At 35.1% G+C, this 121,896-nt stretch overlaps 10 protein-coding genes, 1 non-coding gene and 2 pseudogenes across 11 annotated transcripts; 3 read left to right on the top strand and 10 right to left on the bottom strand.

Moving 5' to 3' along the window:
• Nucleotides 1-3,130: 3,130 nt before the first annotated feature.
• LOC116135051 (probable aspartic proteinase GIP2) lies at nt 3,131-3,913 on the bottom strand. Its single transcript, XM_031420756.1, has 2 exons — nt 3,587-3,913; nt 3,131-3,433 (listed from the first exon to the last, which is right to left on the bottom strand). Exons 1-2 carry the CDS (start codon nt 3,911-3,913, stop codon nt 3,131-3,133), a joined length of 630 nt encoding a protein of 209 aa, XP_031276616.1.
• Nucleotides 3,914-13,235: 9,322 nt separating this feature from the next.
• Nucleotides 13,236-14,183, bottom strand: LOC116135050 (protein FAR-RED IMPAIRED RESPONSE 1-like). The gene has a single exon (XM_031420755.1). The coding sequence runs from the start codon at nt 14,181-14,183 to the stop codon at nt 13,236-13,238; it is 948 nt and encodes a 315-aa protein (XP_031276615.1).
• A 1,197-nt stretch (nt 14,184-15,380) lies between these two features.
• LOC116135049 lies at nt 15,381-18,006 on the top strand (annotated as a pseudogene).
• Nucleotides 17,486-21,527, top strand: LOC116135034 (dual specificity protein phosphatase 1B). Its single transcript, XM_031420739.1, has 5 exons — nt 17,486-18,551; nt 18,838-19,001; nt 19,125-19,260; nt 19,546-19,666; nt 21,190-21,527. Exons 2-5 carry the CDS (start codon nt 18,984-18,986, stop codon nt 21,347-21,349), a joined length of 435 nt encoding a protein of 144 aa, XP_031276599.1. The 5' UTR covers nt 17,486-18,551; nt 18,838-18,983; the 3' UTR covers nt 21,350-21,527.
• A 2,168-nt stretch (nt 21,528-23,695) lies between these two features.
• LOC116135008 (transcription factor MUTE) lies at nt 23,696-25,377 on the top strand. Its single transcript, XM_031420701.1, has 3 exons — nt 23,696-23,836; nt 23,911-24,306; nt 25,247-25,377. Exons 1-3 carry the CDS (start codon nt 23,741-23,743, stop codon nt 25,337-25,339), a joined length of 585 nt encoding a protein of 194 aa, XP_031276561.1. The 5' UTR covers nt 23,696-23,740; the 3' UTR covers nt 25,340-25,377.
• Nucleotides 25,378-38,767: 13,390 nt separating this feature from the next.
• LOC116135080 (heavy metal-associated isoprenylated plant protein 32) lies at nt 38,768-41,115 on the bottom strand. The gene is made up of 3 exons (XM_031420778.1): nt 40,663-41,115; nt 40,402-40,477; nt 38,768-40,248 (listed from the first exon to the last, which is right to left on the bottom strand). The coding sequence occupies exons 1-3, from the start codon at nt 40,690-40,692 to the stop codon at nt 38,807-38,809; spliced, it is 1,548 nt and encodes a 515-aa protein (XP_031276638.1). The 5' UTR covers nt 40,693-41,115; the 3' UTR covers nt 38,768-38,806.
• Nucleotides 41,116-44,756: 3,641 nt separating this feature from the next.
• LOC116135041 (probable E3 ubiquitin-protein ligase LUL4) lies at nt 44,757-49,862 on the bottom strand. The gene is made up of 3 exons (XM_031420748.1): nt 49,264-49,862; nt 45,688-46,198; nt 44,757-45,141 (listed from the first exon to the last, which is right to left on the bottom strand). The coding sequence occupies exons 1-3, from the start codon at nt 49,776-49,778 to the stop codon at nt 45,025-45,027; spliced, it is 1,143 nt and encodes a 380-aa protein (XP_031276608.1). The 5' UTR covers nt 49,779-49,862; the 3' UTR covers nt 44,757-45,024.
• A 2,060-nt stretch (nt 49,863-51,922) lies between these two features.
• LOC116135042 lies at nt 51,923-53,212 on the bottom strand. Its single transcript, XM_031420749.1, has one exon. The coding sequence runs from the start codon at nt 52,735-52,737 to the stop codon at nt 52,210-52,212; it is 528 nt and encodes a 175-aa protein (XP_031276609.1). The 5' UTR covers nt 52,738-53,212; the 3' UTR covers nt 51,923-52,209.
• Nucleotides 53,213-54,093: 881 nt separating this feature from the next.
• LOC116135048 (TVP38/TMEM64 family membrane protein slr0305-like) lies at nt 54,094-59,970 on the bottom strand. Its single transcript, XM_031420754.1, has 10 exons — nt 59,941-59,970; nt 59,485-59,706; nt 59,364-59,368; nt 57,787-57,841; nt 57,565-57,663; nt 57,167-57,253; nt 56,249-56,365; nt 55,131-55,223; nt 54,812-54,842; nt 54,094-54,278 (listed from the first exon to the last, which is right to left on the bottom strand). Exons 1-10 carry the CDS (start codon nt 59,968-59,970, stop codon nt 54,094-54,096), a joined length of 924 nt encoding a protein of 307 aa, XP_031276614.1.
• A 2,437-nt stretch (nt 59,971-62,407) lies between these two features.
• Nucleotides 62,408-64,229, bottom strand: LOC116135047 (annotated as a pseudogene).
• A 3,553-nt stretch (nt 64,230-67,782) lies between these two features.
• Nucleotides 67,783-73,232, bottom strand: LOC116135036 (UPF0613 protein PB24D3.06c). Its single transcript, XM_031420742.1, has 9 exons — nt 72,868-73,232; nt 71,557-71,633; nt 71,040-71,145; nt 70,593-70,685; nt 70,411-70,476; nt 69,374-69,519; nt 68,661-68,769; nt 68,466-68,530; nt 67,783-68,115 (listed from the first exon to the last, which is right to left on the bottom strand). Exons 1-9 carry the CDS (start codon nt 73,120-73,122, stop codon nt 67,968-67,970), a joined length of 1,065 nt encoding a protein of 354 aa, XP_031276602.1. The 5' UTR covers nt 73,123-73,232; the 3' UTR covers nt 67,783-67,967.
• Nucleotides 73,233-89,413: 16,181 nt separating this feature from the next.
• On the bottom strand, nt 89,414-90,046 carry LOC116135046. The gene has a single exon (XM_031420752.1). The coding sequence runs from the start codon at nt 90,044-90,046 to the stop codon at nt 89,414-89,416; it is 633 nt and encodes a 210-aa protein (XP_031276612.1).
• A 7,974-nt stretch (nt 90,047-98,020) lies between these two features.
• Nucleotides 98,021-98,127, bottom strand: LOC116135082. Its single transcript, XR_004128835.1, has one exon. It is a non-coding gene; the product is annotated as a small nucleolar RNA R71 (small nucleolar RNA).
• Between the last annotated feature and the right edge of the window lie 23,769 nt (nt 98,128-121,896).

Here is a 121,896-nt window from a genome sequence, read left to right as displayed (position 1 = left end):
ACACATTTTTCTTCACTTTCACCATTGAATTGGCACCATAAATCCTCCAAGATGTGTTCTTTCCTTTCAGCATCAGATCGATAGTCGACACAGCTAGTCCTGTCTTAGTAGTAGCAACGTTCTTGAAGCTAAAGCATACAGCAAATGGAGCTACTACCTTCACCCTCTTCATTTTCTTGGCTTCGGCCTTCTCTGGATGAAATCTTTGACCAAAGCCTGTAACACCCCACTTGAAATACGTAACCATTGTTTACGGTATGGCCTAAAGGGTTATCGAATTGCCCCTAAATGAGTTTGTATATTGTTCATGTTGTTTGTTGGCCTTTGGTTGAGTTTATGTTTTGGGTTTGGTTGAGTGTTTATCATGGAATTGTTCAAGACTTAGCAGATTTTGGAGTTGCAGTCTTCGCCGGGGCGAGGGAGAAGCTTCGCCGCGGCGACGTTGGTTCTGTGTTGGCGGTGTCGGTTCTAGACTGTTTCGTCGGGGCGAAAGAAAGTTCTTCGCCGCGGCGACGGGACGGCAGAAAAGTTCCTTGAGGTTTCTAGAGAATTCTCCATAGGGGTAAAATGACCTTTCTACCCCTAATTAGCAGGAAAAGTAAGGAGTAAAATGCAAGAAAATTTCATGGAGAATAGTGTAAAATGTGGGTGAGTTTGTAAAGAATTAAAGGATAAAGGTGAAAATTTCAAGAAAGAGTAAAGGCAAAATGGGAAAGAGTGTATATTATATGAGCTAATAAGAGTTTAGTTCTCTAAACCCCTTCATTTCACCCATTTCCACCGCCTCTTCATCTCCCATTTTCTCTCAATTCCTCACTCAATCTTCCAAGGGATTGTTGAGAGTTTTGAGTTGGAATTTGACAAAGAAGTGATCCTAAGCAAAAAGAGGTAAGAATCCCTACTCTAGAGATGAGTTTTATTTATGTAAGGGTTAAGTTCTTACTAAGTTTATGCTTAGGAAATAAGGGAAAGCTATGGTCCAACAAGAGTAGAGAGCTTTAGTGGAGACTACTCAAGTATGAGGTAAGTAAATCCCAACCCAAGTTGAGATTTGAGAATTCTTTTGAGTAGAGATTTAGTAGAAATGATGTATGCATGTTATATGTATGTTATTGAGAAATTGTGTAGAGATATATGCCTACTTGTTGAGGAATTAAATTGAGATGAGTATTCATGTTGAGTTGTTGGATACTTCTCCTTTATAAGGAGTGTAGATTTGTGATGATTTGAGATGAAGTTAGATGAAATTGAGTATGTATTTTGGGATTGTTCTTCTATGGTAGGGATTATGCCCATGGAAGGGAATTTACTTCCAATTTTGGATGGTTAAAGAGAGAAATAGAGTTGTAGTTAGAGAAGAGTTTTTATATGCACATAAGTTGTTTGATGAAATGCCTAAGAAAAGCATGAGAATGAATTATGACCCTTAATTATTGCAACATTGCATATTGGCATTTCCTAAGTGCATTAATGAGCATGAACCATCCATATGCATTAAGTGTGCATTGAGAAGAACTTGAGAAAAAGTTGAGAGAGTAGTAGAGAATTACTCTAAGAGTTAAGCTACATTATGATGAATAGCTAGAGAAAGAGTAGAGATCTTGTGCACAAGAGTTAAAGAAGATAATAGAGTAAGTTGTGCGATGGGGAACCTGTGAGTGATGAGTAAAGTCACGAGAGTGGGTGCTTTGTGATCCCCAGCCGTGCCTCCGGTCAGATGAGGTCATGACCGTCACGTAGAGTGGAACATGAGGTTCCAGCCGTGCCTCCGGTAAGAAGGGGTCATGACATTTGAGAGAGATAGAGAGAAAGCATGTACACTCACATGGCCAAAGGTTTCGAATCCATGCATGACCAAATCCGATCGGTAGAGAAATAAGCGGAAGTCACGTAGAGTGGTAGCGCCGAGCCGTGCCTCCGGTCAGATGAGGTCATGACATTCCAATGAGTAAGAATGAGAAAGAAAAGAAATAGAAAGAACAGAGATGAGAAAAGCTAAGAGTTAAGTTGTATTATGAGTACACTAGCTTGAGTATGAGTACTAGCTTGAGAAAGAGATGAGCAAACATGAGAAGAATAAGAGAGAGATAAGAGCATAGAGTAGGTTATGCGATGGGAAACCCTTGAGTAATGGATAGAGTATTCCCGCATGTACGCCGCATTGAGAGAGCGGCATGAGTATGAGAAAGAGAAGTGATGTAGCCCGTGAGAGTGCATGCGGATGAGGGCTATACCTGAGTACCCGAGATAGAGACTGTACACTCACATGGCCAAAGGTTCCGAATCCATGCATAACCAAGTCCGATCCGCTAGAATGAGGAAAAGTCACGTAGAGCGGGAGCGAGTCCCGGCCGTGCCTCCGGTAAGATGAGGCCATGACTACTAAAGAGAGTTAACAGAAAAGAGTTATGAGAAAGAGAGACAGAAATGAGAATGGGATAATAGAAAGAATTAAAGAATGAGAAAGCTTGAGAAGGAATGAGATAGAAAGAGAGAGAGAGTATGAGAAAGAATGCGAAAGTTTGAGTTAGTAAGAATAAAGAGTAGAAGAAAGAAACATGTAGTTCTTTTGCATTAATGACATGTACATCTCATATATGCATGCACCATGAGTTCTTCCATGGTTAGTGAGAGTATAACGAGAATAAGAGAGAGAACCATGATTTTCCTTCATGGTGAGTAGGATGAGACTAAGAGAGAACCATGATTTTCTTTCATGGTGAGTAAGAATAAGAGAAGAAGAAAAGAGAATAAGAACAGAGAGAAAAACAGTGAGAATTAGAAATAGAAGAACGTTAGAGTAAGGAAGAACCAAAGAGTGAGTTGCGGGAACAGGTAGTAGAGGATTTACTTACTAAGCATTGTTGTGCTCACCCCGTTGTTCTTCTCTGTTTTGCAAGAAATAGGAGCTGCAGTCGGATGGATGTCGAGGAGCGGAGAGTATTGGCACCACTGTCCACCAACTATGATATTTTGTATTAAGTAGAAAGTTTTTAATACCTTTCTTTTGTATTTGTAAAGAATTATATTTTATGAGTAAAGAAAATTTTGAGCCCACTATCTTTCATACGCTATGTATATCTATAATTTATATAGTATGTATTATAAGAATAGTAGTAGAGAGCAGGTGTTACAAAGCCTTATAAATAGCAGCATGTAATATTGTGTATGGAGTAACTGTACTAAGTTTTGTCCCTCCCATTCCTTCTTTGTCAATGGAGAGCAAAGAAGTGTTGAAGGAAACAAATTTTCCATCTATTTTGATGGACTTGACATCAATGAAATATTCAACAGAAGGAAGATCTGAAATAAGTGGAAGGGCGGTTACAGGGTTAATGAGAAGTTTGGTTTTGATAAGACCCTTTGACAGATCTTTGGTATAAGGAGGCATATAGTAAGGACCACCACCAATGAAAATGTCCCCATACCCGTCCTCATTTCAAGAGGGTATACAAAGAGCAACCTTACGAGATTTGTTGAATGCCAAAGAGAGTTGTGTTGGCAAAGCAGCTTAAGATCTTGAAAGGCCTAAAACTCCTCGGGTACCATTACCAAGGCCAAATAAGTGGTTTTTATTTGCACAAACGAAAAGAAGGCGGCGCATAAGTACATCATTCAAGTACCTTAAACCATCGATTAAAGATAGTGATGTGGTATCTTCGCTTAGAATTCCACCCGCCAAAATGTTTTGATCAAATGGATTTGAAAGATAAGGACCACAAGTGCTGTTGATACATCCAAATCTATCACCACCACAAATATTACAACCAAAAGCATTCGCAACATCGCATGTAGAAGAGCCACAGTATATAGGGTGATAAGTAGAGGAGTTGTAACCACTAAAACAGTCGAACCATTGTAACGGACCTCCAAGATCAACCACCACTTCAATATACTCAAGAGGTGTTCCCATGGCAATTGTGGTGTACTACTGGAGAGTAGCATTATCTTTTTTGATATGAAAATTGAAGCCGCTGGGGGTACCCTTTACTGATGCATTAATGGAGGACAAATTAATGAAGACAAAGGCAATAGAGAAGAGGAAGATCAGATTGAGGGAAGAAGCCATGTTTTTAAGGTGGAGACATGCAGTTGGAATAGAACATTTCCTTTTTTTATAACCAGTGAGGATAGGTTTGAGTCTCAAGTCTCAACAAATTGAGGGACGTTTGTATTTTTTTTATTGTATCTCTCCAATGAATGCAGTCGATGTTGCATTATTACAAACTTTGATTAATTTATTGATTCTGAGCATACATTAATTGATGTATGCAAGCTATGAAGATTATTCATTTAAGGTTTAAACTACATCCGGGATGCGATGATTCTTCGAAAAAGCACACGATGTAATTGTTCCATATTTATATTATGAAAATCATGTGTACAAACACAGAGGGTGATTATCATGGGCAGACCAGATGAGTTGGGTTTGAAAGGTCAAACTTTTGAACCTTATCAATCTATTGTAGTCGGTGTTACATGTGCAACAATTTTATGTTTTATTATTCATTCTGGTAATTATATAATGCAATTAGAGATGCTTTACATTGATTAAGTAGTTTAAACTATTCCCTGGAATCTAGGAATAAAGCTAGTTGTTAACTGTAATACTGGAAGAAGCATGGCTTTCAAATCTACCCTTCACACACGAGCTGTTACAATAGTTATTGTGACTAATTTTTTAATTACATTGAGGTGATTGAGTTTTCATTCTAATGGTAGCCACAAAGGCAATCCAATATCACATCTGATTAACTAAACGTATTACAAAACAGATGAGTTAGATTAGGTCAAAGGTCAAACTTTTGAACCTAATCAAGAAGTCTACTCTTTGCCTTGAGGCATATAAATACTTTAAAAAATATTTTTATTTCTCTTCCAGATATCACATGAGCATTTACATATAAAATAAGAGGCGAGCAATGCTATCTGCACCATGGTTGCCAAATCGCATATCATATCGTGTATCGAAAACCTAATTTTTCGAATCGTGTATTGCAAATCATATCGTATTATAGGATACACATTTTTTTTTTAAATAATAATTTTTTTCTAAAAATTAATATAATCCCCAAGATTAATTAAAAAAATTGTGATACTATTGGCTTTAAATTATGGTATTACATAATCAAAATTAATCACAAACTTAAGAATTTATATCATTTCCTCTCAACCATTTATATCATTTCCAAGATCAATGTCAATATATATATCTCCACTAGTGTTATTATTATCATGCAAAATAGGCAACATATCTTCCTCTTCACTTTCTCCGTCTTCATCACGCAAAATGGGCAATACATCTTCCTCTTCAATAACTTTTTCTTTGATTTTTTGTAGCTAGTATTCAAGTTCCTTGGTCCTATAAAGAAATCATCAAACCGTCAATATATATAGTACATTCAATTTTTTATTAAAAGAATTGCTAGATTAATATCAAAGTAAGATATACCTTTGGCTCTTTTATTGCTAGGAGCACTTCATCTATGTTAAAGCATTCTTGAGCATCCATCCATGAATTATCATTCGGCAAGCAAGGATCTTCTTTTTCCATAATGCACTCATCATCGGATTCTATGTCCAATAAACATATTGGATCACATGCCTCTCCTTTCTCCTCCCTAAGCTTTTGCCTCATTTCTAATTGAAGGTTATATTTAACAAAGACAAGAGCATTCAATCTTTGTTGCTCCAAATGATTCCTTCTTTTAGAATGCACATGTTCAAAGGTGCTCCAATTTCTTTCACAACCCGTGGCACTACATGTAAGGCTTAAGACTTTTATGGCAAGTGTTTGCAACTCTTTGCACTCTTCTCCATAGCTGTCCCACCATAAAGTTATTTTAAAAAATAATAATAATAATAATAAACACATTAGTAAGTTATAACCAAAATAAATAAATAAATAAATAACAAACATATAAGCAAACATACCCGGTTGTTTTTTGTCTCTTGTTATTATGGCCATATCCATTCCAAATAATCCTACTCCTCTTTTAAACTTGTCAAGTTGAGCATCAAGTTCAACTCTTGTTTCCACATCCGGATACATCTTCTCAATTACCTTGTACAATCCAATTTTAACTTCTTTGTCCGGATTGAAGTTTGGATCATAATGATACCTAATATATAAAATCAACATAAATTAGATTTCTAAATTCAAATTTGCAAGCAATTTTTATATGGATTAAAAAAAATGATCAACATTTACTTAGGATTAAGGTAGTATGCCGCTGCATGAAGTGGCCTATGAAGTTGAAAATCCCAACGAGTGTCAATTATCTTCGATATTTCTCTATATCGATGCTCCACATTGTTGAAATTCTTTGCAATTTGATTCTTTGCTCTTCTCATGGCTTCATAGATGTATCATATTGCTGGTTTCACATCACCATTTACAAGCCTCAAAACCTCCACTAGGGGATCCACATATTTCAAGGCAATTGGATGGATTTCCAAAATTTGTATCACTCAAGATAATATCCACCACTTTTTTCCTCTTAACTGTAGTAGCATGTGTACTATTTGCCCATTCTTCTAATGCAAACATGAACCTAAGAACTAGTTTACTATCCATAATGCAACTCAATGTTAGAAAAGACGTTGCAAATCTTGTTACTGCCGGTCTTGCTAGCTCTTTATCCTTTGAAAATTTTCTATATAAATTAAGCACCCATGTATGCCTATAAATGAAACTTGTGACTTGCTTGGCTTTGGCAATGGTGTCATAGAATACCGTAATCTTTCCAATATCCTCAAGAATCAAGTCAAGACAATGAGCTGCACAAGAAGACCAAAATAGCTTTCTCCTTTTCCCTTCTAACATTCTATCGGCAGCTACATAATCGGATGCTCCATCAGTTACCACTTGTGCAACATGCTCTTCTCATATCTCCTCCACAACACTATCAAGTAACTCAAATATTTTTTGAGCATTTTTTATAAATTCAGAGGTATCAATAGATTTCAAAAAAACTGTCCCACTTGGACTATTGACAAGAAAGTTAGTCAGTGATCTACCATTTCCATCCGTCCACCCATCTGACATTAATGTGCAACCATTCTTTTTCCACTCATTTTTATACTTTCCAAGTTTTTCTCCCACAAGATCAACCTCTCTCTTCAAATAAGAAACTCTTACTTCATGAAAAGTAGGAGGTTTCAATCCCCTTCCATAATCTCCCACTAACTTTAACATGTCAACAAAAAGAGGACTTTTAACTAAATTAAATGGTAATGCATTGCCATAAAGACATCTACATATACCTTGAATTACCTTTTCCCTATCCTTCACAACTTCATTTAAAGTTCTTTGCTTAGAGTTAGAACCACTTCCTTTTTTTCCCTTACTAAGAAAACTATCAATTTTACCTGTATTTGGATTAACATCTTGCTGTTTAAAAATGTCAACCATATCATCATCATCATCCTTATTAACTTTCTTTGCTACCAACAACTCTTGAAATTTCATCTTAACATCTTCGGGAACTTGACTACATGACTTAACTTGGATATGGGTTCCAGCAAGATGATTTTTCATTCATATTACACCACCCCAATATGGTATACCACAATAGTTACATGCAAGATGCAATCTATTTTCCTCATTCAATTTTTTATAATGCTCCCATGTAATATCATCTAATTTTCCCTTCTTATTTCTCATGATTCAAATCTCAGTCTAATCTAATAGACAAAAAGAGGCAGCAAAAAACCAAATGAAGAAGCATAACGTAAGGAAAACAAATCAAAATTCACATACAATTACAAATCAAATATGTAATGAAAAGGGAAAAAGAGTAGTTTACCTAAATTCCATAATTAGTTATTACTAAATTAAATATGGAATAAAACAAACACTGTGAATGTTTGAATATGGAATAGATTATTACTAAATTAAAAAGAGTAGCTTACCTGAATCAATTCGTGTAGAACTTCGGTGACTTTTAGCTTAATTGGTTTAATTGCTGACTGTTGAGGAGGGGGATTGAGAGGCTGAGGTGCGTGTATCAATTTGTATCGATATTTTTAAAGATACAAACTGATACGTATCGTGTCGTAGGATACATATCAATGTATCGAAACCCTCTGATACGTATCGTTGGCGATCCGTATCAATTCGTATCGTATGATTCGTATCGCGTATCGTAGGATACTAACAACAATGATCTGCACTAATGAGATTGTACAACTCTAAGTATTAACTTATGTGGCAAATGACACCTCATCTGCCACATCACTTAATTGCCACATCAGTTTTCTTAAAAATTATATATTTGTTTTTTTTTTCAAATTTCACTTCCTAAATCAGACTCCCTAAATCAAATTCATTCACTGCAATGTAAATCCCCTCATTCTCTACCTCTCATCTCACAGTTAATGTCTCAAAATTTCCCAATAATTTCTCAGATCCCATCCCAAATTCATTACACGCTGTGACGCCGACAAACCAAACCCGAATCTTCTTTTCCATATCTCGCCAAACACTGTCGCGCCACGTCTCGCCAGATACTGGGACGCCTCACCAGATGCCAACAAACCAGAGACTTCCCGTCATTTCCATGCCTCACCGGAAGCCTTCGCGTCTCGCCAAACCAACTGCAATGGTTGTTTCCACGCCTCGCTAGATGTCACCACGCCATGTCTCGCCTCACCTCGCCTCGCCTCGCCAATTGCCGCCACGCCATGCCTCACCTCAGTCAGATTTGATGTACTCGTAGTAATTGAAGCACCACCTCAATCAGATTTGATGGTGGAGCTTCTAAAGAAGCTGAAGCCTCAGGTGGTAGTTTCTGGAATTGCTAATTTTGAGGCTGTTACTAGTTCAGCTTTTGTGCACCTCTTGGATGTCACAAGAGAAACTGGATCTCATCTTTTCTTGGACATCTCTGATCACTTTGAATTGTCCAGCCTCCCAAGTTCCATTGGGGTCCTAAAATATCTTTCAGGAAATTCTCTGGCTTCCCATGCTATAACTGTATGCGGTTTTCTGAAAAATCAGGTATTTAATTGTCTTCATTTTAAGAGGAAGATTCATATTTGTCTGATCCAGCTGTGTAGCCGTAAGATGAATTTCAAGATTCATTCTTATAATTTGTCTTTCAGCTTTTTAGTTCTGAGAAGTCATTTTTAATGGTATCCTGACATTTGTTTCCAGGTTTATTCAGATTTAGAAGTAGCTTTTGTCATTTTAGAAGAAGAGGCTGTCTGTAAGGCCTTGTCTAAGACACTGGAAGTTCTAGAAGGGAATACTACACTGATAAGTCAATACTATTACGGTTGTATTTTCCATGAGCTTCTGGCTTTTCAACTTACTGATCGACATCCACGTGCAGAGATTGTTATCTCCCTCTCTCTCTTTTCTGTTAAAGAAACATATTCTTATGATGTGTATAAATAATATCTGAGTATTTAAATAATATCTACTTTTGTAGCTAACTCTTCCATGATAAGGATGATTATTTTTATTTGTTGATTCTGTTATTACATGTTATGATTAAGCATTTATTTGATATACTCCACAGATCATGAAGTAAGCTCATAAATTTTATTTTCGCTAAATACTTTCATAGGGAGTGTGAAAAGGTCAAATCAATGGAGATGATTAAAGTTTCTAGTTTAGCCATCTCAGTGCCTAACAGTGCTGAATTATCAATCAATGAGACACCAAAGTGTTCTCTGATTCACATGGATGTAGACCAAAGCTTCTTGCCCATACCATCCCCAGTCAAAGCTGCTATCTTTGAAAGTTTTTCAAGACAAAACATGTATGAGTTGGAACTTGATGTCACTCCCAGCATCAAACAATTTATCAAGAGCAATTATGGCTTCCCAACCGATAGCTATTCAGAATTTATATATGCAGACTGCTCTCAAGCTCTGTTTAATAAGCTGGTCTTATGCTACATTCTAGAAGGTGGAACGTTGTGCTTCCCCACTGGGTCTAACGGGAACTATGTTTGTACAGCCAAATTTTTGAAATGTTAAGCACTTTTAAGAATTATAATCATTAAATAAATTTAATTCAAAACAGAATTATTCATTTTACCACCAGCCCCAAATCCTTTTAGTGTCTCAGAACAGAGGGAAAAAAAATAGGAATTCTGCGGAGCTTTTTTGCTTTTAGCTTTTACAAGCAAATATTAATATATGGCTTGCTTGTTTGATTGGTTGGTGTCTAAACTCCAGCTCTAGCTAAACTACATTTTTGCATTTTTGCATGTTCCAAGAGATTGCTGCATTTCGGGTAGTTTGTCCAGGTTTAAAAGATGTCACTTTTTATAGTGTGTGCAATTTCTAGAAGGTTGTTGTAGTTTGTATAGGCTGTCCAGTGTGTGTTTGCTGATGGGAGTTTTCTGCAGTTTGTGGGGCTTTTGGTTGTTGGTTACAAGATTTGTGGTGGGTAATGCAATGTGTGCAATTTCTAGAAGGTTGTTGCAGTTTGTATAGGCTGTCCAGTGTGTGTTTGCTGTTGGGAGTTTTTTGCAGTTTGTGCAGCTTTTGGTTGTTGGTTACAGGATTTGTGGTGGGTAACGTAGTATTTTGGAGGATTATGCTCCAATGGTGTTGTTGCCGAGGAAGTGCTATAGCTTGGTCGAAGATGCAGCAGTTTTTACAGTTTCTGTTTGCTCTTTCCGGTAGATTTTGCAACTGGTGTAGCTTATGCGTGTGTGTAGTTTTTGAAGCTGCTGCAATTGTTCTCTGCCTTTGGTGCTGTGTACAGTCTTTGGGTGTCTATTACAGCTTGTGTGGTCCATGTTGTTTGTGCGTTTTTTGCTTTTGAGATTTCCTTCCAACTTGTACAGCTTTTGTAGTTTTGCCCCTTGGGAATGCCCAAGGATCTTGGTTTTAAAGGAGAGTCCCCTTTCCCAGGTTGTAATTCTTTTATTCTTGTATAAAATTATTGAGTTTACCCAAAAAAAAAAAAAAAAGTAACTTATTATGAATATAATTATGTGTATATACATATATTGAATTTTTTGTTGCTTCTCAAATATGGATTAGTATTTACATATCACAAAAAGATTGCAAGATCATCTATACAAAGAGTATGCCCCAAAAACACTACACTAATAGCCAGGAAAATGCAGCATTGAAGTTGCAACTCTAGAACACACTGCACAAACAACCAATCTTCTTAACTAAACACTGCACTGTACAACTCCAAACTTACTTCTGGGAACTGCAAAAATGCAGTTTTCTGCTACTGCATCTCCAAACAAAACTCTCCATAATCCTTTGTTTGGCCATGCACCAACGCCACCCATCACACAACAACAACAAACATACCCAAATACTACAAAGAACAAAAACAAAGTTGTAGCACTAGAACACCTCAAGAGCAGATCCAAAAGCAAATCCAAGTTGCAGATCCAACACACAAAAAACTACACTGACTGCAAAAATGTTTTAGAGACTAGAAGAAGCTAAAACTCCAAAAATCTATAAATTTCCAATACTGCAAAGAACAAAAACGAAGCTGTAGCACCAGACAATCCTGCACCAACCCAATAGTCTCCCCTAAAATTATTGTTGAATGTTGGAGACCCGCCATAAAAAAAAAAAAAAAAATACAGCTAATAAACATCTTAATACAATATTAGAAAGTTAATTCTAGTGCTCCCGAACGAAGACATGCATCATTTATCAATGCACCATCCATGAGCAACTCATTCACATCACTAGCATATGCAGGCACCAATCTTAACCTATCACATTAAGGGAGCAAAAATATGGCAAGCAACAATGAAACCACACACAAGCAGTTAAATACATACACAATCATTTTGATACATGATTTTTATAAGAAACTAAAGAATCATAAGCACCTGGAGCTGCTGCCCTTCAGCTGATGAATATGAGCATCCAACTTCCTAAAACTCCAGTTCTTTTGATCCCTGTGGAACATACAACAAGAACTCAACCACATGTTATTCTAAAATAACAATCTTGGGCTGCATACATTTCTACAATTCACATGTAAACATCAACTTAGACAAAGAAACATAAATGAATTACATACCTGAGTTGCTTGATTAAATCCAAGTGTGAGACCAAGACTCGAACTCATAGCAACTTCTTGTTGTCGCAATTTCTTCCCTTTTACTTTACGAACAATTTTTTCAACCTTCGATTGTTTTCTTTTGAATGGGGGATGACCTTTGCTGCGAACAGCTCGTAGAGTAAGAATATTACTACTCCCTTTTTTCAAAGTATCATCACCGCCTTCACAAATCATTCTACTATTACCTGACATGTTTGGTCTTTTATCAATCCCGAAACTTTTATTTGACATCAATTTATTCTTCATATCATTGATCATTTCTTTCACCATATTACAATCATCCTCATTGCTTGATGCCAAATCTGCTACAGCGCTGAATAAACTAGACAACTCATCAAATCGTTGTCCGTCAAGATTGGTGCTCCAACTATTATAACTTATCTTAACCTTGGTATGGTGTCTGTTTATATTTTTCCTCCATCGTCTTAAAACGTACTTTTCTGGTACATGAGAAATTTGCTTACGAATCAATACCACAATTGCATGTCGACATAAAATTCCTCTAAACTCAAACAATCAACAATTGCAACGAACATCACAAGTTGCTTCATCAAAGCAAACCACAAAAGGAACACGACGGTGAGTCTCTCCAACCAAAACATCTTCTTCTATTATAGATTCCATATAGGAACCAATCTCTTTGAAAGAAGATAAATCACAATAGACCTTGGCAGCTAGCTCTTATTGAAACTCTTTGAATTTTGCAATGGTATATGCATCTTGGAATTGTTTCTCCATAGCATGTGGTTATGCAAGGGATCCATGATTTGAAAGATTTAAAATCAGACTCCCTTTCTTTTTCCACTTTGTCACACAATGCATTCTCATATTGTTCAACAAACTGTTTTAAAGTGGTTTTTGAATTAACATATCCATCAAAGAATGCATGCATACTTTCACTGCGTTGAGTAGTAGACATACCTGCCCAAAAAGTATCTTTTACAAAAGCTGGCACCCAACGTCATCTTTCATTGTACAATCCAAGCAACCAATCATTGTCATGAAGGTTGTATCTATCAATGAACCTATTCCAACATTCTTCAAACTCCTCACATGTCAATGAATCATACATGGCATTTTGCGAAAAAAAAAACTTAATCTGTTCATATTAACTATAACCTCTAAGTTTTTCCGGCAATTTCTTCATTATATACCACAAACACCATCTATATCATGTACCAGGGAACACAATCTCGATTGCATTTTGCATTAACTTATCTTGATCAGTGATTATTGCTTTAGAAGCACAATTCAACATACATGCAAGCCAAGATTGAAAAAGCCATACAAATGTCTTTGTTTCCTCGTTGGAGATTAACCCATAACCTAACAGTATTGAATGACCATAATGATCAATACCAACAAAAGCACCAAACGGCATATCATACTGTTGGTCATATGTAGTGTCAAATGTCACAACATTATCGAACTCTTTAAATGCAGCCGTACTTCTTGCATCCACCCATAAAACATTCTTTAATCGACCTTCTTCATCTAAATCCATTATGTAGAAGAAATTAGAATTCTCATTTTGCATTTTCAAAAAATCTTTTTGGATTGCGAAAGCATCTCCAACACCAAGTCGTAACCTCCTAACTTTTTCAATATAGTTCCTACAATCTTTCTGTAGAAAAGGAAAATTCTCAGCATCGCCTGCTTCCACTAACATGGAATTGAAATTTTTATTTGGCCTAATGCCAGCCCTATCATTCACTTCAAGCTTTCTTTTTACATATGGTTGTATAATTCGATTGCTTTTGAAATATCTACTTTTGGTAGGACTATTGAGTTCATGGTTATGATCAAACACAACTGAACATATTTTCCATTTGCCGTCAGAACATACAGTTGCACCAATTTGAGCCTTACAATCGGTTTTTGTCACTAGATGCATTTTAAAAGCATTTACGGGGTTACTGCACGACTTCCCAATACAAGAACATGCTAGTGTCGCATTTGTCACCTCTCCATCATATCCTTTCTTTGAAGATCGTATAATAACTTCGAAACCCATTTTATTCCCAAAGCTTTTGTAGTGTTGGACAAGATTATCAAGCAAATCAAAAATCATTCCAGGCTTAGGCTCCCATTCCTCCTTTGCATTTCTTGTATCTTCCATTTCTTCAAAATGATTATCTTAATTTATTGATATTATAATAGCCATAATTAAAATATAATAATACAACAAAAAGGATAGGAACAATACCATAAAAAATTTAAAATCATATTAATGAATAAAAAGAGATTACCAACAAAATATTACCTCCACAACATTGAAATGAGAAGAAGAGTTGTCTGGATTTTTTTCACTACACTCTTCCATCTTTGGAACTTTGATACAACACCAAGACCAAGTTCAAAAAAGCACAACCTGCAATAAAAAGAAACAAATTGACAAATAAACTATTTTGCAATGAAATAGTCTAGCAATTGTCAAACCACAACATAAGCAACGGATGTTAACAAGTTAGCTTTTATTTATAGCATTTTATCATGACTCTCAAGCTCCTATATTGTTCTTAGATGATGTTTTAAAGCTACAGAAATAATACCATGAAGCAAAAGATGGTTCAATCTTATGGGTTTCTATTTTGAGAGCAATTTTTTTATAAGTTCAGCAGATGAAAATGACGATGCTGGCGGAAGATATGGTCGGCGCTAGTGTGTACGACAGCGACTGATGCTAGTGGTGGAAGATGGCAGCCCCACGGTGTTGGTGGTAGAAGATACACGGCTGGTGAGTGGCGGGTTTATGTTTTTAGTTTCAAAGAGTTTTTATTCATTTTGAAAATTTTTTTTTTTTTTTTTTTTTAGGGTCTTTGGAGGGAACTTACTGAATTTGTATACCTTGGGTAGTGCCGGTTGCTTTATGAATAAGAGCTGGCTGACTGGGCTGGGGAGTCTTATCCTTTTGAATTTTAAATTACAAATATTATCAAAATTATATAGAAATTTAATTGGACTATTGGAGTTCAAACAACAGCACCCTAAAGCCCAGTATTGTTCCTATTATAAAACATGGGCTGAAAATTGGGCCCAAATGTTGAACACATTCGCCGGGTGTTAAGGCCTGACTTTTAGACCGCTAAATATGATTCCCGGAAAGGACCAACGCCAATTCACGCAAACACACTTTCGGCGCATAACTGTTTAACAACAACTTTATCGTTAAATCAAAATTTTTCCACTCATTCTCGAATTCAGACTTCCTGGTTAGTCTACATTATATTCTATTTTATTTATTTTTATAATTATCATCTCATCGTTGTGAAAACATATATTAATGTTTAATCTCTTTTTTCCTTTTTCTGGAATTCTTTGAAATCCAACTCGCTGGTTTGTATTGCAAATTTGATCAGGTTATGGTCTGTTAATGCTGCTATTGTTAGGTTGCATTCGACAATTTTGCTTTATTGAAATAGCCCTGTTTGATTATTGTTTTCGTAAACTTTTGTTGATCCGCTTCTAAAGTTTTCACCGATTGCTCAAGTTTCTGAATTCGGTGGTCCGTGCCTGGGCTCTGATACCACTTGTTACAGACGTGCTTGAAGAAGTTTTCTTCCCTCGATCTATTTATATATTAAATAAAGAAGAAAGCAATTCTTGCTCAATTGAGGGAGCTAGAACCTCCAGATTCAAATAGAACCTTTTATTGAAATAGCCCATGTTAGGTCTGTTAATGCTGATATTGTTAGATTGCTTCGACAATTTTGCTTATTGAATAGCCCGTTTGATTATTGTTTTAATGGTGAAAAGTTCTTAAAGTTATCTTTTATTTTTTAACTGAAAGTCGAGTGGGGTTATTGAGCATTGCAGAAGAATCGGACCCCTTTTCTATGGATTTATGTACAAATGCTGGTTAAGGTAGAGGATATAGTTTGATTTTCTTTGTTTGTTTGTTTACCAATGTGCCAAGACTTTAATGTAGGTTAGCCTGAGTTATTTATTTTTATATGGCTAAATCTTGGATTCTTTAAAATTATTTTAGTTGGAAATGGTAGTTTTGTTTATAATTTGATCAAACTATGAATGTATTTAGAATAATTCATTTTCGTGTTGATGAAAATTTTCAGCTGTATAACTTTACCAATTTATGAGAATACATTTGCTTTTTTAGGATGTTCACCCTCCGTGTTCAATCTCATGCATTATTCTTGAAATCTAAATCTAAATCTAAATCTAAATTCCTGTGCTATCTGGTGTTCCTCGTGTTTTGAGCTTGTTATAATGTAGATAAACTCAATTTATTGCAGGTTCTACCCATCTTAACAGTTAAAGGAAATAGGAGTTGAAGAGTTTTTTTTAACGGTGATGGATCAGATTGATGATCCCTTTCGTAATCAAATAGCAAAACTTTTGAGAGTTTTGAATTTAAACACATGCTTGAGAGAAGACAATTCCTTGTGAAATTGAACCGGTAATTAACTGATATTATCTTTCAACCTTGTATGTTTGTTGTTTCTATAAGATTAACAACTTGCTGGAATTTGTTTCAATTGAGCCAAAAAATATTAACTGAGTTTGGTTAGATATGATTCTTTTTAACTCCATAGGGTCTCTTCTTGGGTTTGTGAGCAGCTAGTAACAAAGATGCACTGAAAAGCAGGAATATCACACACATCTTACTGTGGCTAATTCGTTGTCTCCTGCACATCCACGTGATTTTGCGTATAAAGTTGTTGGAGGTATGGTATTTTTTTTTTTTTAAATCTGGTGTAAAACTTTATTTCCCTTCTGAATGAACATTTCCTTGAAGTTCTAGAATTCTCGTCATTTAACCATGAACAACTGTTCATTGCAGTTCTTGAGGGAAAAAAAAAAAAAAAAAAGATATTGCTTTTATGCTCCATAGTTTGTTCCTTGCATTGCTGTATTATGATTGCCTCCTATCCATTTTGTAAATGTTGCTATGTCTTGAAATATTATAATATATGTTTATTGATGCTTAACATGTTTTGGGCCAAATTATTTATGCTTATCTTTATCTTCAGCTATATTTGGCTTCAATCTCTAGGATCCATTATAATTTTGCGTGTTCTTTGTGAATAGTTAGTGACAAAGAAGATACAAATTTATCCCAATACTTTGATGAGTGTATCGATTTTATTGACGAAGCTAAAAGAAAGGGTGTGTGTGTTTGTTCATTGCTTGTGGGAAGATCCAGAAGGTGATATTCCTTTCCTTGTAGATCCATGAACTGGAATGTGGACAATTTTATTCTGAACTGGGTTGAAGTCAACTAATTGATTTGTTTTGTATTGCAGTGTAACTATAGTTTAGCTTCTCATGAAAAAGCATGGCATGAGTCTATCCCAAGCTCTGGAACATGTTAAAAGCAGACGGCCTCGGGCTGCACCAAATGCTGGTTTTATTTACAGCTGCAGGAGTTTGAGAAATGTCTTCAAGGTAACATCACTTGAACTAATACTACATGAAGCATCAGAGAGGCATTATCAATGTTTTATGGTCCTGAAATCTCCAACTCCGAAAAAGAAAGTACTTGGTACAAATAGAATAGAATAGAAAACTTCCATTATAAAACTTAAGCAATCATTGTAAATTATACTTATTTGATTGCATATGACTTGGGATTGTCAAATGATGCTACTATTATTCGCCAAAATTTATTTTTGTGAACTATTTCTACTTTCAAAGAAAATTTATCATTTGTAACAATTTGTTTTACAAATATGTTTTTACATGATACGATTTGTTGCACAGCCAATGAATATGATAAGAAGATCTTGGTCACTTGGTGGCCAACATTCAATAGATGACACTGCAATTTGTTCATAAGCATGTTGGAATGTGGACTATTCTCATATTATAACTGGTTTAAAATATGATAAGTGAAGGATAGACCTGATTATTCTTGTTATTGTCTGTGATTTCCAGTGTCGAACTCGTCAAAGCTTAGCAAAGACACATTTTTGAGACGTTAACGAGTGTTGATGGATAACGAGACTGAATGTATTTATTGAGCGTTTTCACAACTACGCACGATTTAAAAAATAATAATGTAAGAGCAACATAGGTCTCTCCCAAAATTTTCATTAATTTTCTTTCATAAATATGCGTGTTAATTCGAAATTGATCGACTCGTTATGGGTTTCACTATTCTTTGCGAGATGTCATATCTTAATCATTACAGGCTACCATGTGGTTTGTGAGAAAAATTAGTGAAGAAGTGTTTGTTGCCTATATTTACTCATACAAAAATGTTACTTACACATCTTCATCTACTTTCTCTCACAATCTGTCGTGTCAATTTACTATTTATCAACTGCAATTTTGTAAAGTAAATTATTGTATTGACAAATAGAAAAGTGTGAGAGAAAATTGTGAAACGTGTTGTTGGTACAAGATTGCCCTTACTCGTAACTTAAGAACAAAAGAATTGTAGCCCAAATTTAAAGCCGTTAAGATCTGCATAATAATTGATTCCATTCAGCTCATACTAGAACTGATCAACTTTACTGGATTCCTGGTGATTTTTTCTTTTTTCTTTTTTTTTTTCCGTTTTTTTCCTGTCCTACTTCGTTTTGAAGATTTTTTTTTTTTACAATTAATTATCCAAATATCGGAAAGCAATCCAAGAAACAACGTTGAATAGTGTTAAACAGAGTAATCTGATTTACCCAGACGTTGGGTAACTGATATAGTTTTGATCTTCTTAGGACTGTTAATGTTGTTTCTGTTAGATTTCTGTCGAGAATCTTCTTGGTTTTGATTAAACCCATGTTAAACCTCATATATTAGTCTTTGTTATTTAGGATTATATTTCTGAGTTTCTGATTTCAATCAAAAGAAGAGAACCAGATGACTTTTCTTATTGGCTATGGATTAACTTGGATTAGGATCTGATAGCAGTAAAGCGGCAAGTAAAAATGCACCAAGATACCTTGAAGAAAAGAATGTTATGTGCCAAATTGAGGAGGTAATATAATTATGATTTTGCTTATTTATTGGCGCTTAAATTTATTTTTCTGTTCAGTATTCTGTTTCTTTGCCGGGTTTCTGTATCTGAGGCTATTTGTTATGATTCCCTTCAATATGTCAGGTTCTGTTCTTGGGTTCTTTTCTAGATGCAAATAACAAGGATGCACTGAAAAGCTCTAATGTTACACACATATTAACTGTGGCTGATTTAGGGGAACCACCATTTCCAGATGAGTTTGTATATAAAACTATAGAAGGTATGGCAGTTTCTCTGTCACGGGTGTGAAAATTTCAATTTCATCATATCTTTATGATTGAATCCACGCAGCATATAGCGACCTTGTGGGAATTTCAAGTGTTCTCTTATATTTTCAGATATAAAACGTCCTTCACTTTTGGTTTTACCTAGAAGTAATTTTGTTTTTCCCATCTTATGAGATGTCTAATGTCTTGAACCTGTGAATTTTGATGTAGATCTTACTAACACTGGTTAGTATTGGAATTTATCTTAATTGAATGGTCTTTGTTGTTAATTGAGGCAGTGATGGACCGAGACGACACAAACTTGATGCTGTACTTTGATGAGTGTTTCAATTTTATTGATGAAGCAAAAAGACTGGGTGGTGGTGTGCTGGTTCATTGCCTTATGGGAATATCCAGAAGGTAATATTTCTTTCGCTATCTATGTTACTGTCTAACTAGGGATCATCTGCTATTGAAAAATTTTCATTGAAATATTCACTGTCTAGTGTTGATGACTCATTTCTCCTCTAAAAATTAAAAGCAAAAAAGCATATTATGTAAACATTCTGTGAATTGTCTGTATTGAGGGTTTGAAATTGTGCCCACTGATTTCGATAAGTTCTATATCAGGATTATCATAGAAAATGTAGTAAAGAGGTGTGGAAATCTAACTTCTGAAGTCATTATAATCAATAGGATTCAGGTGTGCTTCAAAGATATGTTGCCCAAACAGTTGTGTACAAAAAGTTCAATACCAGTGGTGGTCTTATTGGACCAAGATCTTAGGAGGCATCTTAATATAGTCCTTCCTGCTTTTTTGCACAACATGATCACTTTCAGGACCTAATCCCTAGGAAGGTGCTGTTTTATGATTACAATTGATTTGTTTCTTTTCTATCAATATCGTAGCTTACTAAGACTTTGCATTTGTGCTAAGAGGAATGAGTTTTATAACTACCCAAAAGAAGAAAAATTAGAAATCATGTTTGTTACATTATTCTGGATCATTATTCTATTATCATATTTAGATTAAAAAATAAGATATGTGTTTGTTTACTTATTGGGCCAATCCAATCTGAAAATAAGATATTTTTTGTCTAAAACTGAAAAGAGGGCGGGATTTGTTTTTAGATTATCCAAATTTATTCAACTAAAAACATTTTTCTTTCTCTCTTTCTCATTTTTCTCTCTTTCCAATCTAAAAATTAATCCACCCAAGACCACCATCGTCGATCGATATGACCGTTTTCAACTAAATCCATGGTGGATCTGGCCATTAACGATGGTCATAGATCTGACCGAAAATGGCCATATCGACGCACAACCAGTGAGGTCCAACCAGTCGTGCGCTTCTCTAACAACTGTCGGCTGCTGTCCAACAGTGGTGGCCGACGGCCGACTGTCCTCTTGGGCGACTGGGGTGCTTTAGTTAATTTTTAAAGTTTTATTGTGGCGATGTTTAGCTAAATTAACAAATATAGGAGGTTAAAAAAATAATCTAAAATATTTTTCAGAAAATGTACCAAACAACTATTCTGACTTAAAATCCTTTTTCAAAAAAATGTATCAAACAACTATTCAACATTTTATCTAACTGTAATATAATTTTCAGATACTTTATCAAACACATTTTCAGATATTTTACCAAATACATTTTCAGATTCAAATCCAATTTGAATTGATTCAACTCAACTCAACTTAAAACATTTTTTTGTAATAACATTTTTCAAAAAGTGTGACAAACAGCCAGAGATTTCGGGGGATCACTTTTGTACAGGGGTTAAATTCTAACTGATTCTTTAAAAAAAATGGTAATCTTTATATAAATTTTCAGTATACTGAAACTTCCAGAGCATGTTTAAAAGAAATCATATCTCGCTGTTAACATCATTGAAATTTCGAAGATTATGCTAGATTTTTATATTCTCTTCTCTTTGTTGCAGTGTGACTATTGTGGTTGCTTATCTGATGAAAAAGCATGGTATGAGGCTATCTCAAGCTCTAGAACATGTGAAGAGCAAACGACAACAGGCAGATCCAAATTATGGTTTTATGTCACAACTGCAGCAGTTTGAACAAAACCTTCAAGGTGCATCAAATTGATTGTTACAAGTTAATATTTACTCAAGTTTTTGCTTCTCAGCTGCAATATTATCCGCATATTGAGTTGAAGAGGCCAAATTCTTACGTTTAAATGTAGAGTTAAATATTGTTCTGCTTGATGAAAATGTCGATAACTTGCTGCAGTAATAGTAGTTCCAGCACAATGTCTCTTATTTTATACAACTGTGGCTATTACTTCTTCAAGCCAGCCTCCTTTCTGGAGAGGGAGAGAGGGCAGAGCGGCATAACTTTTAACTCACAGATAGGCTTTAAAAGAGGGAATCAATTACATAGTGTTTACTGTTTATTACAACAATGAACGAGCAGTATTGAGTAATGTTACACATATAATATCTTCTTACAAACTTTCTCTCATAATCCTAACATAGCAGTTTGCAATTGATTAGTTGTAATTTATCAGATGGAACTCATCACAAAACTAACCAATTGCACGTCGGGATTGGAAGAGAAAGTTTATGAAAAAATATTGTAAAAGTAACATTTTCCTTACTTATTTACACGGTTAATTGATCTTTAATTAAACTCCGTCTTGACAACTTTGAATAGGGAGGGTCATGCCAATCTACAGGGCGATAATAGAAACCAATTAACCAGCAAAATAACATAACGTAATATGACTTAAATTATAATAGCATAATGTAACATTAAGAAGCACACATGTTCATAATGCCATGTCTAATGTGTACCAATATGACAAAACTCATCGCCTTGGGAACTACTAAATCACACAGAAGTTGCTGGAGAATACTGGTTGTCTACAGTTTTATTGAATGTTTTTAGGAAAACTGATTAATTTTCAAATTATGAGTAGCTTTATCAGCTAAATGCATACTCCAATATGCTCCTTAATTACCCATGGTTGGACTTTGCTTTACAGGCAATACAATGGTCATATATATATGGGCATAACATTTACATACTATCCCTATATTACCATGGCAATATTGCTACGTTCACTCTGAATTAACTCTATATATATATATATATATATATATATATAGAGAGAGAGAGAGAGAGAGAGAGAGAGAGAGAGAGAGAGAGAGGACGACATGTTATATAAATGTATGTTATAAATGAGACTTGTCGTCTGCATGTGTTTAATTTAAGATGGAAAACTTGTCATCTATATATTGTCGCATATATATATATATAAGCCTGTGATTTATGAGCCTTCATATCTTGTACATGTGTAGCAATGAAATGAGTAGTGTGTTATTTTTAATTCCGAAGGCTAGCTTTCGAAGCTGTTTTCTTCAAATATATATTGCGATCGATGGGGTTATATGTTATTTGCAAAACTTTGGGTATGCCTTGACTTGTCCACTACAGCTAGCTGTGCAAATCGTCATCTTCATAATGGATAGGTTAGCTTATGTACTAAAACCCTTACAAGAAGTATTGAATTGACGGCTCTGATCATCAGTATAACCATAATTCTGTCTTCATCAATCGGCCAATTGAAAGTTAGCTTATGCCAACAGTCCAAGATCCATGCTTGACAAAAATTGAATGAGATTATGCAGCCTCCCGCTACCCCAAACATGGTGGACAATCTCTCAAATTTCTATATCGCTTAAAAGGCAATAAACTTATCTATGCATCACAATTACACACCACAGACACAGGCCAGCCATGTCAGTAACTGAACTTCTCAAAAACCCACGTAAATTATGTGTATCTTATACACGCACTTCCTTTTTATGACTACTAATAAATCTTACACACAGAATACATTAACTTGTTTTTGTCTTCACATTATTAGACAATAAACAAATTAAACAAAGTGATACTGAAAACATAAATAAATACTCCAGGTGAGTCGTATTGTTAAATCACTGAGACACTTGAATATACTGCAAAAAAAGTATTCAAGGAATTCATTTCCAAAGGCAATCTAAACACATTGGAATTAAGAAGACAATATACGTTATAAATATTTTTTACAGTACGGATACCATATAATAACGTGGAATCCGCCCACTGAAATTAAACTTTCTGATGAAACTGATGAAGGAGTGGATTATATATGCCTACATAGGAAAGATAAAAGTTGAAGAGAGGAAACTTGTTGCTATTTTTAACTCACGCGGGTATGTAATTGACCCAAGATAATAAACGTGAGACGTAATATCTACAAGAGAGAGAGAGTGGAAGAGAGTAACGAATACCTCACGGGACTACAACATAAAGCATTTAATATCAATCAAGAAAGTAGCTACCTTGGGCTTATCTCTCTTTACATCGTCGCCTATAAATACACAACACTTGATAAGTTTGTGTAAGAGATCGAAGACAGGCTGAGACACGTAAGAGAATAAAAGAAAACAAATTAGAATTAGGGTTTATTGCTTCTTTTTGTCAAACCAAAACATGTCTCACATCGCTGTGGAGAGAAACAGAAGAAGACAGATGAATGACCACCTCAAGGTTTTGCGTTCTTTAACCCCGTGTTTCTACATCAAAAGGGTAAATTAAAAATCCTTCTCTCTCTTTCTTTCTGATCTCTGGCGTTAGTTTTGATTAAATCTTTCGTTGTTTAGGGGGACCAAGCATCGATAATAGGTGGTGTGATAGAATTTATCAAGGAGCTGCATCAAGTTCTGCAAGCTTTGGAGTCGAAGAAACAAAGGAAGAGTTTAAGCCCTAGCCCTGGTCCTAGTCCAAGACCACTAGTGCAAACTCCTCAATCGGGTGATCATGTTCATACCCCTTTTGGAATTGAGAATTTTAAGGAACTAGGAGCATGCTGCAACTCTTCTGTTGCAGATGTGGAAGCAAAGATCTCAGGATCCAACGTCATGCTCAAAGTAATAGCGAGGAGAATACCGGGTCAAATTGTGAAGATAGTCAGTGTATTGGAGAAACTTTCATTTGAGGTTCTTCATCTCAACATCAGTAGCATGGAGGACACTGTTCTATACTCCTTTGTCATCAAGGTATATATCATTAAACCATTTATTCAAGATGAAAGAAAAAGGTATATCGATATTTCATGGTTCTTATTTTATGAGCTAAAAGATCGATTATTTATTAGACAGTCAATCACCATTTTTACTAATTGAAAACAGTCATCCTCATTTAAGAAACTAGTGCAAACTTGGAACCATGCCTTTCAAATTCTAATAAGCAAATATGTATCAATTCTATAGATTGTACCTTTAAATGATAAAGCAATTGCACCAAAGTAAACTATCCATTTTTTACCGAAGGACAGAGGCAAGGGGAACAAGATGCAACTGTGTGATCACAGTTTTAATCGATCCCCACATTAGAATAATACATGACTAAATATATGGCATCATCTGGGAGATAATGGTACTTAACATTCCCGTTAACATTGCTAGCACAATTTAAGAAATGGTTATGACTTATGACAGTTCGAGATTACTTTATGTAAAGTTAAGTGACTGAGAATGCATTTAAATACATTTAAGTAGCTAACAGGATCAAATTCATAAACTACTAGACTCGTCAAAATTTAGGTTATCACATACAACTTCTTTTCTTTTATCATTTTTCTATTCTTGAGTTAACTTATCATTAGTAGGTAGCATACTTGAGATTGTATTTAGTTTTTTTTTATCCTAAAACAGTTAACGATATACTGTCATTTGATTTCACGTTTATGAAGAGAAGGATTTATTTGATATGAGAATTTTTCCTGTTAGATTAAACTGAATTATGGGATATTTTTAAAAGCATGCTCTTTTTTCTTTTGCCATATATATATTGCATGATTTTAATGGTTATTATGTACTGATCTTATAATTGCAATACATTTCTTGATGATCATGAATTTGTAAACATATGTATGTGTACATGTAAAAATTCTCTTGTTTAATGATTCTGTTATTAATTAATCAATTGTTGTTACAGATAGGGTTGGAATGTCAGCTGAGCTTGGAGGAACTGGCACTTGAAGTTCAACAAAGCTTCTTTCCCAATGTTGTTTACACCCACGAGATATAATAGTTTGCTTTTTATGCATGCCTGCTAATATATAAATATGGGACATGAAATATAATAATGTCTTGGCATAAAAAATAATATGGTTTTATATAATACCATATTATGAATCAATGGAATATATATAGTTCACTACACTACATATCCTCACTGCATGTTATAACAGTATTACTGTATGATTATCATCTGTATACGCTCTTCAGTAAATCAGTGAATGTCATTTTACTATCTAGTATTCAAAACTATAATTAAGTAACAATATTTAGTAAAATATCAAATGAATCCTATATGCATTTGTAAGATGAAGTTGAGGTTAATTCAGGGTAGTCACCCTTTCTTCCATATTATACAAATAGCTAGGTTTCTAACTCACAAAATAAAGTTAACAATGCAACATATATAAAAGCAAAAAGAAAATTTATCGATCTCCTTTTGTTGTCGGATGGCAAACCCTATTACTATTAGGGTTAGTTAAACCTAAGGAGTCTTATCTTCGGTTCGCAGGAAAGGTAATTACCAGGTTTACTCAAAAAAAAAAAAAAAAAATTGTTATGCTACCTGAGGTCCTGAGCTCATGCATGGTCATGAAGTCAACTAATTTTTAGTTTGAAAGATATTCATATTTCATACCTTCTTTCATTGACATGACTGTTACTAAAATTGAGGGCCCAAATAAAAGCCCTTTCCAACTTCGAGTTTACAAGAAATCTCAGCCCAAATATTTTAGTGAGACGTGTCACCAATTAGAATCCACCTAATTAATTTGTCAGTCCAACCCACTAAATAATTAAGTAATTCTTATACTCGTAATATTTTTTATTTATAATTTCATAAAGAATTAAATTACTTAATTATATCTATATACAATATTTTTACAAATTTTTTCTACACTAAAAACCCTCATAATATTGATTAATTCCTTCATATACTCTAAAATGACAGAAGAGAGAACCTATAAGAGCCAATAAAAATACGAGTTTAGACATATATAACCAACTCAATAATCATAATTTCTCAAAATATGCGGGCTTTATTTAAAGTACAAATTGAACCATAAAATCTAATGACTTACCAATTATACGATTAATGAAACAACAAATGGTATATATGTAACTAATATGTAACACTAGAGTATAGACTTAATAGTCTAGCTCGAATTTAACATTTAATAGTATAGTTTGACAACCTAATTTATTTAATAATATAGTTTGATAATCTAATTAAAGCATACTGGACTATACCAAACCATGCTACACTTGATAGTCTAGCATATTCTGGTTATTTTTGTTATAGATATATTTCATTAAGGAAAATTAGGTTAAGTCACCTGATTTTATAACTAATTCTGCCCTTTATCTAGGCCTTGACATTTTGAAAATTAAAATAGTAAAAGCATTTATAATGGGAATATCACCAAGCATTTTGTCCGTATATATAAAAGGATTAGTTTGTTTAGCGGGTGTTGAATTATTTAACCACCAAATATTTGTTTGAACTTTCTTGTTTTCTCCTCTCTCTAAACTAACCTTGCTTGGTTGTCATGACTAAAGGTGAGAATTCCTGATAATTCTATTAGCAATGTCAAAACCCTGGTCACCCTATGTTAGGATTACGTTTCATTTTTAAATATTCGAGCCAACCCATTCGGGTTTTACACTTTTACTATTAATTAATTTGTGTTAAACATTTTCGATATATATATATATATAAGTAATGTTACAGACACTGAGAATGGTACACTGAATTTATGCACTAAATGACGTGGCTCAATTCTAACCGTCGATTAATTATAACTTAATATTAATCGATGATCAAGATTTCGCTACATCATTCGGTGCACTACTCTCGGTGTCTCTATTACTTTTCATATATATATGTTGTGCATGAAATCTGGAGAAAATAATTCCTCATTAAGAGATAAAATATTTAGATTGGCTCAATTTAGAATAATGAAATTCAGATTGACTTAGATTTCAACTAAGGTAGTCAAAGATTATGCAACTTCTTAATCTTACATTTTGAATCTTATCTCAACTCTATCATATAAATGGATGCTGCATAAACCCATCATAACTTATTTTCAGGGGGGCTGGGGAATTGTTCTAAGTAAATTTTCCTAGGAATCTCATATAAGTATTGCATTGTAAACTCTCACAGCAAATACAAAAACACAGTGGACGTAGGCTGTTAACCTGGCCGAACCACTTTAAAAATCTCTTTGTTTTTAGTCAATTTCATTCATATTTGTCGCTGATTATCAGTTTATCACTAATCACGCACACATCAATTCTGATATTGGCAAGGTCGATTGAATCTCGTTGCTTGGTAATTAATTTTGTACCAACAATATATATATAATTTTAAAGTACTAAATAATACTTATTAATATGTATAAAATAAGTATATTTTATTTTTATAACGTATAGTATGAGTTGATTAATACATTCAAGTCTGGCCGGGGCCTTTTGTATGTTTTCCAACGTTTGGGCCGAACTATGGTTACTCGAGCCTAAAAATCGGGCTTTAGACCATCCTTATGTCATAGCCTGTGCCTCTTTTTTGTGGCTTTATAAATTAATTTACTGTGTTTATAAAGTTTAAGATTAAAAATAACATTAGGTCTTTGATCTTATTTTACTAATATTTTAAAAAGTAAATTTCGATTGATAATAAATTTATAACTAAAATCATTAACAAATATGAGACTTACTTAACGAATGAATGGGCCTCAAATCAACACTAAAACTTAATTTAAGCCTAATCGCCTATATAATTGGGCGAAGGGACATACATGTACCAACCAAAGTTTCAACCATTGAGAAATAATTTTTGGTTTTCCTCTTTTAATGTAAGAATAAATAACTCCAATGACCATTCCCAACAATTAATGGCGCAATTAAGTCAATTTGCTGTAACAAATTTTAGGCCCATTGAAAGGAATGTTACACTAAATAAATAAAAACATTCAGAAACAGGACACTTTCATTTGTTCAAGTTTCCTTGACTGTATTAAAATTAAATCTGGGGCCCATAGTTGCTACTTGATGGATCCTCCTTTCATAATTATTAAATTTAAAGTGTATGTGCCCCCACACGGTTAGATGATCTTTGACATGATTAAAATTTGATTAAGATGAATGTGGCGAGGTGAGGGTGAGCCCACTTCCAAATTCTAGTTCATATTTCATAATCAATTCCAATTTTGAGAAACAAATACAACGTTTTTTCTGAAACGGAATCTTGAGATTAAACTTAATAATTGAATTGAAAATGAGTTTGATTCAAATTAAAGCAATAGCGATTTGCTTCTGTTTTCCAAAGCCAACGCAGCAATATTTGACAATGTTAATGCACCGCCGTTTAACACATCAATTTGACCCCCAAATCAATCATTGCTTTAAAATTGTCTTTTGACATTCATTTCATTTGAAAAATTTGCACCCATATGTTTGACAGCTCCAAAAGCATTAGTGGGTGCTTGTAACTATTTCCCTAATATTAAGGGAAAGGGAATATTCGTAAGATTTGAAATCAATTACCTTGTCTTTTCATATTTTAGGGATTGTCTTTTGGGCCTCATTCGTTTAATGCCCTCATTATCTTACTGGGCGGAAAAGAACTCTTAAGTCTTACCAAGAGCAACATTAAAAGCAGAGTTAGATACATTAACTCCCCTGAGGTTTTGTGTAATAACATTTTACTCCCGTAAGTTTTAAAAATAACCAAGACTCAACCCTTTTTTTTTTTTTTTTTTTTTTAATGACTGAGGGTGTTCAGACCAGCTTATATGCATCTGAATTAATCTTAAAACCCTAGAACTATCGGATGGATATAAGCTATAATATCACCCCCAAAGATTCACATGTTGTTACAGACTATTATTACCCTTTAGGATTTACATTATTACAGTTTATATATATTTACCCAATTATCTTTTTATACGTTTATTTCAATACATAGATATTTTTTGTGTATTTTAAAAATATTTAAAATAAAAGGTTAAATTAGAATTAAAAAAGGAAAAAAGAAAAGAATAAAAGATAGGTAGAATACATATTCATTCATGTTCATGGCACACCTCTCAAGTAACATTACAACCACTCAAACTCCAGTAACAGCGACAAATATAAACAGCACGAATTTTGTGCCCCATTAATTAATTAATTAAATTATTATTATAATCAAAAGCAATATGCCAAAAAGGTTTGACCAAACTCACACTATTTCTATTCTGACCTCACTCTCACCCATGCAATCCAAATGAACGCCGCTCCTCCCAAACCCAGACCCATCACCCACACCCACACCCAAACCCAGACACTGCCATTATGAGGCGTGATGCCTCCTGCGGGCCCCTCTCTATCTTAATCTTCACCCTACAAGATTCCCCCTTTTTTTTTAACCTTTTACTTTTCTTTTTTGTTTTTTAAACTTTTTTCACTGTTTTACTGGCACTGCCGTTTTTCTTCTTCGCCTCCCACATTCTCTATTCTTTTTTTGTTTACTTTCACCCTTCCATTTTTTGAAATTGAGCAAACTCCAGATCTTCTTCTTCATCTATCGCTTTACACTTTTCTTTTTGACTTTGGATTTGTTCATGAATTTCAGACAAACCATGGTGCCCGATTTGAGATTAAGGAGAAAAAAAGGGGTAAAAGAGAGAAATATCGAATTCCGTGAGGGAGAGCTATAGCCTATAACATGTTGAGAAGGTGGGGTGTACTGTTCTTGCCTGTTGGGTAGAATATCTTTCACAAGATTTGTCTATTTAGGGTGTGAAATCTCTGTCACGAATTGTAATCAGCCAAAAGAAAAACCTGCAAAGTAAGAATATATTAAAAACTCAGACTCAGGGCTTTGTAATTGGTGGGTATTTTAATAGAATGGTTGAAAAGTAACTGCATGTATTGATATTGTCTGTCTGTATGAACAGTAAATATTGAGGATTGTGCTTAGTGAAATGCAGGCACTGTTTTTAGAGCAATAGCTGTCCCTGTAAGTATGGCTTTGAAATGAAGCTGTTTTCACAAGCAGTAGACTTAAACCTATATCTACAAACAAGACGCTAATCTCGATTTCATTTCTATATTCTATTAAATTAAACAATCTGTAAACCTAAATTAAAAGGAGAATAATAATAATAATAATAATGTTACTGTAAGTCAATATGCGTTCCACTTAGTATTCAGTGAGAAAGTATATAAGTGTGTTATGCATATGCTACAAAATTGGAGCCATGGTTCAAATTTAGAATTCTGTAATGAACTAATTGTCTAATATGCGTATAAGACTGAATTCAGGGAATATGTCGGTCCTCGTCTAAAACTTTATTTAATAATTTAATTATAGTGACCATTGCTATCAAAGTATATAAATTAATGAGTAATGGATCAAATCCAGGGGCATTGTTTGATGGTCAGCATACAACAAAACCAATAACATAGTTAGTTGTATATATATTGAATTTAGTTGGGACGAAGAAATGAAGATGGCAACGAAATTAACGAGGATTTTTTATGAAATGGGATAAGTTAGGTAGAAGGGCATTAATTAAATAAAAGCGAGTGTCAGAGTTAAGTGGGTAATCCTAATTCTGGGTAGAGCGTATTATTTGAAAGAACGAATGAATGAATGAATTATGATGGATGATAAAAATGAAAGCGAGTGACACTGTGACAGTAACATACACAGAATCCTTGGGAATCGATTTAGGATCAAAGAGGCCTATCCTATATTTTTTCAGTTTTTAGAATCCAACCTTTTAAGTCATTTATTACAGTTCCTATCCAAATGCAGATTTATTTCGGTTTTCAAAGTTCCTTTCAAAATATAATATTATTTAATTCAATTTAAAATATTTAAATTATTTTTAACCTCTTAAATTATTAATTTAATTAAGAATAATACTACGTTTATAAAAAAAATTTACAAAGATCTTCGTATAAAGTGATATAAAGTGATATGATAAAAAACGAATGGAAGAGTGAATTTAATGAATTTAACTTTTTATTTCATTCTTCTATTCATTTTTTTGTTATCTCACTTTGTATAAAAATCTTTGTAAGATTTTTTGGTAAGTATAGTATTATTGTTTAATTAAACACTCCCAATATTAAAGGTTTATAAATTGACAAAAATATCCATATTTGTCAGATTCTGACCACCACCATCGAAAGGTAGTCAGAATTTGTTATAATGGTGTACTATCGACTGGATATGATCAATAGTGCGTTGACCGTAGATCTGGTTGAAAAAAGTCAAATCTATTGCCACTAGATCTGGCCAGATCTTTTGGTTGTTTACGACGGTCAAGATTTGACCGTCGTTTGGTCGTTGTTGGATATGGCCAATAATGTGTCATTACGACAGATTCTGACCACCTTCCGACGGTGGTGGTCAGAATCTAGTAAATGTGGATAGATGATGGTATTTTTATTAATTTATAAATTTTTATTGGTAGGAGTGTTTAATTAAATTAACAAACTTAAGAAGTTAAAAATAATTTAAATATATTAAGAAAATACTATTAAAAAAAAACTGATTAGAATACTACTCATTTCAATTTTTCCAAAAAAAAAAAAACTATTCTAAAAGCTATCCCAATAGTGAACCAAACAGACCAAAAATTAGTTGAAAACCCAAAAAAAACATACACAGTCACAGCCTACTCTCCTTGGAAAAATGTCCTATTTATATAAATAAAAACACATAGGAATTGGAGTTGAAAATGAAAACATTATAATAATAATAATATAAATAGGCCATTGCCAACCGGCGATCGAACCCCAAGGCTAGCTAAAAACTGCTAAACCTCTATGTCCCCTCTCCCATGTGATTTACTGCTAAAACTCTCTTGATTCTTGTGCTCTTTGAATGTAGAATTCTTAATTTTGACTTTTATGTTAATTCCATTTCTTTATTAAATTTGTGTAAGTGCTACTATTTGTTATTGTTTATGTTTATGTTTATGTTTATGCTGCTCTGCTCTGCAATCAAACTTGCTTAAATATGATATGAGGTTTGTATAAGTCAGTGTTTGAGGCTGCAGCTTGCACAAACTCCAACACCCTATTGGAATTTGTAATAGTATCTTCATAAGATATTCTGTAAATTACCAATTTTTTTTTTCCTTCGTAAGATAAATTTGGGGTATGAGGTAATTAATTTTAACAAAGGTCCCTATTCTTACTCAAAAACATTCCTAGGGTTTCATGATCCCCAACATCAGGGATAATTAATTAATATCTGACATAAACTTTCTTTCGCTAAAACATCACCTTCCCTTACTTACAATTTTTTGTTTTTAATCGAGGTGTTCGAACTAGTCACAAATACTATAGATGACCCCAAAATGATTCGCATTAGGAGTGCAAACGAGCTTGGCAAGCTTGGGAATTCGAATCTAGAAGGTCAACGAAAAGAACAAACATTCTTGAGTACCAAACCAAACAAATCTCTTGGTGTTTCTATTCTTTCACTGAGTTGATTAATTAGATAATATGGGCAGAATAGGAAACTAATTTTCTGCATGCATGCAATTGATAGCAACCTGATTTCTTTCCATTAATTGAAATTATTAAAGATATATATGTAGTAGGTTGATGTTTACCAAAAAAAGCGTGAAACATATCATAATCTCTCTTTTTCATTTTAACTTATTAGGAATTTAATTAACTTGTTCAAATCGCTCTCTACCAAATTAAAACTGAGAGCACTACTTTACTAAAACAATTAAAGACACTTGAATGATTGTCATAAACTTTGTTTTCTGCGAAGTGGACATATCACTATTTATTGGTCATTCAAATTTCAACCCTGATTTAAAAGTCTTATCCATTCTTTATAACTCTTGATGTTGATCAACATCAAGCTAAACTTTACACCTAAATACTTCCACACAGTTATCATAATTCTATCTTAATCAAATTTAAGCTATTAGAAAAAGGTTTATTTTGTATATCCATACCAGATTCTTTAATATATAAATCATACTTTAAATATTAAATAATTCTTGAAATTAATCTTAAATAATATTACAAATAAAAAATCTTTCTAAAGTTAAGCTGAAGCTTTCTTAAGATTTGGCTCAAGTAAAGAAAGATGTGTAATATCTGGTTTAAATGGTCCAAGACATTTCAATACAGAAAAAGAAAACCAAGTGTAATAAAGGCAGACAAGTGAAGTGAATATATAAATATATCATCAAATTTATTAATGTTATCAACTGAGAAGTGTTTATAATATAAGATAGATATAAAAAAAAAAAATGAAAGTAGGTTTTGGACATTAATAATAAAGTGCATAAGCAACAATAATAAGTGGTTTATACTAGATTTAATCATATAATATAAAGTAGTAGCAATAGAGTAGACTGTACTTAATTAATTAATTTGCAGTATTATTATTAATATTATACATATAACTCTGCAGCTTGCATTCCACTATGTGCCATGGTATGTCCACCCCCGCATTATTACACACACTTCTCACTCTTCCACTATCTTGGCCCCCTACCTACCCGACCTAACATAATTCCTCTTCTTTCTCAATACTATCCCACTCCCACCTACTCTTAATTCTTCTATTAACATCCTTTCATAAATAAATATTGTACATTCACTTATATTATATAATACACAATGAATAATTATATTATAATATGAATTTTACAAAGACCTTGAAGATCCATAATACATTTTAACATCTAATTGTTTTAATTTAGGAAGAGTTTGAGTTGAAAAAAAAAAAAAACTAAAAGCAGAAAAATGCGAAATTAAAACAAAAGTATGTATAATAATGATTATTTATTTAGCATTAATACTATCTCGAAAATCAAAGTCACGTGATGAAATGATTTTTTATTTAATTTAGATACCTTAATCATCTTTAACCCAACTCTAACCCATCATTCTCTCCCACATTTCCCCATCTCTACTCATCATGACCTACACTAACACTATTTATATAATTAATCATAATTAGTCACATGGAAATCTTCTGCAAATACAAATAGAAACAGAAGGTGCAGTAAATGTCAAGTCTATAGAAAAATCAAATCATGCACAAGAGTCAAAATGTAGATATGCATGTAATTTTAACTATAATATAAGAAAGAAATTAAGTGGGTCTTACGCTTCTCTTATACTCCACTTTGGATTTATATCAATTATATGGACCCTACTTATTGCTAATAAAACCAATCCCTTCGATTGTGACTTAACGCTTCCATTTCCAATCTAATTCAATTATTCGTCTCTAAAAAACAACACCCTTTTCATTTGTTGCGTTAAATAAAAAAAATATCTTTTCCATCCCTTCAATTATTTAGAAAAAGTTACTATTAACTCGTGACATGGGCTTAAAAGTACGATGAATTATAGAGATTCATTTTAACTAATATTAAGATTTCCACTCTCTCTAAACCTATAGATAGATGAGTATTTTTCAAAGTGATGTAACATTACTACCACAAGAAAATTGAACAAATGTGTTCCGTGATATAAGGCATTACATAATTTGTTGGTTTGGAAAATATCAAATCATACTTTATGCAAAAATATATTACCTAGATGTGATGGCACATGCATTTCATTAAATAATTGTGCATTTCATTATACTATTGTTATCAAAAGGTGAAGAATTCAACACCTTAGTACTCAAGAGTCAAGTCTCACTCCATCCAACACATTCCCATATTTATTTTTTGATTAATTTATATATAAATAGTGGTTTCATTTCAAATGTGTTCATGGTCAACTTGTATGTGGATTGGTTCATGAAATTGAAAAAAATAAAACCTAACCCCCATCATGGTAGGCCCCGGCGCTTCCCTTTTTCAAATTATTCACTTTATTTCATGTAAATTGCAAAAATTTAATGTTCGTATTATTTGTATGTCTTTAAAGATAAGCATTATTCATATTTAATGTATTTATTGTTTTATACAATTCACCAAAACAAGCCTCAATCTGTCAATCACAATGCAAGTATGCAACTACAGGTTTAGGTCCCATTTTTTGATTTCAGGACCAACAAAAGAAATATTATTATGTCTTCCATTTAATTAACTTTCTTTCTGATATTAAGGGCCCAATTAAAGTTAAACTTCTGTTAGATTATCATTAGATTTTTATTCTAAAGTTAATCTTTTCTGTTAAATAACTCTTTCCTTCCCAGTGACCTATTTATTTTCTATAAAAAAAAAAAAAAATTACGTAAATGAAGTTTTTTAATACCATTCATTCCAATTCTTNCATTTTTTGATTTCAGGACCAACAAAAGAAATATTATTATGTCTTCCATTTAATTAACTTTCTTTCTGATATTAAGGGCCCAATTAAAGTTAAACTTCTGTTAGATTATTATTAGATTTTTATTCTAAAGTTAATCTTTTCTGTTAAATAACTCTTTCCTTCCCAGTGACCTATTTATTTTCTATAAAAAAAAAAAAAAATTACGTAAATGAAGTTTTTTAATACCATTCATTCCAATTCTTAGGTCGTAACTTGTGTATTATTTTAGAAAACTATATTATATACGGCATTTATATTAAGGTGTAAGTATATACTAAAGTTTAGGAGAGTGTACTGGCGATCTAGGTTTCTATATATCAAACCGTGACATGAAACAGAAATGAGAATTTAATGTATTTCACGGGTAATGTTCCAGAATTTAATATGTCAAACCGTACGCTATCATATTCATTAAACTCTGGATGATGATGATGATGATAATTTGAGTGCTCCAAAATGAAAAAAAATTCAATTGATTTTGGCCTTTCAAAGTGGTGGTGGGGGGACAGTGGACTTACCATCACCATTCACCTTCTAGGCTTCTACATTCTCACTTAATACTAGAATTCTTGTACGCAGATCAAAACCAAGTACTGTTTGGAGCGTGAGAAAGTGATTTAAAACGAAGATAGAGAGAAAATATGGAGGGAAAAGTGTTAGGCAAAGGCGAGGAGAATGTGGTAATTTTGAAAAGAGTCTATGATGGCGTACGGTAATGTAGGGTGTGCGTGTGAACAGAGGAGAATCAAGTAGGAAGTCCTTTCCGCCGTTCGATGTGGAGATATTTGGATTTGTTTAAAGGTTCGATGGTACGAACTTGCAACTATTGCTTTACTTTTTTTTAACTTAGTAATTATCGTAATAATACACTTAACGGAGTTTGTTGTTCCGTTAGCGGTGTTTTCGTACTTTTCATAAAATTGAGATTGTTCTTTTTTCGTGAAACTGGGCGGGCCCCAGCTGAATGGATTGTTCTGCTCAGCAAACCCAACAAGGGATACAGGTGGACCCTACAAGTCATCTCGGCCATTGAAAATTATTTGGATCTATTATCTATCCCCATTACCAATTTACTAAATAACCTCTATTAATTTTTATATTTACATCAAATTCCCCAGATATTTAGTTGAAGAGATGGTGTAAGATTGAAGACTGTTTTTCAGAAAACTGAAAGAAGGATTTTAATGAATGGATGGAAGGGGAAGCGAGGGTCCACGTGAAAGTATTAAAATTTTGATTCCTTTATAGTCAAAAATAAGGGCCCAAAAAAGAAATAAAGTGAAAAAAAAAAAAAAATCAAATAAAGTGTGCTTCATCATCATTGGTAAAACTCTCCTAAATTAATGTCTGAAACTCCCTGGTTTTTCTCCCCAAAATATGCTTAAAGCTTACTGCATTATCATTCACAAATTACATGCATTGCATGACTTAACCTTCAGTTACCCATTTTCTCAACTACTGAGCATGATTAAAATTGAGTGTAAAAATAAATTAAANATTCCTTTATAGTCAAAAATAAGGGCCCAAAAAAGAAATAAAGTGAAAAAAAAAAAAAAAATCAAATAAAGTGTGCTTCATCATCATTGGTAAAACTCTCCTAAATTAATGTCTGAAACTCCCTGGTTTTTCTCCCCAAAATATGCTTAAAGCTTACTGCATTATCATTCACAAATTACATGCATTGCATGACTTAACCTTCAGTTACCCATTTTCTCAACTACTGAGCATGATTAAAATTGAGTGTAAAAACAAATTAAATAAATAAAAAGAAAATGAGAAAAACGAGGATGTTAGTTTTGTTAAACCACAACACATGGTACAGTGTGAATGACAGAGCACACCCATGTAAATCCCAAACAAACCCCACAGACACCCATCTCCCATGTGATTCCTCACCTCCTTCCACGTGTCCTCTTCTTCCTTGGTAACATTGGATTAGCTTAAAAGAGTAATGGAGAGTAGGAATAGTGTTAAATTCGTGACCAAACAGCGTAAGTAAATTTTGGATCTCGAGCTACTAACATTAAATGTTGTCTCAGGGCTACAGCACCCGTGCAAGGAAGCCTGAATTGCATACAACAACTTGGCGTAAGCAAATACATAACATGGGTCCACTAAATCTTATGAGTCGAAAACATATCCACAACTTATAATCATACAACCTAATTTCATCTAATCAAATCCCATCACAATGTCTACTGCTCTGTAAAGCAAAAATGTTACTGTAGAGAATCGTATATGTAAAATAAAATGTCTATGAAAACAGAGAAGTACTTTTGAGAAAAGTACTGCTATGGACCCCATATCTTATCAAATGTTTTGATTAGACAAGATGCATGATGAGCTTTCTGGGGCCATCACCATCGTTGATCGTCACGTGCCCAATCAAACACCATGGTAAAATACCTGTGATTTGAAGATGTTGGTCTTTAGTTTGATTAGACTAGACCGACGATTTACCAGAATATATGTCAAAGGTGTCAACGCCGTTAGATTTTCCAAGCGAAAAGTTGTTAGGTTGTCTTTGTCAACATGTTCTACGGTTACTGATGCAGAGGGAGAGTGAGTTATTAGATGAAATAATACGCTCTTGAATTAATATTTTTATTTATTTTTAAAAATGGTGGGACCATAGTCAAAATACCAAACGCACTCGCACAGGAAAAGCGGGGTCCAACTAATAATATAGGGCCCACAGTTCACAAGTCTCCATGATTATCACAACACAACACAAAACAAGCAGTAGAATGGAAATGGATTGTAACAAGAAAGAAGTAGTTTCTAAAATAGGATAAAATTTTGGGAGAGAAATGGGCAGAGAGAAGGGTTCTGTTTTTACCCCATTCTCTATATGTTATATCTTATTTTCTTGTTTTGCAACATTATATAAACACATATAAACATTGTCATTAAAAGAGCCTACACTCCCTCCCCTCTCCTAGCCAGACTTTTAATATAATTATCTATATATAATAAATACTCCCCTATCATAATTTAAAACCCCTAATTCAACTTAGGATTAAAAGAAAAAAAATTAAAACAAAAAAGAAAGAAAATTATAACTAAAATGAAAACCCATTTCCATGTATAATATGGCATGACCAAACTTCTAATCCTTCAACTATAATTGAACCAGAACCACCACAAACTTATAGAGAAAACTTGACCAATAATTTCTTCACATAACATTGCAACTTGAGGTGTTTTCATCACTGAAAAAGTGAGTATAAGATGGATCATGAGGTTGGTATGGATGCGGGGCGGGATACGGGTATGGAGCGTAAGGCTGTTGGGGCACGTAATTCACTGCAGGCGGTGGTCTTGCATACATCATGGGCTGGAACCTTTCATTACCCATTGCACGTTGTTGATTCATTACAGCAGCCATGTACTGTTGTTGTTGTTGCTGCTGGTGATATGGGTTACCCGGCATGAGATCCGGCCCGGCTCCTTGAAAGTACCCACCACCTCCTCCTGCACCGGCACCACCAGCCATGGCAGCAGCCGGAAGGCCTTGAACAGCTGGGATGTTGCCCATTTGACCCATTGGCATACTACCCATTTGTTGGCCCATTGGCATGCTACCCATTTGACCCATCTTAGCGTTGGGCATCATACCTTGAGGTACAGCCCCACCCATGTTATGGAACCCATCATTCATACCACCTATTCCGCCACCGCTATTTCCCTTTTTGCCCCCATTACCAATCATGTTGTTACCGTTACCACCACCACCCCCATTATTACCATTCTTATTGTTGGCTCCGCCACCACCGCCACCATTATTACCATTTTGAGGGAAACCACCACCGTTTTTACCATTCTTGGCACCTTGGTTTTGATTGTTCCCACCGCCGCCGCCGCCGCCAGCACCACCTTTCTTACCTCCATTTCCATTTTTACCCTCACTGTTACCCATATTTACCTGCACAGGAAGAGCTCCCCCACCGCCAGGGCCTCCTTTTTTACCATTTTGTGCACCACCATTTTGAGGAGGCTTTTGAGCATTCATGAGCTGGGGATTATTCCCATTCATCATCATCATGATGTTATTAGGTATACCCTGCTGACCATTACCCATAATAGGTTTCTTCATTGGAGGAAGGGGTTCATCAAATTCATCATCGAACTCATCATCAAATTCGTCATCATCAAACTCATCATCATCATCATAATCACTCAAATCTTCGTCCTCAGGAAGATTGAACTTGACACCCTTCGGGTTCTGGTCCTTCATAGGCATCTGCATCTTCATGTCCTTAAAAGGAGGGAGCTTCAGATCTTGAAAGCCTTTCATTTGCTGGAGTTGCTGCAGTTGTTGCTGAAGTTGTTGCTGGTTCGGTTGGCCGCCTCCACCTCCACCACCACCACCACCACCACCACCTTTGGGCGGGTTATTATTACCACCCTTTTGGCCTTTGTTGTTGTTACCACCTTTGCCATTGTCAAGTTGCATGTTTTTGAACTGGTTCGCTAGTTGGTTGTTGTTTGGCTTTTGTGCACCCCATAGCTCAGCATGTTTACCTGCTTTCTGAAGCTTCTTAATCAGAACATTATGGTCTACGTTTCCTGAAACTGTCACCTTTCCTTGCTCTGCATCAATGGTGGTTTTGAACACCCCTGAAAGAAATCAAACAAACCCAAATTTAACATACGACTAAAGCTTTACAAAACCATTACGAATTCAAGACATGCAAATCCGTAAACTATCCTTAAAAAAAAAAAAAATATATATATATATATATATTTCTTTTGGAAGATTAGAAGCGGTACCATCAATTTTCTGCAAGATTTTCTTCACTTTGTTCTTACATCCATCGCAGTGTATGTTCACTTTCAGGACACAAGTCTGCATGCACAAGCAACCCAAAGAACAAACCCAGTGTCAAGAAAAGTATCATTGAAATAGAAAAACAAAAACAAAAAACTTTAAAGAGAAGAGCAATGGGAGATTAGAAAGCTTTGAGAAAAGAAACAAGTGTAAACTGTTGAGTTGATAGATGGCAAAGAAAGTGAAGAGAGAAAACAAATTACCTGAATCTTCATAAACTCTTCTTTACTCATTTTTTCTTTCTTTCTAGATACTCAAATAAAACCAACAGATAGGTATAATAACCGAAAAGAAAACAATAGTTGATAATGCTAGTAGATCTGAGAAACAGGAGCCACTAAACCACAGAAGATGAATTTACAATGTAACTTTGACAATGGTTTGTGTATTCCAAGCTTAATTAGCTCACTGAAAAACAGAAGATCAACTGGGTATAGAGAAAAAAATAAGAAACAAAGTTGAAAACTTGGAGGAAGAGAGAGAGAAAAGAGAAGGTTTTTAGAAGAAGGGGGTGGACATTGAAACTTCTCTGGTGATTCTGCTTTCCTTATTTCAGGGTGAGGGAGAAAGAGAAAGAGAGTGAGAAGAGAGAAGGTAAAAAGAGATGGCAGGGATAGGGTGTTTGCAAACAAAGCTTCTTCAACGTTTCTTTAAGGGGGTTTATTTATTAGTATTTTTGAAGCCCATTTTAGATATTATACAAGCTACTCAATATATGTTCATGTAATTTAATTAAAAATTATAATTAATGTCAAAACTAAACTAAATTAAATTAAATTAAAAATTAATTAGGGTGAAGTAGAAGATAAAAGTTATTGAGTGTGGATAGGTACTGGGTAAAGGGTGAGTTTAATTTACATCTTCACCATGGAAAGTGAGTAATGGGGGATAATAAATAATGATGAGCTGCTCAGATTTCATAATTATTATCAGCAGATGTGAATGACTCGTGTCAGATTTTCTCTCCAATATTTAATAATGTCATTTAATGGGGTCTTTCTATTTTAGCTTTTGCCCTGTAAATTATTAATTTCCACTGTTTCCCTACATTACCTCATTTTGCCTTAACTCAACTCAACCCAACTCAACGTTTTTTTGTTTTAATCCGAGTTAGTTTTAGTTTATACTACCCCAATTAATTCTCTTTGGAGCTCCAAAATTACTGAACAATTAAAAAACCCACTTAAAGGGACTTAAACTTAGAAACTCGTACCCAACTTTCCTCTTGGCTCTACATTTGGGTTTTCTCAAAGAAATATGATTGAATATTTGCTTTTCTTCAAAGTAAATTTGGTTGTAATCTTTACAATTTAATCATGTATAATGTCTATTTGATTTGATGATTACTATTTAGTATGAAATTTGTCAATGAAGTTTAGTATCCATTACAAGTTTAAACACTTGTTAATTGAGGATTAATCAAATACATCTCCTTTTCTATATCTTTTGTTTGGGCAAATAAATGCTTAATTAATTCAGCTAAATTATTTTTTCTAGCTTTATAATTAATAATTTAGAATATTCGACTGAATGTATAATAAACCTATTCAATAATGAGCTTCCGAGATTCCCGTACAATGTCTTCAAATGAAAGTAAAAAATAATTTATATACTATTGTGAAATAGTAAAAGGTTGAAAGAAGTGGCATCAATTTTATTTTGTAGAATAGAATAGAAGTATGCAATAATGGAACAAAATAAGAAGTATAATGTGACAATGTCCCCTTTTAAAGGTCCCATCCTTGTGAAATTACCCTTAATTGCATATCTTGGTCACATGTTAAATTGACAAATGTACAAATGGGTACTTCACATCCTTTACCATTATCGGTATCATCTTTTGTATGCAAAAATATAACATCAATCTATTTCATTATGCATTCCATATTGCTACAACTTTGATGTACAAGGAAGGACTATTGAAAGAATGGCATTGGCATGTGAATAGTTGTTTTAATGCAACTTTACAAAAAGAAAGTGGACAACAGTGAATGTTCTGCAATCATATGATTTACTTTTAAGCAAGAATTAGGCATGAAAGCTACCATAAAACTCTAGCTAATTCACGTTTATACGACTATTCTTCTTCTTCTTCTTCTTAAAAGCCTAACCCCCTCATCAAAACTTCTGCCTTTGTTTCTGTCTCTATTTTTCTTTTTTCCCCTTTGGACATCTCACTTTGCTTTTAAAACAATAAAGCCATTTCAATTGCGAAAAAGGAACTAAACAAAACGCCTTTCCTTCTCTACTTAAAATAACCCATCTAATATTCTTCCTTCCCACCACTATGTTTTATTTCAGAACAAAAATTTTGATCAAACTTTATGAATATGTCACGATTTCCAGTCGTATAATGATTAGAAATAGATACATATAGAACATCACTAATCATGTTTTTGTTACTTCATTTATAAGGTGTGACTTTTTTTGCTCAAACCCACTTTTAAATTTAAAGTGAATACGTTGGGAATGGGTTATGTTATGTCTAAGCTTTAAGATGAACTGAGTAGGTTGGTTTGTGTCAATGGTGGCGAAATTGACGAGGGATAACTAGTTTTGATTTTGAGGTGACATCCTTTTTTGTCTGTATAGTTGTTTAAGAGAATAGGAATAGGCATTGCCATTTATGATGATGGCATCACAATCACATGAATACCACATGGTCCCTGGATAGTGATCGATGAGCCAAGAAAATACAGCTTGAGGGGACATGGCCTTCTATTATGAACTGCCTCATCTCATCTTCACATGCCCTTTACTGGTTATAGCTCGAGTTTTAACGTGAATTGGGAAATAATAATGCAGCTATAGATCCTCGTAAGTTTTTGACTTCAAGGGAAAAAAAACTCTTATTTTACTCTCTCCACTAAAAATAAGTACTAAAAGATGACAAAAAAAAGAACTTGGTGCAGGAATGGCTTTTCTGGATTATCCCTCAATAAACCTATCTCATAAAATCTCAGATCATCGTCCACAGCCTCATATTCATAACCAGAGGCAGAGATACATAGATGCCAGCTAGAGACACAGCCCAAGTAGGGCACCATGTTTCACATGATGTCAAATTTTAAGAAGAGGTGTTGATTCATTGTTACTTGTGAGTATACAGAGCACAAAATTAACTTTTCATCTTCTTAAAATTGGTTTGCAATCTTATGTTTTTACTTTGTAACTGCAAGAATTTTAGCAGAAGAAAGTCACGACATAATCAAAAAATAAATGTGGGTGTTTACACTGAATGTGCATTGCCAAACTCTTAATGACAGAGGGAATGGTTCATCACATGGCCACAATTACTCGAATTTCAGAAAACTACCCAAACAATCCTTGTGGATTTCACTATCAATCTAACACTGCTGTATACATGTCTAAAAGAAGTCAGCAAGCATGTGGGTTATGACAGCTTTCGCTACTTCATGTTAAATTTTTTGCAAGTTCTATGAAATTGGACTATGCTCAAGTAATGGGGTAAGGTGATGTAATGCTAATGAAATGAAATGAAACATCTCTCAAGTGACTGTAATAAAGGTACATGAATCATTTGGTATCCTGAAACTTCATATTTAACAAGCTGAACTAGACATGAATTCAAACCAGAGTTTGGTACAAATTAACCAGAAGCAATTTGAGAGAAACCACTTCTACGATTCTTCTGGTAAAGCAATAAAAGAGTATCCATATATGGAAAAGATATTCAGTAAGATCCAAAATATGATTAGTCTCATTGCATCCTCATCTATTCAAAGGTAACATCTTCTCAAAGGCACATCCAAGCTTTGAAGATTCTTAGATTGTCCCCCTACTCCTATTGTTAACTTCAATGGCAAATATTCCCTCTAAAACTCTCTTTTTGGGCGTTAGCCCAAGGGGAAAAAGTACTTCAGACCTAGAATGTTCATCCTATCTAAGTAGCCTTACAAGCTACAACCTCTCTCATTTTGTTTTTCAACAACTAATCACATGTATTTGTAATACATAATTTGAAAATTCAACCAAGGAAAGTCAGGTTTACCCACTTATCAAAAAGGAACAGGTCAGGAGTATAAAGAAAAAGCAAAGATATCAAAATAATTTGCATTGACAATTTAACTTAAGTTTTTCTTTGAAAACTTCAAAAATTCGGTGAAAGCAGGGAAAAGATTATTCCTCCACCTCACTGGTATTTATTTATTTATTTTTTACAAAAAGAGGGTTGCCCCAACTGATGCAAACTTTTATTTAGTTATTAACTCTGTGGCTCAAAACCTTACTTTCTTCAAAAGAAATGAATAAATGCATACACCCAAGATACTGAAGATGGTTAAAGATTCACACTGATTGAGTGAATATTGAAGATTTGAAAGCTATAGTTTCAGTCATAGATTCTCATGCACAAACACACTAACTGTTACATTTCATCCTTGCAAGATTAGATTTCACATGGATGTCACATAGAAGTTAAAAAACTGTTATATATGATTGAAATATACAAAAAAATTATATGCATAAAGAGCTGGGAAAGACACATTACAAACATAAAGAATTAAATACTCATACCATACAATCAAACTTGATATAAAAATCTGTCATTGATCACCACCACTATTTATCTTGATCTCTATAAGTTCCTGAATGGGATGACGGCATATGGGGCACTTATTTGACTGCAGCCGCAATGCCTTTGCACACTCGCTGCACATACACTGGAAGATACGATATAAACAATTTGAGTTAAATACTTGGTTTAAAGAACTACATACAAGTTGAGGATAGGAGAACACCTTATTTAGCTTGAAATTGTTATATGCTGAGGTATGTATTTCCACAGGGACTCAGTTAGTGAGCAAGAGGTGAAATTTTTGAAAACTTTTAATGCTAAAATAGCAACTAATCGCTATGCTTAATAGCTCCTCATTATTGAAATAGACATCTAACTCTCTGCCGAAGACTTAGTACATAGTCACCACATGTGCATGCATATATACACACAATTTTCTGTCCTTGTATTTTAAAAACTAGATCTGCAGCTACTTTGTGATTAAAAAAGACCAGAAAAACAATAACCCAGCTCAGAACTAATTCCAGGGCACACTTAAATAAATCAATATTCCAATCCTCATATTAGTTCTCACATCTAGAATAATCTGTTGACTAACTACGCTGGCTTAATCTCCCTAATTAATATTGTTTGTGCAAAAGCATTAGCATGAAATGATACTCAGTACAGAGTAGTTAAGGTGGACTCTCACCATGTGTCTGCAAGGTAGCACAGCAGTATCCTTAGGTTCAGTCATGCAAATCACACATTCCTTCCCTGGGTCACTGTCATCAAAACCCTCGGCTGCTGAGCTTCCTATTCCATATATCTCACGTAACTCATAGCGAACCCCATCAACCCACAATATCTGCTTTATTACTTTTGCTTGGAATGAAGCATCATTATTCTTTTCTAGAACAACTTGAGTGACCTGCGTATGAGGAGCTGTATTTGGCTCGGGATCACTGAAATGTTCATCGGTGGACGTTGATGGCGTATTTGTTTCAGCAGATATTACAAGAGGAAATACATCTTCTCCTGGTGATGGTTTAGAGAGATCATCCAATTCAAAGAAGCCTAAGTCAATGCCTGTCCCTGAAGGCTGAAGAAATTTCTGGCCCGGTCCTTTCTTAAAGGGAACTCTCACTGGCACATAGGCTTCGGGAAACAGCGGAACAAACCGACAATTTGCCTCTTCCTTAGCAAAGTACAAAATAGTGATGCTGTCAATAGGAAAGAAAACAAGAGAAAAGACATTATATAAAAAAATCCATTATGTAAGTAATGTTTTAAAAATAAAAAAGCTTTTTTTCTCTTAAACTACAATAACAGTAATTCAAACATATAGATTATTGATCAAATCAACATGCAGCTTTTCATCTGAAACTTGTTTCCATTATGTACCCAATGGGATCATATAATTTTTGCTTTTAAGTTCCAGAAGGTTCCATAGATTGTACGTATATATATAGTATTAAACTTCTAAAGATAAGCCAAGTCCCTGTGACCAACTACAAGCCTCCTGTACAATCATTCTCCACATTTGGATCATATGTGGTCTTTCATTTAGAGTGTTGAAGACCTTGACTATCTGATCATTTGGAGAGGTGGTGATAACGCTCGTCAAACTATAAGTAACCAACATCTCACGATTTTAAGGGAATCACATGGAAAGACATGCATAATCGTAGACAAATTTGAGAAAAACTAATGCAAATAATCATAACCACAGAGATAGTCCAGAGAGAGAACAAACATAATTAGTTTATGCAACACAACGCCAACAATATCCCTTCAATCACCTGAGAAGAAAAAAGCAAACACATTCACACAACCATGTATGTAGCTCTCTATAAAGGTAGATGGACAATTTGGATATAGATCACCATGAAATCACCTTCTAAAATTGAATCCCACCAACAATATCCCTTCAATCAGCCAGGGAGAAAAAAAATGAATTCACCTTCATGTTTACAGGTATAGACCTTATGTGGTAGAAAACACTCCAACAATGTGGAGCACCATGTGACGTAAGGGAATATGCAACAGACAGTAGAAATGACAGAAATGATAAGCTAGGCAATAGTTATAAAGATATAAATTGGTATCTAATAAAGTCTTAGAGCACAAATTTCACCCTTTTTCTGTTTGAGGAGGTGATGAAGCAGAACGATTTTCTTACTTTCTTAGAAAGATTCATGAATCTGCCAGAGATGAAAGATATAGTTCCTTTTAGGAGAAAAAAGCCACTTGGAAAGACTGCAGAAAAATAAAGGATAATGGAGTTCTGTGTCTAGTACACTCATCTATACTTCCAAATAAGGAAAACAGGCCATTTTTCTCAACATTTTATAAAATGCATTCACAATCACAATGGTCCATATGTGACAGGTTTGATTGAGACCACTGGATTTCTTATCAATGAAAAAGCTTTACAATGGTGTCAAAAGCTCATTTCAATCACTTTGTAAGCATTAGCAGATAGTAAAGGAAATAACTACGATGAAACTGCTAGTACCATGAGCTATCTGATTTTCACCTTGATGTTTTGCACATTTCGTGCAGCATCACAGCATAGCATAGACAATCTTATCAGGATCCAAGAATTTTGCCACAAAACATTGTTTTGAAAACAGTTTGAACTAGATTTCTGCCATGTATGAACAGAAAATATGAACTCAACTAAAGGTAATTTTCTAAACTTTTATCAGTTTGACCAGAAAGCTAATATTGACATAAACAAATAAATACTACAGAAATTGCATATTCTGACATGGCAAGGATAGGGTAATAATAAAGTGAGCTAATGGAAAGATCCATTAAGTTTCTTTATGCAACAATGACACAAACCAGCATGTTGGAATGTGAAGTCACCATTTTTCCAAGCAAGAACATCCAGGAGATCAAATACACTGTCCAAAAATTAATTTAAGCAGGCAATACATTCCTAGAAACTGAAACTCTCAGAGAGACTACCATATTTAAGAGTTAACCTGATATATAACTTAAGCATTGCCCTAAATTCCTGGTGAGGTATATAACATCGAAAAGTGATAAAAAGGGTTAGGCATCAGTTAAGCTTTGATTCCAATGTTTTTAGGCTTAACTATACAGGAATAGATAATCATGTAGCAGTAATTGTCCCCTGCCCTAAGCCACACAGACTGGCCAAATAAAGTGGGTTTGCTTGTAATCACTCAAGATGGAAAAGAGCATCCCATAATTTGAAGCCCTTTCTTAAGCCAGGCTTATCCTAGTTATGTTTCAAACTTCCCCTTCTTAAATTGAATTGCCATGCCAAGTGCTAAAAGTAGACAATAAAATTAATCATACCCGTGCACATCGCTTTATAGGTGAAATATTGCTGCAAGAAAGCCCTCTTCAACTCGAATCCTAATTTATATTTCTTTACATCCTCCCTAAGAGTTTCAATTAGTTAACTTGTATGTAAATATGTATAATGCAACTAGTTCAAACCATACACATGATATGGCATGAAGATTTGAGCTGGCCAGCGTTATGGTGCAGGTGCTACTCATATGCCACAGCACCTCAATTATGCCTTCCCAAGTGCTTGGATACGATCTTCATACATTACTTAGGAGAAGTCAAATCACTAACTATTGCTCAACTAATTTGGAGAAAGAAAATAATTTTCTGACACTGATTAAATCGTGTCTCACTTCCAATCTTCTCTGTTCGGCACAGCTATCATCACTCTTACTTACACCAAATTCAACATGAGAGAAACTACAACATAAGGTGACAGGACTCATTTGTTCTGTAGTTCCCTATTAATACATACATCATCTGAGAGACTAAAGTGTCACTCGTACTCCCAAAATAATTATCAGAAAAACAAATACTATAAATGCTACACTTGCGGCATAGTGCATAAAGCAATTTCCATTGATGAGAATAATGCAAATAATTATCTGATAATTTCTTAGTTACTATAACTTGCCATAGCTCCTGCTATCCAGTTATATGTCATTACTGGATTACTCCTTCATTGGTGCTCTCTCTTTTTATAGTTTACATATCCTAGAAATCAAGAGACCCCAATTCAATAATCCACAGGCAGTTCTATCAATGTACACAAATTAGTATAATCAAGTCCAAACAGTAACTTTTTAAGATTAAAGATCACAGCTTCACAACTCATAAACAATCCAATACATTCAATAATTCAACATACCCACTAAACCAAGGTCACCAAAAAAAAAAAAAAAAGTGAAAAAAGCAAATTTTAAAAAGAATCAGATTAATCTATAAAGAAATCACTAACCTCCCATCAAACATGGCATCAAATACAAATGAAACTAAGACATGATCCGGGTTCTGCTCATCCACTTCAATCTTCAACGTATCCTTATGAACATTCACATCATTCCTCACCTTCTTTGCACTCTGATGATCAACATAAGGCGGTGGTGGGCCCACTTGAGGCCTGTTAGTGGGCCATCCATGGGCCTGGTTCGCGTAATAAGGAGGCTGGTAATGAAACTGGTAGTTGAACCTGCCCATCACGGGATTTGCATAATTACAAGAATTGTAGCCACCGTGAGAATTGTAATAATAAGAATTAACCGGTGGCGGAGGTGGTGGGGGTGGGGGAGCAGGATAAGGATTGTGGGGTGGAGCATAAGGCGGTGGGGGTGGAGGTGGGTTTGGGGTGGAATACAAAGAGGGTTCGTGGTAAGGTGGTAGTGGCGGCGGAAGCGGTGGAGGCGGTGGTGCTAAATAATGACCATGGTGGTGATGATGGTTGTTTCTTCTTCTGCTACTCCACGAAATTCCCATAATTTGTTTGGTTGATTTACAGAGAGGTTTGGTTTGTTTGGTTTGCTGGTAGAGAAGAGAAAGGTGAAGACTTTAGTAAAAATAAAAAATTGTGTTGTTGAAGAAAGACTATTGAAGACTGTTCGACATATCAGAAACACACGCTATGACTTTTCCTTTTTCTTCTCTTGCCATTGACATTTTTCTTTATATAACTGAGCTGTTTTAATGGCTTAAGAAAATTAAGAAATCTCCATCCAAATCGTGAGTTGTTTCTTGAACAGGCTCATTTTTCTTTGGTTATTATCACAACCTTCCCTTATTTTACATTCTTTTCACCTAAATCCATATGAATATTGTAAATACTAACTCACCTCCCTTGAGTTCTTATGAATTATGCATTCATGATTCACCTTCTTAGAGCTTAGTTAACTAAAGATAGAGGTAAACTAAGCAGGTGATAGGAAGGCAATTTGCAAGGCTTAAATTAATTAAAAAACAAAAAAAAACAAAAAAAAAAAGAAGGAAAGAAAATAAATAGATTAGAAACATGCACCTCTCTATGCTTTACGATTCGAGAAGTGTTAGTCAATATTCTAAAATAATTGTTGACTGAAAGAATGTCAAAAAAATCTAGACGTATTTGCTTATAAGCTAAATTGACATTATACTTCTCCGTTGAACGACAAGTGATCGTCCACCTCTTATTACATTAGTTGTTTTTTGATCTACTTCTTTATGTAGTTTTCAACGTTAAATGAAGTATTTAATTGTGTCAATAAGTGATCACGATGGTCTGTCATTGTTTAATATTTTAAAGGGTGTTATATTTGTTGTTTTATACCGTGTCTATTCTAAACATACATCGTAACAAAAGTTTGTTATAAAGATAATTCACTTATACATTAAAAACAATTGTGTAATAAATGAGTTATATTTCAAAGATAATTGTGAAACACATGATTTTATGTTGAATATTCCATGCTTTCAGTTAACCTTTTCATTATCTGTTAACTGAGCTAAGAGATGTGGGTACAGACTTCACAAACTCTTAAGCAGGTAAACGAGTTTTCCACTACTTATAAGGGTCTTAGTGATATTAATGTAAACGTGAGGGGGGGTGGGTGCGGGCGGGGGGTTGATATTTAGCTTTTTTTCCTATTTAGTAATCGATCAAATCCATTGGATCGTGATCAAATGAATTTAATAAATTTATAGGCTTTTTTGGTTGATATATTCAATTTTGTTTAATATTAAAATAAAAAATTGGAATCTGCCCATGTTTATTAACATAAGAAAAATTTGTTTTTATTGGAAACAAAATCTCATTTGATTTAGTTTGTATAACATTAAAGAAGAAGAAGAATGCCTTAAATTATAGGTAACATTAGCTTAGCTTATAATATTTTATAAATTTAACATCTTAATATCATTATATCAGTGACCCAGTTCATTTTAATTTATTCAATTTAATTCAATAAAAATCCCATCTATTTTGATAGGTTTTAGTATTTTTGAATATATTTGTAGTTGTATGAAATGGGATTAATGTATTTAATTTCCAATATGACAACAAGATTTTGATAATTTTGAAGAGGAAAAAGAAAATACTTAGTTATAAAAACACCTTTGTAACCACATAAGTGTGGCCAAACGGCAAGACTTTGAGTTATTCGGAAGTTTTGTGTTCGAGTCCTACAAAAGTAATGAGTTTGTAAAAAGATTAGTTGAAGTGTACATAAACTACTCCGAACATTCCAATTATCAAGAAAAACACACCTACACACACAAAAAAAAAAAAAAAAATAATAATAATAATTAAAAAAAAAGCTCCATTATCACCCGAACTTGCTATTAACCCTTTGTTAGGAATCATTTTAATGGTCATAATTTGTCATCTTTTCTTCCCATACAAGCAACATGCTTCATTATTTGTACTTTTTATCAGATGGATTAAATGAGCCGAATTTATAGATGCTAAAATATCTTAGTCTAACCTCTAATTTATGTAAAATTAACTCTTAATGGTCAACCAATTTTTGAATCATAATTAAGGGAAATTTTCTTAATCACCAAAGCATTACCAGGGATCCATGGCACAATTAGCTTCAGAATCTAAATAAAAACAATAGCTCAACTGAAGACAAGCTGAAGAAAGAGTAGAACAAAAATGTAACTTAATCACTTCCATTTTCAACAGTCAAAACTCTGTCAAAAATGGTTACAAACACAATATGATAGTCCAATTCCAATATATAGCATATAAAGTGTTTCCAGATAATTGGACTAAACTGTGAAAAACAGATCCAAAAGCTAATACTAGCTACAATACTGCATAATGGCAAAGGCAAACCAAATTAAGATCAAAGGTTGAAGAAGTTAAAAAGGGAAGAAAAAAAAAAAAACAACCCATCAATTCCTTTACCAAAATAAATAAATAACAAACAAGAGTTCAGCAAAAATCCGGCCTTGGTTTTTTGCGAACTGATACACAGCCTCTTTGATGATCCCTGAAAATTCTGATCTCAGAATAATCCCTCAGGTCCTCCAGACTGATATACTGTTGCTTTACCATCCTTAATGAATCACAACCAGTGTCATTTATCCAAATATAAGGGTGACAAGTCTCATCATAGTAATATAAAAAGCTCTTCGTACCGCTGTGAGCACTCGAGCTCCCACTCTTACCCGGCATATGAGCCTTGTATATGCTCTTGCATTTCAGCCTTTTTGAAGAACCAGGCTTCAGTGTATGAACCTTTTTGAGTATTGATCCCACCCTTATTTGCAATTCCACAGGCCTGTCACTCAGGTTCCAGATTCTTGTGCCAAATCCTGAAGCCTGAGTGTGATCACGACACCCATCAAAGCACCCACCGAAAGGAAAAATACCAAATCCTGGAATTTTCCCTGTATAAGACTCAATGTTTTTGGTCACCTTCAGCTTTCCAAGCAGATGCATTCTGTAATTAGAGATCATTTCACTACTATTTCTAGTCCATTTATAGACTCACGGCATCAATAGTGTCAAAGGGTGTCATCATCAGGTTTGGTCCACTCAATAGGAAGATCAGATGGTATATAAAATCCTGATGTATTGGAATCCATGAAACGTATATGAAGGGTTGAGCCATATGAGATATACCTTGCCTAAGGATTTCACTAAAGAAATTGGTAGGTCCCTAACAACCCTCCCAAATTTCAACATTTAGCAGACAGTGATAAAGAAGTGATGGTAACAGAAATAAATAAAATGCTACCAATTGACTTTACCCTCGTTTGTTTGGGAAGGAAAAAAAAGATACCAATAGCACTCCGAAATCCATTCAAAGATTCATGATGATTATGACATTATATTGCTTCCCCTTTTATCATTAAAATTACTTTTGATTTACTCCTACCTAAGTTTTGAATCAAAATCTTTTTCTTTTTTTCTCCCCTGAAAATTAGCTCCAACTTTACTATATTTAAGTGCACTTTCTCTGTATCGCACCATCTGATTGGTGGAATATGAAAGCATTTTATTTTGTTCAATATAGTGTCAATTAGTATAATCCAGCTCATTTGTGTATATATATATATAATACCTACCTTAGTATAATCCTTCCCAGTTCCCACCATGAAATTTAAGTTACTGTTCATGTTGCTTGAAGCCTCTAAGCAGTGAAACCTACCATTCACTAACTCAACCACCACCCAATTACCGGAGGGCCCAGGACCCACATTATCAGCTAATTCCTAACAACTGCACATTTTCTGCAGCAAGATAATTCTATCCTCTTCTTGGAGGCCACAGTTTGGTCAGAAAGGTAAATGAAAATCAATTTATATGACCCTCAGCAAAAGTTATGATGAGACAGCACATGTCAGGATTATCAAAAGGCACCTTGTTTACATCTCAATTCATGAGGATAATTTAAATTTCTTCTTTCATGAAACAAAGCTGCAGTTACCAAATGAGAATTAACATTCCCAATGAGCACAATCTAATAGCAAAACAGAGCGGTTCCTCCAAACAGAAGCCAGAGCCATATTCTTCTGAAGAAAGTGCAGGACACGAAGGTAATTAAAGTTAAGTTCTCAATAGCAAATTATAAAATCTAAAGCATGATGCACTTGAAAACAATTAATAAATTAATTTTATTATTCACTGGTTTTAAATTGCAGATATAAGCTACTCTTAAATGATACATAACTGTGTAGTCAGCTAATTCTTTCAAAACTACTACATTCGTGAACAAAGCAACTGTACAGACCATAAATGGCAATCACCATATGCTTAGCATATAACTTTCAAAAGGAGAACGGTAGAATTTACACATAAATTTGAGATTTTTCATTTTTCATGATTGTCGTCGACATGGTCTATCTTGATTATGAGAGGTTGATTGAGATCCACGGGTGTTTCACCCACAATTGGCAACTGCGGTGAGCCAAATACACCATCTATATCCTCATTTTCGGCCAAAGCTTTCTCCAAAGCAGACTTAGCAACTTTGGTAACACAAACCATTAAAATTACTGCAAACAAGCCCAAAAAGGAAAACTCAGATTATCTCACACTCAAATGTACCCAATATTAAAATTTTGTTATTCTGTATTTCTCCGATGTACTGTGCCAAATATATGAAGCTCACAACAGAAAAATTGGGTTATTTACATTTATCTTCTTCTTTTTTAATTCCAGACATACTAACATACAATGGCATGAGTATTATAAGGCAATTCAGATGGGTAAAACTGGCTACTATTTATCTCCCATATGGAAAAGAAAATCAGTAAGAGCAAGATTTGTACTCTTTCTACTTTGTCCACAAGTCACTTGAGCTCACTTCAACTTGGGAAAGAAAATTACTATTTCATACACAATTTCCTTCCGTTTCTATAATCATCTTCTCCGCTTTGTTTCTAGTTTTATATTTACTTTATCAATCAGAATTCCAATTGAATTTATTGAAAGCTCAAAATTAGAGAATAGATTCAGTTTATCGGATATATGGCAAGTGGAAGCGTAACAAGCCCAATAAGTATGTGTGCAATATATTACAACATACCAGATACCAGAAGACCTGAAACGAGAAATGCCTGCATCCAAAACAAAGGTGCAAACATATATGAGAATACAGTATAAAGAGAAAGTACCACATCCACTTAGACTGACTCATGAAATATAAAATGTACCCTTCAAGAACCTTCTGACTGAAAAACATAAAAGTACATATGTTAATTACAGCTTTTGAACAGAAGCATAAATAGGTCAGTCTACAACTCGGTTTTAGTTTTGGAAAACCATAAGTAGAACCAAATCCATTTAAAAAAAAAAAAAAAAAAATTGCAAGCCTGCCCCAAAAGATAAGAGTACACAGTTCTTACCCAACGAGTTTTAGAGAACTCGCTCCATCCATGTGTCACATCAGACAGATCCTTGAGAGTTGTTCCAACATATACTAATGCAAGAGTTATCGGCTGCAAAGGAAACCATATTAGAAATGTTTCCAAACCACCAAAATTGGATCATATACATCATTACTCGGGACGACAAGAACTCCAACAAACAGACACATACATCCATGTAGACAGATCTGGAGGGTCATTCTAGACAAGCACTCCATTCGAATAGTAAGTGCCCTTTTATTTTTTAACCCTTATGACCCCATCCCAAATCCAAACAAATCCTACCAACCCTGGTGTGGGAAGAATGAGATCCCAACATCTACTTTACAAGAGGTCTTACCAATTAAACTAGTTAGTATCCACGACGACCTAATTTGTACAAATTACCACAAAAAGAAATAAATAAATATAATTAAAAATTGCTCAATTGACTATCATGGCAAATTGATAAGAACAAATTCTTAACTCTCCATCGCTCAAACCATATTAAGACAGAAACAAACGGGTGATGACTTATTCCTTCCAAAAAGCCTTTGACATTACTGCTAAGACTACAAGGCACAGAAAAAGTTACAGGACTGAACCAATATATCTACCCCAATAAAATATAAATTTGAACCCCTAAGCTAACATTATATACGCACAAAATTCCCAACATAACATATCCATGCACGCTACTGTGAGAATATTGTCAGTATTAAATGGATAAATGACATGTGGTATGCTCGTGTAGCATATGGAACAAGGAAACCCTACCTTCCCTTTATCTGCCCTAAGACAAACAATTTCACCATGCACCACATGCCCTAATCTCAGCTAGTAGTCAAGGCTTGCTATAGTTCTACAACAAAATATTGTGCACCTAAAGCATGCCCACAACAATCACACTTAGGCTGAATAATGCATAAAGAACAACCCAAAAAGTAAAGCAACATTGTTTCAAAATGGATAAATGTTTTGCACACTGCATCTTATGAAGAGATGACAAGCAATTAACAGCCTAATTAAGGCAAACCAAAATGGTGTGACATATCAAAATTATCGGATATAATCATTAAATAAATATAGGAGGAGAAAGAAGAAGAAGAAGAAGATACCATCATTCCTAGCCAGGAAGCTAGCATGTATTCTCCTACTGGAACAGGAGTCACAGATAGGAGGTAATTCAACATATTAAATGGGAGCAAAGGAACAAGCCGAAGCAGCAAAACAATCTGTTGAACAAGATCAAGATGTTTAGAGATCTCACATAGGCAATTCAAAGCAAAGTATCATGCAAAGGACAGAGAACCTAAAAGCAAGCAATTACATGCCACATTTTCTCACAACAATAATAATCCTTTAGATAAGTAATAAATACAATGTTAATCGTCAAGCATGTGCAAAAATGAATTCCAACAGAAATGTCTTATAAAGATCCTTCCAAGAAAAAAGTATAATGCATACAGGCAATTGAAAACCCACTCTCACAGAATTTATTTTTCCTTGAGGAAGGTTTCAAGTCCAGGAAAAGAGAGCTCATAGTCAATATGCTATAATATAAAAGAGAGATTATTCAACTACAATTGGATGAAAATGGAGAAATTCAAACATCTGGACTTTCTGACTTTAGAAGCTTGAGACCTGAAAAATTCAATTCTGAAATGAACTTTCGGTGTAGTATTAATAATTACAAGAGAGAGAGAGAGAGAGAGAGAGAGAGAAGAGAAATTCCAAATTTAATTATAAATATAATTATTGGTCTAGTAACTAAAAGTTTTCATCGCACTCACTATTCAACTCTTACCTCTAAGATGTAGCAGTATCAAAATTCATTATAAGGCTAGATTAATAACTACAATTATAGCCCACTTACAAAATATAGTTATGCTGCCTACTTGCATCAGTGTGAGCATCAAAATGAAATATTTGTGAAAAAATAACTGAAATAATATTTAAGATACAGAACACACAGGAACAAGCTAGAGAAAGAGCACCAACTCAGTTCTCGAAGATCCAATATGAAGCACATCTACCTTAAAACCAGATCTCTGAATGGCGATGGCAACTGACCGAAATTGTGGATAATCTTTCAACTTAGAAACAACAAATGATTTTCCTATCTGTGAAAGAATACCCGAATAAAATAAATTAAATGAAAATTATAATAATACCAAACATGTAACTCAAATTGACTTGAAAAGGAAGAAAATAATATGCCAAAATATGAACACCAGGTAAACGAAATGTGGTATATAGCAATTAGGACTACTCTAATGGCATCAATGAATGATAAGTGGAGAAAAGAAGTGATATTAACAGTTGCTTAATATTTATAATATTAACAAACACTCTATCCTAGCATGCACCTTGCCTATCAATCGAAGAGTGGAACGTCGAGATGCATATACATCATCAAAGTTCATAAACTTACAGTTCGGCCAAGAAGAAATGCAGCCCCAGCACCAGCAGCTGCACCAACAGAATCAGCAACAAAGCCCACTGGCAGGCCAAAAAGATAACCACCACCAAGCTGAAAGAAGACCAAAATTCAAAAACTATCCCAATTTCCAGGGACTAATATTCAAATCTACATAAGTTAAGTTAGAATAGGTGCAAGGCTAGCTAAAGCATCAGATTAGAGTTCAATACTTACAGTAAGCACGGATGCTGGAACCGCCAAAACTGTCAGAGGAATATATGCAACAGCCCTACATATCAACCACTGAAAATCAGTTTACAGTTTAAAAAATAAATAAATAAATAAAGTAAGACTTCCAGCATTGTCGTTTGCAGTTCACAAATCCAGAACCTATACGACCTCTTGAGATGCCAAAATGCGCACTTATCTAAGGGGCCAAGAACCAAAGAAGCTTTCTAGACATGGAAGTTCCCCACCATTTGAGGGTGGGAGACTAGTTAGGTGGGACTTATGAGCTTGTAAGCCACATGCTGATGGGACAAAGCAAATGAAATTGTTTTCATGGTTCTCTCCAAACAAGGTTATGTATGGTTCTCTCCAAACAAGGTTATGTCCCTAATCATACATGAAATATGGTTATGCAAGACTATTTACACATACACAATATGGCACAGACTGTTAGTAACCATGCATAAGAACAGGGTTTAATTGAACGAAGGTGATGAACCAAAAGTTCTGAAAATTCAAATGTGGATCTTGTTCTCCAAATCTTAGGACACAGAACACCTCTTCAATTCAAGGTGTCTGATTTTTCCTTTTAAGCCCAAGTAATAAAACATATCCATGAAGTGTGGCATCTAACACCATCGCTAAGCTTCATAATATCCTAACCATGGAGAACAAAGCTCGNGTAAACGACTTTTTACCACCCAAATAATTGCTTAATGAAAATTTCCCACTATCAGACTTTTAAAATACAATTTTATTACCCAAATTTATATTTCATTTCTGATTCCGACATCGTTGCAATCTCATATCATCACCATTCTCTTCTCCGATCATCGCTCACCAAAACCCCTCAAACCCTACTGCCGTCGACCTTGTCAATCTCTGACAATCGAGTGATTAGGGTTTGCGTAGCCACCCCTCCCAAGTCAAATTCCGATTAATCCTAACCAGTAAAATCCAACCTTCCACCACCAAAAGACTCATCGGCTCCACTCTTCAAAAGCTCTAATAGCCTGAACTAAATTTGTTGTCTGTTCGCCACCGAAATATAAATTTGGATAGTAAAATGATATTTTAAAAATCTGTGAGTAAGAAAGTATCATTAAGTCATTATTTGGATGGGGACTAACTAAAATGTATACATATATGTCAACTCTAGTTTTTTTTTTTTTTTTTTGGGTAAGGAACAAATAAACTTATACAAGTAGCATAATAAACTAAGATAAATCAGTGAAACGGCAAGACACTAATGGTAAGGGAGATTCAATAGCAGTATAAGTATGCAATATCCAATTGAGTTAACAAAGACGTAAGGAAATACAACTAATTTGCAGCAATAGAATCTGACTATGGCTTAATTAGAGCAACTATTCCTTTTCTTACTAATCTAATTTCTAAAATCTTAATCATAAGAATAATATAGTTCTGCTGCATAAACAAATTCGTGACAAAAAGCAAAAACTTGGATTGCAAATCAAGCCCAAAAAACTAGAAGCAAAATCCTTATTTCCCAGCATTGATCTCTGACTCGCGCTCAAAAAATAACAACCCATCAATCAAATACAAACAAGAACCAAACAAACCAGCCCTAAAATTACAAAAACCAAAAACCCAGAAAGGAAATCCTAAAAATTAAATAGAAAGACAAAAACCCCATCTCAGAAAAACAAACAAAATGACGAAAAAGACGGAAGAAAAAGAAACCTTTTCAACAGGGAGAGTAAAAAAAGCGAAAACAACAGCGGCAACAAGAAGAATCAAAAGAGTGATCCGAAGAGCAGAACCCCAGGTGAAAGCCATAAACAATCTACGACGCCAAGGCCTGCAGTCTTCGTCTTCGTTACAAAGGTCGGATGTTGCTTGCTTCAAGGACAAGCGAGCTCTCAATCCTCCTAAATTTGCCAGATTTTGAAAGCTCTTTAAACACTGAAATACATATGGTCACCAACACGCAACACCACAAAGAACCAAAACAAAAATGTGTAGTGTTATAATGTTTTGTTGTTTTGAAACAGTGTGTTTTTGCTTCAAGGGAGGTTAGTTACAGGCTTTGTCAGATCGTAGACTTGTTGCGTGTTAAATCGCTCATTATTTTGCTTTATTACTAAATTTATTTTCCTATTTTTTAGGGACTTCTTGCCTTCTTTTAGTTCAATTTACGTTTGCCTCCTCCTCCTCCTTTGTTGTCATTATTTCATTTTTAACTCATTGGAAACCTGATTTTTTTATTTTTTTATGTTCTTACCAAACATTCTACACGACTTAAAGCTTATCCTACTAATTTTTTTAGTTGTGGCCCTTGTGGGTTTATTTAATTATATTTATCTAATAATTGAAACAATTATTGCCTGTTTTTAACGCATCGAAATGTCTCTTTTTTTTTTTTTTTTTTTGGGTAATTGAGTTTTATCTAATTTCCATTAACAAAATAAAAATTATCATACATATTGCGAAACTAAACTAAACAGAAATTGAGGAATGATATGATAAAACCTAATTGTATATTAGCAATCAATGGGTGATATTTATGTGTAATATTGTTAGTTATTCTTAAATACACACATTAAAAATTTGACCTAATTTTGAGTATACTAAGAACCATCATTTCAAAAGGTAGGACAAATTCCCCGGAGTTTGACAAAATTTCAAGTTCATACCCTGATTATTTTATATAGATTTTCATCCTTAAATTATACTGTTAGTGACTATTAGAGGTGATCGAAAACGGTGAGTGAGGTCGGCAAATAAGATATGGATTTTGTAGAAGAGGTTGTGGGGAATTCAACAATGGTTTCGAAGTGATTTTGGACTTCAGAATCAAACAAAAAAGCTAAAAATCATTGGCTTGGATGCTACTAACAGAGCTGCCTTTTGTTAACATGAGTCTATATTCTACCAAAGAAAACACCAATGTATTTTAGTGTGTTAATGTGCATCGTGCTACAGTAGAATATTGAAAATTTGTTAAAATAAAAAAAATAACATTACTTTAAGGATGAAAATATGGAATAATACAACCATGGAATCAATTTGGAATTTTGCTAAACTTCTGTGGAAGTTGGGGTTTTCATACAATAATAGATTATATAGCTTAGGGGAAACGATAAAGTGTAAGATACTGATGATAATGACATTGACAGCTTAATTTGGGTGCATAGAGATGAACGGTGTGTATTTAAAAATATTGTAATTGGGATTTGCGCATACTAAACCCAATAAGGTTTTATGGGCTCTCTCCAGGACCACAACTCTTATTGGCAGCCGTCTTTTCTGGACTCATTTAGTGTGATGTTTGTTTAGCCACTGGACCATAGGGTACACATTTAATCCGGCCTTATTGAGTTTTCATAACTACAGAGAATACCAAATTACCAATACAAGCGGTAAGGATTGATGTCCATAGATAACATGCCCTACCATCTATCCATTTCATATTTGATCCCAATTCCCATTTCCCAGCAGCGAATCTGCATAAACAGGTCTATGTACTATACCCATTTTACAACATACTGAGTTGGCTTTTTGGGCCTAGAACAGAGCAGGGCAAAAACAATGCATAGACTTGAAGGCTCTTCTGAAGTCCAGAATCCTATTGTATGTATTGAAGTGAGTTCTATTAGATCCAAGTGTTTTGGTTAAGGGAACTGTAGTTGGGATTGAGAGCTGGGAGACATGCAGATGCGCTTTTGCGGAGATTTATGAGATTTACAGTATAGCAGATCTGTCAAACACATTGACATCAATATTGGCCAATTACTACTAATCCCTCCCGTCATTATAGGCTTGCTCCAAAGTATGCTTTCATTTCTACTGAAAAGGAAAGATAATGACATAAATAACTTTTTTAAAAGAGCATCAAAAGCTCAACTCCACAAAATTTTTTGTATCTTTTTGACAATCTGTTGCTTACCATCCTTACCTTTTTTCAACCAAAAATAAAAAAATGTGAAAAGATAAATGTAATCAATACACCATCTAGTTAAGGTATAGACCAAAGTTCAACAGTTTTATAATCTGAAACCAAAAGGGAGCCCTCAGTAAGAAGGATTGTAATAGACAAACTAGTATTTCATCAAGAAGTGTAATGATTTTTTCCAAGTATCCAAAAGTTTAGAAGCCATAAATCAATTGCCAAAAGTGACTCCTGCATCAAATGCCAAATTATGCTCCAATGGAATCACATTGTACATGAAATATTGAAGATTCTGAGAACAAACAACAAGTGGAGGTATGCAATAGATACTAAAAACTTATGTACAAACATTATATTGACAAAACATCAATATATGCACTGGTACATAGTTATTAATGACCATATTCACTAATACATTCCGTGGAACTCTCATAATCTACATGCCTGAGGCTGGATCTATCTAGACTGTAAGTGGTAATAAATTTATAAACAAATAAAGAATGCCAATCAATCTATTAATGAATATCATCCATTACGTAAAAGTCTTGAAAATTTGATTCCATGCACCATCTAAGCTGTCTCTCCATGTGCTCCAACAATGCCTGCAATGGCAGTAGCAATATCCAGCAACTCAATAGCTTCACAAATGCTACTTTCCAGAGCTACTAACAGAAAACCTTCCAAAAATTGCCAATTACCTACAATTTACTTCAACTATTGCGCACATAGAGCATTAAGTAGCACATGGGCTAACATGAGGTCGACAAATATTGGTGTCCAATTTCACCATCCCTCCACTTCATCTTCAATGGAGCTCTTCCATAATGTACACATCATTACAACGGTTATCAAAAGCCATGGAAAAGTCATATCGAAGTTATCGATCACACCAGAAACCAGCCCAGCTTGCTTCAACTTGTCTAAGAATACCCCATTAAATGCCTCCATTTTATTAGGATTAAATGCCAGCGACCGTGCATATCCACCAGTCGCCACTGTGCTACGATAGAAAATTTGTGGCACCCTCAATCCCCTGTGTTTTATGGACTCCATAACTTCTTCCCAAAATGAGCAGCATACTCTGCTGCCCTAGAGAATGCTCTTATGCTATGAAAGTGAACACCATCGTGAAGCCTGAGTTCACAATTATCGAGTCCGGAACGGTGTCCTCAGAGAAGTAATTTTTCAGCAAATTCCTAAATCCTTCATCTGTCAAAGAATCCAACCCTTGGTAATTTGTGTTCATTCCAGTGACCATGAAAATGCTTGTAATTCGTACCGACTGAGAAGGGTCCTTGGGGTTTGAAAAATTCATATAAATCTCAGGAACTGAATGTATCAGGCAAATTTAAGACAAATTCAGCATGTTTCTTATTGTATCAACATGATTGGAATCGCCCCAGAAGAAAATCCACCTATTTTTCAAACATTTCCAAGCAGAATTAGTGAAAAAATCCTAAAAGAACAATGACTTGAGTATACCCAACCATTACTCTCAATCGACCCAATGAACCACTACACCATGGCCTTTGACAGGGAAAATCTGGCGCTAGACACCTATACCTACCATCCTGGCTAATTCGACAATCATCGTTTTTCCATGTCTTGTCACCTCCAGACCAAATATATCTAGTAAAATCAGATTTTCGACAAATTTGTAACCCTGGCAGTTTAGCTTTACTTCTAAAGAACCTAATGGGAATATGACGCAACTCTCTATCAAAACAAACCTTGGAGGGAAAACTTAAGACCTCAAAATGTCAAAGAGCAAAAGACGGTCAAATTATATCACCGGAAAAATCAGGATGAACCTGAAGCGAAATCAAGTAAGTACCATTACCAAAATCTTTGACCACAGGCCTAGATTTCCATGACCCTCCTGAAAGATCAGTCTCGAAGTAATCCCCACCAAGACAACGAGGCTTCCCGGACTCATCCAATGCTTGGAAGTAAAATTCATGGATTTCACCAGCTGATACTCCACCATTTCCCTCCATCTAGGTCACGAATTGCAATCTCCACAGTACGGGAATCTTTACACGGCTCTCCTCCTGGAGTAACAACGAGCCAGAAGATTACTAGTCAAGTTGGGCTCCAGTTCAACTGAAACCCACCTCGAATTTTCCGAAATTTGATTCCCACTTTGACGCTTCTGGAGTTGAGACAAATTGGCAGAACTGTTGGAAGAAAAATTAGTCGTACCGGTTGGTAGTTTTGGGTCTGAGACAAACTGGGTAAAGGACTAAAACTGTTGGTGTCGTTTTGGTTAGTTTTTGGGTGGCGGAAACATGAACATTGGGGGTGTTTAGAGTGAGATTTTGATTTATTGTGATTAGATCGACAGTGGATTGAGTTTGAAGGAAATATAATCTTCCCTAAGCCTCCAAGCTTGAATGAAGTTCTTTATAGTACAGCCATCGACGCTCCACACCACCACCATCCCAACAAATACAGAGCTGTTAGCACACAATCTCCATTGATGCATTGGCCCTGCACAACAGCCACTGTTTTGGTGATACCGCCACTTTCTCGGCATCTGTAAGACAAACGAAAACAACAACCCCAGCAACAAGAAGATAAATAACAGACAAGAAGATAAATAAATCTTTAAGTTATTTTAACGAGAAATAGAAAAAACTTTGACGACAAAACCAAGTTCCCAAACTGGGAGTTTCATTAAAGCCACAGTATTCTTTTTCTCGAGAAAACATATAATAATGAAGAAGGAATTGTAGTGTGTATGTGTAACTTACTGGAATATGTAGTATTACAACTCAATCTGAGCTGCAGGTGTTGTTGAATCTTGCCCTTTTAGAGGCTTGAGGAAAAACAAGATAGAAATCAATGTAATTATCAGCAAGTATTGTTTCTTTTTCTTTTGTTTTTTATGGGTATGATTTGAGCTTTCGGACGAAGAGGACACAGTTTGTTTATATGTCCAAAGCAGACGAGGGGTAGGTTAGATTCCATTTGAGAATGTCTAAACGATTTTAACTCTCGTTTAAGGATTAAAAGGGGCTAGTGTGTTAAATTATTAATTAATCTTATTAATATTTTTATAAAATATTTTTGCTAATCCAAAGTTTTGTTTTTAAACTATATTTCATCAAAATAAAATCTTTATATGACCTCTCATATAGGAAAATAATCTCTTAAGACCTTAGAACTATCGTTTAAGTAAAAATTCTAGTAACTATCATTAAACAATCAAGTAGAGATTCGATTCAAAATCTTTAATAATACACTCAAAAATTTCAATTGAATTATTCGATCACACGGGATTGGGTATTACTCCTCATATTTTCTCTCTCCAAATTTGCCCTTAAACTCTCAATTCTTTCACTTGACAAATATATAGAATTTATGTTGAAATAGATAAATCACTTGAGATTTTTTCTTTTTATCTAAAAACTCTTAACAATGATGGTATTACTCAAATTATAAGATATTTACTTTAATTTATAAATAATAACTCAATTTAAAAAATAATTCCTTTTCTATAATTTAAAATTATTATATTTAGACCATTCTTCGTAGTCTCCTGGCGGGTTTATTAATAAGTAAGTTAACTACCTTTAATTCTCAATTAATTTACAAAAACTTTCCTTTTAAGTAAAAGCTTTTATAAATCTTCTGTTAAATATTTTATCCGCTATACCGATTATTAATGTGACAAAAAACCCTTTGTTGATATTGAAATGACAATCTACTAAAAAGCAACGCGGCACGCAGTTAGTTACAGATGAATTGATTGATGCAGATAGAGAGAGCGTCGGTGAGCGAGGCAGGGGCATTAATGTCTTTTGAGGTTGTATTAAATGGTTTTGTTGGGTGTCATGTGACATGTTGGTGAAGGCAGTCAAGGCCAACGCCCTCCTAATTTTGATCACTCTAATTAAAGCCTAATTAATGGATGGTTTTGGTGTTTAGTTGTATTTTAAAAATGACATCAAATCTAGTTTACGTAAGTGGGTTAACCCGGTTCTCTATCATGTAATCAATTACTTTGTTTCGTCGTATATTAACATTGTGCTGTCTTTCAAATTTGTCCTCCAATTATTTAAATCATTAGGGTATAGATATATATTTTTTTTTATCACTGATGTGTTTGGGTCATTTTACGTACACTTAACTATATTAGAACTTAAAATTATCGGTCTGATAAAAGTTTCAATGACCATCCATATAGTATTTAGGGATTAAACTCAAGAGTTTATAAAACTTTTTTTACTATTTTACCCTCATAAACCTCTTGGTTATCTGGTATCAATATTATAATATTATAGAATTGACAAGTAATTGCTTAAGGGGGTAAAGTTGATTAGAGTCTTTTGGTTAGACTTATTTATCGGTGAAAAGAGTTAATAGAAAGTCATAAGCATTTTCGAAATTTGTTTACGTTGATATTGCAAAAGGCTTATTTAACTTAAAATAAGTTATTTTATAGCTATGGATTGAGCATTTCCCATAAGCTTTTTTAAAGTTTATTTAGAGTGTTGAAATTTCAAAAATATCTTTATTATGTTTTATAAATTTGACTTGAGTACTTGTATAATTAAAGCCTTATTTAGTAAATTAATAATAAAAGACTTTTTAACATTTTAATGAAAAAACTAACAACTTTTTATATAAAGCTATAATTTCATAAGCTCAACTGCAATAAATTCTTCTTCAATCAGCTCCATTTGAATAGGCAATAGTATAAACGGAACATAATCATTAGCAGTAGTGTTTTTTTTTTTCAATTCCAACATAGATTGCTTTTTTTTTTTCTAATAATTAAATTATTTTAGAATACAAATTATTACGAAATGACATATTAGAAAATCTTGTTAGCTAAGTTAGAAAGATTGTTAACCACTTTTAGATAGTCGGGTCAGACGATAAAAACTTTTGGATGTATTTACTCAAGAGCTTTAAGATTCATTCACTTACTCTTAACAACAACCGTAGTGTTTGTCATTAATACACTTATGACCAGATTATGATGAAGACGAACCCACAAAATTAAATGTATTATGTTAAAAATTTGAATTAATCAAAGGTAACATACAATTCAATTATGAGTTTAATATTATTAATTACATGGAAGAGATAATTCTGTTTATGAATCTTGGATTAACATCATATTTGAATTATTTGTCAAACTTATACTCTAAAACTAAAAGTCAAATGTTGATCGATGATGAGATGAATAAATGGGTTCACAATATAGAGCCAAACGAAGCATAATGACACATTCTAGACCTAGTACATCTGAGCGTGGCTTGTGGTTGTGGACATACTAAACACAAAAAGCCAGACTGGCCCTTTGATCTTGAAACCACATGTTAAGAATGGAAGATGAGTTGCTTACAGTGACTCACAATTTAGTGAAAATGGTGGACCTTACTTTTTTTATTTTTTATTTTAAAAGAGAAAGTGGCAGAAAAAATGGGTGAAAGCCAGCCACAGCCACTGTCACTGCTCCACTCATACTTCGTGATAAAACCAAAAGTTGAAATATGTGAAGCTCCAGTAGGGTTTGAAATGGTAAATGCTAAAGATGATGTGACGCAAAAGGCAAGTTAAAGAAGAAGAAAAACAGGATTTTGGTTAGTCATGAAGGCATTATCGGAAAGTACACCAACCAATTAAATACCACATTTGTCCTTCTTTGAAAAAATTCTATTAATAAAAAAATTTCATGTACTCATTCTTGAATACCTACTATGGTAGAATATTCACGTAGAATTTTCTCAAATTTATTACATATTTGTGAAAACGTCTATTGTGTCAGCTTGACCTTTCATAAGCTCGTAATTCAACACACGTCCGTTGTAGTGTTGAGATGGATACTTTTACTTTCTTTCCAGCCATAGTAATATTATATTATTATTTGATCAGATGTTTGAGTCATTTATTTTTCTTCAAATCACTACAATGTTTATTAATGTAAACATTTTTTTGCAATTATTTAAATTATGTTATGTCTACATATTCTATTGCTGTTTGCCTGCTTCATGAATATTTGATATATTTTAACTGGGTTTTTTCATTTTTATTTTTTTAATACAATAAAATATTGGGAAATAAATGAAATTTGATGATTATAATAATTAGAATAGCGAATTTAGCATAATAAAAAAGGTAGCTATAATTTCAAAGATGAATTTCAATAAAAATACTACAAACCCAACGCCAACCTACACACTCTATATTGGACCAGCAGACTGGAATAACCAAAAAGAATAGAAGAATTAGAAGAGCATAAAGATGAGAAGAAGGGGCAGCATTAGCTCCATGGATCATCCCAGCCTTTAGGTCCTTCTCTTCCCACAAAGGTAATTATAGCCTGAACAGCTTCACGGGCTCTGTTTGAAAGCGAGTGATTCCCATGTTCAATCTCAACTTTCTCTGCTCCACCCAAAGCTTTGCACAATCTGCATCATTTTAATATTAACATGTCATTACTCGTTAGCCCCATCATCTAATACAACAACCAATTCCACCAAGCCAATCATCTATGTCGTCCACTACCAATTTACATGATTTGTAAACTCAGAAAAAAGTTTTCTTTATTATCATGTTTTCATACAAGCACCATACCCACCGTTTCCAATGAAAAACTCAAATTAAACTGATCCACTTCAAAGTTGGTACAAGGAGAATTTGATCCCCCGGTTCTCTTGTTTTGTAAGCAAGAGAGCCTACCAACCACGCTATTTCCTTGAGGATATAAACCAAGAGAAGCAAAATAATATTTATACATTTTATATATAAACATTCTCACCTTTCAACCAATGCTTTTTTATCAACATACTCTGGTATATATTCATCAGCCATGGAATATATAACCTGTGCAGAAAAAAAGTATGAAGTAACCAAGTTGTAGGCAATTATCAAGCATTAAATCAGCAGGACAGAAATAACACTTAGTTGCAAAGGGGGATGGACTGGCAAGTATAAAGTTGCAGAAAATGCACACCTGGCAGGGTATATTAGCCATATGACCAAGTCTCTGTCTCAGCTGATCATCATTAAGATCGGAACTGAACATGTCATCATCCCCCATGTAGGCACAAAGAGAGTGATACCTGCATAATACTTAGGCTTTTAGCAATAAAGCAACAGTATAAAAAATGACAATCTTATTTGCAGTACCCATCTGTTCTTCCAATAGTTTAGTGAAAGGCAAATTTTTGATACAACAGAATGCCGCACTAATTCAAGTTCCAGTTTTTTAATTTTAAAAAAGAAGAAATTAGAACTGACAGAATATATCTTAAACCTGACTTGTTTCTCTACATAACCAAAATGGGGGAGAAGACAGAGAAATAATGTAGGCTGTAAATTTGAAACCTGGAGGAAAATAAATCACAAACAGGTACTAAAAAGACAAATATCCCTTGTAAAGATATTAAACATTTGTAAAATCCTTGCATTAAAAAGCATGAAGACGTTTCTGTCAACTCGAATTTTAGTTACTACGACTCAAATATCGGATAATATTTAAATATCCTAGGTAGATTATTAGTAAAGAATTGAGAAGTATGAAATGATAGAGAGATGACCAAAGTTCAGAAGTTCCTAACTACCGGGAAAAAAAAAAAAGAAAATGGAAAATCAATGATAATGAGAAAAGAAATTAAGCATATCCCACAATTCAAGGATGACAAGAATAAGGCAATATACACCCACCTATAAGCGGTAATAGGAGCAGATGGTTCTGCTTCCCTAGGCATTAATTCCGACTCTCGGCCTTCTTTTATCATGCTTGAAGCCAAGTCAATCATAGCGGCCGTTTCAGGAAGAGTTGCTTTATATTCCCGATCACTGACTGGAGCCTGAAAGTTTCAATTGACAGTGTGACCAAGCGTAGAAAATGGCAGTACATGAAACATCACATTATGCAAGAAGAAACTTGACAAGGTTATCATTTGATATCAAAATCGAAAAGACTGTACAAGGCTTGTGGTATAAGACTGTAATGCAATTCAAAATCACATCATTTGACAGCAGACCGTACTGAAGTTGATATAATAAGTGGTCACTGTGTAGGCCAAAGTGTCTTTAGGCATAATCATGTATGACACAAAAGCATAATGAAATTTCTTCAGCAGGGAAATTAAAAAAAGGAATTAGTTAAAGATTTCCAAATGAACTTCAAATTTTGATTGTATTTTAAAGAGAAAATTAATAGCCATCAAAAGAAGTATCATAGATTTTACATTTGATCTATAAATTATGTAGTCTGTTGTTGTAACAAGAGACACCATTGGACAATAACAACCGAGATTTGACTATTTAAGAGCTTGGCCCTCATTTATCTCTCTTCCTTGGCCCCAATATAAGGGATGGTAATGGTCTTTTCCTCAATATAATGTAGTTCCTCCATATGAAGTCTCCATGGGTGAAAAATGGGACTTGGACCAAAACTATAAAAAGAATTACATTAACACTAGCAAATATTATGCTTTTATTCGCAAATATTGGTTGCTCAACCTACAACTAAGATACCATACTGCAGCAGTACCACTATTAATGAGTAGTTTAGTTATGGCTAATGATGTGATCTGAACCAGAATTTGAATTTGAAAATCAAACAGATTGCAAGATGTATCAGTTATAACAAAAATTCTTATTCACTGCAGAAAAACTTACAAGTAGAAAGAGCAACAACTTATGACTTACATTCAGTAATGCAAATAAGTAACTAAAAAATGGATGGTTGGTACCTGCAAAATTGCAGCACGCACTGCTCTCGAGCATGCCGCATTTGTACGCATATAATGCACAATATCCTGGAATCATATGCAAACACAAGAGCAGATGATTTTATTTCCTCAGAAAAATGACATGGATGAGTACTCAAAGAGCTTCAAATTCAACAAAAGTTTATAATACAATAAGCAATCACCTGACAACCTGTACTATGACCAAGTAGTACCACACCCTCAGAGTCTTCTTTGTTAATCAGATAACTAATAAGCTGATCAAGTTCCATGGCATCCTTCAAGACATGTGATGCAAAAATATCTTAAATCCAGGCAGTAAAATATCATATCATAACAACAGCAGGAAAACATGGCATGTTACATATACTACTTTCCAACTTAACCCAAAAATAACACTGAATGGTAAAGATATGAAAAGTTTAAACTGCCACAGCTTGCACTTAAGTTCTAAATAAGCCCATCAATGAACTATAAAGCACATATTGAACAGTTAAATTGTATACATTCATTTAACAAACAGGATAAATAATGTATATCATAACCAATGAAACATCTTCAAACAACAACCTAACGATAAAAATTTTTGGTCAGCAGGCCAGATAGCAATTTATAGGAAGGCATATGATTACTTGTTTCAAACTGGAGATGCCATATCCACTATATGAAGATGACATAAGTAGCTGCACAAGTGACCATCTCTCTTTGTCCAAAGCAATTGCAAGAGGTTCCAAGTATCTGAAAATCAGGAAAGAAAAACTATGTCAGGAATTAATAAAGAAAAAGACTACAAATATGACTTCAGCATTCAGCCAGGTATTAGAAGAAAATGAATCCTATTAATTTACTCAACCATCAAACATAGATTGTCTTCCTTTGTTACAGATAAAGGCAAAATGCTTGACAATTTGAAATCAAAAGGACAAATATAGATAAAAATATATCAAAGTAGCAATTTTGAAGCATGATTCACCATCTCTTTCAAATGTTAAATTACTGTCACTTTGAAATGTCAGATTAAATTATGTTAAAGGATCAAACCTATATTTACATGTCATTTATGTTGAAAAGAAACAACAAAGGCAATGACGCAACGTATTGCTCAGAGATATTAATTCAGTGGATCAAAGTAAATGATACGAAACATACTCAGTTGCAATAAAACCATCAGTCAATCCACCAATAAAAATAACCTGTTGTTTATAGTCACCAGTTTTAAAGGCAACCTGCAAGGTAAAGAAAACAGAGAGAGATGTCAAAAAAAAAAAAAAAAAAAAAAAAAAAAAAAAATGCAAAGTCAATATGTTAAAAAGTACATGACAGCATGGTCATGAAAGCTGAGATAAATACAAAAATCAACAACAAATATTAGACAGCCCATGAGAGCAAAGTAACTAAAATCAGATTAAAATATAGGATACCAAAGAAGCCCCAAGTTGTTGTCCCAACACCTACCATAAATGGAACCCATTTCTCAGTAATGACCAAGTTTTCTCATGTGAACATGTTACTACTACTCCAGACAAGTTTTATATGGTCCAACAACTACTAGGAGATGCTTCGCAACACTATGGTCTCTGAATGGACAATTTTTGTTGACAAAAATATCATTTCTTCACATATTTCAAGATCCAACTCACAGGTCCAATTTACGTGGTTCTCAGATATGAATAGCTTAGAAATTCAATTTCTTAACCTTCATTCTGATTGGATCATTTAATGATGCTCATGTTTAACTATATAATTGGTGTTCTAAAGCACCACGACTTTTAAATGTTCCCAAGGATACAGATGAATAAGTTTTTTAACTCACAAAACCTTTTGCAGACATGACCAATATTTCCCTCCTCAGACCAGTAAACCAGCATCAGCAAACACATGCTGCGATTGAATTCTTACCTATGTGTATATGTTTTTCAGCATATTGTCATCAATTAGATTTCCATAAAAATGCCATAATGTAGCCTGTATCATGTTGTCCTCTACAATAGATGTCTACAAAGAGATATCACCAATCAGTAGCACTCCTAAAGTTGCACTACACCAATGAAAATTCATCAATTACTTTGCCGCACGAAAAAACATTAAAATTTTCCAAAGCTCTCAATCCTGATGCTCCCTATACTTGAATTAGCTAAAATTGAACTATTTTCAAGATTTCCAAATATCCCAAAAACAAATCTTGACAAATATTCATGAAACAGATTCAGCATATGCGCAAACATCAACTTCAAATCACAAGTTTCACAATCTAAAAAACATAAAGAAATTATCTTTAAAACCCAATAAACCACTAGAAATGAATCAAATGAAGGAATTTCCATACCAAACTTTCCACTCCAGATTTCAGTATTCATATAAAAACTAAATTACAATTTGAACCCAAATGATGAAAATTCCTAAAATTTACATTCCACTCATAAACTTCAATCAACAATAAAAAGATTTAAAATGACAGACCTGAGTAGGCTTGGGACCGTACTTAAAGAGCACACCACGAAACTGGTTCTTGCCCTTAACCGGACCTAAGAAATCCCCGCCGGAGGGCAAGGCATTATTAGAAACTTTGAGACTTGAAGACCTAACAGAGCGGCCTCGGACAATGCCCGAGAACCATGAAGTCGATGCAGTTGTTGTTGATGAAGAAGAAGAAGAAGAAGAAGAAGAAGAAGATGTTGGGGACAGAGAGGAAGAAGAAGAAAGTGAAGGATTCATGTTAATTTCTCTGAACTGATACCATTTTGCTATAAAAAAGTTGTAATTGTTCTGAAAAATTTAGGATGAGCAAGAAAGAAGATCTTTGATGGGTACTTCAAAACTTGATTTGTCTGTGCAAGTGCAACAGTGTCATTCGTTTATTGTTGTTTAAGCGAAAGTGAAGGTGATGCTTTTCCACGCTCTGCTGAGAGCGCGTTGTAGTATATTTTCTAAATTTTAAGAATTTGTAATATTTTCTGGGTTATTACTAATTTTTACCTCTGATTTTCCGTAATTAAAAATGCATCTTAAAGTTTGAGAATTATCATTCACCTCCCCACCAGAGTCACCAGAATCACTAAAATCAAGTTTTAGAGAAGATTAAGCAAAATCTTAAAGGAGATGATTGTCCTATAGGGAAATTTAAACTATAAGGAATAGTTTAAAAGTATACTAAATTTTATGAGGTGTTAACTATGATTTTATTTGTATGATTATTAATGCGTGGGAAAATCTAATACTAATAATAATATTACAAAGTTATCTGCAGCTTGATAAATTTAGAAACTCTTAGAAATAAGAATGATATTTCTTATTTTCAATTTGACAACATGGATGAAATCGATACAAATGAAACGGTGTAATGAAAAATATAAAAATATGATTTTAATTTTCATATTCTAGGCTGACAAAATTCTTCCTAAATCGAATATTGAAAGGTAATATCATTTAATTTAAGATAATGCACAAGAGATATAGATTTTGATTTAATTATGTTTCTATTTAAATTACACCAAGATATGTTTTATTTTTGTCTAAATATGTATCTTTTAATTATTAAAATAGGATTTGGTAATTATTTTTGTTAAATTCATGAAAACTAAATGCATAGTTTAATATTATTTTACATTGATATATTTAATCTCACAACATGACCTAATAACTAATAAGTAATCTAATATTTGGTATATGGACCCTCAAAGAGATAATAATAAAATTAATCGCATGTTAATAGCAAAATTTTCTTATAGAGATATTTAAAATGAAAGGATTTTCACCATTCGCTCCATGGAGCGCGTGCGTTTCCATCTGGAACATATATGCTAGATTCTTCAGCCCATTGGAAATGGAGTGGGTGAACTGCCTCCATTTGGGCTTTAAATGGACCGTACAGCTGTCAATCTAATCATTGAAGCCCAGTAACCACCAGGCCTTCATTTTCTGCTCAATCAACTTGGAATCCAACGACAAACTGTTTCTCCCAATATGCAAATTCTATAATTACCCTTTATTCAGTTTTTACTTTGAAATAATATAACCATAGTAGAATCCTCAACTATCATTGTTACTTCCAAAACACAACTTAGATATTCAAATGGAGCCCATCTATCATTTTTCTCTTAAAACATAATTTAAATTGAGATTTCAAAGAAATTTTAAGTAATAGAACCAATATATATATATATATAAATGATTTCGCAAAATATATAAATAAAGTCTTCTAGCATTAGAAGGAGTCATTGTAGGCCATGGAAAAGTCTTTCAGAGATGTAAGCTAAAAAATATTGAAATATTTTACAAAATCGATTAAGGAAAATTAAATGTAAGATTTGATTTAAAAAGAAATTAAGAAATAATTACAAATTTACAATTTTACATTGTTTCCTAGCGTGATCTTTTTTGCAAAATAATTGTCTCTACGTAGAAAAATTAGAGAAAATCACTTTGCCCCCTATAGTTTTGGTAAATCTTTTCTAAAAAAGAAAAAAGAAAAAAAAAAAAAAGAAACCCCACCACCACATACAATAACACAATATTTGTATCAATTAATAGTAAATCAAATTAACAACATAAATGAAAGTGACAGTGTTATGAGACTCACAAAAAATAATAGAGAAGAAGACATATTTAGAAGAGAATGAACTATATATATTCAAGAATAGTAGAACTCCTTGCAGAATATAGCTGAAAATGTTACACTTTTTGCCTGCCTTTTATATCTCTTCTCCTACTATTTAAATAAGTCTGGACTAACTCGTATATTCCCAGAATTGACAAAAAGAAAATTAGACAAAAAGAAAATTAGACAAAAATACAAAAAACATAATTGAATGCCAAAAGCAATAACACGTACGTACACCTCTACCTTGCTCTGTCCTTGTACCATTATCACACCTGGCACCATTTTGTTGTAGCGGTTTATTAATTCGGTCCTAATAATTCCTTCCCCCTTTAAAACACATTGCCCAAAAGGTGAGGAAATTGCTTAAAAAGCTGTTTATACGGAACCCAAGTGGCATTCTCGGCAGCTAAGCCCGTCCACTAGACTAACACATAAGTTTTAGCCTTGTTATTGATGTTCCTCATAGTCTGTCTAAGATCGCTTCTGGTTCCAATAACAACTCACCTTCTACATCAGTGGGTGGCAAATTAGGAAGTGACATGACGTCTTAATTTCTTTTTCAGGCAAGAGATATGGAATATTGAATGGAGCCTTGATGTAGATGGGAGGTCCAATTTGTAGGCCACCGACCCAATTCTTGAACCACTCCAAAGGGCCCATAAATTTATGAGCTAATTTGAGATTAGATCTCCAAGCAACACTATGATGCCTGTAAGGCTGTAATACTCAAACAAACCCAATCATCAATTTTGAATGTCCTTTTAGTGTGGTGTTTTTCATATTGAGCCTTCATAATCTCTTGTGCCACAGTGAGGTTGTTTCTAATTTTTGTCAAAAGTTGAGAGCAAGAATGTAAAATGTGCTTTACTTATGAATTTTCAACAATCATGGGAATGTAATCCACTAGTCTTGGAGGAGGCATTCCATATAAGGCTTCAAATGGAGGGACTTGAGTTGAAAAATGGAAACTAGTATTGTACCACTACTCCACTAGATGAAGTCAGTCAGCCCAAGTTTTGGGTTTGTCCCCTAAAAGTGTTCCAAACACTTGTTTACAACTTCTGTTTGTCTTTTGATTGGGGATGGTAGGCTGTAGACGTAAAAATCTGCCTGTACGGAAAGAGAGGGTCTGATCCCGCGAGATTGAGGCCACTAGCGATCTGCTGTACCTGCACATGTAGGAAACACACGCGTGAAGCGAACGGGAAACACCAGTGTGGTGTTTGTCGTAGGCACTCCGACGCTCAAGTTAGCAAGGCTGAAAGGCTAATATAGTGAGGGCTAGGGAATAAAAGTTTATCGGAAGTCTAGTCGGGGACTGTGACTACGGCGGTGATGTGAAGTTCTCAAGTCAGAGCTTTTGGTGTGAAGGTTGAATGTCCCTTGTGAGAGGGCTTGCCTCTGCTTATATAGTGACTGTCTGGTCTCCCAATCCTGGTAGAAGTAGGAGTCCTAGTATGACTCTAATGCAAACCCTAGAAGAATTAGGGCCGTGGTGAGTTGTCTTACCAGTGTCCGAATAGGAAGGTGATTCTGATTAGGAGAGTAACTCTGAGTAGGAAAGTGATCAGGAATAGGAAGGCGACCTTGAATAAGAGGTTGATTAGGAGTAGGAAAGTACTCTGAGGGGGCTGTGGGCTCTGGATTCGCCCATGGACCTAGGAAATGGACTGGGATTAAGAGGCTCGCGCCCACGTGGTTTGGGCCGGCTATACCTCGTGTCAAATAGGACTAATCTGGCTTGGGCCTCTGTAGGACTGGGCCTGGTCTTTCTTCACTAGTGGTCCTATTTCCTTATTTGGGCCAAGGACAATTTTTGGCCCTAACAGTTTGTCCCCCACTCTCTGAGTTGAGAGTATCTTAAGTCAGAGAGTAGGTTGTGCTCAAAGCGAGCTCGGTCTTCCCTCATGGACGAACGATCATTGGAGTGAATGATCTGACCGTCGCACGTGATCCTTGATTGGACGTCGTTCGGTATCCATTCCTGACCCAGAGTATGCCATCATTGCGATGTGCCTGATTGGTTCGACGAGCTGAAGAGCAGAGAACTAGATGTGGTCGTTCGGTACATCCGCGTGACTAGCAAGGAGACCGTTAGAGGCATTCATTCGTCATGCCGGATCGGACAGGTTCAGGAAGTTTACTAAAAAGCTTCACTCGCTCGGGATGTTGGGACGACCAAGTGGGTGAGGCATCTCAGCTACACGTTGTCTACTCGTTCTCCACGGACGGATGAATGGGCGAGGTTTCCAATTTTGTTCTGAAGATGGCTCGACCCGGGCTATTCCAAACTCATGCATCGGTCGACCAGGCCTTCCGGGCCGGCTAAGCATGGGATGTTTGGGAGGGCTCTTGAGCTGAAAAGCTGAGTCGGTCGGGTGGATCGAGTGGCCAAGTGGATTTGTTGGCGTGTGAAGATTGGATGCGCGTCGGACTCATTTCGGGAGGTACAAACTGAGTCGGTCAGAAGAGCCGGGCGATCGAGACGCAGCTTTCGTACGGGGCCACGGTTTCCCAGGTGGTTCGGATCACTACCACGTGTATGGTGGCGATCGATCCGTCGTTTCGAGAGAGGGAAAACGAAGAGAACCCTTGACAACTGACCAATCACAAGCTGCCGCGTGTTTGCATTTTCTTTACAAAATTGAGGAACAGACTGTTCATCTTCCATTTGCGTTTGTTTTGTGTTTTCATCCAAAAAATTTCTCTCCCCTTTTTCTTCTTTTTTGTCCCAGTTTCTTGAGCGACGGTGGTCTTTTTTGCAATCATCCAAGGTAACCATTTTTTCTCTTTAGGCCGATTTGCTGTTCTGTTTTTGGTTTCTTTTTTGTTGAAACTTTGGGAGGTAGGATGAAGGTTTTTTGAACTTTTGAGTGGGTTTAAACTGGGTTTCCAAGTGTTTTGGTGTTAGGATTTGGAGAATAGGCATAGATTTGAATTTTCCGGTGGATATCCAGGAAGAATCCGGCAATTTCGAGTATTTTCTGGGTTTTTTGGTCGAGATCAGGAAGATGAAATCGTGTTTAGTATTGGTTCGGTCGGTCTGTCTTACTGAGTGGTGAGAGGGCGTGTGGCGTGGACTGAATAGGCGATCGGTCATCCAGGGTGAGTGAGAGTTTTTAGGTTGGTGGGTTGGTGAGCAGGGCGAGTAGGTAATTTGGTTTGAGCTTGGAGGCGGGTCGGTCGCCTGGGGCGAGCGAATTAGTGCTCTGCTGAACCTGGTACCAGGGTCGATCGGTTGGAGGGGTCGATCAAGGGTAGGGTGCGATCTGGTTATCGGGCAGGTCGACTGGTAGTGAGCCTCTTCCTTCGATCGGTCAGTTAGGTGGGGCGACTGACTGTCTAAGGTTCCATATCTCTTGATAGGACGGGCGACTGAGATTGAAGAGGCTAACTTTCGGCGGTGTCGGACGGTGTTGAAGGGCGACCGATAGCTGGGTTGATACTTGAGTGGTTCTTTCAGTTAAGTTTCCATAATAAGGAACGAGTCGGTCGGTTGGGACGAGCGAGCGATCCGATATGTCAGACGATACATCAGCAGCTTCGAGTCAAGATGTGGTGGATGTTGGGGATGAGTATGAGCGTGCCTCAACTATTGTGATGATGCCTGAAGGGAGCGTCCCGGTGGGCGTACCGACTGGAGTTAGTGTAGTCGCTCCCGAGGCGAGTCAGGCTAGCCCGAGGCGAGTGCAGGCATGGGCGGAGTGGGAAAGACTCCGGAGGGGCCGACAATCCATCCTCGTCTAGCAGTAGCTCCAAGGAAGAGCCAAGCCAGCAGGGTCGTGGGATTCTGACCAGTGATTATCCGCCCGTGCTTAAAGATGGTGACGCGTGGCGCATCCGTACATTGTATCATATCCCTATTTCGGTCGACATCCGGACCCCGCGGTCGTATGAGCGGGTTGATTGGGAAGCTGCGGGCTGGGTCTGTGTTTATGAGAAGTGGTTTCATGACGGGTTGAGGTTGCCTGTGCCTCGCCTCGTCTGGGAGGTGCTAAACCACTTCATGATTGCCCCTTCCCAGTTTATGCCGAATGCTTGGAGATTGCTGATGGCCCTGGAGGATCTGTGTGTTCGGCACCAAGTTATGTTCGGGTTGCACGAGCTGTTGTACTCGTACTTCCTGAAGGAGAATGATAAGGAGAAGGGCCGATATTTGCTGAACTTGAGGCACGACTGGTCTCACCTGGTGACCGACCTGCGGTCCAGTGATAAGAACTGGAAAGACCGCTACTTCTTCTTGAGGGGTCAGGCCGTTTATGGAGAGAGGGGCCCGGGCGAGATCCCGATCGGCTGGCGAGCTACTGGTGAGAACTTGTTTCTTTCGTTTTTTTGATTACTAAATCTTGATTGTATTTTTTGTTTGCAGAGCTTGAGTTCAATCGGGCCAGGCAGAGCGAAGATGGCTTGGACGTATCGACTCAGAGGGTGTTAGCTATCACATTGGAGCAGAGGGATTGACAGGTAGTGCTAGCCGAGTCCAACTTGAGGACCAGCATTCTTTGGGCTGGAGTAGAGGCGATACAGAGAGGTATTCCCTTCCCCTTGCTGAAGTAGACTTAGGATATTCTCCTAAGTCGATACTGTAATCAGCTGATTTTTGGTGAGTCCGGGCTGAACCCACTAACCGTTGGAGAGTTTGCACTTACAGAGTCACTTATGAAGAAGTTGAGCGTCCCAAGTGCGAGCGAGTCCATCGCCAGGCGTCGAGAGAAGAGGAGGAGGGAGTCGGTGGCCAAGGCGGACGTGAGGGTTGAGGACGTATTGGCGACGCCGCCCAGTCAGCAGCCCTCAGCAGGAGCCGGGTCATCCCAGGCCGCCGTTGTGGATAAGGAGGTCGGGACTATTACTATCATGATTTCGGCTACTGCGTCGACTTATTCCGACGCGACCTCTATGAGTAAGCTGGTCGACTCTTTCTTGTTCCCGGCGGACGAGGTGCGCCTGAACCAGATGGGTGTAGTTGCTGCGACCGATTGGGGCGTATCCCGTGCCATTCAGGTATGGCAGTACTTGTCCATTTTCCCTGTTGTTGACTTTGTTCTCATTGCTGAGTTTTGTTGTGCAGGCACTCACTAGCAGTCTTCATCTGAGGAAGTCTGTCGTGGCATAGGAGAAGCGGATACAGGATGTATCCAAGGCCAACATTGGTTTACGTCAGAGGGAGGCAACGTCCCGAAAGGCTGAGCAGGAGAGTTAGCAGCGCCTCAGGGATAGTGAGGCCGAGGTCAAGAGGTTACGGCGCGAGTTGGCCGAGAAGACCGCAGAAGTCGAGTCCCTTAGGGAGCAGTGCATCTCCATTGTTGATGACGCCATCATTAAGGCCCGAGGCTAGCTGATGCTGGAGTTCAAGGAAGGGCGGACCTCTCATTGGGATCCGGATGAAGACATTCTGCTCATGCAAGAAACTAGTCATCCGGCGGGGCAGGACGAGGGGCAGGCGCCTGACTTCAGTTAGCCAGGGCAATTGGGTGTTGGGGACGTGAGTGACCAGGCTGTGGGGCCGAGCACTAGCAGTGCGGACATGGTGACTGATTTGGTGATGGAGGATGAGGCTCATGCTGAGGATGTTTAGTGCTTCCTTTTATTTTTGTATTTTGGGGCCTGCGACGCCCTTTTGTCTGGCGTCTGTGCTATTTTTTTGTATTCTGAACTGGGGTGTTTGATGCCATATATACCACCTTTGATTGCTCTGATTTCTAGTGTTGTCTTCTTGGATGAATGAACTGTTCTTTTATTTCTCTTGTATGTGCGTTATGTTTGTGTATGTTACCTCCGCGTGGCCCAATGCCCAAGGCGTGTAGGCCTTATGTTGGGCTTGGTTGGTGCTTTGCTTGTCAATGGTGTAGGAATCATTCATTCGGTCTGGGCGACCGAGTGTGTAGTCCCCTGGATGTATGACGTTGCATCTTCAGTTTAGTTCTTAGGTCGAATGGGGCCGGTCCCAAGGTGCCAAGTCTTGGATCGGGCATGTGCGGGTTTGTCCCCTAAAAGTGTTCCAAACACTTGTTTACAACTTCTGTTTGTCTTTTGATTGGGGATGGTAGGCTAATGTTAAGGCTAACTTGATTCCCTGTGTTTTGAATAAATCTTCCCAAAAAGAGCTTATAAATATGGGATCTCCATCACTTACAATTGAAACAAGAATACCACGTGATTTGAAATTAGTTTGACCATAAATTTGAGCTACCTTGACCGATGTATATGGATGAGCTAGAGCTTGAAAATGGACATAGTTGGTGAAGCGGTCAATTACCACCATGATCACTGAATACCCTTTAGATATAGGAAAGTCTTCAATAAAATCCATGGAAACACTTGTCCATGGTTTGAATGGTATCAAAAGTGGCTATAATAAGTAGGCTGGAGCCATTTTTTCAGCTTTATTGCATTGGCAGACTTCATACTCTTTTATGCCTTGCTTCAAATCCCTTTTTCATCCCTTCCTAGTAAAAATCGGCCTTCAACCGGTGATAACACTTCTTATAACCCGAATGCCTAGCTTCTGGACCAGCATGGTACTGATGAAGAATTCTAGGTATGAGAGTTGAAGTTGCAATTAAATAAAGCTTTCATTTTCTAAACAAAAGGCCATTTCGTAGAGTGAAATGGGTTTTATCTCCTTATTAGGCCTCTCTGACGAGGTCTTTAAATTCATTGTTGGACTCATACTCAGCCCTTAAGTCTATTAACCATGACGAATAAGGAAAAGTAATTAAGTGCAAGGTTACATCCAATGTCCCATTGGGCTAGTGGGATCTGTTGGGTTGCTGGGATAGCGCATCTGTGATACTGTTTTGAAACTCGGACCAGACCGGTCGATCAAATCAGTTCGACTGGGTTTCGGTAGTGCTTTCAATTCACTGAGATAGAAAAATCGGTATTTTTAATTAAACCATTTTAAACAGCGGTTGGACCAGTGTAATAGTATTAGACCGCCGGTCTAATTGGACCAAAGGGAAAACCGATTCACAAATTAAAAATCCCTAAAAGGATAAAACCAAATCAGATTTAATTATTCTCATCTCATCTTCATTCATCTTCGTTCTCTTCTTACTTAGCTTCGTTCATCGTCGATGACCAACCTCCATTCATCTTCAAGAGTCCGAGACTTCCAGCTTATTTTTCCTCCGGTTCTCCCCATCGTGCCTGAAAATTGTTGATTGATCAGCCGATTTCAGCCCTTCAACCTTTGTTTATCTACGAGACTATGTGCTTGATGTCTTGTATAGCTCCTACCACCCCTATCCCGAGTAGTTTTTATGTTTTAATCTCTATATTTTTTTTGGGGCTGTTTTTTTGGGTTCTTTTTTTCTTTGACATTATATTTTTTTTATGATTTCTTGATTTTTATTTATTTTAGTTGGTGGAATGCTTCAAGTTGTGAAAGCGTTAGATATGTTTTATTATTACTAGTTAAGTGTGTTGTTATGGCAAATTGGTGGTGGTGTTTTGTGGTGGCTGGGGGTGATGATTTTTACATGGTGAGGAATGGTGTTGGAGGTGGCTTTGGTGTGGGCCTGTGATGCCGATGAGGTAGGTCTTGTGGCTTTGATTTGTTGGGTGTTGTGTTGATTTGGTGTTGAGTTATTGCCTTGGTTTTTGATTAAAGGCTGTAACGGTGGTTCGCTTGTATTGCTGGGGAAGGGTGGGGTTGGGAAAATTTTTTTTTTTACCTAAAGTCAAGATGAATAAAGGGGAATGAAGGTGGATGAATAAAGGTGATTTTATTTAATGGTTTGATTTGCACATCGGTAGAAGTGAATTAAGATGAGACCTTTTTATCTTGGAGTTGGAAATAATGCAGTTTTATTGGTCAAATCAAAATTTATTAGCATTGATCCTTAGCCACCAGTCTCTTCACGTGAATGCCTAGATGGCAAAGGTGTTGTTGCTGGATTTCAAATATGTAGGGATGCATTAATAAGTTTGTAGGGATGTTTTTGCTAGAATCCAAACCTTTAAGGACTCATGTGTAATTGTTGGTATCACGGTCTGACCAGTCGGTCAAACTGGTCAACCTAGGAACGGGACCCTTGAATGGGTCTAGGCCTGGTCTGGTTTTCAGAATGTTGATCTGCTATTGAATGATAAAATCTTGACCCAACAATTTCACCAGCCATTTTTGCTGTGTGGAAGTTCCGATTTTTGTTCAAGAAGAAATTTAAGCTCCTCTGATATGTTTTAAGTATAAAAGTTTGCGTAAACACATATGACCTCTACTTTATAACAACTTTAACTAGTGCCAATAATTTCTTCTCGTAGGTGGATAAGTGCAACTCTTTTCCCTTTAATGCATAACTCAAATAAGTTATAGGTCTTTTGTTTTGCATGAAAACAACTCCAATTCCCACCCCAGATGCATCACACTCTATTTCAGACGGCATTGAAGAAATCAAGTAAAGCTAATATGGGAAGGCTAGCCATGGTTGTTTTGAGGGATTGGAAGGCAACTAATAAAACTAGCAAGAAAAAAGGACTATGACTCTAGTGAATAGCCCCAATTTGTAGCAACTCCTTAACAATGATTTCAATTTCATCCTTTTGATTATAAGGGTTCCTGTAGGGATGAATGTTGATAGGTTGAGTATCAGACTTAAGAATGATCCGGTGCTCATGCCCTTTAACTAGTGGAAATCATTTTGGTTCGCTAAAGACTCTGATAACTGTTGTAACAAAGCTTTGATGGAAGGATTTAACTGTTCTTCCTCATCTCCAATTTCTTCTGTTGACATGAGTTGTTTGCACAACCTTTGTAGAGAATCGATTAATTTTTTTTCCAAACTGCTTTCCCTCTTGCTAATTTTTTGCCAATGGTTTTACCCCTAATAATTCGATATTCTTCCCTTTCCATGAGAATCTCATCTTGAGTTGCTTGAAGTCCCACCAAATTGGTCCCAAAGTATTAAGCTAGTGTATTCCCAAAACTACGTCGCATCCTCCAAGTTCAGTATAAAAACAGTCAATCGGAAATGACTTATCTTGCACTTTCATTGGTAGGGCTCATAAATGAGCTTGTGTGTAAACATGTGTCCCATCTGTAATTTTAACTTTCAAAGAATTAGGTTGGACTTGAGTCTGCTCCTAGATCCGTTGGGCTATTCGGTGGTCTAGGTAATTATGGGTGCTCCTTGTGTCTACTAGAATAACCACCATATGACCCATAAGGGCTTTTAAAAGTCTTATCTTTTTTGGGCTTGAGCTACCAGTGAGCATTGAGGGATCATTCAGGCCATCCTTCTCCACTTCTCCAACCTCTGGTTCGTTCATTTCTTCGTCCACCATCTCTTCTTATGTTTCTCCCTCTAGCATGAAAACTCTGGGTTGTTTGCACTTATGGCTAATGTGCCACTTCTCATCACACTTATAGCATATACCCTTTTTCCTTCATTCCTCCTTTTGAGCAGGTGAAGTTTTCTGAAAGTAAATTTGGATTTAAATTCAGTTGGAGGTGGACCTAATATAAAAGGTTGTTCCATTGGTTTCAGACTAGCTAGCCTCTGCTGTTCATTAATTCTCATTCCCATTTTCATCCCTGCATAATACTCCTCATGGATTTTTGCCAATCTAAAAGCATGAGTTAGATTTTGTGGGTTTAACATTCGGATGGGTAGACAAAATTCGTCTTTCAATCCACTAAGAAAACAACTCAACCTATGATTATCCAATAATCCCCTAAGGCAATTTGAAATAGATTCAAACTAGGCTTTGTATTGCGCCATTGTGGTGGTTTGTTTCAAGTTTGTCAATACTTCCATGGGGATCATCGTAAGGCGTATTACCAAAAGGAACAAGTAGAGCCCTCACAAAAGCATCCCAACTAGGGATGTTAGCTGAGCTGAGCCGCTCGTGAGCGGCTTGGACTCGACTCGGCTCAATAGGCGAGCTAAGTTCGAACTCTCCAATACTCAGCTAGCCAAGCTCGCTATCCGAGCTGAGCTCTACATATAATATATTATAAATTTTATATCCCTAGATAAAATAGAGAAACATGGTAAAGAATAAGGTGTAGCATTCTCCGTGAAAAATATCAAAAGATGGGGGGACCCAGAATTGAAAAGTAAAAGTCTCCCTTTTTCTTTTCTCTCTTTTGTCTCCTCTCTTCTTCATCTTTCTCTAGACCTAGAATTGAAAAGTAAGATTCTCCCCTTGTCTTTTCTCTCTCTTGTCCCCCTTCTTATTCATCTTTCTCCAGTTTTCCTCCTTTCTTTCTTTCTTTTTCTTTTTTCTCCTTTTTCTTCCTTTCTTTTTTGTTTCCTCTCCCGTCATTCTTTCTTCTCTCATTTTTCTCCCTTTTTCATTTTTTTTTTCTTGGTTTACCATGGCTGCCATGCCTAGCTATCATATTTTATTTTAGATTTTCTTGACCAGCTCAAGCTCAAAAGCTTGATTAACCAATCTCGAGTATCCCTTTAAGTTATTGAGTTCAAGTTCGAACTCTATTCCTCAGACTCGACCAGGCTCGAGCTCAAATTTGAACTTGGTACTATAGCATTCGAGTAGAGTTCGAGTAGTCAGATACTCAACTTGGCTCGGCTCTACTTAACTTGATTTCACCCCTAATCCCAACTGATAAAAATTCCATTTTCCTCAACGTCTTGAAACCACATTAATTAGGGGTGTGGCAAAGAACCGATTGGAATCGGAACCAACGAATACTAGGGTTTGGTTCTAGTTCTTACACGGAATCGACCGTCATAGGGTAGGTTCCAGTTCCAAAAATCTGGAACTGGCATTGTGCGGTTCCAAGACTGATATGAAATAACATTAGAGAATGGGGGGTTCTTGTAATTTTGTTGTCATATAAAAAATTCAATCAGATTTTAGGGAAAAAAATTTCCATCGTTTCTCTTCGTCCTTGTTGCTCTCGCTCAGTTGAAAAACTTGACATTGTTGAATCTCCAATGCTGCCAATTTGAATCATCGAACACTATTCTCCCACCATCTAGTCTTTTCATCATCTCCAATTAGGTATTTTCAAAATTTAAAATCTTTTTGAGTTAGGGTTTTCTATTTCAATTTCAATTTCAATTATAAATCTTTTTGATTTAGGGTTTTCAATTTTAACATAATTTTGTTCTAACATTAGATTACTCTAAATTGCTAATATGCTTCGATTTAGTTAGTGACATTAGAGGAGCAGTTGAAGAAAATTGAACAAGACAATGGCTTGACTCGATCTTCTTCTTTCACTAAGTTACAGCTAAGATTTTATCCCTTATCATTGTAGCGTATATTTCTTCTAAAAATCATTAGAGGCACCTTACATTATAGGACAATAAGCTAATACTAAATTATTAATATTGAAAATAAGATTTTTATTCCTTGTTGTGTTGCAGTCTGCTTGCCATTGATGTAGTTCGAAGAGTTTAGAGAGCTGAAGTTTGCATGAATTATGGATATAAATAAATGGTGGAATTTAGATATATGCTTTGTATGCGAAGTCCTTTGAAGAGATGAATCAACATATAAAGTGTTTGATAAAATGACTAAGAGAGCAAATGTATTATTGATTAAGTAAAATGATTTCACTAAATGGGGTTGTCTTGACTTGTATATGATGAGATAGAGTTTTTAGTTTAGGGCAGCAAATCCATTTTTGAGTTATACAAAAATAACTTACTTTGCGCAATTGTGTTAGTTGTAGTTTGTTAGAAATATATGGGAAGTGTACTAATATTTATGATACTTGAACTGTTTTTAATATAAAATTACAGCTTTCCAATTATCCGTTAGTGCATGCAATTAATCTACCAATATATTGATGAAATTAAAGAACATGTAATGCAATGAAATATAATATTTGTCTGTTTTGTTGAAGTCAATTATAGCATGCAATAAAATATATGAAATTCGTAAATTATTAAATTAAATAAGACAGGGAGACATTGAAGCACATAGCTCAATGTTCCTTTCATTATTGGTATTGATATGAACACTCAACAAAATATTTGATTATCATTTGTAATCTTAATCCAATTATTATTGGCTCAAGCCTGAAGCTGATATTTTGTATTGTATTATAATCCTGTAAAATATATATTATAGTGATTTTAGGACGTTATAATATCTAAGATTTATTTGAAACCAATGTTTAAAACACTTGAAGTAGGAAAAGCATTGTGACTTACACTGATGAAGAGGCAAGATTACTGCAAAGACAATGAAAACAAGTGCAAAATGAGCTGCCTTCGAGCTCTTTTATATTCATATTTAGTTAATTTATTCCCAAATAATTGTATTCAATATTTTGAACTTACTAATTGACTTTCTTGTATTTATTTTATAGAATTAATGCACATGATGCAAGCAATTTAAAGCATGGAGCATGAGATATTTTTTAATTGATATGCTACTTATTTTATATGTTATGTAATTTCATCATTTTAATTTTGGAGTTTGTAGTTTTGAATTTGTGATGTGAAATTCTTAGTTTCCATAAAGTTGAATTGGAGGTGAAGGTTATATAATGTATTTGTAATTTTATTTTTTGTTAACAGGTGCCAGTTGGGGGGTATTTGTAAGTTTTTAAGGGTTTTTTTTGTCATTTTCAAAATGTAATTTTCTTGGCTACCGAGAACTGGTGTTATAGGTTCTGGTTCCGGTTCCTTCCATACTCGCCCACCCCTGACACTAATGTTTTCTCTTCCATATGATATGATGCTAATAAAATTTTTTGATGGATTGGGACTGTGTGGAAGTGAAAATATTGATTGGTTTTATGATACCATTTTAAGTTGCTATCCCACCTAAAAGCTTAAGCTAGTTGGTGAGGGCTTAACATATATTAGACCAATAGGCCCCCTCACATCAAACTTGAATTTTTTTTTTTTCATTTTCTTTATCTAATTTGTATGTGCGGATTCAAACTTGAGACCTTTGAGTCTGATTCAAATTTTACAAGCCTCACAGAAAATAATAGAGAAGAACACAAATTTAGAAGAAAATGAGCTATATTCGAGAATAGTAGAACTCCTTACAAAAAATAGTTGAGAAGATTACACTTTTTGCCTGCGTTTCATAGCAACTAACTCCTATATTCCCGAAATTGATAGAAAACAAATTAGACAAAAATACAAATAACATAACCGAATGCCAAATGCAATAATGCGTACATTTCTACCCTGCCCTGTCCTTGTACTATCATCACACTTGCCACCATTCTATTGTAGTGGTAAATTAATTTTGTGCCTAACAATTGGGAGAAACAATAGGCTTAAGTAACACACTAGGTGAGTGTGAGATCATGATGTGAGATCCTAACAGAAAAAAGGGAAAAAATGAAAAAATTTTTATCTTCTTCTTTTTCTTCTATCCAACCTCTTTTTTTTACAGTATTTTTTGGTACCCAATTTAATTTTTGGTTGATTTGTGATTGTGTGTTAGATCTAGGGTTTGGTTTGACTTTGATTAGGTTCTGATGTGGTTTGTGTTGCGGTTTTGATTATGTTTGTTGGAATAGAAAAAAAAGATTGATGAAAGGGAAGAAGTGTGTGGAAGAAGAGTGGGGAAGAAAATGAGAAGGGGAGGGGAAAAAAAAAAGAATACTCCCTTTGTTTCATTTTAATTGTCCCTTTTAGAATTTGTTTTGTTTCAAATTATTTGTCACTTTGTAAAGTTGAGGAAACATTAATTACGTTTTTACCAATTTTACCCTTATTTTATACTCAATAGATGTACACATGATCTAGTAGTCAACCACTGTATTTTTTCTAGGTTCAATGAGTTCAAGGTAGTGTTTAATATTCTTTTCCTTTCTAAAATTAATTAATGACAATAGTCCACATATACACTATAAATTCAATTTCCAGAAAAAAACTTACATATCTCCAATAAAAAAAAAAAAAAAAATGGACAAAGGTGAATAGTCCATGTATTTGGATTCTAAACCTTTACTTGATCCTACAATGATGTTTATAGAAAAGAAAAAAGTTGCACAAGGTTTCGACTTGAATGTATCTGCAAATCGTGAGTTTGATTTGAACAAGTTTCCTAATGAAGGAGAAGAAGCTTCTAAGGAAAAGGAATTTAATCAAGTGGTTAGACTTATGTTAAAAGTTTATATTCCTAATTTTATTAAGAGTATCATCTCTGTTCATATGATTGGAGTACAAGAATAGATGTCATTTATTTTTAATATTTTAAGCCTTTCAGTTTGGCTTATAGAAAATTCTACAATTCGTATGTAAAAGATACTCTTCATCTGTAAAACATGCACCGCATCATCATAGGCATAATACTGAAAAAGAAAAACAAATTAAGTAGAGTAAATCTATAGAATTTTAAATGACAAGCAAAAGTACAAATAAGTGGCTACTTAAATAGGCCGGCCACCATGGTAAGCTAAAAACAAATTTAACTTGAATAATTGAGAACTTCTTGTACCAATATAGGATCACATCTCATCTAACTAGGAAGTTGGCCTTCACTTTCCATTTCCAACATTGCTTTCTTAACATGTGGAATTTTATATTTACGGGAACCTTTTGCTCTCATGATTTCTGTCAAGCACATTTGCAATGTTAAAAATATATAGTTAGACATCACTATAGAAAAAGCTTCAAATGAATTCACAACAGCATTAACAAGCTCGTCAACGGTTTTAGGTGACTCTTTATACTGTAAGGATTGAATAGCACTAAAGAATCTGAGATCTAAAACATTCAAATCTGGAGAATTTGCAGGTTGACACATTAAACGAATATCAAATCCATCTTCTGTAGCTAATCGACAAAATTCATCGTTGTTATGATTAATGTGTGTTCTTGTATTGTCTTGTTGAATAAATTTTGGATATTTGAAGTCTTCTCTTGGCCAGTTTGCCTTGATGGCAGGTAGGACTTTTTCAAGTAAGAATGATCTTATAACTTCTCTTTTGACTGAAGTTATTGGTTTTGTTTCTAATGTTCCTGCAACTCTATTAACACTTGTCCTTTTAGTTGGCTCTTGTGTGACAAAAGGAAACACGCCAATTTTTCCAGAGAAAAGTTCATTTCCTTGTGCATCAAACCTTGGATGAGCTAAAGCAACTAAAAACATAACTTTTCCGATAAAAATTTTGCTTTTACATGTGCGTAATGGATCTTCTTCATCTGGTAGCAAGTAGTAATTCTTAGATTTTTTTGGTCATGTAGAACCACTTCTCATCAATATGAACAATGTTATACATCCCCTTAAAAATTGGATCATGCGGTATGCTACTTTCATCAAGCATTGATATGCAAAATTGAAATCGAGATCTTTTATTTTCTTCCTTCAAAATAGGCTTTATAGCATTTGAGTGTCGTCGTATAGCTCCTGACTTCAAACGCCTAAATAATGTGGTCTTGTTCATGTTTATGGAACAAGCTAGAGAGTCGAGTAGTCCATTGACGTAGAGGGATCTTAAGAAATTGAGTTAAGTCAATCTGAATTCTCTTACGACCACAATTTCCTGTCCTTTTATGAGACACATCAACATGCATACCACTGTTTTTTACTTGTCTCCAAATACGATGAACAGTACGCACATAAATCGAAAATACTGATGCCGCCATTGTTGACACCCCTATTTTCAACATGTCTCTATCATTGGACAAAATTTTCAATTTTCTTCTGTCACTTTGTGCTTGTGACGGTTGCACATTACATTTCCATCACTTATATTTTCTCCTATTTGAAAAAAAGTAAAAAAAAAAAAAAAAAAAAAAGAAAGCATATTCTTTATTGGCAGGAAACAAAATTAACAAACAATAAGTTTATCATGGTGGACTTTTCCATAATATTGCATTTGAACTTGCATGTGACGTGCACATTCATGGAAAGAAATAAAATAAGAATGTAACTATATAAGAAATGAAATAAAAATATTCATATCATAAACTAAATAAAATTACAAAAATATAAGAAGAAAATTTGGTACCGGTATTAAAGTGTGTATCATCTTCTACATATGGCTCATTGTTTAAGTCCAAAAATAAATGGCTTGATGAAGATGTTTCAATTGTTGATTTGGATTTTGGACTGAGATTAAGGCTGAGAACAACATTTGCAGCATCAACATTAAGATCTGGCAAATGAATTTGTGACTATTCTTGTAAATCTCCATTATCAACATCAGTATGTGTAAAATCCACATTTAAATCTGTTTCAAGTAAAGGTATTTGGTGGCTTTTCCTTGTAGCCATGTCAATTATATTATTTTAACATTCAACAATTATTACTTCTTTTATAGAACAACTTTTGGTGGGAAATCACAAATATTTGTAATTTTCAGATTGAAATTTTTGGTGGAAAAAGAATCGAAAATTGAAAAAAAAATGAAAAGTATTCCAAGATACGGAGGGAGGGATATAGAGAGAGCGTATTAAGGTATTAATGGAGGGAGAGAATGTTTTTGACTTTTGAGTAATTTAATAAAAGGGAAATTTAGTCATATGTACTAATTTTTTCCTAAAATTGATAAATTTCTTAATCTGTGTGCATTAGCTAAAAAGGACAATTAAAATAAAACGGAGAGAGTAAAAGCTAAAAAAAAAAAAAAATATATTTTATATTCAATCAGGCAAAATTTTGAAAAGACGATTTTAACCTTCACACTCTAACAGAGTTCAGATAGCGTCACAATTTTGGTACTCGTTTGACGTATTTATGAAACTATGGGGGGTACTTGATGAAAATCTGTATAATTCCTGCAAAGAAAACTTTTTGAAATTGTGGGGGGGAAATGATTTTCTCTCTTAAAAAATTGTATATTAGTTAAAATATTTTAATTTATAATAGTAGAGTATAGTTTCTGGAGGTGATTTTGTTGGCTGATTTTGAACATGTATTGGTATTTAGGCATCATTTTATGCAAAAGTTGTAGGCTTGTAGCAATTGTTATGACAGTTGAGAATTACAATTGATAAAATAAGAGTAAAACAAGATTGGTCAAAATTGATTAGGCTAAAGGTTAGTTTGGGATTGTTGTAGCTTTAAGTTTATTTGGTTTTTCTCCAACTTTGGAATTAATTTTATCGTGTTTGGTAAATGTTACTTTTATAATTGTTGTGATCTTCCAAATATGTGACTCTGTTCGGTATTTTAGATTTTGAAATTGATGTTGTATATGTCTAACTAAAAATGACATTTTATTTCTTAAATATTTTTATAATTCAAAATTTGTATTTTATAAGCATTTAATAAATATTAAAATAATTTAAACTATTAAAACTAATAATGTAGAAAATTGAAAAAAATAGTTGACTGGTCGGCACTGGTCAACAGTAGTCAATTGTCAATCAACCACCGTTGATCGGGGGTCAAAGTTGGTCAAAGGTGGCAAAGAAAGATTTGGTCAACTTCTACGACCAAAAGCGACATAGGAATCTAGTGATTTAATCAGATTTCAATAGATCAGAAGTTTCCGATTCTTATAGGAACGAATGTGGCACCAACGAGCCACTGTTCATCACTGTTGACCGATGGTTGACCACCCTTGATGATGGCAGCAACTAGTCCTATTTCAATTTTTTTAAATTTACAAATAAACTATGAAATTATTTATGTAATAAAACAAATATTTTTAGTTAATTTTGTAATTTTAAATATTATACATGGGTATATTTGTCATTTTACACTATAAAATTAACTTTAGAAATAATCTGATTTTTAAAAGATACTTCATACTTCTACTAGTTTTTGGAATCCTTTTATAAATCTGATTATAAACTTTAGACAGTATTAAAAGTTATTTATCAAACACCTTTTTGTTGTAGTTTAAAACTTAATTGATTATTTATTAAGTTAAAATAATCCCAAATACACTATTAAGATTTTGGTAGAATAATATTCTAAAGCTTTTTTTTTTATGTTGGAAATGTTTTATGTCGTCCTACATGCAATTGTCCGGGTCAATTAATAAACCCACTATGCCCCAAATTAACAATTAAACCACGATTCTTTTAACATTTTTTTTTTTATAATGAATAAGTATAACATTGGATTGCAAAATCTCCTATTGCCATAAATTGAAGCTAGACAATATACATGATTTATTAAGGAAGTAAAGATATTAAATTCATGTATTCAAATTCCCAAACTATTAAACTCCTAACATTAAAATTTTAATAGTTTTAGAACAATAATATTTCAATATTGTTGTGGTATTATTAATTTTAATGTACGAGCAATGTATGTGTGGAATGAAATTTTTCTACGATGAATTATTTCAAAAGCAACTTTACAAATAAAGTAATATATTGTCCTCAAATACATATTCAAAAGGGAAGCTATATTTTTGCTAGAAATTGAGTAGTGATTTTCAAATAGTATATGGATGTTACTCCAACTATGCGTTGATCAATATAGTTCTATAATAATGGAGTGATATTAGACCCACCCTTAGGCAGTTCAAGTGGTAAGATGAGTCTTGATATATGTTGTTAAGGCACACGGTCTCAAGTTTAAATTCTCTTGATCTTAAGATTTAAGCAAGTGATCATAGCTCGGATATTCTTTTTTTCAAAAAAAAAAAAAAAAAGAAAGAAGTGATATTAGATCTTATCAAACATGAAAGAACAATGGAATATAGATTTGTTATGGTTATGTGACAAATTTTTCTACTATGTATGGTAATTAACAATTAAAATATACTAAGAAAGATTGTACAACCCACTCAAGAACATACCACATACAACGCACAAATACTAATTAATATAGAGACGAGATAAGCCAAAAATCTAACCCCAAGAATACTGGGTACGTTTATATATACAAGAGTTCTCTCAAGCACTCTTCTATCCTATTATGATGAAGAAACTCTATTCACTCCTAAAAGCTAATTCCTATTGTCACGGGCTAAGAGTTTCACACCCAAAAGGCTAACCTGTTAGGTGGAGGGACTCCTCCCATTTATAAGCCCAAGACCTCCCTAATACGCTTTCAATGTGGGATTTGTTACATTCTCTCCCACCCAATCCTGTGACGCCCTCGTCACAGGTGAGGCCCCCTGCCTGCCCATCCACCTCACTCTCGTGTGGACCCACAATCACACGTGGACACCCCTGCGTGGACGTTTGGTGGGACATCGAAAGACGGATTGGGTCTGCTCCGATAACACTTGTCACGGGCTAGGAGTTTCACACCCAAAAGGCTAACCTGTTAGGTGGAGGGACTCCTCCCATTTATAAGCCCAAGACCTCCCCAATACGCTTTCAATGTGGGATTTGTTATACTATGCATGATTAGATTCCTTTATATTTGTGCGCTCACAAAGTCACCTCTAAGACCTTGCCTCTTTACTTCCATGCGTGCCTCTTGAAGCTAAGCTCTCTATTACAATTCGCACACATTCTACATCTTGAGAATACAATTCATCCACGTTTGACATCTACAACACCACTTTATCGAGTAAATAGCTTTCCTATTCCATGTAGAAGTCACTTTCTTCTTTTTATTGTATTCTTATTCCAAAACAACTCGATAAGGAAATACAATCTTAAACATAACAGGAAATATACCATAGAAAATAATTCCACTAAAATTATAAGGCCTTGGGTTTAAGGGTTTGTGGAGAACATCAATTCCTAACAATTACTGGCGTGAATTATCCGTTGTTAATTAGAAATTAAGCTTATTTCAGTGGCACCAAATAAATGATTCATCCGACTCAAATCACATCAATGCTGCATTTGCCTTTTTTCAGAGGCAAAACATGGCAACATTCCTATTGACGTAGTCTTTGATGTTACATTTGCTTTTTGAGGTTAAGGTTATTGTAAGCTTTCGTGTCCAATGCACAACAACATGTCTAGTTTGATATATTTGAGTCATTCATACCTCTATCTGAAAACTTTCATCAAACTACATCTTTTTAACAAGTTATTATCTACAAAACTTATAAGATGTAGGCATATTTTCGTAAGTTTATAATAAGGATTATATAGTGCACTATAAATAAGACACTGAAAGTTCTCAATTGGAGATGATCAAACCTTTTATTTTATATGTTTGTTACTCACTCTAAACCCTTCCAAACATACAGTTTTTATACCACTGGAGGTAATTTATAAGAATACTAATTAGCAAACTACACTGTTAGTTTGCAAATGACTTGTTCCTTAAAATTGAAATCCATTTGCAATATTGAAGTGGAGCTCGCTGTATGATACTCTTATACAGAATAACGTAACTATAAATATATGCGGTAATAGTGATATATACTCTTTGTGATTCTTTGCTAGCAGTGCAGAAAGGCCTCCTAGCTAGTACAGATGACTTTACCATAACAGGTAAGGTAAATTTGATTCCTATAGCTAAGCATTCTTGAGGAAGAAGCCAAACTCAGCTAATTAGCTAGAAGAATATTTATGAGCCTTGCTTTTCGATGGGATTGTTTCATGAGTGGCTGGCCACATGATTTAGAAAAAGAAAAAAGAAAAAGAAAAAGAAAAAAGGGTTGGTAGCTCTTTTCATCCTTATATTCATGGATCTAGTTTTAGAAAGTCTAAAAGGTAATTTCTGCGCACAAAGAATAGAACCTAAATGGAGATGTGACTAAACGAGAAAAATTAAAAACACTTAACTTTATAAAAAAAAAAAAAAAATTCAGGTGAAAAGGGTTCCCAAGTGTTCGATCTCCAATTCATGTCATTGTTTTAGTTATTGCTTTATAGCTGGACTTGATTGAATTTTCCCTTTTCCTTTCCCTCTAGAGAATATAGTAAAATTGTAGGTAGAGGGCGAGTCTGTGTTGATACTTCATTGAGATAGGAATTTACAGGTACTAGTAGTAAGGTTGATATAAAAAAATGAAGTAGGAACACAAAATTAAAAGGTTTTAGGTAGTAATGTTAGAAGTAGGTTAAAAGGCTATAAGCATCCATAAAACGAATCCAACAATAAAACTACCAACTTTGAAAGGAAAACGACTTCATCTAATATTATAAATAATTCAAGGTGTTGGAGATATTATCAGTTATTATCATTTCTAGTAGCTCAGCAGCTCAACACACACTTCAACTCAGCACACTTTAGTCGCACACTTCAGTCAGCTTAATACACTTCAGCAGAGTAGTTTTAAGTTGGTTACTGATAATCTGAGGATTATACTGTTTTATTTAGGCTTTTTGGCAGGATTTCGGATATTTCTTAGTTCGTTTGTGCCTGAATTGCTACTTAACTCCACATATTTTATGTTTCAGGCCAAAATGTGTACTTTGAGCAAATAATGAGCGGATTGGAGTTCTGGACCCGGAAGCAAGCGAATCTCAGAAATCGAGGAAGTTCTGAAGCGGATTTGAAGCACTATGAAGCTCGTTCTCATGGGAAAGCATTGAAGATTCAAGCAAAGAAGCAAGTGGAGGGCAATTTCATAAAATTTAGAATTGTTTAGGAAGGTTTGCCGCGGCGAAGTCTGCGAATTCCAGTTTTCTTCAAAACGTATAGTTTTATTTTAGGAAAGCTTTTAGGTTTTTCGGCCGACTATATAAGAAAAACTTTGCCATTTTGAGAGGGGTCGTCGAGGTTTGTTTGGTTGAGAGTGGCTTTGACATTTTTTGGGAGAAAAGGAGAGAAGACTTGAGATTTAATCTTGTGGATTCTTCAATTAGGGGAGATCTTTTCTCTTATCTCTTTGCTTCAATATGTTGACTGTTGTGTTTACTGTTTTTCTTGCTATTTGTGTTAATTTCGTTATGAACTAACTCACTTTGGGTTAGGGTTTTGATGTAATTCGGATTTCTATGGTTAATCAATAGATTATTGTTGCTTTTACATTCTATTGCATGGATTGTGTGATTATTCTGATTTTTATTGATTTTATTTGTTGAACATGATGAGATTGAGAAATGAATCATGTTGGGCTTCTTGGGTAATAACCATTGTTGTATTGAACGCTAGAGATAGGTTTGAGAATCAATGAAATCAATCTAGGATTCCATTAGCTTAATGAACTTGGATCTATTAATCTTCATTTTGTTGGGTGCGGAAGCTTAATAGGGAAAAGTAGGAATTCATAGCCTAAGAAGGTATGTTTTACAACTTAGGGAATTCGATTTACAATCCGTGCATGTGAGTGTAGAAGTAGCATAATTCATAGAATTAATCCATAGAGTCCTAATGAAGTCAAAACCCTACCCATTTGCTTAAATTGATATTACTATTACTTTAATCTTGCTTTCATTAATTAGCTTTTTAATACTTAGTAAATTTTGCTTTCAGTTTAAGTTTAAGTTTCTCCCATAAATCCAACACTTTACGATTTCTCCAACTTGATAACAATTAGGAAAATCAGTGCTTAACAACCAATCCTCGTGGGAATGATACTTTTCTTATCACTTTATTACTTTTTGCAACTAGTGCACTTGCTATATTGCATGTTGTAGTTACAATGCATCAAGTTTTTGGCGTCGTTGCTAGGGATTGATTTTTGTGTTAACATTGAATTTTTCTTGTGTAGCTAGATTGGAGTTTTATTTTTGTTTTAATTGTTTATTGGTTAATTTTTGTTGTTCTTTTCTGTTAGCGTGTGATCTCATTTTTTTTTTCTCTCTTTCTGTGTAGTTTATGCGAAGAGCTAGACGTCAGCTAGTGGTTCCTGTTGATCCAGAGATTGAAAGAACCACAAGAAGACTTAACAGAGAGAGAAGAGAACTAGAGGCCATAGTTATTGAGATGGCAAAAAATATAACATTGAGGGAATTCTCAGTTCCCACGGTTGATGGCAGTGGGTCAAGTATAACTAGACAAGCAGTACAAGCCAACACTTTCGAAATAAAGCCGGTAATCATCCAAAGGATCCAGCAGTCGGTACAGTTTAAGGGAGATTTGAAGGAAGATCCAAATCTGCACATTGCAAACATTTTAGAGATATGAGAAACCTTCAAGTCGAATGGAGTGTCAGATGACGCCATCAGATTGAGATTGTTCCCTTTTTCATTAAGGGATAAAGCAAAGGGATGGTTAATGGCACTACCACCAGGAAAGATCACAACATGGAATGAATTAGCACAGAAGTTCCTGACCAAATTCTTTCCTCCAGCCAAATCTGCGAAGATGAGAAATGATATCACATCGTTTCTCTAGGAAGAGTCTGAATTATTATATGAGGCTTGGGAAAGATACAAGGAACTACTGAGGAGGTGTCCACACCATGGTTTGCCAGTTTGGATGCAAGTCCAAAAGTTTTATAATGGATTGATGGTTAATGTGCAAACGATGGTGGATGCAGCATCGGGAAGAGCATTGCAAAATAAGATACCTAAAGAAGCTCATGAGTTGCTTGAAGTTCTGGCAAACAACAATTATCAAAGACCAAATGAGAGGATACAATCGAAGAAATCTATGGGTCTTCATGAAGTTGATGCATACACGGCCATTTCAGCCTAACTTACAGCACTTCAGAAGCAGTTGGGAAATATGCAGGTAAATTCTATTCAAGCACCTCAACTAACTTGTGATCTTTGTGCAGGTAATTATGTGAGCAGTGAATGTCAAGTGGGGAACACGTTTACTTCAACTTTATCATCATCAGAACAGGTTAACTACTTGGCAGGAAATCAGAGGCAACAAAACAATCCGTACTCCAACATGTATAATCTTGGTTGGAGGAATCATCCGAACTTGTCTTGGGGCAATCAGAATCAATAGAATCAGCAGAACAACCAATGGAACCAAAAAGCGATGCTGAACAATCAACCAGGGGATCAAAGAGTGACAAAACTAGAGGATATGTTCGGAAAATTTATGCAAGAGACCACATGTTTCATGAATGAGACGAGGGCGAATTTTAGAAAACAAGGTGCGTCCATGCGGAACTTGGAGGTACAGATGGGTCAATTGACCGATAAGCTAAATGAGAGACCACAAGGTTCCCTACCAAGCAACACAATGCCAAACCCACGTGAGCAAGCAAATGCAATAACACCACAGAGTGGGACAGTCTTGGAAGAGGTGGAACAATCAGGGAAAGAAGGAAGCCCACCAAAAGAAAAGGAAGACTCTGATGAAGAAGTTGACAAAGAGATCATAGCTGAAGAGAAACCAACCAATTTTAGGGAAGATGAACAAAAGCGGGAAGAGAGGCAAAGGCAAAAGAAAGAGAAATTTCCATTTCCCAAGATACCACCAGAGTTGACACATCACACCCCTCATGTGCCTTTTCCTTAGAGACTCAGGAAGAAAATCAGGATAAGCAGTTTACCAAATTCATTGAAATATTTAAAAATTTGTATATTAACATTCCTTTTGTAGATGCATTGCAATAGATGCCGAGCTACGCAAAATTTCTCAAGGAGATTTTAACAAATAAAAGGAAGTTAGAAGATGAGGAAACCGTGATGCTTATAGAGGAGTGCAATGCCATTTTACAGAAGAAGCTGCCCCCGAAACTCAAAGATCCAGGGAGTTTTACTATTCCTTGTGTTATAGGAGACATTACTTTTGATAGAGTTTTATGTGATTTAGGTGCAAGCATAAATCTAATGTCCTTTTTTGTTTTCAGGAGATTAGGGATTGGTGAAGTGAAGCCAACGACCATATCTTTGTAGCTTGTAGATAGATCCATCAAGCATCCGAGGGGCATAGTTGAAGATGTTTTGGTGAAGGTGGACAAAGTTATTTTTCCTGCGGACTTTATTGTGTTGACATGGAACAGGAAAAGGAAATGCCTCTCATATTGGGGCGACCATTTCTGGCCATTAGAAAAGCCCTCATTGATGTGCAAGAAGGAAAGTTGTTATTAAGGGTACAAGATGAAATAGTAACGTTCAACATTTTTGAGGCAATGAAATTTCTATTAGAGTCAGATTCGTGTTTTAGTGTAGTGGATAAACTAGTGGCAGAGGCTATCGAAGAGAACACCTCTCAACTACCTCTAGAAGGTTGTATTGCCTAATAAAAAACAATAGAGGTAGATGAGCAGGCGAAGAATGAGTGTACTAAATTTTTGGAAACACTTGAGTCGATAAATGCAAGCCAAGATCCAGAATTTGAAGAGTTTGATATTGAGAAAGAGAAGGAAAAGGCAAGAAAGGAAGAACCTCCAAAACTTGAACTGAAGCCTTTACCTTCTCACCTCAAATATGTGTATCTAGGTGAAGCAGAAACCTTCCCAGTGATCATCAATTCGAGGCTGAGTAAATTGGAAGAAGAACAGTTGATTTAGGTGTTAAGGGAGCATAGATCAGCAATTGGATGGACTATATCAGACATTAGAGGCATATCTTCATCTTTTTGTATGCATAAGATACTCATGGAAGATGATGTCAAGCCTAGGGTACAACCACAACGAAGATTGAATCCTTCTATGAAAGAAGTGGTGAGAAAGGAGGTGGCGAAACTTTTAGATGCAGGTATAATTTATCCTATTTCAAATAGTCCATGGGTGAGCCCGGTGCAAGTGGTTCCAAAGAAAGGAGGTATCATAGTGATAAAGAATGAAAGCAATGAATTGATACCAACTAGGACAGTCACAGATTGGAGGGTGTGCATTGACTATCGAAAATTGAATGAAGCGACAAGGAAGGATCACTTCCCACTTTCATTGATTGATCAAATGTTGGAGAGATTAGCAGGTATGCTTACTATTGTTTCTTGTATGGTTTTTCAGGTTATAATCAGATTGCCATTGCTCTTGAAGATCAAGAGAAGACGACATTCACTTGTCCCTATGTCACCTTTGCCTACAGAAGGATGCCCTTCAGGTTGTACAATGCACCAGCCACATTTCAACGATGCATGATGTCGATCTTTGGTGACATGGTGGAGCGGTTTATAGAAGTCTTCATGGATGACTCCTTTGTGTTTGGTTCTTCTTTTGACAATTGTTTATCTAATCTTTCATTTGTTTTGCAGCGATGTCAAGACACAAATTTGGTGCTCAATTAGGAGAAATGCCACTTCATGGTACAGTAAGGAATAATACTCTGTCACAGAATTTCAAAGGACGGCATCGAAGTGGATCAGGCAAAAGCAGAAGTGATTGAGAAGCTGCCACCACCTGCAAACGTTAAGGCAGTCCAGAGTTTCTTGGGGCATGCGGGGTTCTATAGACGGTTTATTAAGGATTTCTCTAAAATCTCTAAACCCCTTTGCAATTTATTGATTAAGGATGTTCCTTTTGATTTTGATGATGAATGTGTGCATGCTTTTCAAACTCTTAAGAAAATGTTAGTATCTGCACCTATTATTGCAATTCTCGATTGGGGACTATCGTTTGAATTGATATGTGATGCTAGTAATTTTGCACTAAGAGTGGTTTTAGGACAAAGAAAGAACAAAGTTTTGCATGTAATTCAGTATGCTAGCAAGACACTCACTGATGCACAGTTAAATTACACCACTACTGAAAAAGAGTTGTTAGCCATGGTTTTTGTATTTGACAAATTTCATTCTTATTTGCTAGGTGCTAAGGTGATAGTCTACACAGATCATTCGGACGCTCAAACATCTGTTGGCAAAGCAAGAAGCAAAACCTCAGTTGATAAGATAGATCCTATTACTACAAGATTTTGAGTTGAAGATTCGAGATAAAAAGGGGTCAGAAAATGTGGTGGCAGATCATTTGTCAAAGATTGAACGACCAACCCAGGGAAGTGAAGAGGAAACCCAAATCAAGGAAACCTTCCCGGATGAGAAATTGATGAGAGTTGAAGAAGCACCTTGGTGTGCAGATATTGCAAACTACTTGTCATCGAGAGTGCTCCCAATTGGCATGACCTTCCAACAAAAGAGGAAGTTTTTCTTTGACTTGAAGTATTATTTCTGGGAAGAGCCATTTCTATATAGACACTGTGCTGATCAGATGATACGTAGGTGTGTCCCAGAAGAAGAGATGGAGAGTATCCTACGGCATTGCCATGAGAGGGAAGTGGGTGGTCATTTTGGAGGAACTAGGACAGTAGCCAAGGTCCTTCAATTTGGATTTTATTGGCCAACCCTATTCAAGGATGCCTTCCGAGTAGTTCTGGACTTGTGAACAATGTCAATGGAGTGGAAATATTTCAAGGAGAGATGAGATGCCGTTGAATAATATCATAGTTGTTGAGCTGCTTGATGTGTGGGGAGTTGACTTTATAGGTCATTTCCCAAATTCTTATGGGAATATGTACATTTTGGTAGCAGTGGATTATGTTTTGAAATGAGTGGAAGCAATTGCATTGCCATCCAATGATGCCAGGGTGGTGGTTAACTTTGTGAGAAAGAACATTTTCTCAAGATTTGGGGTACCACGGGCAATCATCAGTGATAGGAGGTCTCATTTTTGCAATAGGCAATTAGACGCCTTCTTGGGAAAATATGGAGTGAAACATAGAGTGGCCACACCATACCATCCTCAGACCAGCGGACAAGTGGAACTGTCGAACAGAGAGTTGAAAAGGATTTTAGAGAAGCCAGTTAATGCATCCAGGAAGGATTGGTCACAGAAGTTGGATGATGCATTATGGGCATACAACACTGCATTCAAGACTTCGATTGGTATGTCTCCATTTAGATTAGTATATGGGAAGGCATGTCACTTGCCGGTCAAACTCGAGCATAAGGCATATTGGGCAGTCAAGCAGCTAAACATGGATTTACAAGCTGTTGGGGAGGAAAGGATGTTGAAATTGAATGAACTTGACGAGTTCTGTCATGAAACGTATGAGAATGCTCAGATATACAAAGAAAAGACCAAGAAGTGGCATGACAAGCATATCAGTAAAAAGAACTTTGAAGTGGATTAGAAAGTGTTGTATAATTCTAGACTTAGGCTCTTCCCTGGAAAACTTAAGTCTAAATGGTCCGGACCCTTCATAGTCACAAAAGTTTACCCATATGGGGTGGTGGAGGTTTCACATGAAGAAAATGACACATTTAAGGTCAATGGATAGAGATTGAAGCCATACATTGATGGGATGATGAGTTGCAAGTCACTTCCCGTTTGACTTAACATCCCGACATGATGACTTGAGAAAGTCGAGCTTTTGACTATAAACAAGCGCTTCTTGGGAGGCAATCCAAGTGTTTTCATTTGTTGTTTGTTTGTTTATTGTTTTGAATTTGTTTAGTTGTTTTATGATTTAGAATAATTTTAATTTTGTGTGTTTTTGGGTGTTTCAGGTGAATGATCGAATTAAGGCGAGAAGCGGGAAATTTCCAGTTTTTGTCAAGGTGAAGTTTATTCTTCGCCGCGGCGATGTACACTTTGCAAGAAAAAGAATTCGAAAAGTTCCAGACTTCGCCACGGCGAAGTTTGTTCTTCGCCAAGGCGTTGTGCTCTCTGGAATTTTTTACCGCGGCGAGACAATTTTCTTCGACGTGGCATAGAAGGTATTGCGGAATTTAGCCAAGGAAGGTTCGTCGCAGCGAAGAAATTTCTTTGCCGCGGCGCTGTATGCACTGGAATTTTTCACTGCGGCGAAGAAATTTTCTTCTCCGCGACATCGACTTGGTTTTTATTTTGTTATTGCACGAAGAACTTTGCCGCGGTGACGAAGTCTGTTTTCTATAAATACTCGCTTCATTTTTCCATTTTTCGCAAAAAGTTTCAAAACACACCCAAGAGCCAAACACTTCCACCTTCAATCCAGAGCTTTTCTAGTGAATTTCCATCCCTATACCTCACTCCTTAACCTTCACAAACACCAAAACAACTCATTTTAGCAAAGATTGGTACGAAAATTTGAAGAAAATTTTGGAAACCCTTGGTTTTCAAAAATTGGGGATCTTGCAATTTGGATCAAAATCGGTGAAATCGGTGGTGTAATCATCTTGGGTTTGGTAAGATTTCGAGTTCTCCAACATTTAAATTGCTCAATTTTGATTGTAGTGCTTTAAGTTTGAGATATTGTTTGATTGAGTTGAGTTGTGGATTTTTAGGATTGTTCGTGGTTTGATATTGATTAAAGGAATGTGGATTTTGCTTTGTGCTGTGTTGAAGAATTTGGGTTTTCGATTGGGGAGTGTTTTGTTGAGTTTGGAAGAATAGTTAGTTTGGGGGTGTAGGTAAAAAATTTTGAAACTTTGGTGTACATTCAGGAGTGCTTGTGGTCAGTAGTAAGGGCACTTAGCGTTAAATTGTCTGGTTGAATTATTAGTAAGGGTACATTTGAGTATTCACAGTGAAATCCAAACATGCCACTCAAAATGACTTCCCAGGGTAAAGGAAAAGGGAAACAAGTAGACAATAGGTTTGTTAGTGAAAAGGCTCGGCAACGTTATGAAGGGGTAATCAAAAGAAAAGATAAGGGGTTTATTGCCGAGCGTGGATTGACCACTATCCGTGCAGAAGATTGGAGTCGAGGGAGAAAGTGGGACAACTTCATGAGTGAACCCGAACATTTAGCCATAGAGCCGATAGTGCGAGAGTTTTATGCCAACTTCCCTGAGTGTAATCCCGGGCATGTATATGTGAGGGGTATTGATGTGCCAATCGATGCAAAGGTGATCAATGATTTCTACGAACTACCTCTAATTGACCGTGATGAGTATTTGGAATTTAAGAAGAGACAGTTTAAGGAGGATGAGATTCTTAAGGTAATAGCAAAGCCGGATACCCCTTGGGAGATTTCGAAGAAGGGAAAAAAGAGCATTAAGGGAACGAATTTGATCCCTATAGCTAGATTGTGGCAATACTTTGTGTGTGCGAGGATGATGTTGAAGACGCATTATAGTACAGTGACTTTTGAGAAGGCATTGTTGCTTTATTCCATTGCCACCGGAAAGAAAATGGATGTGGGGAATATTATCATGACAAGTAGTGGTGGAAAAGTAACCCGCCCGGCCTGGCCCGCGGCGGGTTACTCATTTTGGTGGGTCAGTCCTAACTTGCCCGCCATTTTTGGGAGATTGGCTGGCCCAACTCGGCCTGCCAACCCTAACTTGTCGGATTAGGCTGCGGGTCGGGCCAGGTCAACCCCTTTTTTTGATTTTGTTTTGTTTAGTTAACTTTTCAAATGAATAATTAACAATTTATAAATGAATAAAAGTAATTTTTTTTAGTAAACTTCTTTTCAAATATCAATAATTAAATGAAATTAAATTTTTTTTTATTAACATTTCAAATATTAATTTAATTTTAATACATTAAAATTGCAATATAAGAAAAACTAAATTTATTCATTTATCAAAAAATAAAATGAGAAATTACAATAATTATTGCCTCTTTAAAAACCTCACCAAGAAAAACCCAATGGGACAAAAACTTGGTAAGGAAAAAAGAGTGCCATAATTGACAAATAATTTACAAGTTACAATTTACAAAACAACTAATTTTGGGGTTGATTAGGACCTCCCTCATCTGTATCATCTATATTACAAAATTGAAATGATTTTATTAAAATATCGTCAACAACCTCGTATTGATCTTGATGGCGCGACCGTTCCCAATCTTGAAGACATGTGAGGACTTCAATCATTTTTTGTGAAAGTTTAGTCCTCCTTTCATTTAAAATTCTTCCATTTGCACTAAATGCTTGTTCGGATGAGACGGTTGAGACAGGAACAGCAAAAACATCCAAGGCAAGTCTTGATAATACCGAAAAAATACATTTTCTGGTTTTCCAATATTCCAAGACATCAAAGTTGGCTCTTTGTTGTGGATCTGTTGGTAACATTTCAGGAGTTCCCAAATATTGTTGAAGCTTGTTACTCTGTGACGCATGGCGGACAGTATATTCGTTGTTGCCGTTGGTGCTTCTGAAGAGGAGGCTGTGCCTGTGCTTCGGGTTCGGTTCCTCTTCGGCCTATTAAATGTACTCCAGGTGTAGAAGTCTTTAGTTTTTTCTGATGCAACTTCCCTGTGTATTTCGTGTCTTTGCGGGTTCCCATACCTGTTTTCATATTGGAAATATACTTCTGCAAGACAATTTTTTACCTCTCCTATTTAATTGACAAATGCTACGTTTTGTAAAGTTTCAGTTAATGTCTCTAAACCATTTTCTAAACCTTCTTGTTTAATTCTAGGATCAAATATGGCACCTAAACAATAAAGAAAAAGAATGGGTTTAAAATATTTAAAAAAAAAAATTTCCATTGCCTTTATTGGTTCTTTTAAAATTTCATTGTTTTTGTTTTTTGTAAATAACTCTAAAATTTTTATAATTGTATGTATTACCAATGGACTAGTAGGATAATACACAACAGAAAGTTGTAAAGTGGATTGATAAAAAAATTTAAGAAAAAAATGAAATAATTTAGATATATACCAATCATTTTCTACCAAATAATGAGGACCTCTATTATTTGCTACAAAATAACTAATTAAATTAGCATAAGGTAAATATGAATCAAGCATTAAATAAGTACTATTCCATTTAACAGGCATATCTAATGCAAAAGTTCTAGGAGACATATTTGATTTTATACAAGCATCTTGAAATTCAACATTTTTTTTTATTACTACCAGTAATCCAAGCTAAACAATCTCTAATTCTATCAATATTTTCTTTAATTGTTTTCACACCACTTTTTACAATTAAATTAATAGTGTGACATGCACAACGTTCATGAAAAAACTTCAAATTGTTATAAAAAGGATAATTACTTTGAAAAAAATCTATAGCAGTAGTATTAGCACTTGCATTATCTAAAGTTAAACTTATCACTTTAGTAACAATATCATAATCTTCTAAAACTTCAACAATTTTATTATAAATTTGTTGTCCACTATGATCCACATTCATTAATCTAAATCATAATAAAGATTTATTTAATTTACATTTGTTATCAAAATAATGACTAATCACATAAATATAATCTTGTTTAGCTCTACCACTCCAAATATCGGCAGTTAGAGCCACACTAACATGACAAGTATGTATTTTATTTTTTAATTCTAATTTCATTTTCTTAAACAATTTTATTAAATCATTTCTAGTTGCAGTTTTAGAATAACTTTTAAATCCTGGAAAAAATGAATTTTTAATAAATCTTTCAAAATATTTATCTTCAGCCATATTAATAGGTTGATCAGTTGCAGCAATATATAAAGCTAATTGTTCCCTATATACATCAGAATTATAATGCCAAGTAGTACCCATATTAGTTATTTGAGTTTGATTGGTTTCTCTATTTCCATGTTGAGCAATATGTTTATTAGCATGCCTTTTTAAAGTAATAGTATCATTACCTGAATCAGCTTTATAAACATTTCCACAATACTTGCATCTTGCTTTCTTCACTTGAACTCCATTTTCTGCCTCGTAAAACTTATCGAAATGCGTCCAAATATTTGATGTGTGTCTGTCATCGCTTTCGACAACAGTTGATGAACTCGCTTCAGCTTGAGATGAAGTTGGACGAGGACGACGATTAGAACCACCGGGAGCTATAGGTGTAGCAGCATGGGGAGGAATCGGGGGCATATTTTGAGGTGTATCGGATTCTGAGACCGGGAAAGCGGGACTATTTGAATCTCCTCCTACATTCATGTTAGTAAATTCTGTGGGACTAGGACTAGGATAGTAGTTTCCTTCCTCATTGAAATTGATAGAAGAGAAATATCTATCCATTATAGTTGAAAAAAAAATTGATGTAGAAGAAATAAAAAATTAAAGAAGGAGAATTGGAATATGGAAAATTGGAAATATGAATTGAAAATTGCAAAAACTAATAAAAATTAAAATAAGGGCAAATTGATAACAAAGAGATTAAGAGAATAATTGAGAGAATAAAGATTAGAGATTAGAGAATAGAGAGAATGAGAGAATTTGAGTTGTGGGAAAATATGAAAGTTTAGGGCCAATTTATAGAAAAAATTGGGAAAATAAAATGATGAAAAAGACCATTCCAATTGCTATAAAACGGCTATATTTCAAGGGTAAAAGGGGAATTCAAAAAACCAAATTAATTTTAGTTTTTTTTTTTAATTTTTTTTGGCTAACCTGGCGGGTTGGCTGTTGCAACCCGCGGGTCAACTCGATGGGTTGGAAATAGCCAACCCGCGGGTCAACCCGGCGGGTTGGCTGTCGTTTCTTAGAAAGGACAAAATTGCAACCCGCAGGTCGTCAGGTTGCCATATAGCAGCCCGACCCGCCTGGGGGTTGCGTGCGGGTCGGGTTCAACCCGGCTTGCCATTTTGGCTGTCTGGGTTGAACCCTTTTTAATGCGGGCCGGGTTAGGGTTGACCAGCCTAACCCGACCCATTTGTTCCACCTCTAATGATAAGTATATAGAATGCAGCCAAACCAGGGCGAGGGAGCTTCCCCTTCCCACATCTCATTACGGAGCTGTGCACTCGAGCGGGAGTCGAGAAGACAAATGATGAACCACTTATTCATCGTGCTCCACCCCTCGATGCCACCTACTGTCGCAAGCTACTTGTGTAATACCCCGTACTTTTTTTAATGGAGTTTTATTAAATTTTATTTTGTGATTCTGGGGGTAAAGTATAATAATTTGAAAGTTTTGGGAGTAAAATGTAATAGTTGAAATAAGTGGAGACTAAATTGAAATTTTTCAGATATTTTTATGAACAGTGACCATTCAATGAAAAGAAAAACGGGGAAGAAGAAAAGAAAAAAAGAGGAAAAGAGAGAAAGAAAAGAGATAAAAGAGAGAAAGAAGAAGAAGAGAAGGAAAGGAAGAAGAAAAGAAAAAAGGGAGAGGAAGATGGAACCAATAATAGAGAGAGAGGAGAGAAGAGAATGACGGAAGTGGCTGGAAAAGTGGCCACTGGCAAGCAAATTCCGGTGATCGGAAAAAGCAAAGGGAGATTGAGCAAATGGGAGGTGAGTAAAGCTTGATATTTCCCCTTTTTGGTGATTTATGATTCAATTGGCTTAAAGAACTCTCTTTGGATTGTTTTGTCTATGATTTGGTATAAATTCATGAAAACAAAACTAAAATAGGGAGATTGATTTCAATAAATTGGTGTGGGTAGAATATACATGTGTTTCCTACTCCCTATTTTAGTTTTGTTTTCATGAATTTATACCAAATCATAGATAAAACAATCCAAATAGAGTTCTTTAAACCAATTGAATCATAAATCACCAAAAAGGGGAAATATCAAGCTTTACTCACCTCCCATTTGCTCAATCTCCCTTTGCTTTTTTCGATCACCAGAATTTGGTCGTTGACGGCCACTTTTCCAGCCACTTCTGTCATTCTCTTCTCTCCTCTCTCTCTATTATTGGTTCCATCTTCCTCTCCCTTCTTTCTTTCCTTCTCTTCTTCTTCTTTCTCTCTTTTCTTTCTCTACTTTTCCTTCTCTCTTTTCCTCTCTTTTTCTTTTTTTCTTCTTCTTCCCCGTTTTTCTTTTCATTGAATGGTCACTGTTCATCAAAATATCTGAAAAATTTTAATTTAGTCCCCACTTATTTTGGCTATTACATTTTACTCCCAAAACTTTCAAATTATTATACTTTACCCCCAGAATCACAAAATAAAATTTAATATAACTCCATTAAAAAAAGTATGGGTATTACATTCTTCCCCCCTTAAAGAATTTCGTCCTTGAAATTTACTCACATGAAGAATATGTGGGTACTGACTCTTCTAATAAGTCTTGCATCTTGATCACTCCTTTAACCATATGCTCATTCCAAGATAATCTCACCCATGTTATACAACTGTCCCTTTAAAATCATTTGATTTAAAATACTCTTACACACTTTCACATAGTCACTATTTTGCCTTTGCTTCCTTGAGATTATATTTCTCTCTCTTTATATCATCTTGCTCTTAATACCTTGTTCTTTAACACATCTAACTAACTTTTATATCGATACATATATTGCCTTACTGGAAGAAGGATACTTAAATTTTCTCATCTCTTCATTCAAGTACAATATCACTTTATAATACTCTCACAACTTCTTTTGCCATATAAGATTTTCACAAATTAACGCTTCCTTCTATTAACTCAATTAATACGATTTCATCTTGTAATTCCTCTCACCATAAGTATTTGTCATAAGTCACTCATTAGCTTAGAAACCTTTAATACAGTTCTTCCCCCTCGACACTTGACGTGGGGCCTATGGTTTCTACAACCATTTAAATCAGAAATTTCCATGATCACTTTTATTTCATTCTCATCTTATGCTCGTGTATTGAATCTTTGAGACACCACTTATAAAAGATTCAACCTAACATTAACTCTAGTGTTCCCGATTCTATGAACTTTATTCTAATACACACTCTCAGGAGCAATGAACCTTGAGTAGTGGGGGATCCTCTATTTTACACTCCAAGGGTCCTAGAGGAATTAGAGGCCTTTGCCTCACCACGGATTACTCTTATAGGGCTTCGTTCATACTTGCTAGTTAGCAAGGCAAGGTTCCTTTATTCAAGCTTTTTAATCTCCTAGTTCTTTCCCTCAATCAATCCCATTCCTTCCTTGGCCCCCGTAAGTCATTATATTTAGATTATCCAAGTCATCATCATAACTCCCAAATGCTACAATACTCGTAGCATAGACATCTCTTTTATGTTTGACATAATCAATACCACCCTGAATTAGGCAATGAAACCAATAATATTAAGCTTTATCCTATAATGAAACTCATCACCAACTTCAACTCCAAGAACAGACCCAATGATTTTATTGCCATCATTCATAAGGAATACTTTCTCATTCCAAATAACTAATGAAACCATAGTTCGACCTGCCTTTCCAACTGATGATAACTTCTTCTTACTGAGTGGCCCTCTAGAGCTCTCTGCTTCATTCTTTCTCTTGAAAGCAGATTCATGAACATACATCATATCATCCTTCTTACTTTGCTTCTACCAGTAGCAATAGCATTTTCACTAATAGTAACAATGCAATTACAATTGAAAGCACCATTGTTTTGATCTCAAATAACAAATTTCGAGGGTGTCATAAGACCATGCACCATAACCCAATTCGATGCAACCGGTGAATAATCACGGTCTCCCCTTATGAATAGATTACCACTTCCAAATAATTCTGAACAATTCCTACCAAATTGTTTATCCTTAGCATGAACCACAATATTCTTCACTAAATTGTTTACCCCTGGATACTAGTTGGGTGAGAGTTTTCACATGTGATTGAGAGATTGTTTGGATATATATACATGTATATCATTTATTTGAAATGGAAATTTATAAATGAAAATGTAATTATATATGAAATGTTTTTAGAAATGATATGTGTAGAGTAACATTAGTATTGATTTGTTTACCATAATAGCTTTCAGAAAGAAGTTTTGCAATGAGAGATTTCAGCATTGCTATGAAAGATGGCTTATATTATAAAAGGTGTTTATGAAAATGAAATTTCATAAGCATGAATGTTCTTATTGTATATTGAAATGTTTTATTACATACTAACCCATTCCCCACTCATTGAGCATTTCTAGCTCACCCCTCGTTTTCAAACATTTTTCTTTTTCCCCCCACCAGGTCAAGGAGGAGATCGTGCAGAGGAGTGAATCCCACTCAAGGTTGGGCCACACGACTTTATTTCATCATATGTTCCATGATTGTGTTTCGTTTTCTGCTGCAAAGTTTATGTTTCTTCATCATGTATTTATTTCATGTTTTGGATTGTAAAAGATATGGAAAAATCTGATACCATATGTTCATTTTGTAAAAGAAAATTCAGTTGCATTTGTTTATTTACAAATGATGTTATATTTATTTGTGAGAAACAAAAATGAGTGTTTACAAATGTTTTAGCTGGAAAAGTTTTATGATGTTTTAATTCATAAACAGGTGTTCATAGTTTTCCCACATGACACGTCTCAGTCACCCGAGTCTCATGGGTGCGCCCGGAGCCTATGAGGTTAGGAGGGTCGGGATGGGTCATGTCAACTTGGGTGTCCTCCCAAAGAAGAACCCGGCTCTGGAACGGAAAGACAAAGAACCTCAGAAGCTGTCGCAACATCTAGTTCAACATCCACAACAAAAGAGCTGCTGTTGCATATTTTAGGTAAGATGAAGCGGATGGAACGACGTCAAGATTGGATGGCAGAGCAGACCCGAATGCTGTATGATATGCAACATAGCTGCTGCACCAAAATGGGCATCGACGTTTCAAGCTTCCAATGGGAAGACTGGGATTCCAAGGAATGGAATGATTTCGAAGCAGAAGATGATGACACAGAAGGAGATGAGGAGGATCAAGAATTAAACCGGAGCACCTGTTTTTTGTAGTTTATATTTTTAATTGTTATTGTCTTTTGTTTTGTACATTGAAATAATTTTCTTTTTGTTTTAGATTGTTGAATTTTGTTTGAACTTCCTAGTAGTTGTAAGGGCGAGATTAGGTTGTAATATTTTCATATTAGTTAGTGAAATTTTCTAACACAGTGGACACCATAGAATTTCAATTGTTTTACAGATTATGGTGATGAGAAAGCCAAGGAACAGGTGTGCATGCTGTTGAATGAAACTCAGACTTCACGGATTAATCAGGGAACTATCTCGTACCTTTTTAAATACTGTTTTTCTATTCCTAAATTGTGCATAATGTGACATTGGGGACAATGTCATCTTTAGTTTGGGGGTAGTCAAAATTTGAACAAATTTTGATTTGTGTTTAGTTGTTTCCATATTTTGTTTTGTTGTGCCAATGATGAATTACATAAGTCTATGATGAGAATAGGATTGTTGGGATTTTATTGTTGAAAAATGTTAAGCATTGCTTCAAGTTTAGGTTTGTTGACTTGATTTAGCGTGGTTCAACCACCATGTTCATTATTTCGGCATGCTTAGATTCATTTTATGTGGTTAGGTGAAGTCTTGATAATGTTGGTGGACTATAGAACCTAGTTGAGAAGTGCTTAAGGCGAAATTCTAGGAATAGACATTATTGAGGAAGTGATTTAGGCAATTTTTTGGAACGTTTGAGCCTTTCCAACCGACCATGAAATTTATCCATAGTCACCCATCTGAGCCTTATGAAAACGTCGTTGTCCTATTTTTCTTGTGCAACCAATAATGCCCAAATCCTTCACCCTAAACACGTTTCACAACCCTTAAGAGAATTCTGAACCCAATGCAAACACAAAGAGCTTGGAGAGTTGTGTGAGATGCTAATGAACTAAAAGATTAGTTTGGGGGTCGTGAGAAGGGCAAGAAGAATAAGAGGGGTAATTAACCTCAATAAGATTATTGTTGCTTTCAAAAAAAAAAAAAAAGTGCACATGGTTGAGGGTTATAAAATGGTTGACATCTTGAGTGGTGGTTGAGAAAGAAAGTGGAAGTTGATGTAAGTCTTAGTGTTTGTTTAAAGGAAACCGAGTTATCTTGCTTTGTTTATCTTTTCCTTTTCTTTGGAGCCACTAACCGAGCCTAACATTACAAGCCTGTAAAGACCTTTTGATCCTTAGTGATGTCTAGTCCTCATTAGTGGAGAGTAGTTCGATACTTAGGCTTATGGAGTCTGCCGCCATTTGATAAACTTTGTATTTCTGCATAAAATAATCCGGGAAGTCGGAATGTGGACTGAAGTGGGGATCACCTACTCGGGGGACCATTAGAGAAAGATAGTCAATGCAACTTATAACTTCTTGGAGTGTTAAGCATTTTCCAGTAATAATTTTTCAACAATTTTTTAGACTTGTATAAATTCTAGGCAGTTCATTGTGTTTGAGTTTGAGTCTAATTTTTCTCATTTCATTTTCAATTTTGTTGTTTTGTGTTTTTGTTTGTTAGTTGTTTTTCTTGTAGTCATGTTTTGTACCTGATGCTCGGGGACAAGCATGTCTTTAGTTTAGGGGTATTTGATAATCCAAGGATTATACTGTTTTATTTAGCTTTTTGGCCGGATTTCGGATACTTCTTAGTTCGTTTGTGCCTAACTTGCTACTTAACTCCACATATTTTATGTTTCAGGCCAAAACATGTACTTTGAGCAAATAATGAGCGGATTGGAGTTCTGGACCCAGAAGCAAACGAATCTCAGAAATCGGGGAAGTTCTAAAGTGGATTTGAAGCACTATGAAGCTTGTTCTCATAGGAAAGCATCAAAGATTGAAGATTCAAGCAAAGAAGCAAGCGGAGGGCAATTTCGTAAAATTTAGAATTGTTCAGGAAGGTTCGCCGTGGTGAAGTTCTTTCTTCACCACGGCAAGAGACGCTAGGCACAAGATTTCACTTTAACTCGTTGCTACGGCGAAGTTCTTTCTTCTCCACGGCGAAGTCTGCGAATTCCAGTTTTCTTCAAAATGCACAGTTTTATTTTAGGAAAGTTTTTAGGTTTTTGGGCTGACTATATAAGAAAAACTTTGCCATTTTGTGAGGGGTCGTCGAGGTTCGTTTGGTTGAGAGTAGCTTTGACATTTTGTGGGAGAAAAGGAGAGAAGACTTGAGATTTAATCTTGTGGATTCTTCAATTAGGGGAGATCTTTACTCTTTTCTCTTTGCTTCATTATGTTGACTGCTGTGTTTACTGTTTTTCTTGCTATTTGTGTTAATTTCATTATGAACTAACTCACTTTGGGTTAGGGTTTTGATGTAATTCGGATTTCTATGGTTAATCAATAGATTATTGTTGCTTTTACATTCTATTGCATGGATTGTGTGATTATTCTGATTTTTATTGATTTTATTTGTTGAACATGATGAGATTGAGAAATGAATCATGTTGGGCTTCTTGGGTAATCACCATTGTTGTATTGAACGCTAGAGATAGGTTTGAGAATCAATGAAATCAATCTAGGATTCCATTAGCTTAATGAACTTGGATCTATTAATCTTCATTTTGTTAGGTGCGGAAGCTTAATTGGGAAAAGTAGGAATTCATAGCCTGAGAAGGTATGTTTTACAACTTAGGGAATTCGATTTACAATCCGTGCATGTGAGTGTAGAAGTAGAATAATTCGTAGAATTAATCCATAGAGTCCTAATGAAGTCAAAACCCTACCCATTTGCTTAAATTGATATTACTATTACTTTAATCTTGCTTTCATTAATTAGCTTTTTAATACTTAGTAAATTTTGCTTTCAGTTTAAGTTTAAGTTTCTCCCGTAAATCCAACACTTTACGATTTCTCCAACTTGATGACGATTAGGAAAGTCAGTGCTTAACAACCAATCCTTGTGGAAACGATATTTTTCTTATCATTTTATTACTTTTATCGATTAGTGCACTTGCTATATTGCATGTTGTAGTTACAATGCATCAGTTACTAGTATAATAGAATTGTAACTATAGTTAGTTAAGTGTTAGTTGAGTGTACTAGAGTTAGAGCTTGAGTTAAGCTTTTAATACTTAAGCATATTGTATTTTTCCAATAAGGACGCTTTTACCCCAATTAATGAAAATTCTCATTTTACTCTCTGCACAAAATCTAAAATGGTATCAGAGCTCTAGGGTTTTTTATTCTTCAAATCGGTAAGAAGAAGAAAAGCTTAGTCCCTTCAATTCATTCCTTCATTTGTTTGATTCAGCCATCAATTTGTTTAGTTCTGTTCAAAAGCTCAATGCAGTTCAATGTCAGTTTTGCTTGAAGACACCAATTTGTTTGACGGCAAATCAATTCAGTTTGACAACGCGAATTTGCCTCTTCTTTATTTTTTTTTCTTCAAGCTCAACTTTGTGAATAACAGAGCAATTACAGAGAATGGTGAACACAAGTCTTGAAACGCAAATGAGTCTTACAGATTCAAACTCACCACTCTATATCCACTTATCAGACACACCGTTATCAGTACTGGTGACAGAACAACTCACAAGCACTGAAAATTATGGTATTTGGAGTAGAGCTATGATAGTCTCACTTCGAGCCAATAATAAGTTGGGATTTGTGGATGGTACATGCAAGAAGCCATCTGATTCAACTTTAGGTGCATAATAGGAGAGATGTAATTCACTAGTTTTGGCCTGGATTTTTAACACCGTCTCAAAGGAAATCTTTAATGGAATTGTTTACTCCACTAGTGCACATCAAGTATGGCAGGATTTATAGGAGCAATATCATAAGGTGAGTGGAACAAGAATCTATGGAATTCATCGGGAAATTGTGAATCTTACACAAGGTACCATGTCTGTAGCAATTTATTACAACAAGTTGAAAGCGTTATGGGATGAGTTGAGCTCCATGATCAGCTTACCACCACCAGATAGTGAGTCAGCTAAAGCATATCTTGCTCACCTAAATCAACAAAGATTGTTGCAGTTCCTAATGGGCCTTAATGATGCTTATTCCATAGTAAGAAGCCAAATACTCTTAATGTCGCCGCTGCCTTCAGTAAAGCAAGCTTATTCCATTGTTAATCAAGATGAAAGTTAGAGGATTTTGTCAGGAACTAATGCTGGTTTAGATGTCAGTACTGTACTATACGCGCAAAATACACAAAAATGGCAAAATCAAAATCCTAAATACAAAGGGAAGAAGCCCTACGTAGAATGTGATTTCTACCATCTACCAGGCCACAAGAGAGACACTTGTTATAAAATTCATGGATATCCAGCAGATTATAAAGGGAAGATGACTGGATCCAAGAATAAGTCATCAACAAATCAAGCATAGAGCAATGCTCAAGCACCTTTTACAGTTGACTCTACAAGAGATTCATCAAAAAGTTCACTTGGAACGATTCTCTCAATTGAACAATACTCGCAGCTCCTCTAGTTGCTTGGCAAAGAGAATATTTCAGCTTCAGCCAACATGGTAGGTATTGTAACATCACTCTTCTCTTGCTATAATGAAACTGAAAATTGGATTATTGATTCAGGAGCAACAAATCACATGACCAGTAGATTGTCTAGCTTATATTCTCCTATTGACATGGACTCTAACCTAAACACTTATGTTGGTCTGCCCATGGTACAAAAACTAGGATTAGACACACTGGTTTTGTTAAACTTGATGAAAATCTTGGTCTTGATCATGTGTTACATTTACCAGATTTTAAGTATAATCTGTTTTCAGTCTCAAAATTCACTTCATCCAATAATTGTGCCATTACATTTTATCTTGATTTTTTCTTAATCCAGGACCTCTGGAGTGGCAAGGTGAAGGGGATTAGTAGAAACTTCCAAGGCTTATACTTCTATGTGCCTATCACACAATCAACCTCACCCAATCCTGACATTTATACACTGGCTAAAACACTTTCCCCCACTGACATTTGCAATATTGTAGTAAATAAGTCGAGTCTTAACTCCAAGTTTATTTCTTCTAGTTCATCTAATTTTTATGTTTGGCATCAAAGGTTAGGTCATGTATCAAATTCTTGTTAGAGTAGATGCCTTAGAGCCAATCAATTATTATAGAATTGACTCCTTGTAATAATGTTCATTAATCAATAATAAAAGACATTTTATTCTATATCGCGTAAATCATTATTATTGCAATATGTATTGATATATGTCCTTAGAATGGTAGAACCGTGATGAGGGTATCAAGTGTTTCAAATCTTGATAGTGAGAACCATATGAGCACATATGGTGGCCATTCTAGAAACGTCTGTAGCCCCAGTATTATTCTGAAGTAAGGGCACAGATAATACGGTAAGGCTATCATAGTATTGAACGACCCTGTCGAAAGGTAGTGACTGATCTCACTTGTTAAGGTTGTTTGGTGACAACCTGGTACAACACATGGGTGCTTGCTGTAGGCGAATACACCGTAGCAAGTTCACTAGACTGACCCACCAGAGGATTCCATATGGATGGTAACCCCAATGTCTATGGAACAAATCCTCTAACGAATGGTGGTGCATGTGATCTTTAGACTTGAGATCACCGGACCGCCATGTGCACCGATTGGTGTAGTTTGACACTAGCCTAATGCAGTTCTATTTAGAGCTGTCAATACGGTAGTGATTGGCTACCTCAAGGAGTGCATCAAGACTATGGTGGATAGATAGAGGATTCATCACTCCCGGGTACAGGAGAAGTTATCTCATGGCGCAATTCAGTAAATGGGAATGACACTAAAACTGTGGCCACAGTGGATTGAGTTGTTGCTCTATCCAGTTTATAATACAGGTCATTGGTCTAGTAACTGAATACACAATATCAAGAGTAGCCGAAGGTTGACACTATTTCTATGCCTCGGTCTCGTCGAGATAACAGATGATGAAAGGATTGAATTGTACGGTAACCATATCGTTCACAGGTAGCTACTTTGCTGAATCCGAATCTATCAGGTGGCCATGATGCCTTGCTAGGGGCCAATCTTGGTCTGTGTATTAGTGAGACGATTAATTGGTGTTAATCGCGATAATATACACTACCGGTATGATAAGGAGCCTATGGGTCACACATATAGAAGATAATTTAAGAGCCAGGAAGTTAGAAGGGCATTTTTGTCTCTTTGGGCGAAAGGGTATTTTGGTAATTTCATAATGCAATTAAATTTGCTGAGGTCGTAGCCTTTATTTAATTTGTTAGAAAAATTAAAGAAGTGAAATTACGTTTAAATATATATTAGCATATATTTAAACAAATTATCATTATTGTTAAATGTTAATTTATATATTAACTGATTTTAATTGAGATAATGATGAATTAAAATAAATATCTAATTGGGAGTGTTTGGAAATAAGGGGTGTTTAGGTTGGAGCCCAAGCCTATTTCATATGGGAATAGGGCAATTAAACTTTACTATAAAAGAAAAAGGTTAATTGAAAAAGGGATAGATTTTTTCTTTATTTCAATTCATTGAAAAAGAGAAAAACACATAGCCCCAAAACACTCTCTCCCAAGCCAGTTTTAGGTTTTGATTGAAAATCAAATACTCTTCATTTCCTTCTTTGTTCTTAAGGCTAAAGAGGATCTAGCAAATCCCTCTTTAGTTTCTTATGATTATCTTCGTGTGGACTACATCGGTTTGACCCTACACTTGGGTCGGTAGCAAAATGCGTTTAGATACAAAGTTGGAGGAGCCTCCAAACGTGCGTATGATTCCTTAAAACTTTAAACTATTTTATGCAGATTCTTGTTTTTATATAAACTGTAAATTTGTGCCCTGATCTTGGTTCTATGGAACGATCCGTGTTGTTATTAATTTTTGTTTTCCGCTGCCTCAATGGATCGTTTCCTAACAATTCTGTCTTTAAAGAAATGATAAAGACTTTGCCAATTGACAATTTTTCCCATTGTTCCGTGTGTCCATTGGCAAAGCAAACTCGAATACCTTTTCTATTAAGTCAATCTAGTACAAGTCATACTTTTGATCTTTTGCATTTGGATGTATGGGGACCTTATAAGGTACCTACTTATGGAAATGCTAGATTCTTAATGGAGAGAGAGTATTAAGGGATTAATGGAGGGAGATAATGTTTTGACTTTTGAGTAATTCAATAAAAGGGGAATTTAGTCATATGTACTAATATTTTCCTAAAATTGATACGTTTCTTAATCTGTGTGCATTAGCTAAAAAGGACAATTAAAATGAAACGGAGGGAGTAAAATCTACAAAATAAAAAAAATTATATTTTATATTCAATCAGGCAAAATTTTGAAAAGACGATTTTAACCTTCACACCCTAACAGAGCTCAGATAGCGAAACAGTTTTGGTACTCGTTTGACATATTTATGAAACTATGGGGGGCACTCTGACGAAAATCTGTATAATTTCTACAAAGAAAACTTTTCGAAATTGTGGGGGGTAAATGATTTTCTCGCTTAAAAAAATTTGTAGATTAGTTAACATATAATTTATAATAGTAGAGTATAGTTTCTGGAGGTGATTTTGTTGGCTGATTTTGAACATGTATTGGTATTTAGACATCATTTTATGCAAACGTTGTAGCAATTGTTATGACAGTTAAGAATTACAATTGCTAAAATAAGAGTAAAACAAGATTGGTCAAAATTGATTAGGCTAAAGGTTAGTTTGGGATTGTTGTAGCTTTAAGTTTAATTGGTTTTTCTTCAACTTTGGAAATAATTTTATTGTGTTTGGTAAATGTTACTTTTATAATTGTTGTGATCTTCCAAATATGTGACTGTGTTCGGTATTTTAGATTTTGAAATTGATGTTGTACATGTCTAACCAAAAATGACATTTTATCTCTTAAAATATTTTTACAATTCAAAATTTGTATTTTATAAGCATTTAATAAATATTAAAACAATTTAAACTATTAAAACTAATAATGTAGAAAATTTAAAAAAAAAACAATTGATTGGTCGGCACTGGTCAACAGTAGTCAATTGTCAATCAACCACCGTTGTTGGGGGGCAAAGTTGGTCAAAAGGTGACGAAGAAAGATTTGGTCAACTTCTACGACCAAAAGCGACATAGGAATCTAGTGATTTATTCAGATTTCAATAGATCAGAAGTTTCCGGTTCTTGCAGGAGCAAATGTGGCACTAACGAGCCCCTGCTCATCGCTGTTGACCGATGGTTGACCACCCTCGATGATGGCAGCAATTAGTCCTATTTCAATTTTTTTAAATTTACAAATAAACTATGAAATTATTTATGTAATAAAACAAATATTTATTTAAGTTAATTTTGTAATTTTAAATATGATACATGAGTATATTTGTCATTTTACACTATAAAATTAACTTTAGAAATAATCTGATTTTTAAAGATACTTCTACTAGTTTTTGGAATCCTTTTATAAATCTGATTATAAACTTTAGAGTTTAGACAGTATTAAAAGTTATTTATTAAACACCTTTTTGTTGTAGTTTAAAACTTAATTGATTATTTATTAAGTTAGAACAATCCCAAATACACTATTAGGATTTTGGTAGAATAATATTCTAAAGCTTTTTTTTATGTTGGAACTGTTTTATGTCGTCCTACATGCAATTGTCCGGGTCAATTAATAAACCCACTATGCCCCAAATTAACAATTAAACCACGATTCTTTTAACATTTTTTATTATTTTTTTTATAATGAATAAGTATAACGTTGGATTACAAAATCTCCTATTGCCATAAATTGAAGCTAGACAATATACATGACTTATCAAGGAAGTAATTAAAGAATATTAAATTCTTGTATTCAAATTCCCAAACTATTAAACTCCTAACATTAAAATTTTGATAGTATCAGAACAATAATATTTCAATATTGTTATGGTATTATTAATTTTAATGTACGAGCAATGTATGTGTGGAATGAAATTTTTCTATGATGAATTATTTCAAAAGTAACTTTACAAATAAAGTAATATATTGTCCTCAAATAAATATTCAAAATGGAAGCTATATTTTTGCTAGAAATTGAGTAGTGATTTTCAAATAGTATATAGATGTTACTCCACCTATGTGTTGATCAATATAGTTCTATAATAATTAAGTGATATTAGACCCCCCCTTGGGTAGTTCAAGTGGTAAGACGAGTATTGATATATGTTGTTAAGGTACACGGTCTCAAGTTTGAATTCCTTTGACCTCAAGATTTAAACAAGTGATCATGGCTCGGACATCCTTTTTTTCAAAAAAAAAAAAAAAGTGATATTAGATCTTATCAAACATGGAAGAATAGTGAAATATAGATTTGTTATGGTTATGTGACAAATTTTTCTACTATGTATGGTAATTGTAGATGCAAAAATCTACCTTTACAGAAAGAGGGACTAATCCCGTGAGGTTGAAGCCACTAGGGATCTGCTATACCTACACACGTAAGAAAACAACCCTGAAGCAGACGGAAAACACCGTGTTGGTGTTTTCCATAGGCACTCTGACGCTCAAGTCAGCAAGGCTGAATGAGGCTAGTTTAGTGAGGGTTAGGGAGAGGAAAGGTTACTAGAAGTCTAGTCGGAGACTGTGACTGTGACTGTGACTGTGACTGTGGATGTAGTGCAAAGTTCTCAAGAGTGGGAACTCTAGGGTCTGAAGGTATAATGTGTCTGTCCCTTGTGAGAGGGTTGGTCTCTGTTTAAATAGTAACTGCATGGTCTTCGAATCCTGATGGGACTGGGAGTCCTTACATTGGTGGTTTTGTGAAAGAATAGAGCCTTTGGCTTCCTTATCTCAGTTGGAAAGGGAGTCCTAGCAGGCCTAGGATACAGACCTTAGATGAGTTAGGGTAGAGATTGACTTCTTTAGTAGAG

This window comes from Pistacia vera, unplaced genomic scaffold (assembly GCF_008641045.1).
Source record: "Pistacia vera cultivar Batoury unplaced genomic scaffold, PisVer_v2 Contig293, whole genome shotgun sequence".
NCBI classification, from domain to species: domain Eukaryota; kingdom Viridiplantae; phylum Streptophyta; class Magnoliopsida; order Sapindales; family Anacardiaceae; genus Pistacia; species Pistacia vera.
Note: the sequence above shows the minus strand (reverse complement) of the source record. Positions and strands in the feature narration are given on the sequence as shown.

Coding starts and splice junctions, on each gene's coding strand:
- LOC116135051 (XM_031420756.1), bottom strand. CDS start 3,913: ATGGGAACACCTCTTGAGTATATTGAAGTGGTGGTTGATCTTGGAGGT. Junction 3,434..3,586: donor TTATGCGCCGCCTTCTTTTC/GTTTGTGCAAAT, acceptor TCTTGAAATGAG/GACGGGTATGGGGACATTTT.
- LOC116135050 (XM_031420755.1), bottom strand. CDS start 14,183: ATGGAAGATACAAGAAATGCAAAGGAGGAATGGGAGCCTAAGCCTGGA.
- LOC116135034 (XM_031420739.1), top strand. Junction 19,261..19,545: donor TGTATATAAAACTATAGAAG/GTATGGCAGTTT, acceptor TAATTGAGGCAG/TGATGGACCGAGACGACACA. Junction 19,667..21,189: donor CTTATGGGAATATCCAGAAG/GTAATATTTCTT, acceptor TCTTTGTTGCAG/TGTGACTATTGTGGTTGCTT.
- LOC116135008 (XM_031420701.1), top strand. CDS start 23,741: ATGTCTCACATCGCTGTGGAGAGAAACAGAAGAAGACAGATGAATGAC. Junction 23,837..23,910: donor CGTGTTTCTACATCAAAAGG/GTAAATTAAAAA, acceptor TTCGTTGTTTAG/GGGGACCAAGCATCGATAAT. Junction 24,307..25,246: donor TATACTCCTTTGTCATCAAG/GTATATATCATT, acceptor TTGTTGTTACAG/ATAGGGTTGGAATGTCAGCT.
- LOC116135080 (XM_031420778.1), bottom strand. CDS start 40,692: ATGAGTAAAGAAGAGTTTATGAAGATTCAG. Junction 40,478..40,662: donor AAGAGTTTATGAAGATTCAG/GTAATTTGTTTT, acceptor TTGTGCATGCAG/ACTTGTGTCCTGAAAGTGAA. Junction 40,249..40,401: donor AATCTTGCAGAAAATTGATG/GTACCGCTTCTA, acceptor GATTTCTTTCAG/GGGTGTTCAAAACCACCATT.
- LOC116135041 (XM_031420748.1), bottom strand. CDS start 49,778: ATGGGAATTTCGTGGAGTAGCAGAAGAAGAAACAACCATCATCACCAC. Junction 46,199..49,263: donor GATGCCATGTTTGATGGGAG/GTTAGTGATTTC, acceptor TCCTATTGACAG/CATCACTATTTTGTACTTTG. Junction 45,142..45,687: donor TGCTACCTTGCAGACACATG/GTGAGAGTCCAC, acceptor CGTATCTTCCAG/TGTATGTGCAGCGAGTGTGC.
- LOC116135042 (XM_031420749.1), bottom strand. CDS start 52,737: ATGATCTCTAATTACAGAATGCATCTGCTTGGAAAGCTGAAGGTGACC.
- LOC116135048 (XM_031420754.1), bottom strand. CDS start 59,970: ATGACAACAAAGGAGGAGGAGGAGGCAAAC. Junction 57,664..57,786: donor TTCCAGCATCCGTGCTTACT/GTAAGTATTGAA, acceptor GTCTTCTTTCAG/CTTGGTGGTGGTTATCTTTT. Junction 54,843..55,130: donor AGTTCTCTAAAACTCGTTGG/GTAAGAACTGTG, acceptor TTTTGGATGCAG/GCATTTCTCGTTTCAGGTCT.
- LOC116135036 (XM_031420742.1), bottom strand. CDS start 73,122: ATGAATCCTTCACTTTCTTCTTCTTCCTCTCTGTCCCCAACATCTTCT. Junction 71,634..72,867: donor ACGGTCCCAAGCCTACTCAG/GTCTGTCATTTT, acceptor TTTACCTTGCAG/GTTGCCTTTAAAACTGGTGA. Junction 70,477..70,592: donor GTCATAGTACAGGTTGTCAG/GTGATTGCTTAT, acceptor ATATGATTCCAG/GATATTGTGCATTATATGCG.
- LOC116135046 (XM_031420752.1), bottom strand. CDS start 90,046: ATGTTTTTAGTTGCTTTAGCTCATCCAAGGTTTGATGCACAAGGAAAT.